This window comes from Macaca nemestrina, chromosome 8 (assembly GCF_043159975.1).
Source record: "Macaca nemestrina isolate mMacNem1 chromosome 8, mMacNem.hap1, whole genome shotgun sequence".
Taxonomy (NCBI): domain Eukaryota; kingdom Metazoa; phylum Chordata; class Mammalia; order Primates; family Cercopithecidae; genus Macaca; species Macaca nemestrina.
Genome location: NC_092132.1, coordinates 42,191,150 through 42,335,328, shown reverse-complemented (window position 1 = coordinate 42,335,328; position 144,179 = coordinate 42,191,150). Strand labels below are relative to the sequence as shown.

At 43.1% G+C, this 144,179-nt stretch overlaps 1 protein-coding gene across 3 annotated transcripts; it reads left to right on the top strand.

The window, feature by feature from the left end:
- Positions 1-49,516: 49,516 nt before the first annotated feature.
- On the top strand, positions 49,517-132,097 carry LOC105476019 (BAALC binder of MAP3K1 and KLF4). 3 transcript variants are annotated; one of them, XM_071067921.1, is made up of 3 exons: positions 49,517-49,844; positions 113,593-113,759; positions 129,782-132,097. In XM_071067921.1, exons 1-3 carry the CDS (start codon positions 49,685-49,687, stop codon positions 129,890-129,892), a joined length of 438 nt encoding a protein of 145 aa, XP_070924022.1. In that variant the 5' UTR covers positions 49,517-49,684; the 3' UTR covers positions 129,893-132,097. The 3 variants fall into 3 exon arrangements, 2 of the variants coding, with proteins under 2 accessions (XP_070924022.1, XP_070924023.1); XR_011606835.1 differs by lacking the exon at positions 129,782-132,097 and adding an exon at positions 70,804-70,901 and having other exon boundaries at positions 49,560-49,844; positions 113,593-113,614; XM_071067922.1 differs by lacking the exon at positions 113,593-113,759.
- Positions 132,098-144,179: the final 12,082 nt, after the last annotated feature.

The following is a 144,179-nucleotide window of genomic DNA, read 5'->3' as shown; positions in this document are numbered from 1 at the left end:
GGGCTCAAGCAATCCTCCCACCTCAGCCCCACAAAGAGCTGAGACTACAGGCTCATGCCATCGTGCCCAGCTAATTTTTGCATTTTGTGTAAAGGTGGAGTCTCACCACGTTGGCCAGGCTGGTCTTGAGCTCCTGAGCTCAAGTGATCCCCCGACCTCGGCCTCCCAATGTGCTGGGATTACAGGCATAAGCCACCATGCCCCAGACCTGGTATTCTGAACTCCTTCCATGAGTCACAAATGTTCTTAATGGTAAATCCTTTCTGGAAGGTTTTCAATTTACTTGGCCCAGATCCATCAGATGCATCACTCTCTATGGCAACTGTAGTCTTACAAAATGTATTTCTTAAATAATAAGACTAGAAAGTTGAAATTATTCCTTGATCTATGGGCTGCAGAATGGATATTGTATTAGTAGGCACAAAAACAACATTTAATCTCCTTGTACATGCCCAACAGAGCTCTTGGGTGACCAGATGCATTGTCAATGAACAGTAGTATTTTGAAAGGAATCTTTTTTTTCTGAGCAGTAGGTCTCAATCGTGGGCTTAAAATATTCAGTAAACAAATGCTGTAAACAGATGTGCTGTCATCCAATTTTTGTTGTTCCATTTGTGGAGCACAGGCAGAAATAATTTAGCATAATTCTTTTAATTATTAATTTATTTTTGAGACAAGGTCTCACTGTGTCACCCAGGCTGGGGTGCAGTAGTGTGATCAAAGCTCACTGTAACCTCAAACTCCTAGTCTCAAGGAATCCTCCCTCCTCAGCCTCCTGAGTAGCTAGGACTACAGGTGTGTGCCACCATGCCAAGCTAATTGTTTTCTTAAAAAAAATTTTGCAGCAATAGGGTCTTGTTATGTTGCCCAGCGTGGTCTTAAATACCTGGCCTCAAGTGATCCTCCTGCCTCAGCCTCCCAAAGTGCCAAGATTACAGGTATAAGCCACTGTGCCCAGCCTATATAATACATATGTATGTGTGTATATATATGTGTGTGTCTGTGTGTGTGTATATATTTTTTTTTTTGACATGTAGTCTTGCTCTGTTGCCTAGGTTGGTTGAACTCTTGGGCTCAGGCAATCCTACCACCTCAGCCTCGGGCTCAGGCAATCCTCCCACCTCAGCCTCTCAAGTAGTTGCAATTACAGTAGCTAGAATTATAGGCATGCACCACTGTGTCTGGCTCTTTGATTTAGCATAGTTCTTAAGGACCCTAGGATTTTTGGAATAATAAATGAGCATTGACTTCATCTTAGAGTTACTAGCTGCATTAGCCCCTAACAAGTAGGTCAGCCTGTCCTTTGAAGCTTTGAAGTCAGGCATTGACTTCTTCTGTCTAGCTATGAAAGTTCTTGATGGCACCCTCTTCCAATAGAAGGCCATGTTGTCTACACTGAAAAATCTGTTGTTTAGTGTAGCCACCCTCATCAATGATCTTAGCCAGATTTTCTGGATAACTTGCTGCAGTTTCTCTATCAGCACTTGCTACTTCACCTTGCATTTTATATTACGAAGATGGCTTCTTTCCTTATACCCTATGAACCAACCTTTGTTGGATTCCAACTTTTCTTCTGCAGTTTCCTTACCTCTCTCAACTTCATAGAATTGAAGAGAGTTAGGACCTTGCCCTGGATCAGTCTTTGACTTAAGGGAATGCTGTGGTTGGTTTGATCTTTATTCAGACCCCTCAAATTTTCTCCATATGAGCAATAAGTCTCCCTCCCTCCCTCCCTCCCTCCCTCCCTCCCTTCCTTCCTTCCCTCCCTCCCTGTCTCCCTTCCCTCCTTCTCTCCCTCCCTCCCTCCTTCCTTCCTTCCTTCTTCCTTCCTTCCTTCCCTCCTTCCTTCTTTTCTCCCTCTCTCCCTCCCCCACCCCCATATTTCTCTTATGTCAAGAAGGCAGTGGGAGTGGAGAAGGAACAAAGAATAACTGGTTTTGATTAATTAGTTATAAGCATGACCATACTTAGATCAGCCTGGTTTCCTTTCTTATTATTCATGTATTCACTGGAGTAGCACTTTAAATTTTTTCAAAAACTTTTCTTTTGCATTCCCAACTTGACTGACTGATGCAAGAGGCCTTGCTTTCAGCTTCAACATGCCTTCGTCACTAAGCTTAATCATTTCTAGCTTTTGATTTAAAGTGAGAGATGTGCAACTTTTCCTTTCACTTGAACACTTATAGGCCATTGTAGGATTACTAACTGACATAATTTTAATATTGTGTCTCGGGGAATAGGGAGGCGGGAGCAGGGGAAGAGGGTTGGGGGAACAGCCGGTTGGTGGAGCAGTCAGAACACACAACATTGATAATTAAGTTTGCTATCTTATAGGGTGCAGTTTGTGGCACCCCAAAACAATTACAATAGTAACATCAGAAATCACTGATCACAGATCACCATGATAGATATAATTATATGAAAAATTTGAAATATTGTGAGAATTACCAAAATGTGATACAGAGACATGAAGTAAGCACATGCTGTTGGAAAAATGGCACCAACAGACTTGATCGATGCAGGATTTTCACAAACCCCCAATTTATTAAAATCACAATATTTGCACAGTACAATAAAATGAAGTACAATAAAATGGGACATGTTTATACATAAGAGATCAAATTAACAACCTCCAACTGCAACAGCCATAGGCCACCAATGATGTTGAAGTTATTAACATATAGAGTGTAAAGAACTGAACTTTGATTCTTACGTAATTCCTACAACAGACCTAATGGTAATGAACTGGGGGAAATTCAGCAAGGCCTGTTCAGATTCATTTCTGTGTCCCCTCGCTTCAGGGATGAGAACGTTCCTTTCCTCCGGGTATACAGAGGGCATCTCTCGTGTGTCCCTACTTCAGGGGGAGGTCAGAATTATCCATCCTAGGTTTTTATGGCCTGCTTCATGGGAGAAGGGTGGAAGAAGGCGAGAGTGACCTTCCCGCTTCTGCTGTTTTCTCAAGTGCCAAGATGCCATCATTTAGGGTAGCGTATCCTGATCCTCATCAGCTATTTATGAAAACACAGAGCAAAACTTCGTCTTTCTAAATAGACCGACGTATGTGTAAACGCCTAGGAAAGGCCTGGAAAGCACACTCTGCTGGGAAGGTACCAGGTGGGAGTGAGGAGTAGGCCACAAGGACTTCTACTTGGCCTGTATAGTGGGCATTTTTTTAAAAATTTATTTATTATTATTATTATACTTTAAGTTCTAGGGTACATGTGCATAACGTGCAGGTTTGTTACATATGTATACTTGTGCCATGTTGCTGTGCTGCACCCATCAACTCGTCAGCACCCATCAACTCGTCATTTACATCAGGTATAACTCCCAATGCAATCCCTCCCTCCTCACCCCTCCCCATGATAGGCCCCGGTGTGTGATGTTCCCCTTCCCGAGTCCAAGTGATCTCATTGTTCAGTTCCCACCTATGCGTGAGAACATGCAGTGTTTGGTTTTCTGTTCTTGTGATAGTTTGCTAAGAATGATGGTTTCCAGCTGCATCCATGTCCCTACAAAGGACACAAACTCATCCTTTTTTATGGCTGCATAGTATTCCATGGTGTATATGTGCCACATTTTCTTAATCCAGTCTGTCACTGATGGACATTTGGGTTGATTCCAAGTCTTTGCTATTGTGAATAGTGCCGCAATAAACATACATGTGCATGTGTCTTTATAGCAGCATGATTTATAATCCTTTGGGTATATACCCAGTAATGGGATGGCTGGGTCATATGGTACATCTAGTTCTAGATCCTTGAGGAATCGCCATACTGTTTTCCATAATGGTTGAACTAGTTTACAATCGGTGGGCATTTTTTATAGTGAGACTGTATTTGAGTCTAGTATTATTTTCTTAATCAAAACGTTTTTTCCTAAGTAAAGAAAGAAGGAATAAAATATCACAAAGCCTGCTATTATGATATACTTTATAACATGGGAATTTGTTTTATTCTCCCTAGCACAATTCAATTATTATAACTGACTTAAAAATATCCTTTGTATTAATCCTCATTAATTTATAATTACCATTTAATCCAGTGTTTTTCAAGCTGTAGACTAAGATTTATCAGGGGTTTGTGAAACCAGCATATGGAGTTTCCATCAGTACTTTCTTAACGAAAAAAGAAAAGAAAGAAAGAGACCAGGCATGGTGGCTCACCACGTCAAGGAGGCCAAGGTGGGAGGATCACTTGAGGCCAGGAGTCTGAGACCAGCCTGGGAAACATAGGGAGACTCTGTTTCTGCGAAAGTAAAAGTAAAAAAAGTCGGCTGGCATGGTGATGTGTCCCTGTGGTCTGAGTTACTCAGAGGGGGAGATGGGAGGATTGCTTGAACCCAGGAGTTCGAGGCTGCAGTGAGCTGGGATCAAGTCACCGCATTCCATGTCTCAAAAGAAGAAGAGGAAGAAAAAAGGAAGTAAAGGAGGGAAGGAGGGAGAAGGAGGGAGTAAGTAAGACCTCAGAGTAGAACAGAATAGAGTAAACCAAAAAGCATTAGTGTGCTATGCAAGCCATAAGGGCAAATACTGTTTTGCAAAACCTTGCAATGTAAAATGTATTTCTTGCTGTGGGCTGTGGCCCCCAAATTTTGATACTCACAGGCAAACCATTTTCTGCTTGACTTTGTGAAGTGGCTAAACAAGACTGAATTTGTTCTTTCATGTAGTTGTAGTATACATTATCTTGAAGAATCAAACACTGAAGAAAAAAAAAAAACAAGCACTGCAGGTTTCTTCTTGTTCATTCTTGCCATTTTCTCATTAAGTTCCCCTTTGAAAAGCAGAACTAGGAAAGACTGCAAATGTTGATGGATAAACTTTTTTGCTCCTCCTTACCTGGGCTCATTAGCACAGTCAAGGAATCTCTCAAAGTGAGGCATTTAAGAGGCTTCTTCTGGTTTCCAAAGTGCACCATTCTTTTTAACTTAATGAAGAAACCAGCCAGCAACTAGATGATCCATCGAAAATTTCTTTTAGCCTAGATTTACTATTGCAAAATATCAAAGAGATACATTTAGAATCATGAGTATTTCAGATTTGTCAACAGAGAACCCAAAAGTCATATTATCATTTTTTTTTAAAGAACGGATGCCTTCTTTTACCCTCCATTTGCCTTTTTAAAATTTACTTTTAGGCTGGGCATGGTGGCTTACGCCTGTAATCCCAGCACTTTGGGAGGTCCAGGTGGGTGGGTCACTTAAGGCCAGGAGTTCGGGGCCAGCCTGGCCAACACAGTGAAACACCGTCTCTACTAAAAATAGAAAAAATTAGCCAGGCATAGTGGTGTGCGCCTGTAATCCCAGCTACTGGGGAGGCTGAGGCATGAGAATCGCTTGAACCCAGGAGGTGGAGGTTGCAGTGAGCCAAGATCATGTTACTGTACTCCAGCCTGGGCAACACAGTGAGACTCTGTCTCAAATAAAAAAATAAAATAAAATAAATAAAATTCGTTTTTATTTTTTATGTATTTATTTTTTTTGGAAACAGAGTCTCGCTGTATTGCCCAGGCTGGAGTGCAGTGGTGTGATCTCTGCTCACTGCAAGCTCCGCCTCCCGAGTTCAACGGATTCTCCTGCCTCAGCCTCCTGAGTAGCTGGGACTACAGGCGTGTGCCACCATGCCCAGCTAATTTTTGCATTTTTTTAGTAGAAATGGGGTTTCACCATGTTGGCCAGGATGGTCTCGATCTCTTGACCTCATGATCCACCCACCTCGGCCTCCCAAAGTGCTGGGATTACAGGCGTGAGCCACTGCGCCCAGCCTGAAATGTACTTTTATATTCAAACAGTTAGTGCCAAATAGATCCTTTATTTTTATTTATGCATGATTCCCCCATTTTATTATTTGTATAAATGTATGGGTTACAAATGCAATTTTGTTACATGCATAAATTGTGTAGTGGTGACGTCAGGGCTTTTAGGGTATCCATTACCCAAATAATGCACATCGTACCCATTAAGTACCTTCTCATCATCCATGCCCCTCCCAACCACTCACCCTTAGAAGTCATATTATCTAGATGGAGGAATTTAGAAAGTGGATTTTCTGAAGTCATGTTTTCTAGGATAAGGCATATATTGTCTTTGCTGTGCAGTGGTGCAGTTAAATTTATCCATGTAAACCTAGTGAATTGTATTAATCACATGGAATTTGTTTAATAAGAGAAGTTTCTGAGCTGAACACACCACATACGTTTAAACATGGAAACGTAACTGTCTCTTCTCTTCTTTCCCTGATTCCAAGCACCTCACCTTACCCGTCCGCCCTTGAAGCTGGACCACATTAGCCGCTGAAGCTTGTGCTCTTCATCAGGGCCTGGAGAAGCCTCAGTGTGAGGCAGTGAATAAGGCACTGAGACAATCTGGCTTCAACATGGCTAATGCCTAATTAATTTAGTTCTCCGTCATTCCTATTTCCCGCAAAAGAGAACAATTCAAATAATCCATAATCCCACATAATTATGTTATTGTTTTAATGTATTACATTATGTATGTCTGTATGTATGTAGTATGTGTGTGTATATACATATATATATAGTGTGTGTGTATATATACCATAGTTGTGATTTTTAAAATGTCCTATTTGGTAATCTGTTTTCACTTATCTAGCACATTCTTATTTCGTGTGCCTGATTACCCACTTTTAATTTTAATGCAAGTGTTCAGGCTATTTCCTTTTAATAGAAAAGGAAATGGAACCAGATATAGATGATCCTGTTATTTAAATCTATATTTATCTATAGAAGCAGCGTGCCTGCTGACTTAGCTCTAAGAAACAGCAAGTCTTAAATAGAAAAGCAACAATCAGCTTTGCTTTATTTACTACTGAACTAAATTCCACCTACCAGAATTCTCAGAATCAAGTTCTATTTCCAGTCTACATTATTCCTTGGGCTATTCTATGTAGACTTGCGATGGGGAAATCAGTTCTGAATTCACACTTCACATGGTATTTTGCTAGTGATCATTCTGGTGGCAGGGCCTGAAGTGGCCATGAGCCTTTGATATTCTAGTATGATGTTTGGTTGTACGATGGGGTCTGCAGAGTGCCCCACTGTCTTGGCTTGAGGGGTAGCAAAGAGTTGAGTCCACAGCAAATCCTCCAGCTAACCCTGTCCAAGGACAAGGGTGAGATGTTTCCCTTCCCCGTGCCATCGCCCTGATGGGTTCTAGGGACCTCTTCTCCTCAAAGAGGCTTTATGCATGTCCTGCAACATTAAAAGTAAGTCAGAAAGGGACCAAGTCTTGGGCACAGGCAGGTGCCACTCTTGGAGGATGGTTAGTGGATGACAGACAACCTGTCAGAGAGGTCATGGCATATACTGATGGTTTTCTCCTTGGCAGAGTAGCTCCATATTCCTTTTCCATTCATCCCTGGGGGTAGCACTCACTTTTCCCTATAGAGACAGAATATGCCAGATATTCATAGGCTCTATTGCAGCTAGGAGAGGGCACATGTGACCCAGTTCTAACCAATAAGATGTAAGGGGAAGTCAGTTGAGAGTTTCTAGGAAAGATTTTCCTCCTTGCTAAAAGGAAAGATGCACAAGAATAGCACTCCTTCTCTGCCTTCTGGGGTTCTGTCTGTGGATGCAATTACATGAGGGTGTGATGCTTGGAGCTATGGCAGCCACTTGCATCCATGAGGTAACAGCCTAAGAGAAAGCCCATCCCTCTGAGATAGCAGGAGATAGAGCCTGGGTTCTTTTTTTTTTTTTTTTTTTTTTAGACAGAGTCTCGCTCTGTCGCCCAGGCTGGAGTGCAGTGGCGTGATCTCGGCTCACTGCAAGCTCCGCCTCCTGGGTTCATGCCATTCTCCTGCCTCAGCCTCCCGAGTAGCTGGGACTACAGGCGCCCACCACCGCGTCTGGCTAATTTTTTGTATTTTTAGTAGAGACAGGGTTTCACAGTGTTAGCTGGGATGGTCTGGATCTCCTGACCTCGTGATCTGCCCGCCTCGGTCTCCCAAAGTGCTGGGATTACAGGCATGAGCCACAGCGCCCGGCCGAGCCTGGGTTCTTGATGACAGTAAGCTGCTGAACCAACCTTAAGACCTCTTTTTTAGGACTTCTTATGAGATAATTGTCTCTGTTAAGCTGTCTTTAGACAGAGGTGTTACTTGCAGCCAAAAGCATTGTAACAAGAAGTCAGTGGGAATGACCTTCAGAAAGCTCCCCCGCTCTGGTGGCATTTATGCCCACCAGGATGGACGGTGAGGCTGCTGAGTCAGCTCCTGAACCCATGACTCTTTCAGGAATAAGGTCCCCTTGTCTTGGGCTCCGTTAACCTCTCCCTTTCTCCCTTCATCCCTGTTGCCCTCCCAGTCCTTACCTCCAACAGCCTGGGAAATCTCTTTGTTGTCTGAGGATATAGAAATCTGACCTATACTCATCATAATTTTTCTGTGCTCTGAATTTTCTCAGGGTCTAAGCTTTTGAAACTAAAAATAGACTCCTCTTTTTTGAGGGCTTTGTTTTTGTTTTGAGGCGGAGTCTCACTCTGTTGCCCAGGATGGAGTGCAGTGGCACGATCTTGGCTCATTGAAACGTCTGCCTCCGGTTTCAAGCAGTTCTCCTGCCTCAGACTCCCAAGTAACTGGGATTACAGGCGCTTGCCACCATGCCCGGCTAATTTTTGTATTTTTGGTAGATACGGGTTTCACCATGTTGGCTAAGCTGATCTCAAACTCTTGACCTCAGGTGATCTGCCCACCTCGGCCTCCCAAAGTGCTGGGATTATAGGTGTGAGCCACCACGCCCAGCCAATAGACACCTCTTTTTTTTTTTCCCCCTACCATAGCATCTTTCAATTTGCAAAATATTCTAGATGCTTAAATGGGAAGAAAGCCAAGAGGATGTGTGTGTATACGTTGTAGTAGAGGACAGGGGTGGGGTGGGGGAAGGCTATGGTGGTGGTGACAGAGGATGTGGCAGATAGAGGAAGAAAAACACAGATCTCAGCTCACTGCAACCTCTACCTCCCAGGTTCAAGAGATTCTCCTGCCTCAGCTTCCCAAGTAGCTGGGATTATAGGCACCCACCACCATGCCCAGTTAATTTTTGTAGTTTTGGTAGAGGTGGGGTTTCGCAGTGTTGGACAAGGCTGGTCTTGAACTCCCGACCTCAAGTGATCTGCCAGCCTTGGCCTCCCATAGTGAAACTCTAGCCTTTTTAGAGATGCTTGTCATGAACATTCACAGTCTTAATATTCAGAGGAGGACATGAGTAAAATCACAAATAACATTTTAAAACTCTTAAACGTTGCCCCTTTGTGATCTGTCAAAAAGGCAAAGTCATTTTCAAATCCAATAAATAGCTTTAATTTGCTCCAGTCATTAAAAAAATAATTTCAGAGCTTCTGTGTGCTAGGGTCTAGGTGCTAGGGATATAGCAGTATATGAGACAGAAAGAAATCCCTGCCATCAAGGAGTTTACAGTCTAGAGGTGCAAGGCAACTAATGAACAAATAAAGCAAAAGAGAGAGAGAGAGAGAGAGAGAGAGCCGGGAAGCACTAGAAGACGCTGGGGGAGGGACTGTCATTTTGAATAGGATGTCAGGTTTCCTGAGAAAGTGAGAGATCTGAGCAAAGGAGATAAGGAGGAAGCCATGAAGATACCTGGGATAGGAGCTCTGGGGCAGAGGGAACAGCAAGTGCAAATACTGAAGGCAGGAGACCTCCCGGCACGGATGAAAACAGTTTACATTGGTGTGGCTGGAATGGAGTGGGCAAGAGGAAATCAGGAGAGACCAGGTTTCCAGAGCTGATGGGCAGCCAGACTGAGGAGGGCCCTGCTTTGGGCAAGGGAAGCTTAGAAAAATGCCTCTTGGTTGACTTCCCTCTGAATGGCTGGCTAACTGGTGCCACATCCTATACTCTTGGTTGTCAGAGGTCCCAACTTGCCTCTGGGTTTATTCTATGCTGTAGCAGACAATTTTAAAGTCACCTGCACATCATGCAGCTGATGTGTGGGAATTTCTGAAGAAGTCTGAAAATTCAGATGGCATTCCCTCAGGCACTAGGCAACTGAATTTTGTTTTACTTCTTTTGTACTCCGTATCTGGCACATTTCTCTCTCTCTCTGTCTCTGTCCCTGTCCCTATCTCTCTCTGTGTCTCTCTCTCTTTTGAGACGGAGCCACTCTCTGTCACCAAGGCTGTAGTGTAGTGGCCCGATCTTGGCTTACTGCAGCCTGGACCTCCAGGGCTCAAGCGATCCTCCTACCTCAGCCTCCCGAGTAGCTGGAACCACAAGCACACACCACCACATCAGGTTAGTTTTTAATAGAGACAGGGTCTCACTATGTTCCCCGGTCTGGTCTTGAACTCCTGGGCTCAAGCAATTCCCCTACCACAGCCTCCCAAAATGCTGGAGTTGCAGCCACCACTCCCCATCCTTCTGGCATATTTCTGTTCGTGATATTTCTCCTCCCAGAGGCAACAGTGACACTGAATATCTGATATATATATATTTATAAATATATGCTGTTGAAGATAAAAGGAAACCAAAGTTTGCATTTTAAAATCTTGGTGAAAAAATATGTCATCAAAAGTACATATTTATCATCAATCCTTTAAAAAGTACCACTTCGGTTGGCTTCTGTAGCCCCTTCTCCTTGCTGTGTGTTGATATGGAATCTCTGCTATCTGTGCGGAGGTCGCTGTGGGTAATTTTTGTTCTCTTGTGGAGGAACAGATTTAGCAGGAAACCCTGCTGCTCGCTACGTTGGTTCATCTCTCCCTTTGCATTTTGTCACGTTGGGTCTTTCCCCTGGTTGGTATGGTGGTGCAGCAGGGGGCTCTGGCTGCAGAAGGTAGGTTGAGGGCTGGGAGGAGGCCACACTGGGGAATTCTGCAGGTTTGATGGGAACAAAGGATAGAACTGAATTTCTTCTCCCATTGTCTAGTACTGACCCCGCCTGTAGTGCCTCTGAAATTTTGACCTGGTATAAAATCTTTGAATGAACAGGGATTCTGAAGGCCAGCCCGTTTCTGCCTTTATCATCCATACATGTGCCTCAGACTGTTCTTGGCAGATGGGCAAAGGATTGAATAGTTCCACCATGTCAGTGTATTTGTTTTTCACAATCTCTCTGCTCAGTTAACATTTACTTAATTATTTGTACCATGTTCTAGTTAGAAATGCCCACCAGCTGCTCATCAACTACATTCCAAACCTTGGTGTTCTCGAAGGGAGATCTGAGTGTGCTGAGTGGGATGATCAAGTCAGTCATTCCTAAGTAGACATCTACTGAGTGCCTGCTGTGTGGGGGTCATTGTTAGCTGTAGGAGTTACAGAGAAAAGAAAATATTTTAACTCTGGAGAAGCTCATGGGTTTTTTTCTAGCACTATTGAAAGGACTCAAAAGATGGTTCATCCTTCAGCCCCAAGGTCCCTTTTGATACTTTCCTTGTGGATTGGGTCTTTTTTTTTTTTTTTTTTTTTAAACGGAGTTTTGCTCTTGTTGCCCAGCCTGGAGTGCAATGGTGTGATCTCAGCTCACTGCAAACTCGCCTCCCAGGTTCAAACGATTCTCCTGCCTCAGTTTCCTGAGTAGCTGAGATTACAGGCATGCACCACCACACCCGGCTAATTTTGTATTTTTATAGAGTTGGGGTTTCTCCATGTTGGTCAGGCTGGTCTCAAACTCCCAACCTCAGGTGATCCGCCTGCCTCGGCCTCCCAAAGTGCTGGGATTACAGGCTTGGGCCACCGTGCCTGGCCGGATTGAGGATCTTTATGTCCTACTGGGGCCAGAGATTGGGCAGGCAGCTCCAGCTAGAGATGCTGATGATGATCTAGAAAGCAGTGAGGCTCAGAGAAGGCACGTGCCACCCCAGAGTCACCTGGTGGTCTGGTGAAGATGTTGGGGAGGGATCCCAGTCATTTCAGAAAAAAATATTTTGGAGACGCCTGAGTTTGGAAGTAGGAGAAAGCTTAATTGATGTGATGCAGGAACATCTCTGAGGAGATATGGAGGGCTTGTAGCCTGCAGATGTTCCAGAACAGAGAAAGCTCTCTCCTTTCCTTCCTCCTCTTACCTGGCATGCGTCCTCATCCCAGGGTCTGGAAGGAGTTCAGATGCTCTCCATTCTGGGGCCTGAGGACAGAACTCAAGAGTTAATCAATGTAATGTGCTTAGAACCATGCCTGGCACACAGTAAATGCTCTGTAAATGTCTGTTTATTGTTGTTATGCTATGATGATAACTGGTCCAAATTATCTAACCAGGCTTTTCATCTGAGTGTCTCATCAGCAGTGGGGTTGCTGGGCTGAATCCTATGCAGGCCACCTTTTGGCAGATGGCACATCTCTGCTGCAACCCTTGCCAGTACCATGTGACTAGATCCCTCTGCAGCCGCGATTAGTACTTACCTGGGAAGGGTAGGAGCTGGGGGAGGCTTGCAGGCCCCACCCTCCTTAGAGCAGGACAGGGGGTCACAATGAGATGCCTGCCATGGTCATTCTGGTTCTTTCCACATAGCAAAGAACCCCAAGACACATTTTGTACACAGGGCAGCAAGAGAATTCCAATCTCTTTGTGAGGAAGATGGAGGTTCTTATTTGGGAAAGGGGACTCTGGAATACTCAAGAAGTGTCAAGAAATCCCAACTTACCCTGCTGTTGGAGAGGATGCCCAGTAAATATGGAGTGGGCAGGTTTTCTCATGTCCCTGGTGGTGCGAGACCTGTTGGGTTATGACCTGATGGGTTAACCAATCCTCCCGAACCTCACCAGGATTCTTCCTAGAAGGTGCTCAAGAATTTATCTGGAAATTGGATTTAAAAAACAAAATAACAAAACAAAACCTCCCCAAAACAGGTAACTAGGGCTTCCCTGACAGCAGGGGGCTCCAGTCACCCACATGATAAATGTAAAGCAAACGTTTCCATTACAGATTTGTTTTGGTAGTGTGATTAGACATTGAGTTTAAGATACATGCTTAAAATTCTTTTGCAGAGGAAATCTTAAGACTGCCATTATAGAAGCTGCCTAAAAAGTGAGACAAGAGTAATTACTTACAGTATCCAGTATCCACCAGGTATGTGGTATAATTATTAAAAATTCATAATATCGCTATCACCCACATTTCTAGAGGGTTTGCTAAGTGGCAGGCTCCATGCTAAGAAGCGCTTTACGGTCACCATCTCATTTAACTGTCGTAACAACGCTGTGATGGTACAACTCTAAGAAACTAGATGCAGCATCACTGTGGCCTGCCCAAAGTCACCTTCCTCAGCCCTGTCTGGCCCCAAAGCTGTGTTCTTAGAACTGCTAGGCCAGGCCTTACTGCCTAATGCCTGGAAAGTCACTCTTTTCCTTATGAACGGTTATTCGTGTTCTGGAAATCAGCCAAGCCCTTATAGGAAGACTCTTGTTTGGGATTTTGAGGAGCAGGGAGAGAATATGTATCATGATCTGAAATACAAGAGGGAAAAAAAGAAAATGGTCTGGCTTGTTCTGAAATCTGAAATTGAATGGAAGGTAGAATCTTTTCAGCTAAAGTGGGTTTTTGTCTCCTGCTGGGGCATTTTCCCAGAGGTCCATGTTTTTAGACCCAAAGTCCTTTTTCCTCTCCTGTCACTTCAGGATTAGACCAGAAGGCAGGAAACTGGATTCTAGCCCAGGCTTCTCTCCTTAGCTTGGGTCAAATCCTTAGCCTCCTAGAATGTTCAGGAGTTTTATTTGCATGTAACGTGGGGATACTCACACTGCCCCTTTTAGAGCTCAGGTTGGCCATGCCGAGTGTTGCACAAATGTGCTGTATCACTGTGGTCAGGACGACGCAGGCAAAGAATCTAGGCACTCTATATAGAAGATGCACGCAGACTTCCTTTTAAGGAGGGCCTGAGTGAGGGAATAGGCACGCTAGAGAGAGCAGAAAGCTTCGCAGAGGTATATTTTTGGGACTGATGCAAAATTCCATGCCGTGACGTTCCAGTGACTCAGCCCAGTGGGTGGAAGTGATTTTAAATAATGACAGTATCATCATCTCCCTCCTCCTACAGTATCACACATCACCAAACACACACTCACCGGCCCCAGCTCTCCACAGGGCTGAAATGAATGGAGCCAACACATGTGGTTCTCTGAGCAACAGGGTAAGATAACACATTTATTGTGCAAATGCTTTCTCTTCCCCAGAAACCAAATCCAGGTAAACAAAGGGTGATTTTTAAAAAGTCACCTTGCACATCCTCAAATTTTAAACAGTCCTCTGGGAGTTGAGTGATTATAATTATAGCCACCACCATCAGGGAAGAGGCCACTTGAATTAATTAGAAAGGGAAGCCACCCAATTTCAGTTAAAAATATTTAAAAATTGGTAACATTTTAGGCAAAAACCGCGGTAATTGGACTGGGCAGCTTACAGATGCCTCTTTTCAGACAGAACAATAGGGGAATCAGCCCAGGACAGAGGGTGCAGGTCATGACCAGGTTTGGATCTAATAAGTGGGGTGCAGGGGGTGGCTCCTGGAACCAAAACAACGCCCGGCACAGTGGGGAGTCTTGTGTCCTCCCGGAACCCGGGTGCCTCCAGAGGGAAAGGGTCAGTTAAGGACGTTGCTGGGGCTTCTGAAGGAGTGCAGTGACCCCAACAGAAATCAAAGCCCCGGAGCCAGCAGTGGGGGAAACAGAAGAGTGGTTTCCTAGGAGGCGCCTCCTTGTGAATAAAAATGAATCGGAGATAGAAAAGGTTGGATCGGAAAGGAAAAGAAATGCTGGGTGGCATCCACTGTGGGAGCCAGAGGTTGCGGGGAGGCGGGCAGGGTTGGAGCCTTCAATTTTATCCTCACCTTTGCTCATCCCAGAGCCTAAGGCTCCAGATTGAGAGCTGGAACCATACGTGAGTTATTTTGTATGCATCATCTTAAGAATCAATCATCATGTACTGTAAGGACAAACACGAATTAAAAAATAAAAGGCTTAAGTCTCCCTGTTAAAGATAAGAGATTTCTCTCCCCTCCTTTTTCTTGGAACTTTTACTTTAGAAACCTTATCATTGTAAATTCTTTCTTCTCTCTTTGAAATGTATATAAACCCTTTTGAAGACTAGATTGGCATTTTTCAGCTTTATGACCTAGGAATGTCTTTCTCAAGGATCAGGAGGCCATCTCTTTGCAATGTAAGCATTAAGGGAGGTAGTATCCCTATGTCCCATTTTCTGAGGGAAGTGAGGGGCCTAACCTCAGTGGGCACCTTGCTCCAAGTTGCAAAACCACCTTCTCTCATAAAGATAGGGGACGTTGGCAGGGCGCAGTGTCTCACACCTGTAATCCCAGCACGTTGGGAGGCCGAGGTAGGTGGATCACGAGGTCAAGAGTTCAAGACTAGTCTGGCCAACATGGTGAAACCCTGCCTCTACTAAAAAAATACAAAAATTAGCTGGGTATGGTGGCACTATAATCCCAGCTACTCAGAAGGCTGAGGCGGGAGAATTGCTTGAACCAGGACCCGGGAGGCAGAGATAGCAATGAGCCAAGATTGCGCCACTGCACTCCAGCCTGGGCTACAGAGCAACACTCTCTCTCTCAAAAAAAAAAAAAAAAAGGGGGGGGGGGGACGTTTGTTCATCCTCTGAGTAAAGTCAATTAGCTAACACAGGCAAATAGTTCTGTCAAGTCCTCTGATTTGACAACTAGTTATTGATGATCTTGAAAACATGTATGTATGGGTTATAGCTACTTGACTATATAAAGGAATGAGATTTCTTTCTGTCTTTGCAATCTCTCAGCAGACTGCCTGCAATGGGCACTACATTCTGGTTTAATGCTTATTCAATACTCAAAGTGTTTTTGTTTTCTATTACTTTTGTGGAGAGGATTTCTGGGTTGGGAGAAGATTTTGGTTGTGGTTGTATTTCCCCAACAGATCTTACCATATGTCTGCTCTGTGCCTGGCCTCCTGGACTCAATCCATATTTGTAAGTACAATGTATGTCACCTTGGCTTTTTATAGCTAAAGTTCTCTTAAAGGACCCAAACATTTCCCAAGAGATGATCTTAAAGCTTGGTGAAGTAAGAATCAGATATTATTATTTTCAATTTGTGGTGGTCCCAGAAGGTAAGGGGCTTGTCCAAGCTCATGTAATCTGGAGAAAAGCAAGAAATTGTTAAATCTCTGTACTGCAAGACACTCCATGCCTGCTGCCGTATCACCCATCCTGCAGCAACCCATGCCACGTGGATTTCCACTCTATTAGAATATTATAGTTTTCTTTTCTATCACCTGGAATATTCACCTTTCCCCCAAATCCCTGCTCCTGCTCTGTATCATCATATTTGATCCACTCCTAAGTATAATATGTGTGCAAGACAAAGGGGGGCACATGTCCCCAGAAAGACTTGTTCATTAATGTTCACAGCAGTTCTATTCACGATCGCCCCAACCTGGAAGCAACCCAAATGCCTATCATCAGGCCAGTGGCTGAACCAGCTGCGGCGTATTTATACAATGGAATACTTCTCAGCCACTCAAACAAACTACCTATACATACATGCAATAGTATTAGTGAATTTCAAAAGTATCATGCTGAGCTTAAAAAAAGCCAGATACAAAAGACTGCACATGAATCCATTTATGTAAATGTATGTAAAAGATTACCGGAGTCCATGTATGTAAAAGACTGTACATGTGCCCATTTATTAAAATTCTGTAACAGGCAAACTAAGCTATAGTGATGGGAAGCAGCTCAGTGGTTGACCAGGGTGGGAGTGAGAGAGACTGACTGCACATGGACACAAGAACACTTTATGGGATGGCAGAAATGTTCTCTCTCTTGGTTAGGGTGGAGGATGCACACATGTATCATTTGTCAAAACTCAAAATGTGCACATAAATTGGGTATCTTAGTCTGTTCAGGCTGCTCTCCCCAAATATCACAAATTGGGTGGCTTATTGACAACAGAAATTGACTTCTCACAGTTCTGGAGGCTGGAAGTACAAAATCAGGGTGCCAGCACAATCAGGTTCTGATGAGCGCCCTCTTGACAACTTCTCACCAAGTCCTCTCATGGTGGACTAGATGGGGGAGCTCTCTGGGGTCTTTTTAACAAGGGCATTAATCCCACTCATGAAAGCTCCGCCTTCATGATTGAATCGCCTCCCAAAGGCCCCACCTCCTAACACCATCACACTGGGGCTTAGGTCTCCACATACCAATTTTGGGGGGAACACAAATATTTAGTCCACAGCAATGGGCATAGTTGATTGTATGTAAGTTATGCGTCTATAAAGCTTATTCAACAAACAATTATACAGTTTTGTCTATGCACAAAATTTTAACTAAAAAAATGCAGTTTACTTTCTCAGCCAAGGTGACCTGGTTTACAGATGACAGGAGAGCGACCTTTCTGCAGAGTGCTCTGCATGCATCACAAGGGTTGCCCCTAGCCCCTCCCCAGTCTCTGAAAAGATGCAGACAGAGGGCTGGTCATCATAACCTGCAGCTGGGAGTGGTGTGTTCCCAGAGTTCTTCTCCCAGGAAAGCCTGCACTGTCAGGAGAATCACATGCAGCCCACAGCTGGCGGGCTTTGTAATGAATCATGATGCTTTTATAGGAAAGAAAGGGCTGTGATTCATACGTGTCATCGTTGATGGGAATATTAAGGGCTCCCTTCTCCTAGGGGAAAAATAGAAAACTCTCTCTTTAAATATTTCATTTCTTTCAAAACAAAAAGTCACTTCAGCTCCTCCCCACTGATTCATTTGAGAGAAAAGCTGTCAGGCCCTGTATTTGGTTGAGGCAAATCCTTTCTCAGAACAAGATAGTGCCATGTGTAGGAGAATCACCTAACTCTTGTCGGTGTTTATCAGATGTGGAGAGAATACCTGCTTCTCTCTTTGTCATGTGACCCATCGATCCTGCTGATCTCGTGCCATCAGCTGAGGGGTGACTGGGTTTCCCACCCACAACAAGGGTTCAGGCAGGGGCCATGGGCCTGAATTGTAATTCAGTGTTTTGAAACAGCACAGTTACTAGAGGCTGGGAAGGAAGTGGGATGAAGAAGCATTGGTGAATAGGTGCAAATACGCAGTTAGGCAGGAGGAATACGTCTAATGTTTGATAGCACAGTAGGTGACTATAGTTAACAACAATGTATCATGCATGTCAAAATAGCTAGTAGAGAAGATTTGAAATGCTCCCAACACAAAAAATTGATAAATACTCAAGGTGATGGATATCCCAAATGTCCTGATTTGATCATTACACATGGTGTATATGTTTCCAAATACCTATGTACCCTGTAAATATGTACAAATACCATGTATCATTTAAAAAATGAAAAAAATAAAATAGACATCATGAAGTCAGCAGATATCAGAATGGGATCTGAGAGAGATTTTAAAAGAGGCCTTTGTACACAAATCAGATTTCTATTTACCTTAAGTGTGGGCTTCCTTGAAGTCTCAAGGAAAGAAAGTGAACCAGACTAGCATTTCTCAGTCCAGAAATCATGGGCTGGCAAATGATCTAATTTCTTTCCAGTAACTCCAGAAGCAAGGGAGCTAAGAGGATTGGAGGGCCTGAGGCAGAGGGGACTGTGTGGTTGCTAACATGGGTCTCATGAGCCTGAGGAGCTGCTACTGGGGACAACTTGAGGCCCACCAATGTCACCCTCTACCCTGCCATCAACAAGTCCCTCTTGTTGATGGTTTTGGAAACCTCGAGTCTATGAAGCCGGTGAAGCCTCCTGAACCACTTCGGAGTGGTTGGGTTTACATTAACAACCAAACCCATCACCCCATCCCAGGGAGTTTAAGACAGAGGCCAAGGGGACTGAAGAAAGAAAGAAAGGAAATAGAATAAAGACAAGAGTCAGCTCAAAAGCTTCCCCTTTCCTGGAATTAATGGCAGCCCCAAATTATTCTCATCTGTATTAAAAATTGTTAGGTAATTAATGTGTGCATCTCTCCTGAAGCAGATGTCATGTAAGACACTAGGAAAACTGAGACCTAGTCCTTACTCTCAAAGAGCTCCCGGCTCAGTAGGGGAGGCTGATACAGAAACCCGATCTCATCATTCAATGTTTTAGAAACAGTAACAGTGATAACAGGCTGGTGGGGTGGAGATGTGTAGAGAAAACAGAGACAGCATCCGTGATTCCAGACATCCTGATGACCACAATAATAGTTTACATTTATTAAATGCTTACTCTGTACCAGACATTGTGGTAGGTTTTTACAGCATATCTTCCCTTTGCCTTCCAACAACTCTGTAGAGGAAGCAGTATCATCATCTTCAGGGTCACCCTGATGGCAGAGCCCACCCTACTCTGGTGGCCCTGGGAGTAACAGGCATCCATTCAGGAAGGACTGTCCTTTCACCAACACCACCCATGGCTGACAGCCAGCATGGTTCGTTTCTAGGTGTGCTTGGCCCTGAAGTTCAGCTGATCCTGCTTTAGCTATTTGGGCTGGCGTTGAGCTTTGAGGTGGCCCAGGGAGAGGGAAAGCTGACGCAGAGGCTGAGACCTCAGTAATGAAACGAGCGGTCAGGGAAGTGGGGGTGGATTTACGGACAAAGGCAGTGGTTTTAGGGTTGAATTGTGTCTTCCCCAAAAGATAAGTTGACATTCTAACCACCTGACTCTCTGCAGGATCAGACCTTATTTAAAAATAAGATTGTTGCAGATGACTTTAGGTCATATTGGAGTAAGGGAGGCTTTTAATCCAATATAGCTGGTATTCTCCTAAAAAGAGGCGAAAGACACACAGAGAGAAGATGACCACGTGAGAATGAAAGCAGACGGGAGTGATGCCGCGACAAGCCAAGGGACACCCAGCATTGCCTGTTGTCACCAGATGCTAGGAGAGAGGCATGGAACAGACTCTCCCTCAGAAGGAACCACCCCAGCTGACACTTTGATTTCCGATACCTCCAGAACCAGGAGAGATTGATTTCTGTTTTAAGTGCCCAATTTCTGGCTCTAGGATGCTAATCGTAAACGCTAGCATGAGAAAGGGCTTGGTGTGTCTGAAGAAAGATCAGAAGGCAGGCGTGGCTGGCAGTGTGAGTGAGATGGGAGGGCCTCCACGACCCCTCTGGCTGGGTTGTGGGCCGCTGTGTTCAGCATGCCTGTCACTGCCCCCTCGTGGCTACCATGGGATACTCCGAGCTGCACACTGGCCTTTGGCCGCAGAAAGAACATTCAGATTGAGTCAAGAGAGCTGGGTTCAGCCTACCCCTCTGTTTCTAGTTAGGTAACTCGCATTGCCACTTTGCTCCTCTGTCACGTGGGAGGAGGATTATGACATCTGGACCATCCATCTCTCAGGGTGTGAGTGGGGAGCAGAGGAAACTGTGTTTGGATGCTTACTGTGAATCATTTCTACCAGGATGTTAGGTGCAACTTCTCCTGTTATTCCACAGTTTCAGCAGAGACCCCAGAGGGAAAGAAAAATAACTGCTTATCTATGCAGGACTCACTAAAAGATTATAAAATCCATTTTTCAGACTTTTAGCTCCTTATATGCCTGGCGACTACACAAGAAGAGGCTGGGGGGACAGAGCAAGGGACAGGCAGAGGGGAGTTCTTTAGAATGAGAGCTGTTGGAGGGATGAGGCAGGAGCGTCTCACCGTGCCCCCTTCCTGTCCCCACCACCACCCCACAACAAGCCTCGTGAGATTTTGAGGCTTCAAAACAACCCTCAGGGAGCTTGACAGGTGCACTGGGGAGTTGGAGGGACAAAAGGACTCATACTTGAGCCACATTTCAAACCCTAAAGGCCAAGTCCTGTTAGAGTGGCCTATGGTGGCAGGATGAGGAGAGGGGGCGTGCAGTGAGCTGCACTCACAGCCACAGGGCGCAGGAGGGTGCTTCCCACGGCTGGATGAGGACCCCACAGAAGAGAGCAGGCGCTGAGTTACCTTGAATGGGACTCTGCCCCAAAGAACCATCTAGAAGGCAAGGTGATCCCAGCAGAGTGACTCAGAGGTGAGCGGACCTCAGAAGTCAGAGGCTGGGGGAGTCATACATACATGACACAACTTGAGGAGCATCATCGGAGACCTCCAAGAAACCTACAGGAGTCCACATGGGAGCGAGTGAGCATGAGGTGTGCCATGCCCAGGGTACTGATTCCAGAAAACACCTGCAGTTACCAAAAACTGCGCTGGAGCTTCTGCCCCTTATCCATATCTCCAAATTTGGAGGTGCCAGAAAGTATTTGAGCAAGATAAGGAAACAGAGAGAAGCCCCTAGGCTTCTTCTTCCGTATGTTGGGTTTTTGAGCCCGAATCGGTTTTGAGTTTTAAAGTGGATGTGGGATTATAGCTTTGGTAGTCGACCAAAATATCTCATAGTAGAATGAACTATCCCAGTTTTATGGGACCTCATTCTGCCCTATTCTGGACTTTCCAGTATCTGAAAAAGAAGACCCTTCATTAATAAATGGGATGACTGGAAAAGCTATGGGACCTTTCTGAGAATTCATCCAGGTGCAGGGAAAACAATTTGAGAGAAGTTGCTCAAAGAGGTAGAGGTCAGAAAGAGTCAAGACTTTTTCTGTTTGTACCATACTGAGTATTACTCTCTCAACAAAGAAGTGTGGTTAGGTAAATGTTAGCCTTGGAATCTTCTTTCCCGGAAATAAAAGGATCAACATGGCCCACTCTCCTTATTGTATAGCCCAGTGAACATTTACTTAAGGGAACTAGCCAGTGAATATTTACTTAAGGCAAATGTTTTAAACAGTTATCAAATATGGAGTATTAGAAGTCATTGTTGTCTTTTGTTAATTTTATTTAGATTGAATCATGATTTAGCAATAAAAATGCAAGTCTCCACTTAAGAAATGCTATTTGCCTTCAAAGAAGGAAATGAGACTACTTCTTAAGTTGTGCTTTGCTATGATGTTGTTGAATTGAGACGATTGGAAGCGATTATGATTAAGATATCAGTGTCATATGTTGTATAGGTTTGTAGGCACTTTGAAATGAATAGGAATGCATTGTCATAAAATATTATTAGCACAGCTGTATAGTTTACAAAGAATCCGATGTATACTGAGTACCACAAATTCTAGTGCTTGAATCCCATAATACTGCTGTTGGCATTTGTCAGAACTTCTTTGGTTAAGAGTAAAAGGAACGCAATTTAAACTAGCTTGAGCTGAAAAAGAATGCATTGGTTCATATAATTGGGAAGTGTCTAGAGGTGAATTTGCTTTCAGATATGGCTGAATATAGGGTTGCCTCTCTGTGTCTCAGCTCTGCTAATTATGTTTCCCTTCATTTCAACAAACTTTCCTCTTACGGTGGGCAAGATGTCTCTTGGTCCTTTTTGATTCCCGTGTTTCCTTCTTCCCACCTCAGCAAACACAGTAGAAGGGAGGCTTGTTTCAGCAGAGTCCACAGAGCTATAAATCCCAGAGGCAATTCCACCCCTGAACCAACATCTTTGGCCAAGAGATGGGAAGCCCTTATTGGCCAGCTTGAGTGGTGTGGCCATCTCTATAGTGGGAGGCTGGTGCACAATGATCTACAGTCCCATGAGGACCTCACAGAATGGGCAAAGGTCCCCAAGGGGAACCAGCAGAAGGGGATGGAATAGAGTGCCACCTCAGCCAATACAAGCCCATTTTTCCCTTTGTTCACAGAATTGGCACTTTCTTGCCTGGAATTGGAATTGAAATGACATCCCTTCACTGTGAACCACTATTCTTCCCATTCACTGAGTTAGTCGGCCTGTCTGAGACCAAATCATGCAACTACTGGCCTAGAGAAAGAAACTACTTGGAGTATGTGTAGTTTTCTTCCCAAAGCAGCAGGGCTTTATTTTTTAACCTATCTATCCATTTGTTTATTAATTATGTACATACATTTGCATTTGGAGAGGATTCAAGGCATCTTACAACAGCACAAATATGATATAATCAGTAAGATGAGGGCTAAAAACAGCAAATACCAAGTAAGAAGGGTATCAGAGAGATAATTGTCTAAAAGAGTCTAAGTTAAGCATGGCTACTTGCAGTTCTGCTTCTGATATTGGCAAAATAAGCTCTCATTGGACCAACCCTCCCACAAATTGTACCTATAAACTCTGGACAATCAATACTTGGAAGATGGAAATAGCATGGGGTGAGCTTTTTTGTTTTGTTTTGTTTTCATGGCTTTTCAGCTAAAGCCAGGCCTCATCGTACCACATGGTAGATAGCTAAAATGCCAATCCAAAAGCTACAATCCTTCCGACCTGAAGAATCAGATGATAACATTCAGGGCAACCACAACTCCTGGAAAGTGAAAGAGGGAAATCCAGACATGGAAAGAGCCAGAGAGCCCCAAATTCCTTATATTTTGGCCAACTCTCTGACTAACCATTAAATCATGCATACATAGTGCAGATTTCAAGCAACCCAGTGAACTGAGATTTGAGCTGCACCCCGAGAGGCAGAGTTTGCAGCTGGAATCCAACCAAGTTAATTCCCTGCTAAAAGAAAATCAACCTTCACTGGAGGAATATGGCAGAATCCAGACTCTGCACAGCCCAACATTCACAATGTCCATGATACCATCCCAAATAACTCAACACACTAAGAAATAGGAAAATGTGCCACATTCTCAAGAAAAAAAGATAATTAATGGAGGTTGATTTGGATCTGACCTAGATGTTGGAATGAGCAGGCTCACAAAAGCTTAAAATAATTTTCAAAGCAGGTATTATAATTACACTAAATGATACAAAAGAAAATATGTTGTGATGACTTACAAAAGAGCAAATCTCAGCAGAGAAATAGAACAATAAAAAGAACCAAATGAAAATTATAGAACTGAAACAAATATATACTTGAAATAAATTAAGTCATTAATGGGCTTAATAGCAAAATGGAGATGGAAGAGGGAAAAGTCAGTGAATTTAAAGATAGCCTAGTAAAAGTTATCATATCTGAAGGTGGGTACTTTCACTTAGCAAAGTGTAGCCCTAAGTTTACTGTCCACCAAAGCACAGAGGGAAATCAAGTGGGTTGTCAACTGATCTGCTCACCTGAAGAGTTGTGACATTATGTTGTAAGAGGCTCTGACAGCCAGCAACTGCATATCCTGAGACACACCTTGGGCCAATTATTAATCTCTTTTCCCTCCACTCCAACACCCTTCTATTCTCTGCTCTGTGATGCTGGGGTGGATATTCTGCAAACTGCGTTTCTTTTTTGCCAGCTAATTCCTTGTTAGGTTCTGCCAGCTACTTCTTTGTTAGATTCTGCCACTTGGGCAATAGAGGGAGACTGCAAGACTGAAGGACTGCTTTCTGTTTGTTTGTCATTCTGTTTGCATTTCCTCTATAGCCCCTTCCCTACAGTTGTAAGTGGTCTGGTCTCCAGTTTCTTCCAACACGCTCCCTCTAGAGGTACCAGCACCTGCTGGGCAGTACAGTGGCTTCTTCTTAGAGGTCTGTTGTGCCATTCGTATAGGTCTGTTTTTTAAGCATTTAATTTCTGACAACTTCAAACTCTTTTCTTTGTTCCCTCAACCTTAGAAATGAGAGCTGCTTCCTGCATTCATGATCTCTGTGTAATCAGCTTTTCTTTTGAAATTTTCAGTCCTCTAATTCTTGTTTTAAGTTTTCTGTTAAAACAAGTCCTGGGGTTTCTATTTTCCTGACTTACCCCCAACTGATCTATATCCCTTTTTATTGACTGATGTAGATCTCTGATTACCATATGTACGGCTGGCAGTGGAAAAAATCTGAAGAACGAAGTTTGTTCTTGGATCCAAGATACCTCCTTTCAGAGCCCCGATGCCCAGATATCCACCACAAGTATGCAAGGTTCCACGCTCCTGCCAGCCCTAGATCCCTTCCATTCCATCACTCACACCCCTAGGGACTGCATTTTGATTGGTAGCAATAAGTGGTCATGGATTTTTGTGAGATAAACTAGTTCCCTAATATGCAAGCTAAAGTATTTCCCTCCCATATAACCTACTTCCTTGGCTTAGATAAACATACTTCTTAGAAAGGCCTTTATGGAATGTCAAAAATGGAGGAAATCTCAGATGTAGTAGCTAACCCATGGTTTTCATGCAGTAGACATAGACATAGCCATCTCCTCCTCTGTTCACATGTAGAAACTTGGGTGCTTGGATGTTCCTTCTTCCTTTGACACCTTCTTATCTGGGCCACTGGGAAAGTTAAAGGAGCTCAGGTGTGAAAAAACAAAACAACAACAACAACAAAAACCCAGGAATTTCACAGACGCTATTTGTTAGAAATACAGCAAATTATTTGTAGCTGGTTACAGATAAATTAGTCTAATTTTCTCAAGTAGTCAGTTGAAATACAATTTTCTAAGCTTTGCTTTGAGTAATTGAATGTAATTTGAATTAGGGGTTGTATGTAACTCTTGCATGTTTGATAATCAACAACTATCCCCACTTCTTCTCTCTATAGAAAAGAAAGGATTTCAATTTCTGTGACTTTCAGATCACATGCCTTATGTATATTTCCATGCTCAGAAATACGCTCCTAACCCTGCCATTTAACCAACCAATCCAATGCTTTAAGATACTTCAAGATAATACAAGCAAGTCATAAGGCATATGACTCAGTAAATGGTAACTATAAAAATACTGTGTCCTATCGTATTTTCCAAAAATGGTCTTAATAATATTTCCCCCCACCCCCCACATATTCTTTTGAAACCTTGACACATCTCCACCAAGAGGGAGAGTCTATGTCCCCTCCCCTTGAAACTGGATGGGCTTTTGTGACTGTCTTCCCTGATGGAGTGTGAAGAAAGTGATATCTGAGACTTCTGATGCTTGGGCATCAAAGGTGATATTGTGCCTGCCTTCATGCTGGACAGTCTTCATTGCAAAATGACATAGAGATAGAGAGAGTTGCTGGAGAAATCCGGCGGTTCCAGCCATCAGCTATTTGAGGCTTCTCATCCTAGGTGCAGACACACCAGTGACCCTCCAGATGATTCTAGCCCCAGTCACCATCTGACTGTAACTGCTTGAGAGAGAGAACCCCTAGACTCACGAGGTAAAAACAAATTATTGTTATTGTTTGAAGCCACTAAGTTTTGGGCTGATTTGTTATGTAGCACTGGCTAACGGATACAATATTTAATGTTTGGCAGGTATTGATGATGAGTCACTTACTATGTTAAATGCTTTGTAGGGATTACCTCATTTAATTCCGATTATCCCAGAGGTAAGCATTTTTATCCACCCTGAGAGAAGTTAAGTGATCTGTCCAATGTCACACAACAGTCAATCTGATATTTCAATCCAGACAGTTGGACTCTAGAGCCCCAAGCACACAACAACTAAGCCCTACCACATGCAGCGCTGCCCGTATTCATTGCTTTTCTGCTGGGTAACAGCATCGCCTCTGACCCTGGCACACCCATTGCTCTGTCCTCCAGCAGCAGAGAAGCATGGTGGGTGAGCAGACAGGTGCCAGCAAGGCCATATGGATCCAGCCAATGCTGGATAACCCCAATATTATCACTTTATTCCTTTGGCTTTAAGACTATGTGTTGTGTTTTTTAAAAAGTACTCAGTGGTGGTGCTGGTGGTGGATGGAGACATGCTATGTCATATTGCCCATTTGCACTTGGTAAGGATGAGTTTGTAGGACGTCTTCCTATTGGAAGATTTTAATGACATCTGGGGAAAGGAGAGGGAAAGAAAAAGAAAGAAAGAAGAAAAAAGAGAGGGAGGGAAGGAGGAAGGAGGAAGGGAGGGAGGGAGGGAGGAAGGAAGGAAGGATGGAAGGAAGGAAGGAAGGAAGGAAGGAAGGAAGGAAGGAAGGAAGGGAGGGAGGGAGGGAGGGAGGGAAGGAAGGAAGGAGGGAAGGAAGGAAGGAAGGAAAATGGTGAAAACATGGAACAGACACCCAGAAGGGAAAGGGTTTGGAGGAGGTCAAGGTGCCAGAGGCAAGCATCCATTTGTGTACGATGCATTTTCATTCATTCATTCATTCATTCATTCATTCATTGTCATTCAAACATTGTGTTGAATGTCCACTGCATGCTGGGCCCTGCGTGGAATGCTGGTGATGGATCTACCCTTTAGCAAAGGTTAAGTCCTACTCTAGTTCACACATACAAATAGAGCTGCACACAATGTATAATGGGAGCACTTACTCCTCAATAGGCAGACAGATCAGAGAAGGATTCCCAGAAGAGGTGACAGCTGAGCTGAAGCTTAAAGGATAACACAGTTAACCAAGCCACAGGTGGTGAGTGTCAGGCCAGGAAACATCACGAGCAAGGGCATAGGATAGGATGCATGGGAGCAGGAACACTTTTGAGCTGCTGGAGGTAAAATGCAAGTTAGGAAGCACCGAGAGATGAGCCTGGCTTGGAGGTGGCAGAGAGGGCCTTGGTGGTCATCATCACAGAGTTGGGGTTTTGTCTTGTGAGTGATGTGGAGCCACTCAAGGGTCTTCTGGGGACTGTGAGAGACATACGTCACCAGCTCTTCCTCTTTCTTCTGCCAAACTCTTCCCTGCACGTTGAAGACCAACCCTTAAAATGAAATTTGTTCAAATTCCAGTGTCAAAATCAGAGAGGAGAATGTTCTATCAGAGCCAGGAAACCTTTCTCACCATGTCTGCAACCCTTTTTTTTTTTTTTTTTTAGACGGAGTCTCGCTCTGCCACCCAGGCTGGAGTGCAGTGGCTGGATCTCAGCTCACTGCAAGCTCCGCCTCCCGGGTTCACGCCATTCTCCTGCCTCAGCCTCCCAAGTAGCTGGGACTACAGGCGCCCGCCACCTTGCCCGGCTAGTTTTTTGTATTTTTTAGTAGAGACGGGGTTTCACCGTGTCAGCCAGGATGGTCTCGATCTCCTGACCTCGTGATCCGCCCGTCTCGGCCTCCCAAAGTGCTGGGATTACAGGCTTGAGCCACCGCGCCCGGCCTATGTCTGCAACCCTTATTCCGTGAGGTCAATACACCCAGCTGCATGGTCTTCGGCAGAGGTGTTACTGCGGTCATCCACAGCACGCTTCTAGGGGCAGGACTTAATTGACTTTAACAGCAGCTAAATGCTCAGCTAAGAAGAGAAGTAATGGGCCGGGCGCCGTGGCTCACGCCTGTAATCCTAGCACTTTGGGAGGCCGAGGCGGCCGGATAATGAGGTCAGGAGTTCAAGACCAGCCTGGCCAACATAGTGAAAGCCTATCTCTACTAAAAATACAAAAAATTAGCTGGGCGTGGTGTTGGGTGCCTGTAATCCCAGCTACTCAGGAGGCTGAGGCAGGAGAATCGCTTGAACCCGGGAGGTAGAGGTTGCAGTGAGCTGAGATCATGCCATTGCACTCCAGCCCGGGTGACAGTGTGAGACTCTGTCTCAAAAAACAAAAAACAAAAAACAAACAAACAAACAAAACACAGAGAAGTTATGGAAAACCATGATGCTGCAGTGAAATGAAATCAGGCTGCTCTGTGTTAGGCTGAGATGTGGAGACCCGTCTCCAGAGTCAGTCACACACCAACAGAGGGCCCCTATTCTTGTCTTGAAAAATATATTAGTAAAAAAAGGAAATAAGACCAAGAAAAATAAGGCTGCTATTATTTGAATCATTTAGGAAAAAAGAAAACCTTTCTAGAACTGACAGAAGATGCTGATGAACACCCTGCCCCCATACTTATCAGTCTGTATTGGCATTTGCTGTGTAACATACCTTTCTTTCCTACTAGAAACAGTTTCTCCAGTTCAGGATATATGTCTTATTTATCAACTCCCAAAACTGTCCCATCTTTGAATTCCTTTGACACTTAATGCCCAAGTTACTCATTTGGCACTTATGTTACCTTGTATGGTCTATTGTATTTTTATTCTGTTTATACATACTGACTCTTGAACTAGACTACAAACTCCTTCAAGGTAGGAGCCTTGCTTTGAACATTTTCTGTCCCCATTGTTATTTGTTGAAAACAAGGCATGCCAAGGAAGGTGCTGGGGCTGGATATGGGATAAGAGACCCTGGCCCACCTTCGGGGATTCATAGTCTGGGGAATTTCCTCAGGCTGGCCACAAAACCTATGAGACAATCCTGCTTTCCTGCTGAACTTGGACCTGGGACGGAGTGGGGATGGGTGAGACTGGAGCTGCTGCAGCAGGGTGCCTCCAATGCCTATAAACTTCCCTTTGGCTCTCATCAGTCTGGGCTGAATTTTCTATCAACCAATAGAAAATACAGACAGGTATTATGAGAGAGGGTGTTAGGAAATCCCATGCAATTATTACACATGTCACAAATGTGTGGGTGCATGTGCATGTGTGCGTGTGTGACAGACAGAGAGAGGAAGTGCACTAGGAGGAAATGCCATCTGAACTGAATCTTGAAAGACCAACAGGAGTTAACCAAAGATGTTTCTGAGAGAGTAGCAGGTCTGTGCTTGCATCCTGATGTCAGAGTCAGAGAAATTCCAGAAGCCTTCAGGGCCTCGGCACTCTCTCCCAATGCCCTCAAACTTCTGTTGAGGGCAAACTCTTTCAGAAGATGATGGATGTGCAGAAGAAAATCATCTTCTGAAAATAAAATTGCTCTAGTTTCTGCATTGCTGGTTTTCTCTGAGCTTTTAATATGCTGATAGGCACCCAACAACAGAATCCTTTGTTGGCAGAGCACAAATTACCCTCTCTCTGTTGAACAGTTTTAGAAAGTTTATGAAGCACTTTTCAATGAGGCGCGGAGTAATAAATGATTCAGCAACACTTAAGTCCTGCCACCCTAGGCCTAACTGGTTACACTGTCATGAAAATTTACAAATTACATGGTACCAAAGACAATATAAATGCAATCTATTGGGTAAACAATTGCATGATGGATTACTGTAAACTTATCAATAGTTATTGCATAATTCAGTCTTTATTTTTGCATATGAAAGGCTCTCACTCAAGCATTATTCTGTATCTCATTGGAATACAGTATAGATGGCCTGGATCAGTGCAATGTGCAACAAGAGGACTGTATCGTCTCAGTTAGCAAAAACCTTGAAGAGATGAACCCATTTCAGAGACCCAGCAAGGGATCACCTGCATATACAGGCAGCAGCAGAAACAGGAATTTGGGATTTTATCCTGAAGGTAGTGGAAGCTTTTGGAGGTTCTTAACCAGGTGAATGCAATGATCGGGTGTATTTTAGAAAGCTCATTCACAGGGAGAGAGGATTTGAAGTGGGTTTGTTACTAGAGACGAAGAAACTAGTTAGGAAGTTATTTCAGATATTGAGGGAGACATAATTCAGGGGCTAAGCTAAGGAAGTGACAATAGGAATGGAGAGAAGGCACAGCTTGAGAAGCATTTAGGTGGTAGAACTGATTGACTCAGCTCTGAAGCAGCTGTGGGGGTGAGAAGCTGGGGTGGGTGAGGGTGGGAGGAGGGTGGGGAGCGTTGGAGGAGTCAAGAATGACCCATGACTTTTGGTTCGTGCAACAGAGTGAAGGGCTGAGGCCCCATGGTTTCCAGGCAGCCTGTGCCAGTGAGAGAAAATGCAGAATAGAGCTTGGTTTGAACCCTGGCTCTGTCAACGACTTGGTACCATGGCCTTGTGCAAGCAAGTTAAATGGGACGAGCCTTACTTTTATCCTTTGTAAAATGGGACGATGATACCCCTCTCTTGCATGTATGAAATAATTAACACATAGTCTGTGCTTCAGAAGTGAAGTCACTGCTACTCAGAGAGCACAGAAGGAGAAGCAGTTTACAGAGAAAGATGAGTTTCAGTTTAGAAACACTGCGCTTGAGGTGACTTGGACAGGCAAGTGGAGGCATCCAATAAGGCATTAGATTTATAGGTATGGAACTCAGGAGAAAGATCTGGGCTGGAGAGAGTTCTAGGGGCCACTGACTTTTTGAAATTAGGCCAAGGCAAGGAGGTAAATGAGAACAACCAGAGAGTGTGGAGAGGGAGAGAAATGCAGGCCCTAACGGACGGCCTTGGGAGCGTCACCATTCAACAGCCAGGGAAAAGAAGGAGAACTGGCAAGGGAGATGTTCTGGAGCTTGCAGGGCTGTGCAGTCAGAAGGAGGTGCAAACTGGAGTCTGAAGACGCAGGTTTGAGTCTCAGCTCCCTTGCTGACTAGCGGTGTGATCCTGGCAATTCAGGTAACCTCTGTAAGCTTGTCTTCTCATTTGTCAAATGGGAATGCTGCTGATAATATCTGCTTCCTGAGACTTTGGTGAGATAAGGTATATAATTTTTTTTTTTTAAGCTAGAGACCCTTACAAGTGGTTCCATGTGGTCATTTTTTTCCCTAGACTGAATCGGCTTGCATCTAAAAGCAAGGTCACTTTAAGAGGGTCTCTGAGACTCTGGCCTTGCTTGCTCAGCAGGAATTCCAGCCTGCTCAAATTCCTCCAGGCAGCTCTGGGATCCCTGGGCAGAAGGTACAGTATCTGATGCCTGAGTGCCCCAAGCCCCTTCTGAGGAAACGGGACCTTATGCACAGGACCTCACGTTCTCCCACTTGACTTCACCACCCTGGCTACACCTGGTGGGAATTGGGATGGGCCCTGTTCCCAGGGGAGCTGACCAGCTGACCAGCCAGCAGCTTCCCAGTCTGCCCCGGGTGAGACAGGAGAATGCAGTCTGGAGGCAGGGAACATAAGACTGATTCATGCTGACTTCCTAGAACTAAATCAAATGGAAATACTTCGGCTATTACAGGAAATATCCTCACGATTGACACAAGGCGTAAACCCATTAAATGTCTTTGTAACTTTACTTGATCCTCTTCATTTACATAGGGTGTACACCAAGTAACCAGTGAAAACTTCTAGAGGGTATTTAAATCCCAGAAAATTCTGTAACGGGGCTCTTGAGCCCCTATGCTCGGGCCCACTCCCATCTCATTTTCAATAAGTCTCTGCTTTTGTTGCTTCATTCTTTCCTTCCTTTGTAATTTTGTCCAATTCTTTGTTCAAGACCCCAAGAACCTGGACACCTTCCACCAGTAACAAGGGGGCCACGTGATAGAGACCCTGCCCCTCTCCTGCATGGACATTTGGACTCAGCAAGTAGGCCAGAGTCACGGAGACCCTCTTAAAATGACCTTGCTTTTAGATGTAGGCTGATTAGTTGCAGAAGCCCAGCAACTGGCAGGATGGTAGACATGGTGACAGTGTCCGGGTGGCTCATGGAGCCCCTCACAGCCATGGGTGGTGGCAGGAAATGGGCAGAGGTGCCTGGTGCCCACGGTGGAGCTACTCTCCGCCTGCCTTTGTCAAGCTGCTTCCCAGTTTTTTTTTTTGGTCTGTGTTCTTGTGTGTCTCACAATGCACTCTCACTGGTTAAAGTAACTTGAGAATGTGGCCGTGTCTTGTGGCTTAGAGGAGCCTCATTGTCATGGGAGTCTCCCAAGATCTCTCAGGAGGGAGTGGAGTTTTCTCAGAATAAAGAGCGTCAGCTACAGTGAAGAATGGAAATGGGGCTCATGTCTATTGACTGGGAACTGGTGAGCGACATCATGGCACCTCCACACAAAATGAAATCCTGCAGCTGGAAAACAGAACAAGGAAGCCGTTTGTGTACTGATAAGGAGCGATCTGCAAGATATTTTCCTAGGTGAAAAATGTGAGCTTCAGAACGGTGCAGCAAAATCAAACTCAGAAAATATCTCTAGAATATTACACTTCATCTAATGACGCTGTTTGCCTATGAGGAGGGAAGCTCGAGGCCTGGGGGCAGTGATAGCAGAAGAAATTTTCACTAAGCATTGTGTAATAATTTTCCTAAATCTTGAATCATGAAATTCAGTCACCTCTTTAAACAATCAAATCAGAAAAAAAATCTGTTAAGAACATGACCTATAAAGTTGAGCAAGTCCTATGCTTGAGCTTGCCTCCACAATTTATTGCTGGGTAAAGTTAAGCAAGTTACTCAGCCTCTCTGAATTCATTTTGCTCATCTGTAACATAATCACAGTAGTAACACCTGCCTGATAGGGCTGATGCCATTCAACCCTGATTGATTGGTTATTGTTGTTGTTTTGTTTTCTTTCTTTTCTTTTTTTTTTCTTTTTTGAGATGGGGTCTTGCTCTGTTGCCCAGACTGGAGTGCAGTGGCACGATCTTGGCTCACTGCCGCCTCTGCCTCTCATGTTCAAGTGATTCTCTTGTCTCAGCCTCCAGAGTAGTTGGGACTACAGGCATGCGCCACCACGCCCGGCTAATTTTTGTATTTTTAGTAGAAACAGAGTTTCATCATGTTGGCCAGGCTGGTGTTGAACTCCAGACCTCAAGTAATCTGCCTGCCTCAGCCTCCCAGAGTGCTGAGATTACAGCCATGTGCCACCATGCTTGGCTGTTGTTACTGGTTTTCACACAAGGCATTTTCCAATTCCCATTTTCCTCTTAGCCTAATAGCATGCTCCTTAAGCTACAAAACTGCAAAGCAGTGCTATCCTTTGTTTGCAGTTTTCCCTTTTTTGTTGGGTGCTCTCCATAAGGTAAGGGCCATTGAGGTTGGACCAGGTAAATTAAAACCAACCTCTACTGTACTCAAAATTAGCACTTCTATTTGGAATGGGCTCATTGTCTTTGGACCCAGCCCATGCCTGATGCTCTCTTTCTTTAAAACGAGTTCTTTTCCCAGCCCCTTCTTGGTCCTCCTGCAAAGTTTTCTATGGATTATATAAGCGCTTTTAGATTCCCAGTGAACACAGTTTACCTTAAGCTATTAAGACATTCGTTATTATTATGGCGCCCATTTCCCATTATCTTCAATCACAGTATTTTGTGCATTGTAGTCACTGAGGAGTGATGAACATTTCATTCCCGCATAGTGATGCCTCAAGGGCTCGTGGGGACAGTCTAGGGTTGTGCTCTGCTCTGCAGGAGACAGGGAGCACCCAAGCCAAGTCAGTTCCTACCTTCCTGGCACTAGGGGGTGCTATCTTGTTTAGCTATTTTCTTAGTTTTATTTTTGCCTTTGAATGGATGGGCCTGCTGTATTTACATCTCCCTGCAAGGTTAGCAAAAGCTATACAAAGATAATTGTGGAAAGGAAAATAGGGATGGTGCACCCAGCTGTCTGACTTCCTCTCTGTGGGGAATGAGTGTTAAGACATTCCCAGGCTCAGTAGGTCTGGAATGGGACCCATATATGTGCATTCTATTAACTATTCAGGTGATATTCAAAGCCACAGATGGGTCTTTTATTTCATTTGTGATTTGCTTTTCCCATCTTTTCTTTAAAATGTGTCTGCCAACTCTCACTCATGGTGGCATTGCCCCTCCTGGGCCTGCTGATCTCTGACTGTGTATTTATTAGGTCTTCATCTGTGGGAGTCTTCTCAGCTTGGGTTGGGGGTGCTCTCTCTAGGGAAAATTTGCATCTGCTTCTTCTGAGAGCCATGGGTCACTGCCAGCTTGGAACCATTTAGAGCTCCTCATGAGTTCTGGTTTAATGAAGGTCTTAGGTTTGGCCTTCCCTCCCCATTGCTGACCTGGATCATGGCACGTCTACCATTATTAGATCTTAGCGTAGCTGTGCTCCTCCCTGCTTGCTCACTGCTTCCAGCTCTAATTTCTACTTATAGTTTGCTCCATTTTGTGTGGAGGAGTCCCTTGGCAACATCTTATATTTCCTACAAGCCCATCTCATCTATGTTTTATCTAGGATGTAATTGTTTTGCAGAAGGAGAGCTGTATTAGTCCATTCTTATGCTACTAATAAAGACATACCCGAGACTGGGTAATGTATAAGGGAAAGAAGTTTAATTGACTCACAGTTCCACAGGGCTGAAGAAGCCTTAGGAAACTTATAATCCTGGTGGAAGGGGAAACAAACATGTCCTTCTTCACATGGCAGCGGCAAGGAGAAGTGCCGAGCAAAAGGGGGAAAAGTTCCTTATAAAACCATCAGATCTTGTGAGAACTCACTCACTATCATGAGAGCAGCATGAGGGTAACCACCTCCACGATTCAATTACCTCCCACTGGGTCTCACACGTGGGGATTATAGGATTACAATTCAGAATGAGATTTGGGTGGGGACACAGCCAAACCATATCAAGGGCCTGCAAGAATATTTGGTCCGAGATGTTATCAGTGGAAGTTTTTTTTTTTTTTTTTTTTTAAATGTAGATTTTCTTATTTCTATGAGGCAAAATGGTAATACATCTATTGTGAGGGAATTATTCATCAAACATATGCAATTTTGTCATTCTGCACTGTAGGAAGGTTGAAGGATCACATGTCTGGGTGTAGTTTGTGTGTTGCTTCTCACAGAATTACTGGTATATTATATTGTGTTCTGTTCTGGGTGTCTTAAGGCCTGATAAGACAAGCATAGCCATGAGAAATTCTACAATTCTGCTTGTGTCTCCACCTACCTTTTTATTCCCTTTTGTTCAGTAAAGGGAAGAAAAGCCCACCCCACACTGTGGGTTTTAGATCCCATCCCTTTAATCTTCTCAAGGACCCTGCTCCATTGAAATCCTCCCTCTCCTGCACCATCAGTTCTCTCGCAGGGAGACAGTTCCCATCTCAAATGTGCTCTATTTCCCATCTTTAAAAAACCCACCCTTGGCCAGGTGTGGTGGTTCATGCCTGTAATCCCAACATTTCGGGAGACTGAGACAGGAGGATCACTTGAGCCCAGGAGTTCAAGACCAACCTGGGCAACATGGTGAAACCCCGTCTTGACAAAAAATAAAAAATTAGCTGGGCATGGTGGCACCCAGAGAGCCAGGTGTCACTGCCAACTTGGAACCATTTCGAGCTCCTTATGAATTCTGGTTTAATGAAGGTCTTGGCCTCCCCTGCTTGCTGCTGGCCCAAGAGTGAGGATCTCAATCATGGCACATCTATCATAATTTGCTCTTAGGGTAGTTCTGCTCCTCCCTACTTACTCACTGCTTCCAGGTACTTGGGAGGCTGAGGTGGGAGGATCACTTCAGCCCAGGTGGTCATGGCTGTAGTGAGCCATGATCTTACCACTGCACTCCAGCCTGGCCAACAGAGCAAGACCCTGTCTCAAAACAAAATGAAACAAAACAAAACCCACCCTTGACCCAACCTACCATAATTCACTTTTCTATTTCTCTTAAGAACTATATCTCTCAAAGCCATATCTCTCATGTCTATAGCTGCCACTTTCACTTCTTCACTCTCCATTTGCCTTTGCTTTTATTTGGTTTCTATTTTTAGCAAGGTTTTTTGCACATATTTTAAAGACTCAAGAATTCTATAAGACTTGTTATGAAAAACAGCAGTCCTCTGCTTTCCCCATCAGAGACAGCTACTTATAACTCTTTTAGCTGCTTTTTCTTTTTGACATTTAGCTCTATGTTTCTGAATAAGATGCTAGTATTGTGCTACTTCATGATCCCTCAGTTGTGAGCAGTAGCTATTGACTGCCCCTACAGAGGAGGAAGATTTAGCTCTCATTCTTTCCCCTTCCCACAGCACACACATACATTCTTCCATCTCCTACCATTCCTGCATGGTTACATCTTAACTTTCCTTGGTTCAATAATCCATGTTTACTTTATTTTGATTATATAGTGATATTGAGAGCAGAGCCATCTAGTAAGCTTGGACTACTTTTTCTTCCTTACACAACTTTTAATTTGCCTTGGGAATAACTTTTTTATTTGCTTCGTTTTCTACTCATTACCAGTCCAAATTCAAACTGCCATAATTTATTTTTCTGCTCAAAACATCTAGATTTATGCTATTAGTTTTGTCCTCTTGAAGAATCCCTTTCAAAACCTCTGACTTTCTCCAATTTGGACTGTATTCAAACTGCCCTCAAGCCCTGGTGTAGCACTGTTTTGTTTTGTTGTGTTTTCTTTTTCTTTTAACTTTTATTTTAAGCTCAGGGGTACATGTGCAGATTTGTTATATGGGTAAACTTGTGTCATGGAAGTCTGGTGTACAGATTATTTAGTCATCCAAGTACTAAGCCTAGTACCTGATAGTTATTTTTTCTGATCCTCTCCCTCCTCCCACACTCTACCCTCAAGTAGATCCCAGTGTCTGTTGCTACCCTCTTTGTGTCCATTAATTCTTAGAATTTAGTTCATACTTATAAGTGAGAACATACGGTATTTGGTTTTCTGTTCCTGTGTTAGTTTGCAAAGGATAATGGCCTCCACCCCCATCCATGTTACTGCAAAGGACATGATCTCGTGCTTTATAATGGCTGCATTTAATGGTGTGTATGTACCACATTTTCTGTATCCAAGCTGCCATTGATGGGCATTTAGGTTGATCCTGTGTCTTTGTTATTATGAATAGAACAGTTTTGTTAGAGGTCTCTTCATCAGTCTAAGGATTCCCTTCATCTTTTGCCTGGGCCCTGGCTTTAACCAACCTTTTCTTTCCTGTTTTGGTGGAATACATCTTCTAGTTACTTCTTCAGAAGTGCACGTGAGGTAAAATTTTTGAGACCTTGCAAATAAAAATGCCTTTATTCTGACTTTTCACTTAATTGATGGCTAGGAATAAAAAATCTAGGTTTAAAATAATTTATTCAGAATTTTGAAGGCTACAGTCCACTGTATTCTAGCCTCTAGTCTTGTCATTGAGAATTCCAAAGACATTCTGATTCTTTTAAAACTTTTATTTTTTATTTTTAGAGACAGGGTCTTGCTATGCTACCCAGGCTGGATTTGAACTTCTAGGCTCAAGGGATCCTCCCACCTTAGGTTTCCAAGTGACTGGGATGATAGACACTTGTCACCATTCCTATCAGGCATTCTGATTCTTAATCTTATGTATGTGACCTATTTTTCTCTTTGGAAGCCTGTAGGATCTTCTGTTTGTCCCCAGGTTTCTGAAAATTTATGATGACATTCTTTGGAGGACCTTTACTTTAATCCATTTTGACAGTTTAATTCTAGACAAATGTCCTGAATTATTTCATTGGTGATTTCTTCCCCTCTGTGCTCTCTTATCTGATTCTAGAATCCCTATTATTTGGATGATGGACCTCCTAGACTGATCCTCTAATTTTCTTCTCTTTTCTTTTCTATATTCTATTTCTTTGGCCTTTTTATGCCTCAGTTTCATTTTTCCAGCTCTCTACTAAGTGTTTTACTTCTGCCATCATATATTTTATTTCCAAGGGCTTTTTGTGGTTGTTGTTGATTGTTCTCTAAATGTTCTATTTTATTTGTATTCTGTTCTTTTTTCAGGGTTGTAACATCTCTGATCTCTCTGAGGACATTAAATATAATTTTCTTGACGTTTTCTTACTCTTATATAGTTTCCATTTTTTTCCAAGTAGCTCTTTTGCATTAGAGTATTTCTTCAGATATCTTTTAATACCTGCTGTCTGCTTATCCTTGACTGTGGAAACCAAAAAGCTGATTTGAGCCTTTGTTCACCTGAGTGGAACTTAACCACTGTGAGCTCTGCAGTGGCGCGATCTGGCTTGACTATTTCCTTGGGCAGCCCTGATGTATCTTTAGTTATTTTCTCTGGATTGGTTGGTTTTCCAAGAGAATCTTTCCTACCTGTGCTCTGGAAGGTGAGGAGGGAAAGAAGCCTGAAAGTCTCAGCACAGGTAAATGTACAGTCTCTTAATCATCCTATTTGATATCCCAGTCAAGAGACTCATTGTTCGATCTTTTCCAGAGAATGAATCCAGTCTTCTACCAGGATGGGGAAGGGCATCTATTAAGAGTAGGGTAGGGGTCTGCAAATATAATTACTTTTTAAATTGCTTTCAACTAATTCTCCTTATTTTAATGCCAATTCACACTCCCGTGCCCTACCTCTACTTTTAAAGTTTCCTGGTGCCACTAACTCCTGAGACTTTGAAAAATTTGAGGTGCAGATGGTGTTGGTTTTAAGTTTCCTCACTACTGACATAGGATTCTGCCTTCTTTAGCCTGCTAAATTAGTTAAAACTACTCCAAATGGTTTCCAGCTTTCAAAATACTGTGGCGTTTTTGTCCTCTCCCCATCTTACCATCCTCATGAATTTATGTTAAAGATAATCACTTTAGTGTTTGTGTGTGTGTGTGTTTGGCTTCAAAAACAAGTAAAATTACATGCATGTGTTCCCATCTACTCATTAACCCACTCGCTCTGGCTCTGACTCCACCCCTCCACTGCCGCTTTTACCAAATTCACCAGTGATATTCATGTTTCCCACCCAATGGGCTGTTTTTCATCCTTGACTCACACAAACACTCAGGAGCCTTAGTCAAAATTGAATGCTTTCTTCCTGACAGATGCTCTTTTCTGGACTTCTGTGACACTATACCTTTTTGGATTTGTTTTCTGCTTCTTTGATTTCTCCTCCCCAGCTTTCTTCTCAAGTTCATTTTCCTCTGCCAGTCCTTTAAAGAGGGGTTTCCTCAAAGTGTGATCTCAGGCCATCCTCTTTCTCTCTCTCTATGTCTACCACTTTCTCCTTAGGAAATTGCACACTTTTGTTCATGGCTCCAACACTGATCTTCTTTTGATTCTTCATCTTCTCTATCTAATTGCCTACTTGTCTCCCAGGCATGTTTAACTCAAAATATCCAAAACAGACATCCTGATTTTTTTTTCTCCAAATTTATTCCTCATTAAGTCTTCCTCACCTACCCAGATATACAAGCAGAAACTGGAAAGTCATCCTTGTTTTCTCCCTCTTCCTTACTTCTGACATTTAAAATATCAGCAAGCCTGCTTACTCTACCTCCAGACTGTGTCTTGAATGTATCCATTTTCTCCAATGTCACTGCCACTGCCTTAGTGTATAAATCACTATTATCTCTTTCCTTGACTATTGTAACAATCTCCAAATTGATTTCCCTGCCTTTTCCCTGGGCTCCCCAAATCAGTTCTCCATACGAGTGATCTTTTTTTTTCTTTTTTCTTTTTCTTTTTTTTCTTTTTTTTTTTTGAGACAGTCTCACTCTGTCGCCCAGGCTGCAGTGCAGTGGCATGATCTCAGCTCACTGCAGCTTCCGCCTCCTGAGTTCAAGCGATTCTCCTGCCTCAGCCTCCCAGGGTAACTGGGATTACAGGTGCATGTCACCACACCTGGCTATTTTTTTTTTTTTTTTTTTTTTTAGTAGAGACAGGGTTTCACCATGTTAGCCAGACTGATCTTGAACTCCTGACCTCAAGTGATCCACCCACCTCAGTCTCCCAAAGTGCTGGGTTTACAGGCATGAGTCACCGCTCCCGGCCACAAGTGATCTTTCAAAAACAGAATATCAAATTATTATCTCTGTTAATAAAAGTACTTTTCATTGTCCCTAAAACAAAATCCAAACTTGTTACCATGGTTTCTGCACCAGACTTGCTTTTCTCACTGGGGCCCCTTATTAATTCCTTGGGTGCTACCACTTCTGGGTACTAGTGTCCTACTAGGACATGGAGCTCTGGCGGTGCCAAAGCACATTTCTCTCCCACTTTTGTACATGTTGCATCTGGTCAGAAGAGTGCCAAATGAGTGGAATCTATCCCTGAACATCAAAGAGCTTTGAGTGAAATTATTTTCCAAGTTTCACTTACAGCCTCCTCCTTTCTATAGGATTTGGCCACAGGTTCATGGAGGAAGGGAATTTGGGGAGCTGATGAATGCGCAGGGCAGAAAGCACATATGAACGTCCTGCACCAGGCTGCACTAAGAAGCTTCCCTCTTTGATGTTTGATGGCTAAGGCTTTGCTTTGTGAGCAAGCTTGCTGTCCCAAAACCTTCCTCCCAGAAGGATTCTCAGTCTGTCAAGCAAATAGAGGCCACCCAAGCCTTTGTCCAGATATGTTTAGAAATATTTGAATAATTTAGCTTTAACCTGTTCCCCACGACTATCACCTACTTTTCTTTAATTCTGTAATCACCACTATTCCCGCCCCCCCCCCCCCCCCAGAATATCTGCATGCATTCCTGAGGTATATTGTTCTTTCTAATGTAGGGCTTTTTCAGCAGGGTGCATATATATATATATATTTAAAATCCTAAAATTCTGTTTTTTTTGAGATGCTTTGATAAGAGTGAAGCTACTTGCTTTCTGGCCTCTGTGACAGAAGCAGTTCTCTGAGATTCATTAAGTTGCTTGTGGTAGCTGAGAACTTGAAATGCACATCAGTTAATTCAACCTTATGAAAGAATGTATCAGGAGACAAAATCAACAATGCAGATAATTCAAACATTCTACCAGCCCACACATCATTTTTACTAACTTATTTGTCCTCAGAGCTGTCAGGCTGAAACCCTGTGCAACATAGGTAATAAACAAATTCAAATCATCATTCTTATATTCATGGCCTGTTCCTGGATTTGGTCATATGACTGTTTATGAGGGAGTTCTCAACTGTGGAGGGAGTATTTTTTTACCCTATTTTCAGTAACTGTTCTATTTTTCTCGATTCTGAATAGGATTACTCACAGCATAGATGCTTCTTGGATTGGAAAATTTTTCTCAAGGCCTTTAATCATTTCTGATTTTCCTCCTGTGAACTGTAGGACAGCACATGTGGCTTTCCTGCAATGGGATCGTCCTTCAAGAGGACCTCAGAGGCTCTCCACCTGGACTGTGACATAAGCAGCTGCAGCAGCCTTGGATGTTTCTGGATAGCCAGCCCCATGAGAACAGCTTTAAAATACGAGACTGGCATTGTGATCAAGAGTGTGGACTTTGCTGCCATGTAGACCTGGATTTAAATCCTGGCTTCAGTGTTTATGGATGACGTTGGACAAGTCATTTAACCTCCTTAAGTCTCAGAGTTCTCATTACGGAAATGGAGCTCTTAGTAGTACCTACCCCCTAGTGTGGTTGTGAGGGTTAAGTGAGATCATCTATGTTCAAAGTGCTTATTATACGGAGACTGGGACATGTAAGTGCTACATAAACGTTAGCTTTTATTAGTCACTGGAGTGGAGGAGAGAGGACTGCTGCCTCCCTCTCAATGTCCCCAGCCTGGGAAGCCTGCCTATGTGCACCAAGGCCCATCTGACCCGCTGGATCAGAAAGGGTGCCCTTCAGGGAGGGACGCCCACCCCCGCAAGCCCCTCAGTCAGTGTCCATACTTTCCTCTAGGTTCAAAGTGCAGCTGCATCTGTGCAGAAACCAGGTGTTGCCTGTGAGTTCTGCCTCGTTGGCCAGAGGTGGAAGGAAGAAAGGGGCAGAAGGAAGGAGGAAAGGAGAGGGGCCTCCACACTTCCAGAGCCCCACTGGGGGTTACCTTTGCTCGCCCCCATTCTTTTTGTCTTGCTCTGAGGATGCCAGGACTTTAAGGACATTGTCAGTGAGCATGTAAGTTCACCCCTGCAAGGTCAAAGGCAGGACAGAAAGAAGATCCAAATGTCCCAGTTAGTCAAGGAAAAACAATCACAAGAATAAAACATTTTTAAAGATTAAAATAATAGCTGCCATCTGTTGAGCAGTTGCTATGTGTTAGGACTTGTGTGAAACATGTTCACACAGTGTCTCTGCTTCCTCACAATACTGTGAAGTAGGTATTATGCTTAATTGAACACGGGTTCATTTAAGAAAACAAATGAAAATATCATTCTAATCCTTGATTTAATTACCCCAAATTCAGGCAGAAGATCAGCCCACCCTAATGGGCAGTGTACTAGGAGCTTCTGCGTAGGGACAACTTTCACCTTCAAAATGCCCTGCGGGCTGCCTCAGCTTCTTTTCCACCAGCCCCTGGGCTCCCAGCTCTCTCAGGAGGCAGTGTTTTGCTGGGTAATTACAGTGAAAGACCGGATTGTCCTGCTCATGTTACCCCCTTCTCCGTATTTACTATAATCAGGAAGTCATGTTTTTCATTTAGGATAAGGCAATTACTCTTCTGTTGACTGAAGTCCAGCAAAAAGCAAACTGAATCTCATTTCCACATTAATGTAACGGGAGCAGGATGGAGAGGCAGCCTGATTTCCTGGTGTCTCAGCTTCTCTCTTCTATATCTGTATCTCCTCTGACGGAAGCATCAGTCATAATAGCAACAACCAAGATGGCATTGAGAGAGTCAAGTATTGTAGTCCCTTTCCCTCATCTTGGGAAATGATGAGTAAAAGTCACCATCTGCTCCCCTGAGCCTTGCTGCAGTGTGACCTAACTTTACATGCAAGTACAACGAATGACCTGCCTCATCCTAAGAAGCAGTAGAATAATATGAAAAGGACTTTTTTTTTTTTTTCTGCTCTTCCTGGGTAGACAAGCAACTCTTTGCAAAGGGAAGGGAATAAGATGTATCACGTCTCTTTAATGATTGAAGATCCAGGTTAACTGTGGTAGAATTAAGCAAAGAGCAAACAAAATGTTCTGAATATGTTTTCTTTTCTCTCAGAGAAAGAAACTCAGTCTTCTGGACTGCTTTGTGCCATATGAAAATCTCTGAGAACCTTCAAGAGCCCAAGAAACAGTTCTTCTCTATGCTCTATGCCATGGTCAGCGGTTAAAGAGAACATTCTGTTCCATTCCTCCAGCTCTGCCTTAGAAACCCAAGTCATGCACTCCTAGGCTCCTGGCATTGTATACCAGCACCAGCAATTTTCTGCCAAAAGCATCAGACAAAATCTACTCTATCTATTTCAGTTCCTCTCTTTTCATCGGATTGTATTTTTACAGGTGACTTCTGATTCTCACACTGCTCTTCAGATTCATATACTGTTGTGGTCTGAATGTGTGTTTTCTCAAAATTCAAATTTAAAACTTAATCCTGAATGTGATAGTATCAAGAGCCGAGGCCTTTTGGAAAGTGAAGGTGGAGCCCTCGTGAGTGGGATTAGAGTTCTTATAAAAAAGATTGAAGGGAGCTACCTAGCCCTTCCATCTCTTCTGCCTTGTGAGGACACAGTGTTAATCCCTTTTGACTTCCCACCATTTGCAGATGCAGAAAGAAGGTGCCATCTTGGAAACAAAGAGCAGCCCTCATCAGACACCAAGTCTGCTGGCATCTTGATCTTGGACTTCCCAGCCTCCAGGACTGTGAGAAATGAATTTCTGTTGCTTATAAATTACCCAGTCTAAGGTATGCTGTTATAGTAGCAGGAATGGACTAAGACTCACGTTGTCAAAATCTTCTTGAGTTAAAGGTGAAGGTACAATCAGAACTGGTACATGGAATTGGAACCACAGGTCTTAGTAAACACTATAAAAAATGCACTGTTTGAATCTATAGAAAATGCTCTCTCTCCAAGTTCAGAAAGAAGTTACAATCTGCTTTTCCTTTTTTTCTTAAGGGAAATAAAATTCCATGTTTCTGGACTAAGAGATCTATACCCCAATCTTTCTCTTTCTGACATTTATAGTAACCTTTGGCAAATTACTCAAGCTTTCTTTGTTCCGGTGAAAAGAAAGTGCACAGGACAGTATTACTAAGTGGCCTGAGCAACATTAGAGGTAGATAACCATGATTCCAAAGGCCTTTAAGAAGGTGTAATGCTATGTGGATGTTTTTATCGAAACCTTATCAGGGTTTTCATAGTTCTCCTTAGAATTAGTCCTGTGGGAATAATAGATGCCTTTTGGGATCTATTCTTACTTCTTTTTCATTCCCCTTTTCTTGTATTAAAATCTACAACTTGAAGTTATTCTGTCATTTAAAAATCAGGTCCATGACCTCATCATCACCGGGTTTTCCTCTCCAGGCCATTTCCAGTAGAATGTTGGTCATATTCCCATGTGAGAGAACAAGTCAGTTATTCATTACATCTGATCAATGAGCTAGTGCTATACCATAAGGAAGTGTAGTAAAACCAGAAACTGAGAAACACTAGAAAAAAATTTGCTTTGTCTTGTGTTTTAATTTGGGGTATGATAAAGTACCACAGGACATTAATCTAGGGACTGAGATAGACTCTTAAGTTTGGCAATCAGTGAAAGAACTTGCTGAATCTCTCTAGAATTAACCTAAAGGAGCCAGCCTCTCTTCTCATGAGAACGATTTATTTTAAGGGTTAGCTGAGAATTAATTCTACAGTGTTTAATTCCACATATAAACTTCATTTTTATATAAATGTTTTGTTGTAACATATTCAATTACTTTCTTTTGTTGTTTTTCTGCGACGTTCCCTTTTTCACCTTTTCTAACTTCTTAAACCAAAATTAAAAAACTCACTTATCTTCTTGCTGTTGTAGTATTTGCTTTCATTTCTTACTTACACTCTGATGATGTTTACCCGATCTGCCCACATCACCTGGATTCCAGGTGTACCATTCTTTCCCTGGGGAAAGCAGTCATTCTTCAAGGCAAGAGGTACAAGAATGAGCTCATGTCAAATGATATTTTCTGATTTTTTTCCTCCAGATGTGGGGATCCAAATCGGATCTTGTGCTTTTGGGTGCTAACTCTGAGTCTTCTTCCTTTATATCTAAATGACAATTTGTGGATCAATGAGGATGTGTCAACTAGCAAGATTGAGGACCTGGAGGGATGCTCTGTGGAAACTGCTTTAAAATCATTCAGAGGGAGGGCACAGAGCTCTGGTTCTGGTATGTTCACTGAATCTGGAGCAGTGGGGAAACTTGCTGAGATTTGGCATTCAAGACCAAAGAGATTTACCTAGGGTCTGTGCCCTGTAGGCCAGAATTATTGCTACTGTTGTTCCTCATTTATGCTACTTTTTCACTTGGAAAAAGATGAAAACTTGTAAGGCAGTGAATCTATCTTTACTCCTTTTCAGATGACTGATTCTAAAGGCAGGGTGAGGTTCCTGCTGACCCTTCTGTTCCATCCTGATTGTCCGCCTTACTGAAGGTCTCTTTTCTACAGCTCACAATAGTCGGGTAGAGCCCAGTGGTGCCGAGCCACAGAAATGAGACCTTGGAGGGAGAAGCACTACAGGCCTCTGCTCCAGTTTCCATAGAAATGAGTCAGAGGTGGTACCAGTCACAGGGGTTCTTAAAGCCAAAGAGAATTTATTTTGAGAATCCCATCACCTAACAAATACCACTCTGCAGTAGTTTTTACAGGTGTAATTTATTTCATTGCTCTGGATAGCTTTGGCTCAGGCTTTCCAATGCCCTGCTCCAGCCTTTCTCCTTAGAATTCTTTTTTTGTTGCTTTCAAACTTGATGGAAAAAGATAACCAATTCATGCCAGTCAAGCTACAGATTCTGAACAGAGGGTTTAAGATAATTTATTACATTTTACATATTTACATTTAATTTATAACATTTATTCCTAAAGGTTTAGGAGAAAATTCAATCCCAGCTAAAGAGCTGTAATTAAAAGAGCACAGAACCAGCAGCCAGAGGCCCCGAGCTCTGGCTGAAACTTTAGCTCTGCCAGAGATGACATTTCCTGTGTGACCTTGGGCAATTCTGCAAGTTTCTGAGCTATGATTTCCTAGTTGGTAAAATAGAAGGACTGGATTGGCTGCTCTTTAACTTTTTCTGGCCCCTGAATTTCTCTGAATCAATGGTGTTATGTAATGGCAAGAAAGAGATTCCATGAAAAAATATCACTGCTCTGTGGTAAAAATGGTGGTAAAAAAATTTATTTGTAGGAAGCTTGTTAGCAGTAACATCATAAGGGAAGGAAAAAGAAAGGAAAGAAAAGAAAAAACCTACCTATTTACCAAACTTCTGCAGTGTGCTAAGCAAATTCACAAACATTATCTCATGTGGAAAGACATAATAATTTCAGGGATTTCCCTCCTAAGGGAGAGAGATGACATTGTTGCTTGTTGCCCCAAAAGTGCTGTGATAGCAACATTCATGGAGTGTTTCTATGCGCCAGGCACTCTTTGAGGCCCTTTACACATACTGACACAATTCATTATTCCCATTTACAGATGCTGCAACTGAGGCATAAAGAGGTTAAGTATCTTGCCCAAGACCATCCATTTAAGTAGCAGAGCCAAACTTTAAACTCAGAAAGTCAGACTCTTGAACTTGCACTTTTAACTGTATTCCCACCTTGCCTCTTGCCATTCATTCATTAAGCAAATATTTGGTGAGCATTGACTCTATGAAGGCATTAAATTAATAATCCCTTTTGAAGATTCCAAGCATGTCACCATGTCTTTGTCTTTAAGAAGCTTACACTATACACAATAGATGATCAGGTATGTGTGTGAAATGAGTGACCACACTCAACCTTAGCCAGGCAGTACTTGATAACCATCTCTATATTCTGAAAATGTTCATAATTTCATTCAAATAAGTAGACAGGGCCTGGCAAGAGGGGTCCCTGCTCTTAGCACCTGCTCCAGAGGTCCCACTCTGGTTCTCCAGCCCTGGTCCTCTCTATGGCCAAGGAATCCAGGGGGCACAGAACGCACCTACCTGGAGCCTGAGTCTCAGTCCCTTCTAACCTCCCTGTTGGGTAGTTGAGTCCTTGCAACGGTCTTCTCCAAACCCCCTGAGCCTACTTCAAGGGCTTGTACTGGAAGCAAACCCCATGAGGGCAGACCACGTCCGCTAGGCACATGCTCCTCAGCCAGGGGGATGGCCAAGGGCAGCTATTTGTGGGAGGGGAGTATGGACAGACCTTAAACCCATGGGCCCACAAGGACCTGTGTGTAGCAGGACTGAACTGAGAATAGAAAGAGGAGTGGGTGGGTCAATTCCACCCACAATCCCACTGCCATGTTCAGTGCAGAACTCCAGAGATTGAGAGAACTCTACATTAGAACCTGGTCTTTTAGGTTGTTATGAAGATAACTTGTCAAGGTAGGAGGACAGCACATGTTTCAATTAAACTTGCTCACTTGGTTTATAGCTTTTACAATGTAGACATATGGGCATATGGTTTCCATTTGGCCCCAGCATACCCCTCCACTGCATATCACATTTACTCTGTTTCCTGTGCTCACCAAGCTGCAGCTCTTTCAGTTTCTTTCATTTTCTAGAACTCTCCCAGGACAGTCTAACTTAGACACTGTTTCTGGCCTGTCTGTTCTTTGAGTGGTAACATCACGAAGTAGCTGGTTATGAAAGGAGCACTGTGCCATAGAACTGAGGAAAGCACAGGCTCTGCTAGAGATGTTATATATTCTCTCTCCTCGAAAGCTGGTTCTTCTGAAATCAAAATATTCGGGGGGGAAGCAAAAGGGGCACAGGGCATCTGAATTCCAAAGGGCTAGGGAAGCCACCACTTCCTGGATAACTGCACTCCCTCCACCTTACACCTAAAACAAGGTTGAAGAGGCCTGCCAGGGCCATCTCAAAAGGAGAAGCAAAGCCTGCAGAGGAGGCCAGCCTGAGCCCTGGGGTGGGAACGGGTGCTGGACTCAGCATGAGGAGGAGAGCCTGGGGTCAGTTCCATGAATCTTGGCTCCCTTCTGCATTATGAATTCTGGTTAGTACCTGCCAGAGGGATGTCTGATGGCTCCACCCTCAACTGGATCACCTTTAGCCCAAATTGCAATAATTTAAGTGAATCAAATTACTATAAAAAGATACTTTATTATTCATTCACTGGACATTTACTGAGGGCCTACTATGTGCCAGGCAATGCTCTGAACTTGCCCTACCTACTGGATGTTACGTACTGTTATAGACAATGTACTCTAGTACATTCCATAAATTGTATAGTATATAATGAGTACTATATCTATATTCTCTATGCTTGACATGTTGTATTAAACATCACACCCTGTAGTCTACATATAGTGGATAATATACACAATATATTATATATGTATTATGTCTACTAGAACAGTCTTTTGCCACAATAGGAATTTAGTAAATATACATTCATTGAATGAATGAATGAATATGATACTTATTTAATACCATATTCTAGCAGAGCTTGGTCATTGAAGAGTTATTCTTCCAAACCCTTCCCTTTCCTACCCGCTTCTTGAAGGCTGAGAAGATTTTCATCTTTCACCACCTGTTCTGGATTCTTGGAACAGGTAAATTCATTGGCCTACCCAAGTCTGAGCTCTAGGTCTGAACCCGCATGGATCTGAGGGTACACCGGGAAAAGAAAGGCTGACAACTGGACCCCAGAAATGTCAAGGGCACCCTGGGCTTGGAGGGAGGAGCCATGCCTCCACGCTCCACTCAGAGAGGGGGTTCAGGATACTGGGTGGTTCCAGGTGATCTATTGCTTTCTGGAGTTTAAAGTTCAGGGGATAATGAAGTCCCACAGCTGGAAGGGGTGTTAGTGACACTGCCTAGCCCAACTCTCTTAAAAATCATAGCCCTACTCCTGCCTCCCCAAATCAGATAAGACAGGCATAGGCTCTGACTGTTCCTTAAGTCTTAGCGGCAATACTCTGGCCGGGTTTGCGGGGTTGCCTCCAGTTCCATTGCTTTTGTAACAGGTGGCCAGAAAGCTTGGGGTCCCATGATAAGCGTTTCAGTTCTTTCCAGGATGGATCGAAAGAAGGAAGGAAGGATGGATGAATGAATGAGTGGGTGAGGGGATGGATGGATGGATGGATGGGCCAGAGACTGGGAACGGTAATCGCGGCCCGACAGGTCCGAGCCCCTCCGGAGCCCCAGCCCTCCTCCGGCTGCGGGGCCGCCGCTCCTGCTCCCGAGCCGGCTTGGAGCCCTGAGGGAGGGGGCGGGCGAGCGGGGGCCCTGGGGTGGCCAGGGCGTGGGGAGGGAGGACTGGGCGGTGGGGACCGGAGGGGAGGGAGGACCTTGGAGACGGAGAGGAGGGACGGGCGGGGAGAGGGCCCGGCGGAGGGGCGGCGGACACCGCGGGAGCTCCGCGCGGCTGCAGCGCGGGCGGGAGCGGGGACGCAATGTCGCCGCTGCCGCCTCCTCGCGGGCCGGGGCTGCGCCGCCGGGGCTGAGCCGCCGCCAGAGCCTACAGCCGAGCAGCCGCCGGGCGCGCCCGCGGCGCAGGAGGATGGGCTGCGGCGGGAGCCGGGCGGATGCCATCGAGCCCCGCTACTACGAGAGCTGGACCCGGGAGACAGAATCCACCTGGCTCACCTACACCGACTCGGACTCGCCGCCCAGCGCCGCCGCCCCGGACAGCGGCCCCGAAGCGGGCGGCCTGCACGCGGGTAAGTGGCCCGGTGCCTGCAGACCCTCGCCCGCCCGCTTCCCAGGGCGCCTTGGCCCGGGCACTGAGAGAGGAGCCGGTTCCCCGAGGAATTGATGGCTCGGTGGGGGTGACTGGGAGGAAGCAGAGGCAGGACCTGCCCGCTGAGCGGTGGACAGACGCAAGCCCAGGGAGCGGGGTCGACCAGAGCCCCTTACCGAAGGCTGCGCCGACCCCCAGCTTTGGGAAGCCCAACGCTGCTTGGCCTTGTTCAAGGCTTGCTCGCTGGTCGGGGGACCGGTGGGTGGGAGGACAGCCCACCTCCCCCGCACACCTATCCCTCAGCCACCCACCCTGATCCCCCCGGGGCCGCCTCCGCCCCGTTTTGGCCCATCTGCCACCCCCGGCCACCTGCGTACCCAGCCTGGTGACTTCTCATCCATTGGCCACCTGGCGCCCGTCTCCCTGGATTTATACACAAGGCGCCTGACTGGGTTCGCCTGGGTGGAGTCTTCCTTGTCGCTTCCCCTTTTCTCCCTCTAGGAAATGAACCCAGTCGCGGTCTTCAAAGACCAAAATCCTAGTTTAGGTCAAAATAAATGCATGCCGGCCCCATCGCTAGTTCTGCACTTTAGGTTACTTTGGAGCAGTTGTTCCATAGCAAAGGACGTCTCTCCCTACCCCATGGTGTCCCAATGCTTTGTAGGAGGCAGGGCATACACGTGGATTTTGACTCTAAATTAAATACTCTTGCCTAGGTCTTTCCTCATCCAGCAGAAATCTGATAAAAGGAGATGCAAAGAACTGTCTGGTCAGGTCATGAGTCAAGATTTTTTTTCTTTTTCTTTTTCTTCCCCCCACCCCTTTTTTTCTTTTTTAGCAGAACAAGTAATTACAGTGCAGAGATGCAAACTGTTGCCACAGACTGACCTTTAACCATACACGTATTGGTGACATTAAAAGGAAAAAATCTCACTACTTATTACATGGATGTTGTCCAAAGCTAGATCAATATCTGGATAAACATGTTTTAAGTGTTTCTTCGCCCAGTGATGTTTTTGGCATTTTTGAATAATGAAATCTAAAATGGAAAATAGGGTTAATTTGAAGCATAATGTATATCATAGGAGGAGGAAGGAAATGCAAATTACTTTTAAAAGGTTAAGAATCTTAAATCCATGCCTACTAAATAAGAGCTGTCACTTTAATCGAGAATAGGTTTCTCCATTTTTAAGGACCAAAGCTGGCTCCTTTTCCACATTAACTTTGTGACTTGCTTTTATTCTGTCTGTGAAAGCTATACAATACAATACACACTATATTTGTCTCTAGGTTTTCTGACTCACAGTGGCAATCATAATGGTTATTTTGTATTGCCTATGCTTTTAGCAAGTTACCAAATGGTGTGTTGTCTGAATTCAGTGTCAGCATGAGCATAGATATGAGCCTTCTAGATGGACCTGGTAAATGTTAGATGTGACAGAGTTTCCCAAGGAGGTGTGGTACTTCTCAGCAGAGAGTCAAAGGCCAGAGATGTACTCCAAAGAAATAAGGGTGAAAAGATCTAGCATGAAAAAAATATAATAAACAATCAAAACCCCGTTAAGTACCGCTTTAAGAAATGGTTACCATGGTGACTGGGAGTATATGGGGTATGTGTGTGTCTCTGTGCGTATATGCATGTGTATGGGTATGAAAGTTATTATGGGATGGCTCATGTACATACATGTTCCTCACAACTTTCCTGACACTCCTTGATTTATTACTCTGCTATACTAATTCACATCCCATCCATCATGAGATCTGGTCCCTGCAACAGGTGGGGCCTGGGACAGACACACTCATTCATGGTACCCTGCCAAACATGGGCCAGCCCTGCCAGACAGGTGGTCCTGAAGGCCTGCATCCTCCAGAGGAGGAGCTCCACTTCAGCCCCAGGACAGCACCCTGAAATTGGCAAGATGCTTGTATGGGCAGGGTCATTTTAATTCCCTAGGAATTTCTGTTAGCCTCAGGGGAGAAGGATATTTCTGAAGACTAAGATTAAATCAAGGCCTTCCTTGGGGGTGTACTGACATTCCCTAGGGCCTTTGGGAATGGCTTGACTCCTGCGGGTTTTTCAGACTGGGAGCTGGTCTTTTTAGTCAGAATGGGTCATCTGTGAAAGCCACAGATCTCCTGGGTTTCAGCCACTCTGGGAGATGGGCCAGGACTCTGTATTCCTTTCATCCTCTTTGCCTCCTCACTCCTGCCTCACCCACCCCCTGCCAGCGCTTTACTCATGAATTTACCGCCAAGCTGCTGGGGGACACCTAGTAGCCCCCAGTGGCTGTGTTGTGATAGGAGGCCAGAACGCTACTTTTTCCTGTTTACAGCATTTGTTTTCTGATGGGAGAGGTGGGTAGGAATGAATGAAGGAGCTAGACTCAGGGGAGTCCAGATTGTAAAATCAACAAAAAATGGCTTCACTATTAGAGTTCTAGAGCTGGAGAAGGTCTCTGGAAGTCAGCCAAGTGAGGCAAATGAGACTCTCAGGGGAATCATCCCTGGTTGAACACTCCTTCAACCACTCACAGACTTTACCCTCAGTTCCCAAGAATCCTTTCTGGGATCTTAGTGATCCTCCTTTGGTGTCCAACTGAAGCCACCTTTTCTCCTGGCTACTTCAGGACTTTTGAGGGTTAGGGGTGAAGCTAATTCATCTTTGCATCTTCTGTACTGAGCACATCTGGGACTTTGTAAAAGTTTTCGGAATGAATGGATGCTCTGTGTAAACCTGTCTTCCATCCTGTCAGCTCATCCTAGATTCCCTTCTGCCTCTTCTTTGCAGTCCTTGCTACTGAGGTTTTCCTACTTGAATCAGTGTAGCCTAAATTCTCCCAAGGGCCTTTCTGATCTCAACTTCTCTTTAAAAAGTTCTCCCCAACTTTACCCTACTCCCTTCAAACACCTGACCCAACCCAAAGATTCCATTTTTTCTGTAGCCTCCCTGAACCCACCACCTCAACTCCACAAACACATCTGTCCAAGAAAAGTCCCATTTAATCACATCTGCTTTTAAATCTCACTTGTGTTTCTCTTAGCCCAATCCAGATTGAGGGTGTGTCCCGTGACAGGTGTCCAGCAGGTATTTGTTGAGTGAATTCTGAATTTCACTGCAGATAGGGAGGGGCATGTTTTTCTGCCAGTTCCACAAAGAAGAGGGTTTCTTGCATCTTCTTCTTACGCAAAAAGTGATCCCGAGCCTGTGGTTCCTGTTTTTGGAGATCATCTCCACTACTCAGCGGAACTGAATTAATTTTTTAGATTTGACTATTAAGTAGGCTAGAATTTAAGACCTAGCTGAAGCCATGGTATGTGATAGCCATTGCTTTCCTGTGTCACCAAAGTCTGTCCCTCTGTTACAGAAGAAAATCAGATTGGTCTGACATAAATTAAGCCTCATCAAATTAGTCTGCTGGATTGATTTTTAATTCTGTTGCCTGGTGGGGGTCTCCAAGGAGAAAGGAAGTCTCTGAGGTTGCCATGACCCAACCTAGCTCAGTCATTCCATTCATTAAAAACTTCCTAGCTTCACCTCAGTGTAATCACAAGCCCCATAAATTGCATCCTTAAGCACTCTTTTTTTTTTCTAATTTCTGCAGAGAAAACATTTCAAAACTTTCTAAAGAACTTCTACTTTACATTTTTAAATTGCTAAATAATTATCTTAGTATAATAGAGGTTCGCAGAATTACAGACAGCAAAATGATTTACCTAAATAAACTGAAAGTCAAATAAAATGGAGAGTATTTAATATTATGATTACCCATCATTTATTAATGACTTACCAGGGGCCTGGTGCTTTGTTGGGCACTTTGAATTTTCTCCATTGAATCCTCACTGCAGGAATGAGGCAGGAACTATAACCACCCTCCTTTTATGAGTGAGGAAATGAGGCTTGAAGTCTGCAAGTAACTTTTCCCAGTACCAGCCTGGAATCTAGCCCTATCCAATTCCAAAGCCTCTACTCCTAAATACTGCCTTCCTGATTAATAAGGGATATGCTATGAAATTCTTGATTTTACAGTTCACGAAACTCAAAGTCAAGTCTGATCTTTTGATATTCTACTCTGATCTCAGACAGCACAATTTTCTTCTGCATCATCTCTAAGGACGGAATATCTTTTCCCTAAGGAAGGAGGCCTTCCCATACCTTTGTGGAGCAGTTCTCTTGTGAGACTCTTCCTGCTTCCTTGTAATTTCTACCCGGTGAGCTCCAGACCTGTGTGATCAAGTCTGGCACAGACAGCTCTTTCAATATTTGAAGATGGCTGTCACATCTCTTACCATTGATCTTCCAGGCCAAATACATGCAGTTCCTTCAATCTCTTCTCACACCTCATGTAGGCCTGACCACATTCTCTAAATACACTACTCGGTTTGTCAAAGTCCCTCTTGATACAAGGGACCTATGGCTAACTCCGAGCTACTGATGTCAGCTGAACGGCATAGGGCAATACGAGGTATGTTATGATATGGTCATTGAACAGACCTCTCTTGGTTTGTTCAGGTTAGGATTTGTTTGTTTTCCTGCTGTTGTTTTTGCCATATTACCTTGATGACTCATATTAAGCTTATGATTAGTTAAAACCCTTAGATCTTTCTTTATACTCAAATTTAAGTTTTATGACATCAAGGACATTGTCTGTACTTTCTCTGCTATGTACCCAGCACCTGGTACAGTGACTAAAACATAGGTGGCGCTCAATAAACGTTTGTTGAATGAATGAATTTCTTTCCTTATGAATCCTGAATTGGTATGATTGATTTCAGCACCCCAAATAAGGAATTTTTGCATTTATTTTGGTTAAATTTCATCTTATTGGTTTCAGTTTAGTGTTTAAATTTGCTGACCTTGATTCATTTTGATAGAGCTATGAAGACAATATTCTAGGTCTTTGTTTCCCTGTGTTGATAGAATATGATAAAAGACATGTCTTTTTTAGCTCTTTTGTTCACTGAATAGACATTTGCACAAAGATGACCTGAAGAAGTTACTACTATAGGGAAGACAGACATAAAACTGGACACCATTCAGGTCAGCATGGTCCATGGTCCATACTAGAAGGGCATGGAGAAAAGCATTAGAGGCATTCAGGAACTAAGCAGTTTGTTCTGCCTGGGGAGGGGTCAGTGTGTATACAGAGCCCTGCAGGATCCCAGCAGAGGAAGGGGACTGTCCCAGCCAACCCTCCCACCCTGGAGAGGAACAGGAGGGCAGCCCAGCTGGCCTGACTGCATCCCCGAGAGTGAGAGCACCTGTGGAGAGGACAGCCTGGGCTTCCTGGTGGATAAACCCCCCTCCACTCACACCCCAGCTGCCTCCACTTACCTGTTACCACTTGTAGTTCTATCTTTGAATAATTAGTGACTAATAATAATAATTAGTCTGCTCCCCTCGAGGATGACTGTTAGGTTTGGTAAGGCAAGGGGTCTGTTGGGTTAGATAAGGGGTCATTTCACGCACAGTCCTATCCCTGTGCCTAACGCTGTTCTGGTTACATTAGGACCCTGAGTAATTTCTCATAAATGAGTAAATCTAAAACTTCTGTTTGTCAATTTCTTCTTATAGACCCCAGAGATGGTGTTCTCTTTCCTTATCAGTTCCTCTGCTTAACTTTTTGTTGTCTGTCTGATGGGCTGCATAGTAAGAAAACATCCCCACCTTCCTTATACCCCTTTTGCCAAACACAAGTCTCTTTGTTATAAGTTGTTTCTTAAAATCACTGCAAGAGACAGGTGGTGACAAACCTAGGCAGTTTGTAAAGATTTAGGAAGCCTCATCTTCCCATGGCCCTTGTCTCCTGGGCAGAGTATCATGTTGTGCCATTGGCTCTCCAGACACTTTGAGAGTCTAGTGATGGTACGTGTCACACTGCATTGCCAGGGCTTGGGTATTCCTCTGTCTTTCTAGTTAGTCTGTGAGCTCTTCCAGGTTGGGGACCACATGACTGACATTTGCATGCCTGGCATCTTCCACACACTTGTCGAATGACTGTGAAAATGAATAAATGAATGAATGATCTGGCTGTGCAAATGAAGCTTAGTCTGTCATTCTTATAACCTCTTTCCTGAGTCTCATCTTAGATGCTTTTGTCTTAGATATCAGTCCACTGAACCTTGCCTTTGTTGGACGTTAGATAAAACAATTCCAACCCTAACCAAAGATGAATTTAAGGTGACTCCACTGCAGGGTGTAGTAGCATCCTAAGGGCACTCCAGAATTTCCTCCAGAATATGTAGAAAGAATGAGTAAGACCTACTATTTGATTTGATTTTTTTTTTCCTTCGATTTATAGACCCTGGTGGGAAGGGCCTTCTTCTTTGAGTCAGCAAGGGGTCTTTTCCTGGCTCATCCTGCACTCAGCAATCCCTCAGGTTTGGACTCTGGAGGTCCCACCCTCACCCTGGGATCTGTGCACCTGTGATCCACAACATCTTCTTGCTGATAAGGCCATTCTGCCCTTGTGAAGTTGGGTGTCTGAATCTGTTCTTAGACAATGATGCTGGGCCATTCATCCCAGGAGCCCTCCCATGTCAGGCCCACAGCCTTGAGACACTCTCAGCAGACTTTTGGCCTCTGCTGCAAAATCCTATCCCTGTGAAGACTCCTTCAGAGCCTCTCTGGCCAGTCTATATGCCACATTTACTCTCCTCTGCAGAGCAGACTTGAGGGGTTTACGCTGAGCCCAATTGTGATATAGCTCCAGCTAGCTTGGCTAACGAACACTTGCTTCCTCACACACCTGACTCCCATTCTGTCTCATGCCCAACCACAGCCATCTCTCTTGAGAATGTTGTTCTTTTAGAATGTTGTTATGGGCTGATTTGTGTCTCCCCCAATTCACAGGTTGAAGCCCTAACTCCCCTCTACCCCAGTACCTCAGAATGTGACCTTATTTGGAAAGAGAATCTTTAAAGAGGTAATCAAGTTGAAATGAGTTCATTAAGGTGGGCCCTAATCCAGAATGACTGGTGTCCTTATGAAAAGGGGAAATTTGGAGACAGAGACAGACACACAGGGAGAACTCCATGTGGAGATGAAGGCAGAGACTGGTGATGCTGCCATCAGCCAAGGAGCACCAAAGTCTGCTGAAAACCACTGGAAGCTCAGAGAGAGGCAGGGGACAGATTCTCCCTCAGGGCCTCCAGAAGAAACCAACTCTGCTGATATGTTTTTTCATTTGTAATTTCTGTGGGTACATAGTAGGTGTACGTACGTATGGAGCACATGAGATGTTCTGATACAGGCATGCAGTGTGAAATAAGCACCTCATGGAGAATGGGGTGTCCATCCCCTCAAGCATTTGTCTTTTGAGTTACAAACAATCCAGTTACACTTTGTTATTTTAAAATGTACAATTAAGTTATTATTGATTATAGTCACCTTATTGTGCTGTCAAATAGTAGGTCTCATTCATTCTTTCTGCCTTTCTTTCTTTTTTTTTTTTTTTTTTTGTAACTGGCCTGCTGATACCTTGGTCCTGGAGACTTCTGGCCTCCAGAACTGGGAAACAGCAGGTTTCCGTTGTTTAAGCCGTGCAGTTTGTGGCACTTTGTTATGGCAGCACTAGCAAACCAATGCAAGTGTGTTTATGAGCACTAACACTGTGAACATTTGGAAATAATAAGTCTATGGATTTCCACTGTTACTTACTCACACTTTTTTCTGAGATTCGACTTGTTTCCTGGCTGTTTAGATTCAAATAGCATTTATTTGAATCTACTATTTGCATTTACTATATGTGAGAATTTTTCTTTTTGACATTAGTTTGTATCACCCTCCGAAATAACCTCATAAACCATTGCTCTCGTCACTTGCCAGAGGAGGAGCTTGGATTCAATGAGATGAAGAGATTGAGCCAGGCCACCAGCTTGGAAGTGGGAGAGCTGGGATCAGAATTCAGGTCTCTTGTTTCTGAATCCAGGGCAGGGTACATTGTGCTGTGCTGCTAAGCATGAATGTAGTACCCTCCCCCACCCCATCTGCCTTGGGTTTTTCTGAAAATATTAACCATTTAATGTGGGAGCCTCCTGCCAGCATTTATATGGCTGAGTCCCGCAGCTCTGCAGTGCTTACACTCTCCTCTTCCTGTGCTGAGTGCTCGTGCTGCTCTAGTCTCCATCTCCATAGAAAGGGTTGCAGGAGGTGCCCCAGGTATCACCTGCATCCCAGTCACCTGATAGGCCCATTAAACCGGAACAGCCTTTAGGCAGAATCACATATTTTTTTCTAGTTTCAAATGCAATGCATGCTCCTAATTAAACATTTAGAAAGTATAGAAAAAGCTTGCAGAGGAAAATAATGCCTCTCTCAGAATTGAGGTTTCATCTGTCAGGTCCCATGAAGATGATGCTGTATTTACATCTTACGTGAAGGTGATGTTTAAAGTTCTGGATGAGGGGATGGGAAAAATTCCTCAAACTGCTTGGAAGCTCAAAAACCAAGAAAAAATATTTTTTGTTCATTTCTATATTTAGGAAACCATATGGAGGTAGTGGGAGCCCAAGTCTAGTTTGAATGGAGGAAGAGAAAGGGGGCAAGGTCATAAAGAAGTAAAGGGATTTTTCTTTTTTTCTTTCAATACTGAGCAAATATACTTGAATTCAGGCAAATTACATACCAGGGAAATGTACATGTGACTCTACTGTACGTAATTCCTCCATGTTTCCCTCTTACCTCCCCCTCATGCCCCCACAATAGGCTCAGGCTGAGTATGCTGTTCTATGTTGTTCCTAGCTGTTTTCTGGGAGTTAGTCTTTTTATAGGTTGTATTAGTCCGTTTTCATGTTGCTGATAAAGACATACCTGAGACTGGGTAATTTATAAGGAAAAAGAGGTTTAATGGACTCACAGTTCCATGTGGCTGGGGAGGCCTCACAATCATGGTGGAAGGTGAAAGGCACATCTCACATGGCGGCAGACAAGAGAAGAGAGCTTGTGCAGGGAAATTCCCTTTTATAAAACCATCAGATCTCATGAGACTTATTCACTATCTTGAGAACAGCATGGAAAAGACCCACCCCCACGATTCAATTACCTCCCACCAGGTCTCTTCCACAACATGTGGGAATTGTGGGAGCTACAATTCAAGATGAGATTTGGGTGGGGACACAGTCAAACCATATCATGTATATAGAAACATGGCTCTGTGTGTGTGTGTGTGTGTGTGTGTGTGTATGGCTGGGTGTGTCTGTGTGTGTGTGTGCAGGGACCAGCTTTCTGAGTCTCAAATGCCCATGAGGTCAGACAGGTTGGCTGCCCAGAGCTGTGGCTGGTACCACTCCATGCGCTTCCAGCTCCAGGTCTTTGCATCAGATGGGATAGGTACCTAATGTCTGCCTACATCTCACCATGTGGCTTCTGTGTAATAAAGCAAAGCCAAAAGCCTGAGTAGGTTTTTCTTAATCTAACACAATCTGCTTTACAAATGATGCCAACTTCTCTTAGATTCTGGGATTAGGTTGTCTACCAGTCTTCACTTGTGGTGATGTTGTGAGTTTTGGTCTTTTTCTATGTCTTCATGGGCATTTTAGTAGGCAGTTAGGCAAAGCTGATGCCGTTTGGCCTGGAAATCCAACCCAGGGATTCTTGACCTTCTTCTCTAAGCCATTATCCTGAATTCTGATGCAGCCACACCCACAGCATCACCTGGCTAGATCTGGTCTCTGTTTACAATTTCGTACACTTCCTCCCCAACTAGTGAGCCAGCTTTTTGCGAGCATCATGACCTCAGGTCCCTGGACCTCGACCTGATCTCTTCATCCATCACTCTCCCTGTTACTTTGTTTGGAATAATATAATAGTTCAGTTGTTAAGGAATTTGATTTTTTTTTTTTTTTTTGAGATGGAGTCTCGCTCTGTTGCCCAGGCTGGAGTGCAGTGGCTTGATCTTAGCTCACTGCAACCTCCACCTCCCGGGTTCAAGCGATTCTTCTCCCTCAGCCTCCCGAGTAGCTGGGACTACAGGCACATGCCACCGTACCCGGTTAATTTTTTGTATTTTTAGTAGAGACGGGTTTCACAGTGCTAGCCAGGATGGTCTTAATCTCCTGACTTCGTGATCCGCCTGCTTCGGCCTCCCAAAATGCTGGGATTCAAGGCGTGAGCCACCTCGCATGGCCTAGGAATTTGATTTTAACAACAGGCATTTATCAGCTGTGTGACCCTGAGCAAGTTTCTTAGCGTCTCTGGGTTTCAGTTTCCACATAGTAGGACGGGACTTATTGAAGAATTAATGCATTCACAAGTATGAAGGGCCTAGTGTTTCAGTGTTGTGCATTCTAGCAGCCAGGATCCCCTCACATCCTCAAGCTTGCACCAGGCTTGTCATGCCAATCTCAAACCTTGGGTCACCTTTCCCCTCTGTTCCTTACACACTTGTTTTGGAGCTGCCCAGCATTTCTGGAAAAAGTCATGAATGTTGTGATTGCCCCTATGAGCAATTCATGCTCTAGAACGATGATCTCACCACCTCTCAGCAATTCTATTCATTCCTCATTAATATGCAGTAACAGACCCCATACAGTAGCCCCCGATGCTATCCTATACTTTCTCTCTGAATATAAAAAAAAATCACAGACTTTCTGTGAATTCTCCCATTTTTCCTTCCAGTGACCCAGCATACATCCTTCTTGCCATCTGAGGGTTTCTAAACATCTTTAGCCATCCTTTCCTCTTAGTCCGTCCATTTGAATTCTAAGTTCACTGACAAGGTTGCTCCTTGTTGTAATCATATACAGGAAGCTCACAGGCAGCTCCATTTGTATGAAGGTCTACTCTGCATCTCCACAGGCCCTCCCCAAGCCAAGCCACATCTGTCTTCCACTTGAACATCTGCCATAGCCTGCTTCCATTCATACCCTTGACAATTCATTCTTCATGTCTTAGGCGGAACGATCTTTTAAAAACATGTCAGGTCCTGTCACTCTCTTGTTTAATGCCTTCTGATAGCTTCCTGTTCTACTATGTGTAGAATAAAATCCCAGTCCCTTCCTTGGCCTCCGGGGGCCTGCATGACGAGGTCCCTGCTGCTTTTCCAGCATGATTTCATTGTTTACTCTGCTCTGTCTTTTGCTCAGCATGTTCCGGCCACGCTTGATTCCCCTCTGTTCTCTGAATACACGGAGCCCCTTCCGGTCACAGGCCTTCACACTTGCTGGAATGTGCTTCCTCCCCACACCCGCCCCCCTCTGTGTGGTTAACTCCTCTTCACCCTTTGGTTCTCAGTTCAGATGTCACCTCTTCAGAGAGACCAGCCTTCCCCAGTGGCCGGCTGGCCATTTCCTTCCTAACACCACAGCCTGTCATGGTCTTGTTCATTTACTGTTTAGTTTTTGACTCTCTTGCTCCGTGAGGTCAAGGGTCTGACAGACTCATCCACTGTTACAGTCCAAGGGCTTAGTGCAGTACCCAGCACAGAGCAGGCCCTCGGTGGATGTTTGCTGAATGAAGGGAACCCTCCTCACCTGTTGGACCAGTTAGGGAGTGCATCTGGCTGCCTGAGCAGAAACCAACTCCAGGAATGGGATTTAGCCCATGGAAGCTCTGCACAGAGGTCTGGAGGTCAGCGGGCACACCCAGTCACAGACATTGTTGAGGAGCTGGGCTCCTTTGGGTTTATTGTTCTGCCATCCTTAGTGTATGGATTTCATCCTCATGGCTTCAAGATGCTGCACCATCTTATTTCAAATGGGAAGAATGAGAAGGGCAGAAAGGGGCATTCTGCCTGATCTGTTCCTTATCTGTAAAATGATAGTTTTCCTAGAATCCAGTAAACTTTGCTTGGGTCTCATTGGTCAGAACTGTATGACGTAGGTGTTCTGGGCTGCACGGCGTCTAGGAACTCAACACTTTTAGTTTTTTACCCTGTATTGACCAGGCATTGGATGTGGGCTTCCCCAGCAAGGGGACGTGATATTGTGTGAGGTCATTTCCTTCTACACAGGGAACTTTCAAGCTACCCTAAAAGTATCAGGGTCCTCTTGGCAAAGGAAAAATGGTAGAACAGATACTGGGCAGGCTGCCAGCAAAGTGGTCACATCTTTTATCCTAAAGCTGTGGTCAGAGAGGAGAGAAGATTTGCAGGAACAAGAGGGAAGGGGAAAAGGAATTAAGTAAGTGAGGAGGGAGAGAAGTTCTGCCAGAAACCAAGGTGACAAGATTGCTAGTATTACAATTTTGCCATAACAACAATAATAATATACTGTTTTTAATAGTTTCATGTTTCAAGTAAGTTCATAAGGTAAACATTTTCTGGAAAAACTACATGTGCTAATATTGAAATAATTTTAAAAATAATGCTGCAATATCTTAAACTTACATCTTTTAGAATGGTCTTTTAACTTCAGACTGTGCAATGTACATGAAATGCACGGTGGACATTCCCTTGCCTTCTGCCTCATTTTCCTGCAAGATTAATGCCAACCAGAAATTGATGTGCCAGCTAATATTCCACTGAACCAATTTCCAGTTAGTGAGAACATTTGTGGAAGTCTGCTGTGCAGGGTCACACTGCTGCTCAGGCTGGGAGCTTCTGTTGGAGAAGCAGCTCACAGCCAACTGGCAAATTTAAAGAGATGACAGTGTTTTCTGTGGAAGACCCACCGTGCTGCTGTCTCTAGGGTTTGTGGACTTTAGGGCATTAAGAAACTGGAAAGGCTTGCAGAAAATAGCAGGGCAGTTTGGGAAACCGGTCGCCATAACAACAGGGCATGGCAGCGGTTACAATGGAAGCAGAGATCTCCTGTGCACCCTTCCTAAGAGGAATGATTCAGGTTTAAGCACCTCAATAAACAACTGGAGTGTTTGAAACCAAGGCCTCATTAAACGATTACCTCCAAGAATCACTTTTCAAGGGCAGTCTTCATAGCAGTCAGGCTCACACTTTCTTGCTGGGGTGATAAGTGACGATGTACAAGCACAAACAAACACAGCTACAACCTCATGGTGTGGCTTCCATTAATTGGGTGCTCAGCATGTGCCGGGCTTTGCAGATTTATTACCTAACTCTATTATTTCCATTTTACAGAAGGGGGTAGTCAGAGCGGTGGGATGGCTTTTGTATGTGTACGTGGGCTGTGAGCAGCGGGGTGGGGTTTGGAACTCGGGTCTGTCTCATTCTGAGCCCTGTGGTCTTTCCTGTACACCAGCCCCTTCACAGATTGCTAGCTTCTGTCCTCACCGCCTTTCACCTAGCATTTGCAACAACTTTTGGACTAGTCTTCCCACCCTCAGTCACTCCCACTCCAATCCCCTTCACATTATTGCCAGGTGAATACTCCTCAAGCACAGCTGGGATCATTATTGTGTTATTCTTCTACTCAAAGCCTTTCATGATTTCCCGCTATCTACTGAATGCAAATGTCTTAGTGTGGAATTCAAGGCTTTCTCTCCAGCCTCTTCATACAGCCTTTGGGGTGACGGGTGGCGCAATGGGATCAGGTGCCTCAAAGGGCATCCCATCTGATCCCACAGCCTCACCCATCACCCCAAAGGCCTACTGCTCCTGCCCTTCTGCTTCAGTTATGTGTTCCCTGATAGCACATGCCATTTAGGACACTTACTCCATTTTGAGTTTTCTTATTTATCATTGTGACTTATTTCTGCTATTATACTGTATACTCTTAAAGACAGAGCTCAGAAACAGACTCTGAGATAAACCCTTACTGGAGAGAGCTCTAGTAAACCAGCTGTGATGTGGGCCTCTTAATCTATCTCAAGATATATATATATCTTGGATATATACATATATATATATATGGAGAATAGTATAATAAACCTCCATGTACCCATCATCAGCTTCAAAAATTATCAACATATTGCAAATCTTGTTTCATCTCTGCCTCTATTCCCCTTCACCAATTAGACATTTTTGAAGCAAATTCCACAAGTCATGTAACTTCATCCATGAATACTTCGGTATGAATCTCTGAGAAACTAGGACTCTTTAAAAAAGATATTAGATTGGACCATAAGAAACTATTATTTTTGTAGGTTGAAATAGTGTAGTATTAGCAATTTCATATACTTCAAACTAATATATAACCACAATACCATCATCACACCTAAAAAGTAATGAAAATTTCTTAATTCTGTAATGTAATAATAATTCAGTCAGCATCCCAGTTTCTCCAACAGGGTGAGGGGCACAGGCCAGGGCAGACGGAGGAGTGGAATGGCTGTTGCAATAGGGGTTTCAGCTGATGCCCCAGGGAGCTCTGGAGCTGGAATGACCATTCAGCAATTGAGAAGACAGGGCGTTTTTACCCTGTATTGGCCAGGTGTTGGATGCAGGCTTCCCCCAGCAAGGAAATGTGACCTTGGGTAAGGTCATTTCCTTCCACAGGAGCAGTGCCTGGAGAGGCACTCAGCTGTGATCCTTTAGCAGCTAACTCTCCCAGCAGCTGGAGAATCTGGTGCAGCAGTCCCACAGGAAGACCTGGCAGGGGTAGGGGCGTAATCACCTTACTCATCTTTCTGCTTCCCTAGTGACTACATATCAGATTCACCTGCGGAATCTCAAACAAAGGTCCCACCCCTGGCACTTCTGATTTGGTAGTGCGGGTGAGGCTGGAAAACCTGCAGTGTCTCCATGTTCTCTAGGTCCCTGGAGAGTGTAGTTTTGTAGGTCTGGGGTAGACCTCAGAGTCTGCGTGTTTGACAGGCTTCCAAGTGATGCCGACGTTGCTGGTCCAGAGGTCGTAGATCAGAGGTTGGCAAACTTTTTCTGTAAAGGGACAGAGGGTAAATATTTTAGGCTTTGTGGGCTATGTGATTTCTTTTGCAACTACTCAACTTCTCTGTTTTTAATGCCAAAGCAGCTATAGACAATACATCAATGAATGAGCGTGTCTGTGTTCCAATGCCCACTCCTGTCCTAGGTGATTTTGAAGCACAACCAGATTTAAGAGCCACTGTCTTTGATCCCCAAGGCAGTGTGGAAGAGAGAAAAAAAAGTATAGGATTTGCAGTTACTAGTCCTAACCCTCAAATACACCTCTAAATAGCTCAGCACATGCTGAATACTCAAACAATGTTTCTAGAATAATGAACAGACAACGAATTAATGGAATTAAGCTCATTTCTTACCTTGGAAGCAGTTTTTAAAGTATCTCGGATAACATTTGCTCATCAAGGTATTAGAGATTTTATTATGCAAATCATGCTCTTGAGTTGGGTGGGATTCAGGAAGAATGTGGCATCATGCAGAGTAAGGTAGAGGGTGCTTGAAGATCAATTTCATCTTCTCGAGGAGTTCTCCTAGCCTTGGGCTCTGAGGAATGTTGGGACGCCTTTGTCCCTTCAGCACAGGTCACTGTTGATGTTGATTTAGAGAGTTGGGTGCAGCTACCATGGCCTGCGTTGTTTTCTCAGCTGATTCAGATTCAGAAAGTGCTTCTTCTGAGAGGGTGGAATGCTCTTCTAAGAGGCGTGAGGAATAATCATCTCCCTGTGTCTCTCTGAGTTTCACTTTCCTTAACTCTCAGTTATTGCCACAGGCTGTAATGCCAGAAATGAGGGTTTTTGGAAAGCCGCTGCATGTCTGCTTGGTTGTGAGTCTGGGCAGCTGATGAATGGGTTGCTGTTATGGTGTTTACTTTTCTGAATCAGGTGTTCCTCTGCAGAGGCGGGGGGCTTCCACCCATTATGTAAGCTTTCAGAAAATACCCAACGATCTTCTTAGAGAAAAAGCACCATTTAAATAGAAGCTACTAAAAATGTTAACACGGAGACCCAGAGAGAGTGTGCCCACGCCCTTTAGCCATATTTGTCTCTTTTGAACATAAATTCAAAATTCAAACACTGACTGTTCTTGGGATTCCAAAATCCTGTAGCAGTAAGCAAAAAATTAGTGTGGAATGTATATGATATACAAAAAAGTTATATGAAAAGGTGATTTGAATATGTGTGTAGGTACACACACACACACCACACAAATGGGGATTATTTCTTCAACTGAGCATCAAACACCATCTGGTTGCAATTGCTCAAAACAATTATAGAACCCCTTAATTGTAGCCTTAGACATTTTTTAATATAACATTTCAAACATATATGAAAATTTGAAACTTTAAAACTATATACACATATTTCAAGCTATATATATATATAGAGAGAGAGAGAGAATAGTATAATAAACCCCCATGTATCCATCACAGCTTCAACACATTGCAAATATTGTTTCATCTCTGCCTCCATTCCCCTTCATCAATTGGGTAATTTTGAAGCAAATTCTGGAAGTCATGTAACTTCATCCATGAATACTTTAGTATGAATCTTTAAGAAATTAGGACTCTTTAAAAAAGATATTGGGGCTGGCATGGTGGCTCACACCAGTAATCCCAGCACATTGGGAAGCTGAGGCAGGAGGATCACTTGAGCCTATGAGTTTGAGACCAGCCTGGGCAATATAGTGAGGCCTCATCTCTACAAATTTTTTTTTTTTTTTTTTTTTAATTAGCCAAGCGTGACAGGGCACAGTGGCTCACGCCTGTAATCCCAGCACTTTGGGAAGCCGAGGCAGGCGAATCACGAGGTCAGGAGGTCGAGACCATCCTGGCTAACACAGTGAAACCCTGTCTCTACTAAAAATACAAAAAATTACCTGGGCATGGTGGCCGGTGCCTGTAGTCCCAGCTACTTGGGAGGCTGAAGCAGGAGAATAGCATGAGCCCAGGAGGTGGAGCTTGCAGTGAGCCGAGATCATGCCACTGCACTCCAGCCTGGGCTGCAGAGTGAGGCTCCATCTCAGAAAAAAAAAAAAATTAGCCAAGTGTGGTAGTGCACGCCTGTAGTCCCAGCTATTCTGGAGGCTGAGTGGGAAGATTGCTTGAGCCCGGGAGACAGAGGTTACAGTGAGCTGAGATTACACCACTGCACTCCAGCCTGGGCAACAGAGCAAGACCCTGTTTCAAAAGAAAAATTTTAAAAAGTAAAAAGATATTGGATTGGACTATATGAAATTGTCATTTTTCATAGGTTGAAATGGTGTAATATCAGCAATTCTATATGCTTCAACCTAATATATAACCACAATACCATTATCACATCTCAAATTAATGAAAATTCCTTAATTCTTAATTATCTAATGTAATAAAAATTCAGCCAGTGTTCAAATTTTCCCAATGGTCTCATAAATGTTTTTCTATCATTGGTTTGTTTGAATTGAGATACAAACAATGTCTGCATATTGTCTTTGGTTTATATTTTTCTTGTTTCTTTCAGTTTATAGGTTTCCCATTTCCTCCCTTTCCCCTTCAATTTATTTGTTGAAGAAACTGGTTGTTTTGTCTTGCAGAGTTTCTAATTTTTTGGATTTTGCTGATTGCCTCCCTGTGGTGTTGTTTAAAATGTTGCTATATTCAGTTAGACAGGAGGAAAACCTTTAGGAAATCTATTGCACAACATGGTGACTAGAGTTAATAACAATGTATTGTATAGAGTAGTTCCTCCTTATCCATGGAGAACAAGTTCCAATACTTCCAGGGGATGCCTGAAGCCACAATTAGTACAAAATCCTATATATATGGTTCTTCCTTTCCTTACCAAATAGAGAACTTTCACACCTTATTTTAAAGAAGCACTTTAGGGTTTCTCTTTGGCATATCGGAATTGCCACCATCACTACTCTTGCTTTGGTGCCATTATTAAGTAAAAGAAGGGTGACTTGAATGCAAGCACCATGATACCTGGACAATTGATCTGATCACCAAGAGGGCTACAAAGTAGCTAACAGGCCAATGGTGTCTACAGCACGGATACATAGGACAATACATGTATACAATACATACAATACATACATACACATCCCAGGCAAGACAGAGCAAGATAGTGAGACATTTCATCATGCTACTCAGAATGGCACACAATTTAAAACTTATGAATTGTTTATTTCTGGAACTTTCCATTTAATATTTTTGGACTTTGGTTGACCATAGGTAACTGAAACTGCAAAAATGAAAGCTGCATGTAGGGAGGGACAACTGTATTTGAAAATTGCTTAAAAAGTAGATTTTAAATGATCTCACCACAAAGAAAGATATCTGAGATCATGAATATGTTAATTAGCTTGATTTAGTCATTCAATAATATATATATGAAAACATCATGTTGTACACCATATATAAAATTTTATTTGTCAATTTAAAAATTAATTAATTAATTGAAAAAAGTTTCTGTATTCTCTGTAAACTAATAGAACAATGGGCTTGATGGAATTCCGGTTTGATTTTTTAGTAAGAAACTTCATAGTTGATGAGGTATTCTGCATCAGGAACCACACATCAGGTTGTCTCTCATTTTTTGTGATGTTAAGATTGGCTTAGGCCACCTGATCCATCCTTTATAAAGTTTCTCATCAGCTTTCTACCTAATGCTTTTAGCAGCTATTGATAATCATTGCCTACATCCATTATTTCATTAAGAATTACAAAGTGGTGATAGTCTAACATTTCTTCAACATTTATTACCAGAAATTCTTTTATAAAGAATAACTTTTCCCCACATCCCCTTTGGCTTCCCTGAAAAGTCTGAGTTAATGCCAGATGTTTCCCTTTAATGGTCAGTTCTCAGTTTCTCCCCTAGTATCCTCTGAAGGTGACCCAAAGAGTGTTTCTTAAAGCATCATGATGGATTCATGGCTCATTAGCGTATTGGATGGGTTTTAATTCATTGCACTTAATATCTTGTATGTGTGTGCTTGGGGTTTCCCATCTTTGGCTAGTGGGAGCCCCTGTTTGACTCTTGACTCCTTTTCACACACCTCTAGTAGTCTTTGATAGTCCTGGCTTTCTGGTATGGTATGTTTTTCTAGGCTTATTATTATTTCTAGGCTTATTATGTTTTTCTAGGCTCATTCTTTTATTTTTCTGGGCTAGGACTTGGAATTATTGATTTCTCTAAGGAGCCCTGGTTCCTGTAACTGAAATATAATACTTAGAGCCTACAGCCTGAGCACCTAGGCTGCTTGTTGCTACTGGGTTGGTTGTTGTTTATATCCCTTTTCACTGGACAGAACCAGAAACTATTTTTAAAAAGACTATGTGTTTGTATTGATATTATCAATTCAGATTTTTCACCCTTTTAAAACTTTATTCTTTTTTTAGATGCTAAAATTCTTGGTTCCTAACAACATTATAAGTAAGCAACTAAGGTTTCTTTGTCTTACATATGTAACAGTATTGTTAATGGTGGAGGGAGTCCAGTTTCTTGGCATCTTGAACACATAATTAGACAAAATGCACAAACAAAGCAAGGAAAGAATGAAGGGGGATTTATTGAGAATGAAAGTACACTCCACAGTGTAAGAGCAGGCCTGAGCATAGGGGCTCAAAGGCCCCATTACAGAATTTTGAGGAGTTTAAATATCCCCTAGAGGATTCCACTGGTTACTTTGGGTATGCCCTATGTAAATGGAGAGGATGAAGTAAAGTTACAAAGTCATTTACCACCTATGCCCTATGGAGAGGATGTTTCCTGTTATAGCTGAAGTGTAGATCAGCCTTATGTTCCCTACCTCCAGACTATTTTCCTCCCTCAACGTGATGACTGAAAATGTTTGTAAAGATTTTGTGGGAGATTTTGTCTTTAGGGTATATCCCAATAGGAACATATAGTTAGATTACTGTGTTTTAAAGTACATTGAAATAATTTCTTGCTGGGTGGTTGTATCAGGGTTCTCTAGAGGGACAGAACTAATAGGATATATATATATATATATATATATATATATATATATATATATATATATATATATATATATATATGAGTTTATTGAGCATTAACTTACATGATCACAAGGTCCCACACTAGGCTCTCTGCAAGCTAAGGAGCAAAGAGAGCCTTTCCCAGTCCACTGACTCAAATGTTAATCTCCTTTGGCAACACCCTCACAGACACACTCAGGATCAATACTTTGCATCCTTCAATCCAATCAAGTTGACACTCAGTATTAACCATCACAGTGGTTAAGCCATCCACTTGCTAGATAGGTAGGTTCGTTTGTTTCATTTTACTTTTGTATTTCAGGAAAAATTGCTATTTCTTTCATTTCAGTTTAATTTTGTTTTATATTGTTCAAACATTTACATGGTTCTAAAGACAAATCTATAAAATAAGCTACATATAAAAAGTTCGGCTTTCATCATCTCTGCCCCCTTTCCTCTGATTCCTTTGTCATTCTATAGATAACCATTTTATTAGTTTTTGGTTTATCTTTTTTTTTTTCCAAACAAGCAAACATACGCACACATACACACAAATCTCTACATCTATATCTGTATCTATATAGTTAGATGCTTTTCATTTTTAAGATAAAAGGCAGCATACTATACCTACTGTTCTGTCCCTTGGCTTTCACCAAAGACTATATCCCAGATATCACTTCAAAGCACTATATAAATTCCTCATTCCTTTTTATAGCTGCATAGTGCTCAATTGTGTGGATGTGCCCTAGTTCAGTAAACCAGTGTCCTACTGATAGCCATTAGGTCTGTTCCCAATCTTTTACTGTAATAAATAATCTTGCCCAGGTGTCTTTTCATTTTTTGCCAGTGTAGATTTAGGTAGATCCCTAAAAAGTGGTACGGCTGGGCCAGATGCTGAATGCAACTGTAATTTTGCTAGATGTTGCCAAATTTCCCCCCAGAGGCCTTGTGCCATTTTGCATTCCCATCAGCAGCATATGAAAGTGCCTGTTTCCCTATAACCTGCCAGCAGGGTATATTATCAAACTTAGGGATTTTTATCACGTTAGTAGGTATGGAATTGTAGCTCAGTTAGTTTTAGTGTGCATCTCTAAGAGTGAAGTTGCCATCTTTTTATATAATTCTGTAAAAACTGCCTTTTCTGCCCTATATACAATCTGTTCACATCTCTGGACCTGTTCTTTGTTTTTTGTTTTTGTTTTTTTGAAACGGGGTTTTGCTCTGTCCCGCAGGCTGAAGCATGGTGGTATGATCACGGTTCACTGCAGCCTTGATCTCCTGGTCTCAAGCAGTTTTTCTACCTCAGCCTCCCAACTAGCTGGGACCACAGGTGAGCTGCTATGCCCAGCTAATTAAAATTTTTTTTTTCATAGAGATGGGGTTTTGCCATATTACCCATGCTGGTCTCCAACTCCTGGGCTGAAGCAATTCTCCCACCTTGGCCTCTGGAAGTGTTGGGATTACAGGAATGAGCCACCATGCCCAGCTTGGGCCTGTTCTTTTGACCACATTCACTAGTTGTAAATCTTCATCCTTTGAAGGTGACTGAGATGTTTTGAAAAGCAAAAAGTCTAAAAGCAAAAAGTTGAAAAGCAAAAACCTAAAGTTATTTGTTGAATAAAATTGCTGGGGTTTTGCTGTCAGATGGAACAGCTGGGACTGCCTGGGCATCTCTCTCAGTAAAGTCCCAGGACTTCTCCATATGCTCTTTCTGCAAGGGCTAGTTTGGGCTTCCTCACAGCATGGTGGCCCAGGGCAGTCAGTATGTTTGCGTAACTGCTCAGAACTCCAGAGCAAGCCCCAGCTAGCAAGGTAGAAGCTGCTTTGCCTTTTGTGTCCTAGTCTTGGAAATTATACAGTGTTACTTCTCCTGTACTCTATTGGTTACAAATGAGTCACAAGCCTGCCCAGATTTAAAGGAAGGGGAATCAGACTCTACTTCTTAATGGAGGAATGGCAAGTTTCTAGAAGAGCATGGCAGTTTTAATAACTGTGAAGGATTTTACCCTACAAGTTAGCCTGTCACAGTTTCTTGAATACTGGTAAGACATGAGACTCCAGGGTCAGAAACAAAGGACTTTACCACTGTGGCGTAGTAAACCTTCTGAGCATTAGCATATTTGCATCAGTCCCTGTTCCCCCAAGTCTCACTGGGGAGAAGCAGATGGGTCCAGATAGATTCCTGCACATGTGTTACAGGAAATTTCCATTCCTATTAATCTACTGAAGCTCTTCTCACAGAGTACCAATTACCTTGTAAATGGAGAGTCAACGCTCATGTCCCTTTCTGCAGCTTTCAGCACCACTGACCTGGCCAGTCTCCTCTGCCTACCCTTCCTCCACATTTTGGAAATGGACCTTCTCCCTCAGTTTCATTACACCACCATTTCCCTTCCACCTCTGATTACGTCTTCTCTGCCTCGTCCTCCTTTTTTAGTTCCTCTTTCCTGATTTGTCCCAGGCTCCACCCACGTCTCTTCATGCCCTTGCCCAGTTCTCTTCTCTCATCCAGCAGGCTCTCCCAGAGGACTCACCTGCTGCTGATGTTATCCTCCCAGTGGCTGCTTCCCACCATATCTGCTCCTGATTCCAGACCACATTTCCAACTATCACAAGGCATCCAAATACTGTCAGCCAAGTTCCTCAAATTCAACTTGCCCCAAACCAAATTAACCTCTTCTCCCACATAACTGCCCACCCTATGGTGCCATCCCTCTCTGTTCATCAGAATCATCTCTGGTTGTTCAGGTGTAAGACTCGGGTTATTTTTGTTTTACTCCTATCTTTCTCTGCACATCTAATCAGGCACCAACTTCTACAGCCTGTCGCTGAAATGAATGGTTGCAGTGAATTGTTCCTTTCTTTCCAGGCCCGACTGCTGCCCTAGTTCCAACCCTCATTAATGGTCCCCTTCAAATCACCTACCACTGCCCTTCCTGGATGTGGGGGCATCTTGGTGGCTAGATAGTCATTCCCTTCCTCCCCTATTCCTCCGTGTGTGTCTCTTACAAAATCACAAGCTCAGTTGAATTTTGTGTATTTATCACACAGAAAATCCTTTCTTCTTTTCCTTCCTTCCTCCCTCCCTCCCTCCCTCCCTCCCTCCCTCCCTCCCTCCCTCCCTTCCTTCCTTCCTTCCTTCCTTCCTTCCTTCCTTCCTTCCTTCCTTCCTTCCTTCCTTCCTTCCTTCCTTCCCACAAATATTCTTCAGAACCCACTCTGGAATGAGTGCTGTTTTAGATGCTGGGGTTCGAGCAGGGGACAAAACAAAGATTCTTCTCTCAGAGCTTACATTTGGGTTTGAGCTAATGGTGATGGGTAGAGAAAGAAATAACCAAGGCAATTTCAAACATTGGTAAGCACCGTGAAGAAAACCAAGATAATAAAATAGAGAATGACTGGATATGGGGAAGCAGATTGGGTGGTGAAGGAAGGGGTCTTTGAGGAAGGAGCTAACTTGTGAGTGAAGAGCAGGAGCTGCCTTGTGAGCATTAGGGGACAGAGTGCTCCAGGAAGGGCCCCCAGCAGTGCAAAGGCCCTGAGACAGGAATGAGCTTGATGTGTTTGAGGCCCAGAGTGAGGTGAAGGTAACTGGGGGAAACTGGCGGTGGGGGGGATGTCGGGTAGGAGAGGATGTCTGTATGGATGTAGACTATTTAGGGCCTTGTGAGTGATGGGCAGGGGTTTGGGCTTTATTCCAGTGTCAGTGGAAGCAGAGATAGGATTGTGTGTCCCTGCTGGAACCTCTAAACCTCTCGTTTACTTCTGACTTTTCTTCAGTTCATTTTTCACATTCCTGCCAAAGAGTCTTTCTGGAGGATGGATGTGATTGTGTCACCCTTGTGCCCAATAATGTTTCATGACCACTATTTCCTACTAGACAAATGATGAAATTCTTGGCATGGCATTCCAGGCCTTCAGCCATCAGGTCTGAGCCTTCTATTTCTGCCAATTCCACACTTTTGAGTCCTCACTGGGCCTGCCCTTTCCTTCCTTCTCTGTGTCTTTAGTCTTGCAGCTTCCTCCGATGGAACATATTACCCTCACCCTTACTCATTGTACAAATCTAACCCAAAAGCCACTCGCTCTGCAAAGCCTCCCTAGGCCCTCCCCAAGTGGAATGAATCTCTGTTTTCCCCATATGCCTTTTCTTCTCATCACTATTTCCACTGCTGTATGGTCAGCCTCTGCACATGTGTGCAGGTCTGCCCTTCCCCGGGAATGAGTGTTTCTTGGGGTCAGGAATTGGGTCTTGCTCATCACCCATCCCCTAAAAAGGCTTGCCATTACTGTTGTCTGAGATTGACAAGCTAGGAACACACTTACTTTGGTATCTGTCTTGCATTTGAAGAATGTGATAGGCTATTGCTTGGTTTCAAAACTGTGGGATTTGGGGCATGGCTCCATGGACATCCAGCTGTGTGGTTGCATAGCTGCCTAATTGTGTGACTGTTTAGCTGCATGAGAATATGGAAGCAGAGCTGTCTGGCTACAGTTTGCATGGTTCCATGGCTGGGTGACTCCACAACTTTGACAGAAAACCTTCCCTTTGCATTTCTGTGAGTTACATCATGATTTCTACCAGCATTCTGAAGCTGACTATATTTTCTACAGGAGAGCCATTCGCATCTTGGGTGGGACTGCAGCAAGCATTGCTGAACACTAAGCATCCTTTCACTCTCCTACCAAATGCAGTATGGCCCCCTTGTCATCAAGACAACCCCAAATGCCCCTGGTCCTTTACACAAACTCCCCGTCTCCCTGCCGGTTAAGATCCTTAGATTATGAGCACAAGGGGAGTTAGGTGAAGGAAAAGCTACAAAGAAATTATGTTCTGCTCATCAGAAGAAGCTTGGAGCTGAAAAAGGATCCAAATAATCATTGAGTACAAATGATTATTTGTACTCTGAGGATTTTAAGAGGCAATTAAGACCCAAGAGCTTCACCACCTTTCCTGAAGTCCCATAGTTTGTCAGCAACAGAACCAAAACTAGAATGCATTTTCTTATCTGTAAGATGGAGATTTACAACGAATTTGTTTTTGCATAACAAATACTTGTATATTTTACTTCTTCAGCCTGCCACTGTTCTAATTGTAAAATAAAACTAATTGAATACTTGTGGCAACCCCATGGGGTCAGACAACCCCTGCTTTGCAGATGAGCCACACAGTTAGTAAGACACTTACCCTCTTTGTGCTACAGTTCTCCTAAAAATACACCCCCAGAACATTGAGGTGCACATTGAATTCTGTAATGTAATGTATGCCGAGGACTCAGCCAGTGCTTGATACATGTTAGCCATTATTTATTACAGCTGTGACTGTCTCTCCCCGTGTGACTGGGGCTCCTCCCAGGGGACTCTGCTGCATCGAGTTGTGTAAGTGCAACTCCTTTTAGTTGTCCCAGGTCTAAGTATCATCCAAGCAGATTCTCCATTATTTGCTTTTCCTGAAATGGCCACACACAGTCAACGTGGGATGAGGACATGTCCTTGGGAGAGGAGGTCGTCTTTGCATCATGTCTTTTAGGGACTCAGAATTTAATTTTCTGCCATTCCATGTCTTGCTTGATTCTTTGAGTCACTCGCTTCTGTAACCTTTGTTCCTGCTAGTGTCTGTTCTTGGAATGCCACAGGCTCGCCTGCTGGTTGTTTTGTTCTAGAGAGTGGGAGAACCAAGAGGGAAGAGATACAGATAAAGAGAAGGAGAAGCTAAATTTCCATCACTGGAAAAGAGCCAGAGAGCCCTGCTTCCTCACACTCCTTTTTCTTTTTTTCTTTTTAAGCCTCAGGAATATTTTCTTTGTTTCCAGGGACCTCCTGGAATCCAGGCTTGAAGTGGAGCAGATGTGTGGGTAGGTAGGGGAGACAAAGGGCCTGAGGGCAGAAACCATTTTGTTTTTTTGTTTTGGGAATGGACAGTGACACTGGCAAGGAGATTCTCCCACAGTCAGCATGCTGGGGAAAGAAAGATAGTGATTTTACTGTTGTCTTGAAAGATCTGATTTTATTTTTTTGAAAACCTCCAGAATGCTTAAATAAATATATTTGAATGCATCTCTGGGTTGTTGAATTTGTTGGAACCCAATGAACACATTGACTATTAATGAGGTGCTTGTGCTCCTTTGAAAACCTGGTAATAATCCTCTTAAAAGAAAATTGTACCTATTTAATATCTTTCTTTGTGTATAATGCTAAATATGGCATCTAAATTGGATTTATAATCCACAATGCCCAAAGTGACTTCACTTGGCAGTCAAAGGATACTTTAAGATGCTTTAAATCTATATGGACTCTGAAAATACACATCTTCCAGGTTAATTCTAATGATTGGTTTGTAGGACAAATGGGGAACCTATTTCTAAGAATGATACCTGAGGTGAAATGGAACCCTTTGCCTTCATGAGTCTCTAAAGTCCACTATTATGACCTAAATGGTCCCATGAGTATTTATTTTGCTACCTAAATTTTAATTTTCTTTGATGTGGATTTTGCCATTGGGATTATATAGAAATAGACATTATTGAAAGGCTTAAGATACCAAGATAGACCAAATATAAATGTCCTTTCAGACAGGGCAGTGGCCTTACCCTAAATGAAATAATAAATTTATTTATTCAACAATTATTTAGGGTGCACTTTCAAAGTGCTAGACATAGTCCTAGGCACTCAGGCTAGATCTAGGAGGAGCCCTTGTGGAGTTTGCAGTCTAGAGCAGCGCTGTCCAGAGACTCAATGTTCTTTGCATTGTCCAATACAGTCTTGTGACTATGGATCACTGGAAGTGGGGCTAGCGCTGCTGAAGAACTGAATTTTTCACATGATTTCATGTTAATTTAAATTTGCATAGCCTGGTGGAGCTGGCAGCTACCATACTGGACAGCACAGGCAGAAGATGTAGATAGCAAATGAACTCACACAATTAATTATTATTGTTGCAAGTGCTACAAGAGAAGTCAGATACAATGAAAAGTTGGTATGGGGAACATTTCTAGCAAAAGGAACAGCATGGGCAAAGGCCTTGAGGCAGGAAGAGTTTGGCACTTTCCAGCTATTGGAGGACCGCAATGTTATTGGAGCATCATGCAAGCCATGAGTGAGGGGAGGCAGTGCTGGGAGCAGGAAAGGCTGGATCACATGGGAGCCTGTAGGCCACATTGAGGAGCTTGGACTTTATCCTAACAGCGATGAGAAGCCTTGGATGGGTTTTGAGCAGGAAAGTCCCTTGATCCAATTGCATTACATTTTAAAAAAGATATTCATCAAATATAGCTTCTGTTTTTAGCACAGATGCCAATATCTCAGAAATCTTAGCTGACTCTTAGATTATGTGACATTTCCCAGTTTTATTTTTTCATAGTGCCTGACTTCTCTTTCAGAGCACTTACATTTATAATTAACTAGTTGTGTAAATTAGTTTGTTATTTATTTCTCCTTCTACCTGTGCCGTCCAGTGTGGTAACCACTGGCTCTACTGGGCTATATACCACATGCATAAAATTTAGACAAAGAGTTCTAAAAGGCTTGCTATGAAAATCAACCCTGTTATGCATCCCAGTTTATTAGTTCTCATGGAGTAACCACTATCAACTTTTTAAGTTCGCTCTCTTGTTTTATTTCCTTGTCTCTAAATAATTGATAAGTCATACTCTTTTTTTGTTATTATACTTTAAGTTCTAGGGTACATGTGCACAATGTGCAGGTTTGTTACATATGTATACATATGCCATGTTGGTGTGCTGCACCTGTTAACTTGTCATTTACATTAGGTATGTCTCCTAATGCTATCCCTCCCCCCACCCCCGACCCCATGACAGGCCCCAGTGTGTGGTGTTCCCCACCCTGTGTCCAAGTGTTCTCGTTGTTCAATTCCCGCCTATGAGTGAGAACATGCGGTGTTTGGTTTTCTGTCCTTGCAATAGTTTGCTCAGAATGATGGTCTCCAACTTCATCCATGTACCACATTTTCTTAATCCAGTCTATCATTGATGGACATTCAGGTTGGTTCCAAGTCCTTGCTATTGTGAATAGTGCCACAATAAACATACATGTGTATGTGTCTTTATAGCAGCATGATTTATAATCCTTTGCGTATCTACCTAGTAATGGGATGGCTGGGTCAAACGATATTTCTAGTTCTAGATCCTTGAGGAATTGCCACACTGTTTTCCACAATGGTTGAACTAGTTTACAGTCCCACCAACAGTGTAAAAGTTCCTATTTCTCCACATCCTCTCCAGCACCTGTTTTTTCCTGACTTTTTAATGATAGTCATTCTAACTGGTGTGAGATGGTATCTCATTGTGGTTTTGATTTGCATTTCTCTGATGGCCAGTGATGATGAGCATTTTTTCATGTGTCTGTTGGCTGCATAAATGTCTTCTTTTGAGAAGTGTCTGTCCATATCCTTTGCCCACTTTTTGATGGGAGTCATACTCTTTCTTGGTGTTTCAGTCTAAGGCCTGATCTGTTGATTACCCACATGAAAGGTGAGGGTCTTTCACCTCCATCCCACCACTGCCAATACATTGTAGCATAATTCGGTTAGATCAGTGTTCATTGTTGGTATTTTGTTAACACTTTCGCAGCTAAACCAGATTAGGATTACTTTTCCTTTCACAGGTGATATTTTATTTTTGCTGCATTAAAACAAATTTTTTTAATGTGAACTCATCATTAATTCACATCAAACCTTCTTCTGGTTGTGTAAATCTCCTTTCAACAAGTTTGAGCACATTAGGAATTCTATCACTTTTTTTTTTTTAATTGCCCTTGGAGCTTTCTGACCTGTTCCAATCTGGGCTGGTTGCTGTCCAGGCTGGCTGCATACCTCTTGGCCCAGACTCTTTCTTTGACATTAACCTGAGGATTTCCTTGGCCTCTCTCCTGTGTTGAATTGATCTCATAGTTCCTGTATTCTGTGTCTTTCTCTTCCTTGGTTTGTTCTCTTGTTTGGGCAAGAACATCCTGAAGTAGCTTTCTACGTGAGAGGTGACATTTGTTTGAGACTTTGCTTTTCAAAAAATTTTTTATGCCTTGTACATTTAATTGATAGTTTGGCAGGGTGTAAAATTATATTTCCTTAGGGTTTTGAAGGTGTTGACAAGTCTGATGTCATTCTGATCCTCAATCCTTTGTATGAGATTTGTCCTTTCCTCCTGCCCCCATCCCTCTGTGTGCCTTTAAAAAAAATATCTCGTAGCCTTCAATTATGAAAACATTTTCTCAAGTTATTATTGTTATTCTTTTTTGCCCTAGGCTGGTCCTCCAATTTTCTTATCTTTCCTCTCATTCTACTTTTTTCGAGATTTCTTCCATATTGTCTTCCAAATTTTCTTTTGAATTTTTCATTCCCTCTACCTTTTTTTTAATTTCTAAGAACTCTTTTTTGGTTCTCTGAATGTTCCTTTTCATAGCATCTCATTCTCAGTTTTTTAGATGCAATATCTTTCTGATTATAACATTAATTAGGTTTTCTCCCCTTATAGTTTGTTTATTCAAGTTTATGTCCCCTCTGTCTGTTTTGTTGGCCTTTCTCTTGTTTGGAGGCTTTCCTCTAATGTCTGCTGGCCCTAAACTGTTGACTCATATTTAAGGAGAGAGCACTCCGACGTTGGTTGGAAGCTCCATTTATGAAGTTGGGCTTAAGGTCTGCTGTCTTCACTGTAGAGTATCTGGCTGGATCATTCCTTTCAGGAACTTTTGATGTCTGTATTTTCAGGCCTTTTTGAGGGAAAGGGATTGATCAGATTCTGCTGAGCAGACTCTCCCAATTTCCTACCTGGAGGGCGCATGCCTGACTGAGTAGGGGAAGAAGCCTGGAGTCCCAGTGCTTCATATTTTCAGCACAATAGCCCCGACCTCAATTGTTCTAAGTGATCCTCTGCCCAAAAAGTTTCACCAGGAAGTTTTTTACTAGAAAATAAAACAACAACTTCTTTCAGGGTGAAGGAGGGGCAGTCATTCAGATTTGGTATTTTGGGGAGAGGTCCTTAGGTTCTAACTGCTTCTTAAGCCAGTTTTCCACAAATCCTTTCTCTCCCCCTTCCAAAGATATCTAGCATCTTCAATTCCTGAGTTCCTTGGGGATAGAGGGATAAAAACCACGTTGTACTCCAGTTTTCTTTTCTTTTTTTCCTTAGGATTCAGATTTCTTGAACTGCTAAGATAGTAAGCACTTGCTTATCTCCTTTCCAGCTTCCAAAATTTTGTAGTACGTCTACTCTCTGCTCTTTTTCCTATGAGTTTATGCCTCTAAACGTTCTCTTATGTTTGTTTTAGTGGGATTTGGGAGTGGGACAGAGCTCATTGCATTTGCAATGACAGAATTTGCCATTTAAAAACTGGAATTCAATGAGCCTTTTTTTTTTTTTTTTTTTTAAGTCCCTTGGTTATATTGTAGAAAATGGACTTCATGGTTCTGTTGGTTTTGTATTGGATAGTATAGAGAGTAGAATTGTATCCCCCAGAAAGACATGTTGAAGTCCTAACTCCCAGTACCTGTGTGTGGCCTTATTTGGAAATAGGGTCTTTACAGATGTAATCAAGGTAAGATGAGATTATACGATATTAAGGTGAACCTTAATCCAATGGCTAGTGTTCTTGTAAGAAAAAGGAAATTTGGACACAGACATAGAGAGAGAGGAGAATGCCATGTGCAGTGAAGGCAGAGATTGAAGTGATGCATCTATAAACCAAGGGACACTACGGACTGTCCGCAGCCACCGCAAGCTCAAAGAAGGCGTGGAACTGATTCTCAGGTCCTCCAGAAAGAACCAACCCTGCCAACACTTTTATTTCAGACTTCTAGCTCCCAGAACTGTGAGACAATAAATTTCTACTGTTTTCAATCACCCATTTTTTGGTTCTTTGTTACAGCAGTCCCATGAAACTAATACAGGTAGGTATTAAGTTACGTGATTTAGTGTTCTTAGAAATGGGGGCCCTTTGAGAAACTTTCAATATTCTTAGAAATGGAAGATGCTTTGAGAGATGGAGGGTGATTTTCCCTGAAGCAGCAATTTATTCTCTATATAATTTGTTATCTGGCAGTTTCATTGAGTAAATGTCTTAATTATTCTTCAACACTATAAAATTTTCATGGTATAGAACACATCTGATGTGTCTTCTTCTTCTGGCTAACTTTTAAAATGCCAATCTGATTTATTTGGAAAGCTATCAAGCCAAACAGAACCAGCTGAACATTGAGAAAGCTAATTAGAAGAAAGAAAAAGGAAAAAAGAAAGAGAGAGAGGAGAGAAGGGAAGGGAAGAGAGAAAGAAAGGAAAGGAAGGGAGGGAGGGAGGAAGGAAAGAGAGAGAGAGAAAGAAGGAAGGAAAGAGAGAGAGAGAAAGAAGGAAGGAAAGAGAGAAAGAGAGAAAGAAAGAAAGGAAGAAAGGAAAGAAGGGAAGAAAGAAAGAAAGAAGAAGAAGGGGACGGGGAAGGGGAAGGGATGGAAGGAAGGAAACGAAGGAAGGAAGTGGGGGAGGGAGGAGGAAAGAGTAAGAGAAAGAGAGAAAGAAGAAGGAAAGAGGAAAAAGCAAAGAAGGAAGGAGAAGAGTAAAAGAAAATAAAAGAAAAGAAAGGAAGGAAGGAAGGAAGGAAGGAAGGAAGGAAGGAAGGAAGGAAGGAAGGAAGGAAGGAAGAAAGGAAGGAAAAGAGGGAGTCCAAATATATCTTCATTCATTTTGACCTAAACTCTGGAAAATCTTCCAGCAATATGAACCCAATATCCAGATTCTAGTCCCTCCACACAGATTGTTCTAAGGACTTTCTGTTTTTGCAGTTGCCCTGGGGCTGTAGCTTTTCCTAAAGAGCTAGAAAGCACTAGTTCTAAAGGACACATTAGTAAATGCAGGTGACCACAAGGACCTGTGGAGAACAAAGAGAAACAATGAGAAGAGCCCCAGGAAAGACCTCACTAACAGATTTTCTGTCTCCTTTGCATCTGTTTACCTCTCATGTCAGAGTGAGGACCAAGCCGGATGCAGGAAACCCAGGCAAAATCTGCTTCCCAGCAGAGTTCACTATTGGTGAAGAAATAGCCCAAAAACTAGATTTCACACAGTTCAAAAGCCAATTCTCACAAAATGAATTTGCCGCTTAGTGAACCCACCTGAATACCTAAGGTCTTTCCCCGGGTTTTGATTCTGTCTCAGCTGTTGCCGCAGCTGCCTTGGGTTGGAATTGTTAGTCCAGGAATTCTTCTAAGTGTGAATGACGGGCCTTTCCTTTAAATCCATTTTTGCTGTTTTATTTCCCCTAAACTTTTTCTTTGGGCTTCTGCTCTGCTCCTGTTCCTGCCCCTGCCTGTATCTACTTCTATATCCATGGGGCAGTGTTTGGGAGATTGGAACCCTGGGTTCTTTCTTTACCCCTGTTCAATGAAAAGAACATTTGACTAGCTCTTGGCTAGTATTTCTGGACTTTCAGTGAAATGGTTGTTGGTGAATTATAACTTGATAAAATGATTCAGAGGCCAGATGTCCTATCCAAGAAAGCATCTTTTGCTTTAGGAAGGCAATAGAAGGTCATTAGGATTAGGTAGCCTGAATTCTATTCTGGCTTGCTTTTTTTTTTTTTTTTTGAGACAGAGTCTCGCTCTATTGCCCAGGCTGGAGTACAGTACAGTGGTGTGATCTCAGCTCACTGCAACCTCGGCCTCCCAGGTTCAAGCAATTCTCCTGCCTCAGCCTCCTGAGTGGCTGGGATTACAGGCACCCACCACCATGCCTGGCTAATTTTTGGTAGAGACAAGGTTTCCACCATGTTGGCCAGGCTGGTCTTGAACTCCTGACCTCAGGTGAACCCCCTGCCTCAGCCTCCTAAAGTGCTGGGATTACCGACATACGCCACCATGCCTAGCCTCTGGCTTGCTTTTCACTCATCGAGGTAGAGCTCTACATCCCCAAGCTCCAGTTTCCCTGTAAAATGGAGATAATATTGCCAACTTCACAGATGTAAGGATTAAATGACCTTGGGGATAACTTGAATGCTTTTTTTAAAATTATGATTTACTTAAAAATGTGCATATTAAATCAGATAAAGTTACTCCTTATAGCTTACAAACAATTATAAAACAGAAATATGATTTACAAAGGAGAGAGGTGCAAACCAGGCCAGTGACATTCTGAATAACAGCATTAATCTAATAAAACAAGTAGTTTTGTTTTATAGAAACTGAATCACAAATATTGCTTTTAGTGGTAGAAAGATACATTTGCTTATTTTCCATTTCACTTTTGCCCACTGGATCCTTTTGATTTTTGAGGCACGATGGGCCGTCATTTGAATCGTTATCACTATCAGTTATTTTTCATTTTAACGGTGGTGCCAGTTTCAGCCATCCACTGCACTTACTATAAGTTGGTGCCTCTAAGGATGGAAACTGTGTGACACAGATGTGGATGCCACTGTTTCCATCACAGGGCTCCTGCACAGGTGAAGATTCAATGCTCTCACCTTCTTCTATATTTAAATGACTCAGAAGCTTTCATCCATGATACCATTTTGCTGTCATGAAGTATAGAGATCTCATTTATATCTTCCTTTCTTCATACTTCAAGACTACTGAAGGAGTTGATGCCGTTTCAGCCTTTAAAACAATACAGATGTCAGCACCAAATCATGGAATTCTATTAAGTTGAGATCATTTGGATGATTCCAAATTTGCTAATAATAGTGTTTTGTTTTTGTTTTTGTTTTTTTTCACAATTACCGTAAAACAGAAGAATGATAGTATATCCTCAGATCCCCCCAGGAATTTGCTGACTGTCACATTTTTAGGCAAATTGGCCAAAATGTAGGAAAGTGTCTGGCATGTAGTAGGTACCTGGTAAAGAAAAGTTTTTATGAAATTCACGCCAAAACCATCCAGGAAGGCCAGAGATTTCCAAACTTCAAAGTTCCATAACTGGACTTCAGTGATTCTATGTCTCAAAAAAATTAAAAAGCATTAGGGAAAACATTACTCAACTTAAACTTTGACAAAGTTGAATTGGAATATTAAGTAACTAGCAACACTGGTGCCAGAAGTGAGTAAAGTTGTTTGCAGAGTGCAAAGTTAGTCATGGTCCTTGCCCACAGACTTGTAGTCTACATAAGAACCAAAAGGGCCTGAAGAAATTACTGTAAAACCTGTCACATTAAGGAACAAGAGGCTATGGAAAGGACACCCATTCTCACAATGAGCAAGGTTGTCTTGTAGAGAAACTGAAGGCCTTCATCCATAGACAATCCAGAGCATGAAAATTACAGGGCCAGGATACAGAGCTGATTTCGGAAGATTCAAACCCCAGAAGCTGATAGCTGCTCAGACTGTGAAAGGGAATCCTGAATCCATTCTGCTGGCCTCCCCCATCAAGATGGAGTTCTCACAGGAAAGGACAAATGCACAAATTCCAATGTGGTTGTCAGGGAACCCTCTGGCAAAGCACCACCAAAAAAAAAAAAAAAAAAAAATAGAGTGCCAGTGAGTGTGCCCTGGGAATAAAGGAGAAAGTCATTTTTGTGTTTGTTGGGAAGCAATTGTGGTGAGACTGGATCTTCTCACATTGGGCACAGCTAGGGGCCTGATGGCAAAGGAAACTGCATGCCACGCTCCAAGAAGGGCTTCCCTCACAGACTCACAGCATGGCCTGCTACTCTTCCAGCCGTGACCTTGGGACTCTGCTGCAAGGATGCCAGCTAGCTGATTTTCTGGGCTCAACTTGTGAACTGCAAAGATGCAGGCAAGGGGCAGAGAAAACCCTGGATGAATGCATTTGGAAATAGATCATGGGCAAATGGTAATTCATAGATGTTTGGACCTGGAAGAGACCTGAGGATAGAGAAAGTCACTTTTTTAGACTCACTCCAAGAAGGCAACTTGGCCATGCTTCATGGTTTGACAAGCTTGGGAAATGCTCCATACCCTGAACTCCTCTTAGAGAGACACAGTGTACATTCCCATAGTAATAGTTGGAACTATGTCACATGGCCACATCTAGCTGCAAGGGAAGCGGGAAATGTCTTTTAGCTGAGCAGCAACAGATCAAACTAAAAGCCAAGATTCTGTTACAATAGCAAAAGCAAAGGCCTCATATTGGAAGACAACTAGCAGTCTGACAACAGTCCCCCAACTTTTGGGGCATCATTTTGAAAAAAATGGTAACCACTGCTAAAGGGGGCTTTTCACTTCCATTTCCATTGCATGGAATTATACCAGTTGATCTCCCCCCAGGATAACTCCAGGACAGAGCCTGTCAGCCTGTGGCGGAACTTCCTTATGCCCTGCAGTTACTCACCTCTTGGCCCTCCCTGCCCTAAATAGTTGAAAGCCCAGAGAGCTTTGTCTCAGGCCTCTTCATTTTGACTCAGCTCTCTCTTTCTCAGGGCTAAGCACCAGAGACCTCATCTCTGCTTCACTTTCTTTCTCTCTACACAACTCCAAGTTTACTCACTTTCCTTTATTAACACAATCCTCTAATAGTGTGAACTACAACAAAAGGCAATACTGTGTGCTTTCATGAAAGCAAAAACATAAACAATTGAAAATGTGTGCAATTCAAATAGCTCAGAAATGATTTGTGTTTCTTTGCTTACTTATGTTGTAATTTTAGGACTGTTTTGTCATCATTTCTGAATGATATCCTTCTGTGAGGTTCCTGACATGATTCTTCTCTTTCTTAGTTAAATGGGCAAAGGAACTCATGTGTAAATCTATTAATTTGGGAGAATCTCAGAAGTCACCACCCCCAAGCAAATAGGCTTACTTCAGCAATTTGGAAGTGGTACCTTAAAACCTTTGATTTCAATGTTCACATTTATAGCAAGGTAGTTGAATTTGAAGCAGGACTGAATTAAGAATAACTCCGCTGAATGCCAGGAAACTGCCTTTGGGTGGCATTTGACTGGGCATGACCTCAGTTGTGGGCAGTCTCACTGGAGCAAAGAGCCCAAACTCCAAGGAGGCTTTTGAGACAAGGCCTGGGTGGAGAGGTCCTGCCTTGCCCACAGTGGAGCCACACTGGGGGTGTCATCTATTTATACCACTAATCCTATTCTGGACCAGGTCCCTGCTTGACATAGTATCCTCTCAATTAATTTGTAGAACAGCCTCATGAGGTTAGCATCACTATTCCCACTTTGTAGAAGAAATTGAGGCTTCAAGATATAAAAGAAGCTACCCAAAGTCACACGGTTGAAAGTGCCAGACTCAAGCCAAGCTTTGCTTTACTCTAAAACCCTTTTTTGAGACCACTGAGTCCCAGACTTTTGGAATTCATTGGCCAGTAAAAAGGAAAAAAAAAAATGTGTATGTTTAAAAGAAAAAAAGGTGTGCGTGTGTGTGCGTGCTGATCGAGGTGCTAACGTTTTATTCAGGGGGGCATGAAAAAGACCTGTCATTTATTACTTCCACCATTTCATAAGAAAGGCTATCTTATGCATACCCACGCACACATGCACACGCACACACACTGCAGAAAGCACTGCTAAATAATTCAGAAAGTATGTACTAGCACTTTTGATGCGCTAGGCACTGTTCTAGTCGTTGCAGAATATAATAGTGACAAAAAAAAAAAAAATTCCTGCCCTCATGCTTAAAGCCTAGGTACAGGGTAATAGATTTAAAACAAAGAAGAAGGAAAGGACATAGTGTTAATACGTAGAACTCAGTGCTATAAGAAAAAAAAGAGAGGAGAGGGATAGATAGGTATGTGAGGAAGGAAGCCCTTCCTGAAGAAGGGACAGAAACACACCAATCTTGCTAAGAAAGGGAGTGAGCAATCCTAGCCCCCACACTAATCACCGCACTATCTCATTTTTCTCATTGTACCATGTGCCAGGGAAATTGTCTCTGTGACCCACCTTTTGGAAACCTCTGCCCTGTGCTGTCCTAGCTCCACAGAAGTTGAAATGGGAGGGACGTGTATGAAGGGTTCAGACTCTGCTTCTAGTTCATTTCCTCTCAGGCTTCGTTGGCTGCAGTCTTATCTTGCCTCTGACATGATCAGGGAAATTTTTCATTTTGCCCCAGTGTGAATCAATAGTTTGAAGCAAGAACTGTGAATAAACACTTCTGCTTTCTTTTTTTTTTTTTTGAGACGGAGTCTCGCTCTGCCGCCCAGGCTGGCTGGAGTGCAGTGGCCGGATCTCGGCTCACTGCAAGCTCCGCCTCCCGGGTTCACGCCATTCTCCTGCCTCAGCCTCCCGAGTAGCTGGGACTACAGGCGCCCGCCACCACGTCCGGCTAGTTTTTTGTATTTTTTAGTAGAGACGGGGTTTCACCGTGTTAGCCAGGATGGTCTCGATTTCCTGACCTCGTGATCCGCCCGTCTCAGCCTCCCGAAGTGCTGGGATTACAGGCTTGAGCCACCGCGCCCGGCCAACACTTCTGCTTTCTGAGGGCAAAGGCTGCAGGGCTTCGCGTGCCTTCCTGCTGTGCTACCTCCCCTTTGCTGGACTTGCTGAATTAGTTTGAGCTGGTGGATACTTGTTTCATCTCCCCATGTGTTTCTAGCCTCTTGTGGGAAGAAAATTTAGACAAAATATGCTTGTGCTCATGTTACGAAGGTTTTCCTCTGGGTTTTTGTTGCTGAAGTTGTTAAAAGGGATATTTCTCAAACTTTATGAAGATGAAGAGCATATATGGATCTCAAAATTTCCTCTTGCTCTCTCTGTGTGTGGGTTTTTTTTTTTTTTTTTTTTTTGAGACAGAATCTCATTCTATTGCCCAGGCTGAAGTACAGTGACATGATCTTGGCTCACTGTAGCTTCAAACTCCTGGGCCCAAGTGATCCTCCCGCCTCAGCCTCCCAAGTAGCTGAGACTGCTGATGTGCACCACCACTCCCAGCTAACTTTTGTATTTTTTGTAGAGATGGGATCTTACTATGTTGCCCGGGCTGGTCTCAAACTCCTGGCCTTGAGTGATGCTCCCACCTTGGCCTCCCAAAGCACTGGGAGTTTATAGGCATAAGCCACTGTACCTGGCCTTCTCCTTCTCTAGATAGCCACCTATCCCATGCAGAACTCCCCACTATCTTCGCAGTCTGTATTCTCCTAGAACCATAGTTTCTGGTTTTTACTCTGATACAGCATTCCAATTTCTCACAAAATTCCAATTTCTCACAGTAAATAGGGCAAGGTGGTGCTTGGAATCACAGAGACTAGAGTTCTAATTGTTGCTCTACCTCTTACTAGGCTGAGACCTTGGGAAAATTACTTGAACTTTCTCAATCCTAATTTTCTTATCTGTTGCATTCCAGTAACAAGAGTCGTTACCTCATAGGATTGATGTGGATATTAAATGAAAGAACATACCATAAAATTTATTGAAATTTATTATGTGCAATGCACTATTCTAAGTGCTTTGTGTATATTAACTAGTTGAATCCTCCACAAATTCCTTAAAATCAGAGATATTATTTTAGAGAAGAAGGAACTAAATCATGTAGAAGTTAGGCTGCTTGCTCAAGGTCACTGTGTGTTCCTAACATGTAGAGTGATGGTTTTCATTAATATAATCTCTCGTGGGGAAATTAGGAACCATCTGGTCTTGTCATTGGAGCTCAGCTATCGAGTTGCTACTTAACAGGTAGTTTCATTAAACAGCAAAGGAATATATCAAAGTGTATTTCTCAAAATGTTAAAAACTTAATTATCATACAAATAAATAGTGAGCAGGTATCACTATCTTTTTAACTCATTGATGAGGGTCACAGCCGGATGATAAAGTCAGCTCAAAAGAGGATATGAGGATGTGATTATTACAAGGGCAACATGAAGAATCCTTGTGGTGATGGAGCTGTTCTGTATCTTGGTTGCCGTGGTGGATACGTGAAAGTGCACATGTAATAAAATTGTATAGGATTAAATACAAATATACAAATGAGTACAAATTAAAACCAGGGAAATCTAAATAGGATTGGTGGATTGTACCAATGTCAGTATCCTGGATAGAATCTCGTACTACAATTCTGTAAGATGTTACCATTGGGGGAAATTAGAAAAGAGAACGGAGATCACTCTGTACGATTTCTTACAACTTCATGTGAATCTATAGGTGATTTTGAATTGAAAAGTTTAATTTAGGCTGGGCACAGTGGCTCATGCCTGTAATCCCAGCACTTTGGGATGCTGAGGTGGGCGGATCACAAGGTCAGAAATTCAAGACCAGCCTGGCCAACATGGTGAAACCCTGTCTCTACTAAAAATAAAATAATTAGCTGGGCATGGTGGCATGTGCCTGTAATCCCAGGTACTTGGGAGGCTGAGGCAAGATAATTGCTTGAATGGAGACCCGGGAGACAGAGGTTGCAGTGAGCCGAGATCGTGCCACTGCACTCCAGCCTCGGATACAAAGTGAGACCCTGTCTCAAAAAAAAAAAAAAAAAAAAAAAATGTTTAATTTAAAAACAAAATAAATAAATGGCTCAAAAAAAAAAGAGTATATGAGAAACCTTTAAAAAAAGGAAAGCTGAGATAAGATTGCTAAATTAAATATGAAACTAGTTACATCCTAAAAGACAAAACAAAACAAAAACAAAAAAGTCCCACAAAACCCAAACCGATAGTCTTTGGGGTTCTCTTCTCTATCAGACAGAAAAGAAACTCATCACACATGATCAGTTCTCAGAATTGTAAACTGTTTGGCCCTAATCAAATGCACAAACCAAGTTGCATGCTCTAGGCCAGGATCTCTCAACACCACCAGCACTATTGAAATTTGGGGCCCAAATAATTCATTGTTGGGGGTGCTGTTGTGGGCATGTAGGATGTTTAGTAGCATGTGTGGCCTCTACAGCTGAAATGTCTCCACATGTCCACCGGGGATAAAGTCATGCTGGGTAGGAACGCCAGAACACCTTTAGGCGAGCTTGTTGGGAAGCGCTCTTAGCACAACGTTAATCATCTTTTCTGCATTATCCCAAACTCTGGATAATTGTTCTTCACAAATAAAACTACCAGTTGCAGGGTCACTGTGCTGAGTAGAAGCACAGTGTGCTCTAGGAGGAGTCACAGACTTTTAGCAGAAGAAGATCCTTAGAGATTTACTAGGCCTGCCTCACCCTCCTCGTTTCCCAGCTGAGGAATACCAGTGGAGACAGCTCCCCTAAAGGCACACAGCTAGTTCATGTGGGTGTGTCCAATTCAATCCTGTCTTCTTTCAAAATGGATGTGAAGCAGTCATTACAAAGTCATTAAAACTTTGTAGGTGCCAATTATGTGCCATGCTCTGTGCTGGGCTCACAGCCAGGTGATGGCTAACAAAAGGTCCTGCTCTTGAGGCACTGATGGTCTTCCTGGGGAGATAAGGATGTAGGCAAATTATTACTGTGGGAGGGATATTCAGTAGTGCAGGCTGAGGATGAAGGCTGTGATGGCCTTAGAGTCTCAGGGATAAGCCCTAAGGGAGTCTGAGGAGGACCAGAATTCCCAGTGCCATGGTCAAAGAGAGGTGGTTGTACTCATTGCAGAGGGAAGTTGTTGTTCCTGGCTCAGAGGGAATGTGAGGCCTGAAAGCGAATCTGCCCACAGTGTAGGCCTGGGCCAGGTTCTGGGATTACTGGGAGGCCCAGAAGGCAATGATAAGCGGGGACGGGGGAGTGAAGAAATGGGGAGCTGTGAAGAGAAAGTGGAAGAAAGGAACAGATTTATAGCCAAGAGATCAGGCCAAAGATAGGACAGGGTGGGTGAGTGGGAGGAATGCAATTCTGAGATGGAGAAATTAAGACAACTAGAGTTCCAGGAAGAAGAGAACAACTGGGTAAAACCACAGCAGTGTTTAGAGCACGGTGGTGCCCGTGGTTTACTGTTAGTGGTCACTATGGTTTCCAGAAATCTGACTGCATGAATGGCACCCAGGATCTGAATCTGGGACTTCCTGGCTGGCTGCACCCTGCAAAGCTCATGTGCTTGGCCTCGGAGAGGAAAGGGACTGGAACTGGGACTCAGAACAAAAACTTGGCAGAGCATGAATCCAGGCCTGGCTGGCACAGGAGCTGCTTCCAAGATATTTTACATCCGAAGCACCAACCTCACATGTTGTGGCAGTTACAGGAAGGAGGCTTCCAACTTTAGCATCCTTCAAGCCGTTGCCTCGTTCCTCATGATTCACCAGGGAGAGAGAAACTGGAAAATAGGGACCAGAAGGATGTAGGGAGAGGATTAGACAAAATAAGGGCCAGAGCAAGGTGCAAAGTGGGGATGCTGCCCGACAGTTCTTTGGGGTTCAGCAGGCAAGCCTTCCTTGGGGAAACCCTTTCAGGCAAGGAGGAGAACAAGGTGAGATATAAAGCAATGATCGTGTGAAAATAGATAGGATTGAAAATGAACCAAGACAATCTTTTTATCTGCCCAACTTCTTGAATTCAGGTGACTCTTGATGACCAAACATCTATGTAATAGCTTTTCTGTTATTCTTTCCTTTCTGGACAATTGGATTAGAAAACTCTAGTAAACCTCAGTTATAGCATCCCTGAAAACACAGCTCAAAAGGGGAAAAGTTGAAGAGAGCTGGCTTTCCTTTCTCTGGGATATAAGATGTAGAGTTTAGGTTTGGTGTTGAGGTTTTGAGGCCTTTTGGAATATTAAAAGGAAGAGAGAGGATTCTCAGGAAAGGATGGAGGTGCTGTAGGAACTGACTATCCCACAAGGGTTCCTCCCTGCCACTCCCTGGAGGTGAGTGGTTGTGCTCTGGAGGTGGAAGGGGAGGGAATTAGCAATTTTGGAGTGTTCATCTTTGCAAAAGCTCCCTGGGTGAGTCAGTCTGTGAGCAGGGAGTTGCAAGAATATCTTTTTTTTTTTTTTTTTTTTTAAACAGAGTCTTGCTCTGTCGCCTAGGCTGGAGTGCAGTGGTGCAATCTCGGCTTATTGCAAGCTCCGACTCCTGGGTTCACACCATTCTCCTGCCTCAGCCTCCCAAGTAGCTGGCACTACAGGCGCCTGCCACCACACCCGGCTAATTTTTTGTATTTTTAGTAGAGATGGGGTTTCACCATGTTAGCCAGGATGGTCTGGATCTCCTGACCTCGTGACCCGCCCGCCTCGGCCTCCCAAAGTGCTGGGATTATAGGCGTGAGCCACCGCACACAACCAGGAATATCTTTAGGTAACCCCATGCCACTAATAAAATTCCCCGTGTGCTGTAGCTAAATAGTTTCTGTCTTAGTGTACATTGATTTCCTCGGGACCTAGGGCCATAGCTACAGGGGATTTGGACCTAATAGCCATAAAAAAATAAATGAGAATTTGGTTAATAGTAGCTAATATTAAAAGTAATATTTATTAGCAGTTTCTATGGGCCAAACATGCTGCCTACTGGTGGTGGCACCCACTTAGGTAGCAGGTGAAAAGTTGGCTTCTTTTAACCTGGGATTTGCAACCAAAGTTAAAAACTCCAAATCTGTATTATAGAACACACCTTATGCTGTTCATTGAACATAAAAAATGTATTCATATATATAACCATACTTTATCTACTGGATAGATTTTGCAGTGTCGTTCTGGGGCTGACTCCAGATCCCTCTCCGTGAGGATTTTGGGTGAAGCACCTAGCCGGGCATGAGACATGAAATTTCCTGTCTGCTTCATCCAGAGCCTTTTCTTCTTTTGTCTTCCTCATTCTGCATCCTTTGCTGTTTCACATCTCACCCTGGTTTGCCACAGAATTAATTAGCCTCCAAGGAACCCCCATTTCTTCATCTGCGGGTGTGCAACATCTCAACTGTAACTACATTTTCTGAGGCTCCAGCCGGCTCCCTTCCCAGTATCTTACTGTTTAGATCCGCACAAGGCTAGGGCTTTGGGCTTTTGAACATTTACTGCCCTTTGATGTGACCTCTGCAAAGTGCCTGCTTCAGCTGCTCTTTCGCCCAAATGGCTTTTATTGCCTTCTCCCTCATTCTGCAGTGTTGAGAAGAGGGACAGAAAGGCTTAACATGTGGTTATTATATATGGAACACCTGGGTTTTTAAGAGAACAAATTTTCCGTCTGACAATCAATGATCTCTAGTGAGATTTAAGTGTGGATTTAACATGAAGTAAGTGACAAGACTCACACTGTCTTCATGACTTCTGGAATCCAGAGGAAGGAGCAGGTAGGAAGAGGTTTCCATCCTCACAGTGTTTGACTGTGAAGTCCTCATAGTAGAGACCCTGTGTTGTTGATTATTACTGTGTTGTCCACTTGGTCCATACATCTCCATTAAGAAGGCGCTAACTGACCAGGAATTCCTGAGGTCTGCGTAATCCCAAGATGCTTATCCGTGAGAGAGCTTTCAGCTGCAAGTGACAGAATGACCTACCAGGCTGCTAAGTAGCATGGAATTTGTTATTTCCACAGCAAGAAACTCAGAGGCAGGGAGGCTCCAGGTCGAGCTAACTCCATAGCACAGGGAGGCCAGGCTTCCAGGTCTTCTTCCCCATGAGGTCAGGTCTTTATTCACTCTCAGGCAACACCATTCAGAGGCAGGAAAGGAAGTTTCCTCCATTATCTTTTTCCCAGAAGCCCCACAGAAGATGACCTTGACATATCATGGGGCAGAATTAAATCACATTCTCACCATAGAACACATCACTGGAAAATGAGAGGATTTAACCATAACTATCTCAAACCAGTCATACTTTATTCCCTGGGACTGGGGGAAGTGCTGCTGGGGAGCTGGGAGAGCCAAGATTGCCATTTCAGCCTTTGTCATAGGAAATTAGGTCTACCAAGAAGAGTGAAAATGGCTGTTGGGTGGGCACCAGCAAGATGGCCAAGAGTCCTTTGTCAGAATGTCAAAGGTGATGGGAAGTGGAGAAGAACATGAAACATCTTATTTCCCTTTTGAGTCCTAACCACTTCCACTGTTCTTACTTCCTGGTTTTGCCCATTAGCCCATTACCCTCTTGCCTTTGCACTTGCCTGAAGAGACAACAGTTTAGGGGCTCTGCTGGTTCAAGAAGGACTGTGCAGGTAGCGTGGCCACACACCATGTATAGGTAAGAGAGGAGATGGCGGGGGTGGGGGGACAAGATCTGGGGAGGTGGGTATGGGACAACCCTGCAAAACCAGGTAATTTATAGCTCGGGAGAGCCTCTCAGGCTCAGACATCACGAGGCATGTTTTCTGGCAGTGGGTGGACCCTCAGGCTTCAGTATGACTGCCATGGAATTGCTAGCAGTGGTCAGTTCTTTTCCAGCAAAGTTGTAGTGAGTAGCTATCCATCCCTGCCACCTCTGCTCCATATCTGCTCATGAACCTAGGCATATAATTACTGAAGCTAGTTGCAGGCACAGAAGTTATGGTTGTGTCACTGGAATACCCAAGTTTACAGAGCACCATTAGGTATTAACTGAATTCCTGGGCATGGTCCTTGAAAATAGAATGGGAAACTCCCATGATGTCAAGTGTGTTTGTTCCCATTGCTACTGCAACAAACTACCACAACTTTAGTGGCTTGAACAATACAAATGTATTATCTTCCAGCTCCATAGGTTAGAAGCCTGATATGGTCTCCCTGGGCTAAGTTGTCAGCAGAGCTGCATTCCCTACTGGAGGCTCCTTGGGATAATCCATTTTCTTTACTTTTTCAGCTTCTAGAGGCAGCCTGCATGCCTTTGTTCATAGCCCCTTCCTTCGTTTTCTCTCTGTGCCTTTTAAAAACAGTCATATCTCCTTTAAGTCTCTCTCTTTTAGCTCCCTCTTTTACCTTTAAGGACTTTGGTGATTACATTGGGCCCACTAGGATATTTCAGGATAGTCTATTTTAAGACCAGCAGATTATCAACCTTAATTCCACTTACAACCTGAATTCCCTTTTGCTGTGGAACCTCATATATTCACAGGTTCCGGTGCTTAGGAGTGGACATCTTTGGGACCGAGGGTTATTCTGCCTTCAAACCATGTCACCAGAGTTGTGCTAATACACAGAGAGCTGCAGGGGATGAGATCTGCCATTCATTGAGCACCTTCTGTGTGCCAGACAGTGTTAGGTACCTTATAAATGATTTCACTGCATCCCCCAACATTCAATCCTTAGTTTGCAAGTGAGACAATGATGGCTCAGAGAGGCTTAGTGACTTGCCCAAAGTCATATAGCTGGTGACGACAGAACTCAGTCCATCTGTCCTCCAGTCCATGCTGCCTTGTGTTACCCTTTGCTCCCTCCCAGATAGTTCCAGAGGCTTCAGCATGTGCATGAGCACATGTGAGTCTATGTGGGAGGGAGGACAAAAACATAGTAAAAAGTCACCTTCTGAATTTGAAGCTAAAGAGGTTCAACTTAAAATAGATGAGTGTAGCAACCAGATGTGGTGACTCACCCAGGGCAGAACTGGTGACTGTTCGGCTGCTGACAGCCAGGATGCAGGCTCAAGAGACCCATGTGGACTAAACCACAGAGAGCTGTCATTTATTCTGTTGATTTATGACTTGCCCAAGTGTGGGAAATGGGTAATAAGAATGTCTCAGTGTTTATCCAGCCCTCAGTAAAGGAGAGATCTATGTCCTTGGGCATGGTGGCACGATGGGCAGGGGAGCGGTGTTCCTGTCCCCGGCTTCACCACTCCCTAGCTTCCGAAGAGTAGCCTCAACACCTAATTCTGTGTGCACTGATTCTGTACATACCAGGCAGCTTTCTGCCTGATTTGGTATCTTTATAGCTGATTGCCTCTATTGCAAAAGCGTAATTGAAGTCTCAGCCAGGCCCTGGTTGCTGCAAGATGATTACTTGACTCAATCTAGATGGTCTCTCCTCATTTCTGTCTTTAACCATTCCAAACTCGCCGGACTCCCAGCATGGCCCCACCCTCTCCAGGGAGCACCACACTTTCTGCTCATGCAGAGAAATGGGCCCATGAAATTCTTCAAATTGTCTCCTACTTTCCTAATTTTTCCTCTGTGTTTTCATCTTCTTTTGGATTGTTCCTCATTTCTTATGTTTTTCCCTATACTAGTTTGGAGTCCTTGCATTCTCTTTCTATTCTCATGGTTATCCTAAAGTTTATACACACATAATTTATCGAAGTATAAAGATATCAATATCATTCCCTGTTCCTATGTCAATTTAATTTCTTGCTATAACAAAGGCACCAGTGCTGCAGAATAACATACAGAGCTCTGCCCTAGGCCTCAAAATTGACTCCACAGAGACTGAGACCAATGACACCTCACTGAGCTGTCTGTGGACACTAGAGGGACTGGGATTGTAAACTGGATTCTCTGTGATACTGTGTTTCTTTCCTCCCCAAAATGGCACCATTTTTCATTTGAGAAAGGATTATCATCTAGCACTGGGGGCAAACAGTAACCAAATCATTAATGAAATAGTCATTAATGAAGTCCAAAGTGTACAAAGGACTTTGAACTTGAAATACAAGTCACTGTGGCCACAGGCCTTGTGGGGACATTGGGTTACTTGTTCATCTCCTTAACTGCTTAGTACATTGTGCTTTATATGGATAAAAACAGCATAAATACGATCAAAAGCTGAAATACTAAAGCTCCCTTGAGATCTTTCTTCTTCCAGGATTAGCAAAGACAGTTGAGCAAAGGGAGAGATTTTTTCCCGAGGGAATAGACAGCCCAGCTGGGGAGAGAAAACCTGGACACTTGGAATAAGCGAGGGATCATTTAGAGTTAAGCTGTGTGACACTAACTGCAGATAGCAGGCATCAGCAAGCAAGGCACTGATCAGAGGTCGCCCCCTCACCAGACTGGAGTGTAGTGGTGCGATCTCAGCTCACCACAACCTCCACCTCCCAGGTTCAAGCGATTCTCCTGTCTCAGCCTCCTGAGTAGCTGGGATTACAGGCATGTGTCACCACGCCCAGCTAATTTTTGTATTTTTAGTAGAGATGGGGTTTCATCATATTGGTCAGGCTGGTCTCAAACTCCTGAAAGCATTCCAAGTAGGGGATCATCTGGAGCAGTAACACCCAGGTTGGCATGAGCCTGGCCTTTCTGAGGAGCCTAGGGATACCCACCTGACCGGAACCAAGCTTGATGATTACCATGAACCCATAAGATGGAGCTCTTGCAAGCCAGGCAGAGGTATTTGGACCAGATGCAGTGGGGCAATACGGTGTGAGGGAGAAATACATGCTGAGGGAAGATCTGTCTTCCTGTCGTGATTAGGATGTGCTGGACAGTGGGAGGAAACTGGAGTCATAGAGGTCAGCTGGAGGTTACTGCAGTAATCTAGAGGTGAGATGAGGTGAGCTGGACCTTTCCAGTGGAAGCATAGAGAACAAAGGGCGATTTGAGGAGATACACAGGGATTAGTGTCAGACGTGATTAGAGGTAATGAAGGAGAAGGGAAGGGAAGTGATAGCTCACCAGTTTTTAAGGTCAGAGGTTAGAAAATTGGTGGCATGTCTGACAGAAATGGCAGAATCAGGAAGGGGAACTGGCTTGAAGGTAACATGGTAAATGCAGTTTGGACATATTGAGTCTAAAGTGACTCGAGAAACCACCATGTGGGAGAGTTAGACTTGCAGCTGGTTCTGCAGGGCTGTGAACATCACTTCCTGAATCACTCCCTCACATCTCTCTAAATATCTCTTGAATTCATCCTGTTCAACTCCACCCCATTGTTTGAGTGGAGGCTCTCGTCACCTCTTGCCTCCTATTACTACCACGGTAATAGGTCTAGCCAATTTTCCTTCCTCCAGTCTCACCCCCTTTCATCCATTCTCCTCCATGTCTTTGAACTTTTCTCTCATGTTTTCATTAAGGCTATATTTCTGTTTTCTTGACTATTCAGCAATTATCTAGGGATATTATAAAGTGTTGCAATGGAATATGAATGAGACTTTCTTTGCCTTTGAAAAAAGCAAGTAAAGAATTTAGATTACTTTCCAATAACTTATGAGTATTGAACATTATTTCTTTTAATCTAACGGTACTCTGGGACTAGACCACAAGGATGACATGATTTATAAGGACTTAATTGATATCCATTTTCAACTCCTGCCCTAGATCTGAGTGCCTGCAGGATGAAGATGGCAGTTTATGCCTCTGTGAGTCCCCAGAGCCTGGTGAAATGGCTGGCATGTATAGTCAGCAAATCCCAGTTGAGATGAACTGATGGGAGCAGAGAGTTGGGTATCAGATGTGAGTTAAAGTAGTTGAAAACAGGCCGGGCACAGTGACTAACACCTGTAATCCTAGCATTTTGGGAGGCTGAGGCGGGTGGATTGCCTGAGCTCAGCAGTTTGAGATCATACTGGACAATATGGTGAAACCCCGTCTCTACTGATAAAATACAAGAAACTAGCTGGGCATGGTGGCACATGCCTGTAGTCCCAGCTCCCTGGAAGGCTGAGGCAGGAGAATCGCCTGAACCCAGGAGGCAGAGGTTGCAGCGAGCTGAGATTGCACCACTGTACTCCAGCCTGGGTGACAAGAGTGAGACTGTCTAAAAAAAAAAAAAAAAAAAAAGTTGAAAACAGATGTGGTTTCTGAGAGAGGAATATCTTAGAACAAAGAGTGGAGAACCACTTCTTAGGGTGACCATCTTCTTGGTAACACATGAGCTATGTGTGCTGATTTCTAGGACAGAAACTGCCAAGCCCTGGGTCAGTAGTGTAGAGTCTGGATAAGCCAGTCCCAATTCTGCCCTAAGTCCCTGCATGACCTTGAGTTTATGAGTTTTTCCATAGGTATTCTTGTATATCCCTGAAGCGTGATCCAGATATTTTGAATGGGAAACAAAGAAATAGAAACAAAGAAATATCAGTTTTGCTGCTGTTTTACACTGAAGAAAAAATACGGTACAGGAAAATCCCTAGAAGGGGTTTCAATTTTTCTGTCTTCACACACCCTGGTTCTAGTGTGCCGAACCAAGCAGAACTTCTGGTTCAAAATGGAATCCATACATCTAGAGTGGGGCCAGATCACACAAGCAGGTTATGGACTTTACAGATGATGATGTTCAAACTGTTCCATCAGAAAAGCCAGCCCCCTACATAAATATCAAGAACAGGAATATGATTTAAGGCAAATCCAACTGCATCCACTCCCAGAACTTTGCAGGCACTTGTCAAAAGGGGGAACTCAAATTAGATTTCTCACAAGAAAAAAGTAAGCTTAAACTTGCTTTTGAAGCTACCCAGGGAAAGCTACAGAGACAGGAATGGGAGTTTAAGAGCCAATTGCCTGCATTTCAGAAATACAAAATCAAATCAGCCCACTTGGAGTTTTTGTTTTATACTTTCTGTAGAAAACCCACAGCATCAGTGTCTTATGTGACTGCCAAAACGAGCGTTTGGGTGTCAACAACTACTTAACTATTATTATTATTACTGTTGTTGTTATTATTATTTGAGATGGAGTTTTGCTCTTGTTGCCCAGGCTGGAGTGTAGTGGTGTGATCTCAGCTCACCACAACCTCCACCTCCCAGGTTCAAGCGATTCTCCTGTCTCAGCCTCCTGAGTAGCTGGGATTACAGGCATGTGTCACCACGCCCAGCTAATTTTTGTATTTTTAGTAGAGATGGGGTTTCATCATATTGGTCAGGCTGGTCTCAAACTCCTGACCTTAGGCAACCTGCCCGCCTCAGCCTCCCAAAGTGCTGGGATTGCAGGCGTGAGCCACCACGCCCGGCCAACTACTTAATTATTAATAGTGAGCTATGTAGTGAGTAGATTGTCAAACATCATCCTGTTCATCCTGACTGTGTCGTTTCTAAATTGTTACTGAAATCCTTCTTATTTAGATTGTGGCTATAGATACATGATCATCCTTATTAATTCACCATTGTTTTGCTTTTCCCCCTTTCTTTCTAAATAGTCAGTTGCACTTATCAGGTGAGTTTTTTGGCAAAAGCCATCAATTCTGAAGTGGCACAATTCCCAGTTACAGCCTTCTGAGAGAGATTTCCAATTCAGTGAGTCCAGGTGGGAAGATAATACATTCAGATGGCCAAGGGAAACTCTAAAAGGAGGCAGCACCCCCAAGGCAAGGCTCCCTTGGCTGGACTCCCTACTTCCAGGCTTGAGCCCTTCTAATGGATCCTCCACACGGTTCCTGGGCTGCCGTTGCCATGGGACAGCATCCACTCCTTAGCAAGATACATATGGCCATGCATGACTTGTCCTGTGCCTCTCTGTGGCCTGTTCTGTGCTTTGCCACCAGCAATACCTCTTAGACTTCTCTCTTACCAGCATCCCAGATATCACCACCGGGGGGCAAGGACTGAGCCTCTCTCCTTCCCCTCTGCACCCCCAGCCCTAGAGCACAGCCTAGCCCATCAGAGAGGTGCAGTATTTGGTGTAGAACTCCACGATCTGCAACCCCGTGGTCTGTTTTTCTATGGCTCTGTCCACTTCTATTCAGCATGACCAAGTTTCAGTAGCTAGCCAAGCCCCCAATTATCTGCCCTTCTAAAGAAGGTGAGGCATAGAAAGAGCTTGCGAACATTATGTTTTATGGCTTACCCCGTCACAGGCGTCACTTACCAGGCCTCTGATATGCATGCGGTAAACAGACCCTGATAGAGCTGCAGTCTGCTCTGTAAATCTGGGTTTCCTGCTTCAGCTTAACCTCTGACCTCCTGGTTAGCCTCCTGGGGCCCTTTAGTATCTGGATTTTAGTTCCTTTCGGAGTTGCTGCATCCTGGCCAACTTGGCAAAGTTTTTTTATTTATTATTGTTTTTTTAAATAAAAAGTTTTTATTCCAAATAACAACATAGGCCAAGTCATTTTTATGTTGTCTACAACTACGTTATGTATGAATATTTGAGTTTCTTTTCTTTTTTTTTTTTTAATTACACTGTAAGTTCTAGGGTATATGTGCACAGCATACAGGTTTGTTACATATGTATACATGTGCCATGTTGGTGTGCTGCACCCATCAACTTGTCATTTACATTAGGTTTATTTCCTAATGCTATCTCTCCCCTGTCCTCCCACTCCACGACAGGCCCCAGTGTGTGATGTTCCCCCGCTTCCTGTGTCCAACTGTTATCATTGTTCAATTCCCACCTATGAGTGAGAACATGCGGTATTTGGTTTTTTTGTCCTTGCAATAGTTTGCTCAGAATGATGGTTCCCAGCTGCATCCATGTCCCTATAAAGGACACGAACTCATCCTTTTTTATGGCTGCATAGTGTTCCATGGTGTATATGTACCACATTTTCTTTGTCCAGTCTATCACTAAGGAGTATTTAGGTTGATTCCATGTCTTTACTACTGTGAATAGTGCTGCAATGGACATGCACGACATATGTCTTTATACTACAATGAGATACCATCTAACACCAGTCAGAATGGTTATTATTAAAGAGTCAAAAAATAACAGATGTTGGTGAGCTTGTGGAGAAAAAGGGCACTTATATACTGTTGGTGGGAATGTAAATTAGTTCAGCCGTTCTGGAAGATAGTGTGGCAAATCCTCAAAGACCGAAAGATGGAAATACCATTCAGCCCAGCAATCCTATTACTAGATGTATACCCAAAGGAATATCATCTAATTTCTAATATCTACCTCAGAGAAAAATTTAGTGCCAACTACAGTTGATATGGAAATAGCCTAATGAAAGACTAGTTGTACTAAGGTCAGAAAATGTCAAGGGGTAAAAAACAAACAAAAACAACCAGGAAAACAGCTGCCACTTCCTTAAAAGGTTAACCACCCCCCAAAATAATTTAACCAAGGAGTAAAATACAACGGAGAATATCTTACTCTGTTCTGGTTTAGACTGAAATACCTATACTGAGTAATTTATAAGCAACAGAAAACTATTTCTCACAGTTTTGGAGGCTGAGAAGTCCAAGATCAAGGCACCAACAGATTCAGTGTCTGATGAAGGCTTGCTCTTTGCTTCAAAGATGGCACCTCTTGCTGTGTTCTCACGTGGTGGAAGGGTCAATGAGCTCCCTTCAGCCTCTTTTATAAGGGCACCAATCTCATTCATGAAGACAGAACTGTCATGGCCATTGCTTTCTGAAGTTCATACCTCTTAATACTATTGCATTGGGGGTTAGATTTATGTATATGAATTTTGGGGGAACACCAACATTCAGACCATAGCAGGGAGGAAGATTGCATTAGAATACTCTTTTGCCAAAGAAAAATACCAGTGACTAAGAAAAAGAGTCTAAAGTGAAGGCCATAAGGCATCCTATGGTATTAGGTACCTTTGGAGCAGTTTAAGGGAGTCACTTCCAGGGCGTTTTAAAAATCTCCTACTGATTAGATCTGCTGACTTTGTGGAGAAAGGTCAGGCTACAAGCAGGGAATATTGTCTGGATATGTAAGGAAGTGAAATAAGAATAAAAGATCAAAGTAGGTCTCTGTATTCAAACAGAAATGAGGCCATGATGGGCAGGGCCTTGGCCAAGGAAAGTCAGCAGCTCTTCCTGAGTAAACCAGCCACCAGAGGGGCAGTATGATTCTGAGGACCACCCCTCATAGGCAACCCCTGGGACTTTGTTCCCAGGCATCTGTTGGTCACCCTAGGGGAGCATTCCATGGTAAGGGTGCTGCTTGTTGGGACTGTACAGGTAAACAATTCCCTGGAGAGACCATCTGAGCCTGAGTAAGAAGGTGAGATCTATACTGTGTCACACGCAAGAGGAAGGGGGAGTTAGACATGTGGATGGATAAGACATATTGCCTTCTAAATGTTCTCCACTTTGCCTTGTTCTCCCTCTCTTAAGGAGAATTTTGTTAATGCCCATTCAAATTCTTCTCTTTCTTCTCCCTCCAATGAGAATTCAGTCTTTGCCATCTATGCCCTGTATCCTCTCCGGTGTAGAATTGAGGAACTAGGCAGAGACAGGGAGAAGCAGCAAGGAAAGGAAGGTGGTTGGAGACAGGATTTAGCTGAGAGACTGCAACCTACTGCTAAACTAGAAGCCTCAGATGTGACCCCAGCACCCACCATAGTGCCTGGCACATAGTAGGTACCAAATAAATACTTTTCAAATAATTAACTGATTGAAAGACAAAGGAAAGAATACATCATCTATGATGAAGAAGAAGCAGATGAAGGAAGAATGAAACAGAAGAGAAGTGTTGGCAGATAAAGGTGGAAAATGGAACCGTATTATTGTATAGTCTCAATTTTTAGAATCTATGCATGTCTATGCACTGAATGAAGTTTTGGGACACAGTAGGCAAAATGTCAATAATAGTTATTCCTGGTAGATAAGATTATGGGTAATTTTGTTTACTTTTTTCTTACCAATATAGTACAGATTTCTACATGAAACACCTATTTCTTATGTAAGAAAATCATAAATGTTATTTTATAAAAAGAAATGCAAGGTAATATGGGCTGAGCTGTGTACCCCTAAAATTCACGGCTTGAAGGCCTTTCCCCAGCACCTCAGAATGTGATTATAATTGAAGATAGGGCCTTTAAAGAGGTAGTTAAAGTAAATGAGGTCATTTGGGTAGGCAGAAATCCAATATGACTGGTGTCGTAAGAAAAGATTAGGATACAGACACTCAGACACTCAGAGGGAAGACCATGTGAAGACAGAGGGAGAAGACATCCATCTACAAGCCAAAGAGAGAGGCCTCAGGAGAAACCAACCAGTTGACACCTTAGTCTTGGACCTCCAGCCTGCAGGACTATGAGAAAATAAATATCTCTTGGTTAAGCCATCAGTCTGTGGTACTTTGTTATGGCAACCTGAGCAGACTAATACAGAGGTATACATTTTAAAAGTGTCAGAGAATTATTCAAGGAGACACAAACAGGAAAGAGAAGAGCATAAGAGAAGTGTTTTGAGCAATTTTGGAGGAAGGCTCTGGTAAAATATAGAGTATTGTTACAATCCTAGCAATATTGCATACTTTAGTAAGATATAAACACATTTGGTGGGAGAGAGAACTGAATTTCATGAACGAGTTGGGACACCCCACGGTAATTAACACAAAGATATGGCAGTACCTGCCTTGAAGAATCTGGTCTGTGGTGCTCTTGAAGCAGAGGTGAAGAAATTTCAAGGAAGGCAGGCACCTCTGAGAGGAGCAAAGGGAGAGAGGAAAGTAAGTACACCCTCAGAAAAGACTGGCAGGTCCAAAGTGTAGCGCTAGAGAGAATGCAAGTGAGATTTTAACTTTTCCTTTTGGCTGCCTTCCAGTTCATTAGCTTGTCTATTGTCTCCTGGGCATCTCTTTGGGAAGAGAAGAATTCAGGCCCATTTCACCAAAGACAAACAGGACACTCCTTGCTTCTGCCTCCTGTCCTGTCAATTCCAGCTGTCACTCTCAGCAGGCTCCTGCCTTGTATGCTGCTGGGTACCATGGGGAAGCCATTTCCCCTACTAAACCCTATGGCCAATGGCAGATGTGACAGGCTGGTGGTTAATCTCAGGGAACAGTGGTCTTCCAATGTCTTCCTTGTCAGGACCCATGTCCTTTGGGGACTGTTGCTAGTCCTTAAGGACTATACATGTCCATTAGTCAATTTCTCTCCTTGATCATTGCTGTTCAAATCCAAATGTGCTTCTATATTTTCTTTAGTCAATAAACATTCCAAAATGTATTACTCACCATTTGAAAAAATGACAGCTTTGCTGAGGTATAATTCACATACCATACAATTGACCCATTTAAAGCATACAATTAAATGATTTTTTAAATTCTTGGTGTTGTGCACAATCAATTTTAGAACATTTTCATCACATCAAAAAGAAACCCTGAACCTATTAACAGTCACTCTCATTTCCTCCCAAACCCCCAGGCCTACACAACCACTACTTTTCTATCTATAGAATTGCCTATTTCTGAACATTTCATATAAATGGAATTATATAATATGTGACCTTCTGTAACTGGCTTCTTTCATGTAGCATAATGTTTTCAAGGTTCATCAATGTCATAGTATATATCAGAACTTCATTTTTTGTCAAACTGCCAAATAATATTCCATTTTATATACATACTATATTTTATTTATCTATCCATCAATTGATGGGTATTTGGGTTGTTTCTACTTTTTGGCTATTATAAATAAGATTGCTAAGAACACTCATGAACGAGTTTTTGTGTGGATACAGGCTTTTGTTTCTCTTGGGTGTATACCCTAGAGGAATTTCTGGGTTATGGTACCACTATGTTCAACCTTTTATGGAATTGCAGACTGAAAGCAGCTGTACCATTTTGTCTTCCCACCAGCAGTGTATGAGATTTCCAAATTCTCTACATTTCTGAGAACACTTATTCTCTATCTATTTTTATTACAGCCCCATCCTAGTGGGTGTGAAGTGGTATCTCCTTGTGGTTTTTGATGTGCAATTTTTTGATAGCTAATGATGCTAAGTATCTTTTCATATGTTTATTGGCCATTTGCATATCTTCTATAATGAAATGTCTGCTCAGGTCCTTTGCTGATGTTTTATTTGGATTATTTATCTTTTTTATTATTGAGTTGTAGGAGTTCTTTGAGAGTTAGTTCCTTACCAAATATATAATTCATAAAATTTTTCTCCTATTCTGTGGATTGTCTTTTCACTTTCTTCATGGTGTCCTTTGAATCACAAAAGTTTTCAGTTTTGATAATGCTCATTATATCTATTTTTCATGGTTGTTGCTTATGCTTTTGGGGTCATTTCTAAGAAACAATTGGATAATCCAAGGTCATGAAGACTTACACCTATATTTTCTTTTCAGTGTTTTATGATTTTAGCCCTTACATTTAGGTCTTTGATCCTTTTGACTTGGTTTTTGTATATGGTGTGAGGTAGGGGGTGCACTTCATTCTTTTGTATGTAGATATTCAGTTGTCATAGCACATGTGGTGAAAAACTATTCTTTACCCATTGAAGTGTCTTGGCACCATTGTCCAGAAAAAAAATGACCATAAATTTAAGGGTTGCTCAATATTTTCTAAGAATGTGTTTGTAATAGCCATGCAAAAAGTCATATATTATAGTATTATACATAGAATGTGGCCAACAATTTCTCATCAGATTGAAGAAATGACACTGTCCCACTCTAGTTCATTTTAAGGATGAAACAAATTCTTAGTAAGTGGCTGAGCAATCACAGCTTGTTTAACTTATACCTCAGTTTAGACAAAATTATTATCAGCCATGTGTTCAGGACCTGAGAGCCCAGACAGTGTTTGATGAACCAGAGTTTCACTGGCTGTGACTTTAGGAGATTCTTTCCATATTGATTGCCAATGTCTTATACTTCGGTTTTCTGTCATTGAGGAGAATGACTTGCAGGTTGTTTCTGATGATTTTGGACCAACTCTCTGTGACCACCTTCACCAAGGAAAGCCAGGTGCTCAAGCTAAGGAGAAATTACCCCTTGACCTGCTCTCCACATGGCTTCCAGCTACCATTTTTAATTTCTGTACTCTTCCCTCTTGCCCAGCTCCATTTCCAAAATAGCAAGAAGCTTTGGCAAGGGATCACTGGGGTTGCAATTTATCAGCAAGCTGTGGATACAGCTCTTTCCCATCTTTTGGCAAAGTCAGTGATTTGGCTTGTCTCCTGCATGGAATGAAAATTTTGTGAAGGGTGTCAAAAAAGACATACTCTAGGGGCACACAAATGTCTCTTAATTTACTGGTACAGACTTCACTGTGGAAAAAACATGGATGAGTACTTTGTGACCCTCAAAACTAACATGAGTGTGGATGTCTACGTCAGATAGATAGATAGAAAGATAGATGATAGATAGATAGATAGATAGATAGATAGATAGATAGATAGATCTGTATATATTTATAATATAGATGAGCCTCTGCAGTCTTTAGAATCCCCTGCCTCAGAATCCCTGGGGGTGGGATAGAGGGAACTTGTTAAGATGCATATTCCTGGGCCCCTACTGAATCAGAAGTTCTGGGGGAATGAATGTAGAGGTCTGCATTTTAACAGACACCCCAGGTGAGTTTCATGTAGTTTCATGCATTAAAATTTGAGAACTGCCTACTTGGGAGTTTTTGCTGATACTACAAGCTTTGGAAACATATAGAACCTGGGTTAAACTTCAATTTCTTCCTCTGTAAAATAAAGGGATTTCTCCTGTCTCCTCAGCATGAGAGGAGTGGTGTGGAGTAGACATGCAAATAGAGCCCAGGGTTTAGTACAGTGCAACTTTCACAACAGTGTCCCCACTCGGGGGCACTTGATGAGTATTTTGCATAACCCCAATAGGGTTGCCAGATAAAATTCAAGACACCCAGTTAAACGTTTATCTCAGATAAATAGTAAGTTTTGAATATAAGTGTGGCAGCAGTGCTGAGGGCAATTTCAGAGTCTAGGGTTGGTGGAAAGATTTAGGAAGTTGTCCCTTGATAGCGTCCATGCCTCAACCTCCAGCCTTCCCAGAAACGCTGTGAGCTCCCAGATTATTTTAATAAATCCTTTTTTAAAGCCTTAATTCTCCAATCAATTTCTGTTGCTTACAGCTGAGAACCCTGACTGATACAGCATCTGTAACTCTCTACTCAACAACTGACCATCTGTCTTCTGTTCTCCTCACTTCCCTGAGCTCTCCCTGAAGTCATCAGGGAGACTTAACTGAACAATCTCTCAGGCTTTTCTTGCTTACACCCTTTTCTGGTGGAGAAGTATGTAGAGGACATGGTCCACCCACAACAACCTGCAAGGAAGGAGCTAGGGAAATAAAAACCTGACCTCAATGTGCCGCCGCAGACCCTTCCCCTCTAAAGCTAGTGCTTCCTATTGGTCAAACCTCACTAGAAGCCAGCGGACAAGAGACCCTGTTGACGTGCATTCAGGTCAGTCTCCCGGGAGAGAAAGCAGGGTAGAGAGAAGGGGAGAGTGAGACTGGAGAGGCAGAAGAAATATATCCAATAAGCAGGGTATGTATATTGTCTTGGGTTTGGTTCCCTAGAAACAAAGCCTGAGATGGAGATTTTGTGCAAGTGACTCCTAGGGGCATTCCTGGGAGGAGAGTGTGAAGGAGGGAGGGAGAGAAGCAGGATGGGGCAGGACAAGGAGCTGAGCAAAGATGTGGTTTCAGGATTAGTCTAGCCTCAGCCTGATCCTATGGGTCACTTTGAAGTGAAAGGACAGAAATTGCTTAGAAGCAAAGGAGCTGGGCTGTTGTTCCCACTCTCACCATCAACAGATACTTTTAGTTGGTCATTAGCATGGACTCCCACTGATATTAATATAACTGGCAAGGCTTCTCCTGGTAAGGGGGCTCCCTTCAGCCAAGGGCAAGCCTTAGGAGAAGAAGCCAGAGGTGAGCTGTTAGCCACCAACATCCACCACACCTGGGGATGGGTGCAGGGTCAGGTGTGTGGATCTGGGCAGGCACTAATAGCATCTGTTGGAAGGACATACAGCTCTGTTGACAGGTCCAGGGGAGGAAAAAATAACTTTCTTTCCACTCTCAGTTATTAGCTGTGATTAATCCTGTAATGAAAGATAGATTAATAAGAGAAAAGCAAACAGAAGCTCATTAACATGTATATTTTACATATACATGGGAGATATCTAGGCAATTACTAAATCTCAAAGAAGTGTCTTGGAATTCCAGCATATGTAGCATCTTCAACAAAAACCCGTAAATTTTTAGAGAAGTGACAAGAAAAAGGAAAAGGACTTTGAGTCTCTAGGGATGAAAAATTATGGGAAGGCAGACAGACAGTAGATAAAGGCTAGTTAGTAAAGCTTGTTAATGTAGATTCCTCTGGTGCCCTCTCCAGGCTGACAAGGGTCTAAAGTTGTCTTCAGTGATCAACCTTTGTCTTTCCTGGTGGAGAGGGGAAGAAGCCTTTCCTCTTGTTTAGTGACCAGTGAAAAGTAAATTTATGTCCTACTTTTAGGCAAATGGCAGGGGGAGGGGGCGGGTGGAGGCAGTGGCAGAGAACTTTTTGTAACTACTTCTCCATTACCTTCAGCTTAAAATAATCCTTATGCCAAAGTGGCATTTTTTTGGAGTGGCATATTCTGGTCTCCTACACAGGACATATCGCTGGGTGAGGAGGTAAAAAAATTATTTTTCCTTTGTGTTTTTCTGAATTCTAAAAGTTTTCTAACATTGAATCTATTTTTCATAACCAGAAAATATGAGTTAAATTAAATCCATGCAGCAAAATCACCTGGTTTGTTACAGGTAGAAGTAACAGAAAATGGCCTTATATTCCTAACCCCTTGGGGTGTCCTCTTGACCACACTGGGCAGATGACCCCTGCTCATTGTTTGGCAGGTGCCAATCCCCCAAGCTGGCCCTGCTTGGCACAGAGCTTCTCTGTTTCATCATACTCAGTAAGCCAGTGGCTTAGCACTTAGCTGGTTGTGTGACTCATAAGTCAGGAATGCAACCAGTGTGGCTAATGGAGAGGGGCCAGAGGCGGGGATAGGCTGTGTTACCAATAATCAGTGCAATATATGTGCAGGCACTGTTAGAACCTTTAGATATGGTCTCACTTAATCTTTACCATCACTCCATGAAGGTGGCAGTATTATCTCCATTTAATAGATGAGGAAGTCTCTAGACTGGGGGCTTAAAAAATCGAAGTTGTAATTTTTGTTTGGCGAAAAATGAAAACTTTAGACCAAATGATGGATTTTTAAATTGCGTTTCTAGCAGCCCTTAGGCTTAGCAAAGATGCCAGGGATAGGAGCTGCTGAGAGAGAAGGACTGGCCATTGGCACCTCAGTTATGGCAGCCCTGCCTTGGTCTGTTTTATGGGTTGGCAGGGATGGCTTCATGAATGTGCAGCCAGTGCAGCCTCACAGGGCCTGCTGTGCTCACAAGGGGCCCTGTGCTTAGTATCTAATGCTCTGCAGGCACCATCTTGAAATCCTTCACACTTTTGTCTTTTAATGTGTGTTTTGTAAGTAAATCCAATGGACAAGGGAGCGTGTCCCCGGGCTTGGAGCTCTAAATCATACTTGACCCCACTTGCTGTTGCCTTTCCACCTCCCTGGGATATGTTCCCTGCTGCCTGCTCTTCATCCTGGTGCGCTAGGCCTCTCCTTGCTTCCCCGCTGCCCTCCTTGGGTGTCAGCAACTGGATTGCATTGGGGGAAGGGAGAAGGGAGCTGTGTTTCATGTCCTTCAACCCCCAGAGGGACCTGGCCATAGGCATGGGGAGGATTGGGGTCAGGTGTGCCCCTTGAAGTGTCTCAGGTATGACAAGGGAGTAGCCATCCCCATTCAGGCTGGCAGCATCATGGTGCATTCAGAGGATGGCTTGGTAGGGGCCTCTCACTCACCTTTGACCCCGGTACCAAGTCATGATGCACATAGAAAATGGCAACATCTGGAGGTTGGGTGTGGGGGCTCACACCTGTAATCCCAGCACTTTGGGAGGCCAAGGCGGGTGGATCACTTGAGGCCAGGAATTTGAGACCAGCCTAGCCAACATGGTAAGACTCCATCTCCACTTAAAACACAAAAATTAGCTGGGTGTGTTAGTGCATGCCTGTAGTCCCAGCTACTCAGGAGGCTGAGGTGGTTCAGTTGCTTGAACCCAGGAGGCAGAGGCTGCAGTGAGCTGAGATCATGCCACTGCACTCCACCCTGAGCGACAGAGCAAGACTCCATCTCAAAAAAACAAGGCAACATCTGTATGGTACACTGGGGGAAACAGCAAGCAAAGGGAGCCCTGGCCAGCCTTGACTCCCACTCAGTAGCCCTAAGGGCTGAAGGCAGTCCTACCCTAGGCTTAGGAAATGGAGTCTCTACCTTGGTCTTGTGCTTCAGACACCCCTAGCCCCTTTCACCCCATCAGCCCCACCCTTCCCACAGGGTGAGTTATCCAGAGGCCAAGGGGACATATCTACCAAAGCCTCAGCCCTCCTTCAGAATTCATTGCTTTTATTCCCCCAGTCCATCACAGACAAATATGTGGTTCTGCTGTTTGTGATTAGTACACAACTCACCCCACTTGTGACTCACCATATGAGTTTAAAAGCACTCAGCCTAGTTTGCACCCAGTAAGTTCAATCAGGCAAGTCTGCCTTTGGATGTTCTGGCAATGTCAAGTTGCTATAGAAATTTGTAAATGCTTGCACTCAGTTCTTATATGTATCCCACAGCAGACAGTAACAACAGTTTGGTCCCTGGAGGACACTGAGTAGCACTATTCTAGACTCTTCTGTGGGTTGTGGGACCCTAGAATCTAGTCTGAATCACACCAAATCCAAATCCACACCAAGCCTGCTTCCAGGGTCTTCATGGGCCTATTTTCCCGATCTCTCCTGCAGGTGTACACTGCCCTAGCTCTAGGCTGTTTGCAGGGAGGAGTGGGCAGAGATGAGACATGTGTGCTGTGGTGTTCATACACACGCATCTCAGGCCCCTTTAGGTACAGGATGGAGAATGGGTGGGAATGGGAAGAGACAGCGGCAGGCTGTAACTGATGGAGGAAGGAAGCCATAAGGATTTGGGGCAAGCCCAGCTGCAGGAATCCATTTATCTGTTCACCTTGAATCCATCACAGCACCCCAATGTGCTGAGGCCTGCCAGTGAAGGAGCTCTGGACCAGATATTTTCCACTGTGACTTTCAATGTTTTGAATTCTGATTTCTATCCCATGGTCACAGTTGAAAGCTCATTAGCATTTGGCAGAGCAAGTGGGTGACACACGGATAGGTGTCCTGTGGACACTGCCATCTCACTGTGTGGGAACTGCAGTCTTAGCAGCTCTGCCAGTCAACACCCTCCCACCCTTGATATACAAAAATACACCGTGCTTCTGATGCCTGCTCCATGGCAAATAATTTCTCAACACCCAGGGAAAGCATTTTGTTTGTTTTTCTTTACGTTTGATTAAAAGCAAGCCCAGGCAAATACCCCAAAGGAAAGAGAAACAAATGACTTTACAATTAAAATAAAAACCTGCACAATTAGTCATTAGGCATATAAATAATATAACATCTTTAGTAAATCAAGAAGCATTAATCCAAGCAATGAGATACTTTATTTTACCTCTTAAATTGACAAAGATGAAAACCAGAAAAGAAAATATTCAGTATTTGTCAGGATTTAGGGAATATTGCTGTCTTATATACTATTGACAGATGGTCAACAGAAGCAAGACTTGTAGAAGTAAATTTGAAAATACATTGCAAAAGACTTAAAAATGTGTATATCCTTTGAAATCTTGAAAACATTGTTTCATAGTCTTCTTATGAAACGATGTTTTCATAAGATGAATGAAAAGTTGATGTCAGTCTCATTCTTGAGTTTTTTTTTTTCCTCTTCTGAAGCCGTTCTTGATATAATTGATGTTCTGAAACTTCACTAACATCTGTCTTAGGTTGGGCTTCTCTTTTTACTTATCTTGCCAAGTATTTGGTAGCCTACTTCAAATTGAGGTTTCACATCTTTCTTTGGTTCTAAGAAGTCTTTATCTATCATTTCTGTGAATATCGCTTCCCCTCAATCTTCTCTAGCCTCTCATCTAAAACTCTTGTTAGATCAAGGTTTAATTTACTGGATTTCTATCCTGCATTTCCTAATAATGTTCAGCCCTCTGTGCTACCACAGAGGATTCCTTGGCCTGCCCTTTCAGCTCACTAAACTGCTCTTTCTGTCTATTGTGTTGTTCAGCTTCTCTATTGAGGGTTTTTTCTTTCAACATTTAAGATTATTATTTCAAATATCTCTGAACCTTTTTGGGTGACTCTTATCCTCATTTTGTGGTTATATTATCTTCATTTTTCTGAGCAGACTGACTATACTTATTGAAAATTCTTTTCTGAATACCATATTAACTCCATTTCTTTTGGGGATCTCCATTGCAGAGTTAGTTGTCTCTTTTTTATGGTGTTGGCCTTCCTCAAATGTTTGCTCATTCTTGTTTTTGTATGATTTTTGTAACTGAAGTTTCCTGCTAGAATGTCATCTGCATCTATTTGAGAGACCCATTTGGAGAGCAGGGATGGGAACTACTATTGGCCTAACTCTTGGCACTATTTTCAAAATACCAGTCTTCTTAGCCAGGGTTTTTGTTTCTGTCAGAGTCTCCAGCTCCTGAGAGCACTGCCCTTCTCTCTAGTCCTTGCCCCTCACAGACTCCTCTATTGTTGCTGACTGGCCTCAGCAGGTGGAGGAGTAGAAAGCCCAGGCTACCTGGCTGCTCCTTGCCTCCCTGTAACTACAGCAGAGACCCTGTCAGCTTCTGGCATCATACTTGGCATTCCCTGTCATACTTCCTGGGCTACCTTTTCTCTTTTCAATAAGATTATTTTCATCCTTTATTAATTCCTCAGTGTAGTCCTCTCCCTTTTCAGTGAGGCTTTTTATTTAAACTTCTTTCTATCATTTCTTGGCATTTGTTGTAAAAGGCACACATACTTAGTCCAATACTTTGAGATGGAGCTATTTAAAAAATTTATGTATTGGCCAAACATGTTGTCTCATGCCTGTAATCTCAGCACTTTAGAAGACCAAGGTGGGAGGATTGCTCAAGGCCAGGAGTTCAAGACCAGCCTGGGCAATATAGTGAGACCCTGTCTCTACAAAAAAATATACAAAAATTAGCCGGGCATGGTGACACATGCCTTTAGTCCCAGCTATTTGGAAAGCTGAGGTGAGAGGATCGCTTGAGCCCAGGAGTTTGAGACTGGAGCAAGCGATGATCATGCCACTATACTCCAGCCTAGACAACAGAGCGAGACCCTCTCTCTAAAAAAACAAAACAGAACAAAAACCCGACATTTATATAACCTTCAAGCCAGTAATTCCACTTCTAGGAATTTATCCCAAGGAAGTAATTTAAAATAAAGCTTTAACCACAAGGTGTTTCATCACAGTAAGATTTATTACGAAAATGTGGAAACAAATATCCAAGCAGAGGGGATTAGGTAAATAAATGATGACATAGATTTGCGAAAAATAATATGGCAGAATATTTAATGGTGTAGAAAAAAGTCATCAAGGTATCATTAGGTAAAAATTTCAGGTTACAGAATTGTTTTAAAATCTCCTTTTTGTAAAAAGCATACATGTTGTTATAGAAAAGTGTAGCTCTGCATGGTGGGATTTCTGCCAACTTTTGTTTTTTCATTTTGACTATCTTTTTCTCCTCCATTTTGGGATTGTTTGCAACATCTGCCATGTGCAAGCTTCTGGTTCCATCCTCTGCTTACCTCCCCCAGGCGTGCTGGAAGATGGACTGTCCTCCAATGGTGTGCCCCGATCTACAGTCCCAGGTGGAATACCCAATCCAGAGAAGAAGACGAACTGTGAGACCCAGTGCCCAAATCCCCAGAGCCTCAGCTCAGGCCCTCTGACCCAGAAACAGAATGGCCTTCAGACCACAGAGGTAGGGTTGCAGCCACAGAATCAACTGGGGACTGGAGAATGGGGGCAGGGCTTGCTTCAGGGCAGAGCCACGCAGCAGCTGTGTCCAGGGAGGGACCGGGGATGGCTCACCTTGGCAATAAAAAGTCTCTACCCCACCCATATAAAATTGCTGCAAACCCCACCCCAAAACCCTGCCTTGAGGGTTGCTGCTTTTTGTTTCCATGTGTATGTTTGCTTAAGTACAACTTTATTCAAGGATCTTGTTTTCTGTGGCCACTGTCACCATGTTGATGGTGAGGACTGTGCTGGTTAGAGGAACCAGTCTTAGGCCAGGCAGCTGACCAGTCTCAGGGGTTGGCAGGGTGGAGAGTGGGCAGAGGAAGGAAAGAGAAGACCAGAGTTGTTGGAAACAAGCCTGGCATTTTACTCAGGTCCTCCAACCAGGAGGGCAGTGGAAGGGCCCCCAAAGGTGGCTCTCATAGCAGAATGTGGTGACAGTATCATCCCCACACTGTTGGAAGAGGTAGGGCAGTGATGTCCCTGGACATGGCTGGCATCCTTTCTTTTCTCCAAGAGCTACTTTTGGGAAGCTCTTCTTATGGGTACAGGAGGGGCAGCCCAGAATGAACGCTCTCAGTAGGCTGGGCTCAGGCATCTGCAGTCTCTTCCTCTTCCACCCAGTTCCTCCTTCTGACTTCCTTGTCTTCCCTATGCCCCACTCCCTTCAAAATCCACTGCTTACCCTATGCTCCATACCCATTTTCTCCTATCCTTCTGTCAAAATGATACTGAACCAGGCTCATTCTGTCTGTGCACAGCAAACCAATCACTGTAACAATAGGTTTTGCAAAAGAGAAAGTTTATTCATGAGGCAGCCAAGTGAGGAGGCAGAAGAACAGATCCCAAATCTGCCTCCACAAAGATAGGGTTTAGGGCTATCTATGGGATAAAGAAGCTGGGTAGTCTAAGGCATGGGGAAAGATGATTGGCAGTGGGGTAAAGTGAGATAATCAATAGTCTGTGCTTGCATAGTCATGGTTCATGGCTCTTCACAGGACTCATGTTGAGAAAATGGCTGTGTTTGCATGATCTTCAGAAAGGGTTTTGGTCTTCTGACTTCAAAAGGTCACCTCTTGGGCATTTCTACAAACCCAGTTGAAGGGTCAGTGATCTCATCTGGCTTTAACTGCATAAGAGCTAACCCCAAGTTCCTGAAAAACAACTTTAAGCAACTGTTACAGTAGTGATTTATATGTCATATATGTAGTCTGTAACAAAGCTAGTGGATTGGTTAGCTATGGGACTTTTAGCTATATAGGTTTTAAGATTAACTAGAAGTAAGTGATTAAAAGCAAGCAATGCAGGTTAAGTTTGATAGGCTTAATCAGGTTAGCCCCCAGTTCCAAAAACTTACCAGTCCTGTGTCCTTGGGTCAATGTCAGCTGTTTTCTGAGAGTGCAACTCATTATCTAATGATGCAATTCTTGCTCATATCAGTGAGTTTGCCTCTCTAAGTTTTGGTCAGAAAACCTGTTGCAAATTCATCTCTAAAGCTCATTAACTAAGGGCCTTTCAGAAATCACTAAGCTCTCAGAATCTCAGGTTCATTATCCACACAATGGAAATAATACCAAAACGAGTGAACAGATGGGTCTGCTCTTATAAACTGGGATATAGATAAGAATGGCAGTTAGGATTAACAGGGGACAGTTAGGCACACAGCACCATAACCTACTTAAATGAAACACTAATGGGGGCCCTGCAGACACTGGAGAAGGTAATGGGGGGTGTAGATTTCAGGGTTGTGGTGTCCTTCTTAGAGTTCTGTATTGTCTACTTTGCCTATGCATAAGCTGGCCTTCTAGAGACCTAATCATCATTGCCATCTCTCAAGACAGTCTGGACCCTGTGGTGACTGCTCTACCACAGGCGCAGATATTTGTCTTCTAGTCTCCTCCCCACATTTGTGCCCTCACCCTCTGAGCCAGGATGAGCCGTGGTCAAGAGGCTCAAGTTTTGCCTGGTGGATGGCATGATCCATGCACTTGTTTCCCCATCTCATTTTCTGCCCGCCTCATTCATCACTTTAAAATTGTGTTTTGTAGTATACAAAGTGCTTTTAAGTGTACTGGCTCCTTAAGTTCCCCTAAGAGCATTGTGAAGTAAGCATTATCCCCATTTTATAGACAAGGAAACTGAGATTCCTTTGATTGTGTTACATGAATAAGGCCATATAAGTGCTGTAGAAGGATGTTGGTAACTTTAAATTGGAAAAGGTTTCTATTAAGAAGATAGAACATAAGAGCTGCAAGTACATTTTAAAAATGAATAGGGTATTAGTCAGTTGTTGCCTCAATAATGCTGCATAACGAAACACAGCAACATTCAGTTGCTTGAGACAACACCTCCCCCGACCCCCACCACTGCCACCATGGTCAGCTGTAACTTAAAAAGGCTCAGCCTGACTTTTCAAGGGCTGGCTCAGTCTGTTTCATATATATTATTCTGGAAACCAGGCCAAGAAAGCAGCAGCTTTCTGGGGTATATTCTTATGACTACGGCAGAAACACGAGGGGGCAAAACCAAACTACTTGAACACATTTCATGTCTCTGCTCACATCATACCGACTAATATCCCATTGGCCAAAGCAAGTCAAATGGACAAGCCCAACTTCAAGCAGGGAAACATACTCTGTCCAAAGTGGAGAGAGAGCAAAGAATTAGGGTCAATAATGCAGGCTACCACATGCCACATACATACACAAAGAAATGCAACTCATAACTTCAATGAATTCTTGTAAGGTGGCACATCCATGTAACCATCATGCGGATGAAGATATAGAACATTATCACTAGCCCAGAAATCCACAGTGTCACCATTCTTCTCACTCCTAGTATTATAGATCAGTTTGATTTATTTTTGAGACTTTTATAAATAGAATCATACAAGTGTGAGCTTTTTCATGTCTGGCTTCTTTTGCTCAACATTATCCTTGTGAAAATCACCCATGTTGTTCTGAGTTGCAATAATTTTCTCATTTTCATTGTTATGTATATTTCTTTATATGAACACACTGCAATTTAACCATTTTACTTGATAAACATTTGGGTTGTTTCCAGTTTGGGGCTATTGTGAACAATACAGCTTTTAATGTTTGTGTGCATGTCCTTTGGTGGACAGCACTTCTTTTGGGAATATACTTGGGAGTGGAATTGCTGGGTCATAGGACAGGGGTATATTTGACTTTCATAGACACTGACAAATAGTTTTCCAAAGTGGTTTTGCTGCTTTATACTCTAACTAGCAGTGGTTGAGTTTCAGTTACGGAACAAAAGAATTAAAAATCAGTAAGTTGTGCTTAGTCTGTCTTCCTTGTGGTAGCAACTACTTATTCATTTATTATTTATTTACTTATTTTTAGACCAGGTCTCACTCTATTACCCAGGCTGGAGTGCAGTGGTTCCGTCACTGGTCTCTGCAGCCTCCAGTGCCTGGGCTCAAGTGCAGCCTCCCAACTAACTGGGACCATAGGCACACACCACCAGGCCCAGCCAATTTGTTAATTATTTGCAGAGAGGAGATCTCACTATGTTGCCCAGGCTGGTCTCAAACTCCTGAGCTCAAGCAATCCTTCTGCCTCAGCCTCCCAAAATGCTAGGATTATAGGTGTGAGCCACTGCACCCAGCCAGTAGCAAATATTTATTCATGTGTGGTCTAGGTATGACATAGGGTGCTAAGCACTTTGTTATATTATCTCTTAATCCTCACAATAACTCTAAAATGTTGACATTGTCTCCAATTTACAGATGGGAATTGGTACTCAGATATAGCTAGGGAAAGTAGGTCCCCATGCTCCCCCCCCCACACACACATACACACACACTCTTATACACACACACGCACACACACATACACACACATACACACACACATACATACACACACATACACATGCACACACGCACACACACATATACATACACATGCACACACATGCACACACGCACACACATGCACACACGCACACACATGCATGCACATACAGCACACACACATATGCATATACACATGCACATATGCATATACACATGCACATACACACATGCACACACACGCACACACACTCACACACACACTCACACACACACATACACGGACATACACATGCACACCACGCACACACGCACATCATGCACACACGCCCACACACACACATGCACATACACTCACACATACACACACTCTCACATGCACACGCACATACATACACGCATACCATGCACACACATATGTGCACACACACACATACACCACACATGCACATACACATGCGCAGACACGCACATACACAAGCACACGTGGACACACACACATACACACGTGCACTCACATGGTGCACACGTGCACACACATACACACACGCACATACACACATGCACACACACCTACACACATACACACACACACACGGAAATGCACACACACGCGTACATGCATGTAGACACACATACACACACTCACAATACACACACGCACAGACATATACACACACTCACACATACATACACACACACACATGCACACACATACACACACAGACGCATACACACACATACACACACCCAGACGCATACACACACATACACACATACACACACACACAGACGCATACACACACACACACACCCAGACGCATACATGCACATACACACACATACACATTTTGGGAGCTCTTGGGGCTTTAAAATGGGGCAGGCAGAGTCAGCCCCCATAGGGCTTCAACAGCAGTGGAAACTGTCACAGAGGAGTGATGACCACACACACCTGCCCAACGCAGCACCCCTGGCCAGACGATGCATATCGATGAGCAGCCTGTGCAGCTTTTGTTTTCATAATTAAGTGAACGTGGCTGTATTGTAACTATTTTCAAAATAAGATCAGGGAGCTGATAACTTCAGTTTTAAGGGTTTACATTTAAAAGATAATCAGTGGTCTTCACATCCTGAGACCTCACCAGTCACTGGCCATTCTGAGTCCCTCAAAGGCCAAGGCAAAGGTTTTCTGTCTAAGATGTTAGTTTAGAAGCTAAATTTACCTGTGATTGATGCTTCCGTCAGCAGTGCTATCTCATACCAACACTCAGGCAGGCTCTCAACTGCCTACTATTTGCCCAGAGAAAATACTTTTCTTCCTATTCCCTCCTGGGCCTTTGATATACTGTTTTTTCCTAGTGTGTCTCTTAGACTCTGGGCCAAAGCTTTGTGCATTTTCAGTATCTGGCTCAGTCAGTATCCACTTGCCCCTTCCAGTCTTCCATCACACCCCTATGTGAGCTATTAGCATATCACAGCGCTCCCCTTAGGTGCCATCAGGCCACCTGGTTGGTGGTTCTTTGGCATTTTTTTTTAAAGCTTTCCTTCTCCAGAAGACCCCTTTCATGAAGCATGTGTCCTCATCCACAGGCCTACTGTAGTGCTGCCATTCAGATTTACAAAACAAATTTGTATGTGAAAGGCAATCCTTGCTAGGCCTGGAAAATTTTTCATCAGTTCCTATAACTACTCTTAGGATTCATTCATCAAATGTTCATTGAGTGCTGTCTAGGTGCCAGGCACTGTTCTAGTGCCAAGGATCCAAGGGTAGAAAAGACAGACACGGCTTTTGCTCTGAAGCAGCTGCTAGTTTTAATGGAGGTGGGTTGGGAGCCAAATAATATAGAATAAATAAAGCATTTATAGACTCTGAATGGTGCTATGAAGGAAGTAGAAGGTCACTAGTCAGGGGTAGCAGCTACTCTATTTAACGCAGATGACACCTCACGTTTAAGCTGCTTTCCGAAGGGTGATGGGGCAACTAATGCTGCTCATGGCTGTTAGCAACTGCACCTTGTGTTTGGAGCCCTTCTCCACTTCCTGTCCCATCAAACAAACTATATCTTCCTTTTTGTCAATTCCCTCCAGTCCCCCCGCCGCCTTATGCCTGGTGTTAATAGGTGTTAACTGGCAAGAAGATTGTGGCAAAAATGATCTTTCACAAATTGGAACTGACCGTCTCGGTGGGGAGCTCTTTCTCTTTCTCTGTTGCACCTTAATTTCCCCAGTCATTTGGAGACTTACTGACTCCACAGTGTCTGATAAATCATTGGCTTGGTCTCCTTCATCCAGCTCCCTACCTGAGCTCAACAAACAACATGAGAGGCAGCGCTATAGTTGCTTGTCTTCTCCCGCTAATTAGTTGTTCAGGAACTTTGAGCTGCCTCCTAACATTTACTCTCTAACCTGAATGTGCCATTTCCTTGGGCTTAGGACTCTTGTTCCCCACCTCCCCCCATCCCGCCCACCGCGCTTAAAATACCTCCTCAAGTATTCAGCTACAGTAGAAATGTATATGTGACCATAGCTCAAGTGGAAAAGGCTCTGACATGTGGCTGGCCTTCCAGGGAACCCTCCTGTCTTCAGAAGCTACATATTTTCAAGTTGCTTTATTATTACTGGCAAAGTGACTGGACCGTGCTAAAGGAATTAGCAGGGGGACTGATTCTCAGCTAAGGAGTTTTCTCCTCCTCCTCCTCCTGCCCCCTCCCCCAGTGTCTGGTCAACATCATTGGCAAGGCCTGGCCAGTCTAGGAGAGACAGGTGAAGGTCCACAGAGCTAGGAGACCTGATCAAGGAAGGAGATTAGGACCAGCCCAGGATTTCTCCTGGATAACACTTATATGAGACATATCAAGGAAGAGTTTGGAAAGTAAATATGAGTCTCTCCTAGAAAAACAAAAACAGGACCTTATAAGGCGGGAGAGAATAACAGAAACCTGTGGGAAAACCAAAGGGAGGGAAAGCTATTAGAAGGGCACTTTGGTGTCCTCTCTAATGCAAGCCTGGGGAAAAAGGAAGGAATTTAGCAATACAGAGATGTGCACCTACCTACTGGCTGCTACCTCTTGTAGAGACTTGCAAGACTCGGTGTTCGTCTAAGGGTCTGCAGTCAAACCAGTTCAACTAGAAGGCTCTCAGGGCAGAGACTGCCTTATTTTTCTTTATATTTTTCCCTTGACTCCTGAGCCTACTTCAGGGTTATGAACCTAACCGGTACTCGCTACCTACGTGTTGATTAAATGAGACAGCCTAGTCATCACTCAGATTAGAAAAGGTTCCCATAGCTTTGACCACACCCATCCCGGCTCTGCACCACCATCCTGTGATGACTGTTCTGTGGGTGCCCAGTTGCTTTTCTAAAGCAGGTTCTGCTGCCTTCCTAATGTCTGTTCGTCTATCTGAGGTTCAAGTTGAAAAGCAACAACTCCTTTTGGCACTTGATACAAACTCCCAGGGTGAGTAAGTCTAAGTGTAGATGGGGAAGGGGGCTGTGGTCTGCATAGAATGTGCTCCAGGCTTGGAGGATTCTTGAGAGTTTTACCCGCAGCATGGTCTGACCCCTGCCTTCCAAGGCTAGCAGCTGGCCCTTGGTGGAGTTGCTAAGATCGAATATCCCCCGACTGACCTTGCATTAATGCCGCACAAATTCACAAAGCAGCAGCAAATAAATTCACAGAATTTGAGAACAACTAGGGTGTGTTATTGTGTATCTTCCTTTCATGAGACCTGTCTGAAAAGAAGTCAAACATCTGGAGTTGCAGCTGTCAAATTCTAGTCTTTAATCTTTTGGGAAGGAAGAGAGGATAAAACTAATATTTCGAAGTGCCTGCAACGTGCCAGACACACTATGACATCATTTTTAACCCTTACAGCTCTAAAAGGTAAGCAGCATCATTTCCTACCTGGGAAAACAGAGACTCAGAAACTAGGTATCTGGTCAACATGGCCCAAGGAGTCATGATTTGACTGTGTTCAAATTCAAACCCAAATCTGTCTCCATCTAAGCCCCATGTTCTTCCTTCCCATTATCTGAAACTTAGTGGTGGAGGATTTAGAGTGAGCCTTGGCAGAGTTGTGAGAGGTGGGATATGAAACCTGGGGTCACCATCTTTTTTGACTCATCACCAATATTGACATTGGCCTTGAGTTAAGTGCATTTGCCTGACTGGTTTCAGCTGCCTCATTGGGAAAGTGAATACAGTAACATTCCCACCTGTCTCTCAGGAATGGTGCAAGGAATGATTAATCATGGATGTAATTGAAATCTTGTAGCAAAGTTCTGGGACATTGAGGCAGGGCAATGCACACAGTTTCTGTTCCCAGGGATTTTCCTTTTCTTTTCTTTCTGAAGATTTATCTTCACACATGTGTTCATGGTCAAGTTATTTATTGGGTGTCTATTATGCGACAGGCACTAAATTAGAGTCTGGCAATACTATAATAAACAAAATAGACTAGGTTCCTCCTGTCTTGAAGTTTACAATATGAGAAGAAAGTAAAAAATAAGTTAAAAAAATGCATAATTTAAACTGTGGTTAAAGGCCAGGAAGGAAGTAAAGAATATAGGGAGAGAGAATAATAGAGCCCTATGCTTGTATATGCCTAGAAAATCCCTGCAACATTCTGTAAGAAATTATTAGTCATAATTATCTCTAGGGAAGGCACTAGAAGCCCTTCTTTACTCATTGAATTTCTTGCCATAATTATGTCTTCCTTTTATAATTAAAAATACTACTTATGCAGAAAAATTGGTGTCTCACACATCATAATCTCAGAAGCCATGCTTTTCTTTGTTGTCTGTGAAGAACTATGAAAAGGTTTGTATAATCCCATATTAGGTACAGATATATTTGTGGAGTTCAAGCAAAGCTGAGAACATCTCTATTTCCATCTGTGGGGAAAGTGAAAAAAGGCTGAACAAAGGTAGCTGCAGTCTTGAATCTAGGTCTCCAGGAGCAGCCAAGCTGTCCCAACCTCCACAGGAAACAGGCTAATTATTGACATCTGAACCCCAAGATAAACAAGTCCGTCTGGGTCAGAGACTGGCAAGAGGTCATCACGGCCAATCTGGTCACCCTTGAGAAATGGCAGACTGCTTTTAATTAAAGAGGCAGTATCAAGAAGACTAAAATCTATGATTCATGGGTACGAAAGCTGCAGAACTTAAAATGAGGTAAGGAAAGAGTTGAAAAGCTGTAAAACTGGGTGAGAAAACAGAGGTGGCCCATTAACAAGAGTCAATGGTGATAAAACTCACAAAACAAGAATGTTAGAAGTAGAGGAAGGATTGGCGCAGCTGCACGAGAAAAAGGTGCCAATTAGGCTCCTCTCATTATGAAATTGGGGCCCATACTTTTTTTTTTTAAGCCAGTAATTGCAATAGAAACACATTTTCTTTTCTTGTCATTAAAAAGGGACGGGGGCGTGATGTTAAATAAAAAGGTTTGGCTGGCTGAAAACTACATCAGAGGAAAAAATATGTTGTATAAAGCATCACAGGCACTGAGGGGCAAAATGGTGTGATTGTTTCTTGTATTTATGTTGCTCTTCTCAGCAGAGGGCAAAACAACTCACTTCTCCAAACTTCTAGATAAAATATCTGGCATGATAGTTCTTTTTCTCATCTTCTTTCTCTCTTGTTTGGACTTGAAATCTAAGGTTTTTGAGTTGTAACTAGATCGTGTTGATGAAAAGAGTCAAACTCTGTAAAATATTTGAAGAGATTTATTCTGAACCAAATATGAGTGACCATGGCCCACGACACAGCCCTCAGGAGATCCTGAGAATATGTGCACAGGGTGGTTGGGGCACAGCTGGGTTTTATATATTTTAGGGAGGCATGAGACATCAGTCACATACGTTTAAGAAATACATTGGTTTGGTGTAAAAAGGCGGGACAACTCAAAGCAGAGTGGGCAGGCGGGGGGTGGGGGCTTCCAGGCTATAGGTAAATTTAAACATTTTCTGGTCAACAATTGGTTGAGTTTGTCTAAAGACCTGGGATCCATAGAAAGGAATGTTTAGGTTAAGAACAAGGATTGTGGAGACCAAGTTTTATTGTGTAGAGGAAGCTCTTAGATGGCAGACTTTAGAGAGAGCAGGTTGTAAATTTTTTACAGACTTAAAGTGGTGGCTGGCTCTTAGATGATTACCTCCTGGATCTGGGAAGGAAGGAAGGAAAACAAAGGGGGAAAAGGATTCTCTATAGAATGTGGATTTTTCCCACAAGAGACTCTGTGGGGCGATTTCAAGATATGGCAAGGAAATACATTTTGGGGTAAAACATTTTGATTTTCTTCCTTGTTATGCCAGAGTCAGACTGGAAAGTAGACATAATATACAGGGTCGAACAAAACCTATCTGATGAGAATTTATGGTTTGTAGGTCATGACTCCCCAGGCCCCTTAGATAGGGATTTGGGCAAGATAAAACAAATCAGAGTTTAGTCCTCAATTGCAACGACTACCAAACTCTTGAACATCCTCATGGCTGCTTTTGGTTGGGTACTTTTCTGTCGATATGTCAGATTCAAAAGCTTCTCTTTCATAAAACGTTTCTGAGAAAATGCATTGTTATTCTAATTGTTTAATTTGCTAACTTAAATGCAGTGTCATTATTTGAAAGTGGATTTGTTTATGGCTCGGAACCTTTTGAGTCCTGTATCATCGGAGTTACAGAACTCCAGTTTGTCCTTTATCTGGAAGCACAACTTTTAGAGTTATTGTTGTTGCCATTTAGAAGTAGTAGTAGCAGTAGTCCTCGTTTCAGTATAATAGGGCTTTATATTTTAATTTGCTGTTTGACTGACATCATCTTTTTACAAATAAAATTAATGTTAATAGCTATAATTGATGTGACTAACCATCCTGATTTGCTGGGGCCTGAGTAGGTTTCTGTGATGCAGGATATTTAGTTTTAAAACTTTCTGGCAGGCCGGGCATGGCGGTGGCTCACACCTATAATCCCAGCACTTTGGGAGGCTGAGGCGGGCAGATCACAAGGTCAGGAGATCAAGACCATCCTGGCCAACATTGTGAGACCCCATCTCTACTAAAACTACAAAAATTAGCTGGGCATGGCTCACACCTGTAGTCCCAGCTACTCAGGAGGCTGAGGCAGGAGAATCTCTTGAACCCGGGAGGCGGAGGATGCAGTGAGCCAACATTGCGCCACTGCACTCCAGCCTAGCAACAGAGTGAAACTCTCTCTAAAAAAAAAAAAAAAAAAAAAAAAAATTATCAGCCCTGGATAAACCAGAATAAACTAGGAGAAGTTGGTAACCCTCTCAATGTTATGTGACGTACTTAATTCTCTCAAAGAAAAGTAAAAAGCAGGCATTATTTCCTTCATTTTTCAGATAATAGAACTGAAACTCAAATGTCAAAGCAACATGTCTTGTTGCAACTAACTGGTAGCAAAGGCTTGCTCCATGCCCAGGTCTATCTGGCCCCAAAACTTGTGCTCTGAACATTTCCATTGTGCAGGCTTATGATATACAGATTTAAGAAATGGCCCTATTGTAATTGGGTTACAATTACATATATCTGTGGCTGTTACAGGAATGACTACTTTGTAGCCTCTTAAATAGGCTTGGAAATCCAACTACTGGAGTTTTGCTTAGATTTTTAAGCTTAGAAGTACAGACTGAAATAGAGAGCTTTGTATCATCTGTGTATCACCTTTAATACACTTTTGTGAAATCTTACCAACAGTCTTTTCTAAAGAAAAGCATTTCTGCAGTTTGGAACATTTCCATTTCCATTCTGGAAAGCCCTCTTACCTCCCACCAATTTGAAGGGAATTCTACTGTCAATTTGGCTCACTTTAAAGAAACCCCTGCATTGTATTCCATGCCCCAGTCCTCAAAGCTGTGTAGTGACACCAGAGATGGAAGTCAGATGGAACTGGTCTCATAATCATCACGGTTTTCTTTAGGAAACAGAATCACTGTTTTCCTTCACAACGCTTTGTGTGTGTGTGCATACGTGCGTGTGCATCTGTGTGCGTGTGTGTGTGTGTGGGTGTGTGTGTTTAGCAGGCATGGGATAGTGCAATGTGAACTCGGAAAATGAAATAACTACTGTAGATGAAAACAGTCAAACTCTGTAAAACATTTGAAGAGATTTATTCTGAGCCAAATATGAGTGACCATGGCCCACGACACAACCCTCTGGAGGTCCCAAGAACATGTGCCCAAGGTGGGCAGGGCACAGCTTGGTTTTGTATATTTTAGGGAGGCATGAGGCATCAATCAAATACATTTAAGAAATACATTGGTTTGGTTCAGAAAGGCGGGACAACTTAAAGCAGAGTGGGCGGACAGGGGGCGGGGGCTTCCAGGCTATAGGTAAATTTAAACATTTTCTGGTAGACAATTGGTTGCGTTTATCTGAAGATCTAGGATCAATAGAAAGGAAATGTTCAGGTTAAGATAAAGGATTGTGGAGACCAAGTTTTGTTGTGCAGAGGAAGCTCTCAGATAGCAGACTTCAGGGAGAGCAGGTTGTAAAATGTTTCTTATCCTACCTAAAAGGGCACCTAGCACTTAGTTGATTATCGCCTGGGTCTGGAAAGGAAGGAAGGAAGACAAAAGGAAGGGGAAAGGGGATTCTGTACAGAATGTGGAGTTTTCCCCCAAGGGATGGCTTTGCAGGACCATTTCAAAATATGACAGAAAAACATTTTGGGGTAAAATATTTTTATTTTCTTCCTTGTTATGCCAGAGTCAGATTGAAAAGTAAGTCACGATATACAGGGTTAAATAAAACCCATCTGACGAGAATTTATGGTTTGTAGGGCATGACTCTCCAGACCCCTTAGGAATTTGGGCAAGATTTTTAAAAATCAGAGCTTAGTCCTCACTACTCTTAGAAAGAATGCTTTAAAGGACAGGAGGAGTTACAGACAACAAGAAATGCTTAGTTTCAAGGTTGTGTGATTTTATCAGTTCTCTGCTTTTGGGGAAAAATAAGCCCATAAAAGTCTTTGCTAGCCCTGGTGCCAGTTCAGGCTCAGAAAACCTGAGTGTAAGACTGAGCCCTAAACAGTATTGCCTACTGGTTGTTAAAGCAAGGGTACACTGACAAGTGTAGTGCATTCATTCATTCATTTATTCGAACAAAGTTAAACTGAGAGCTTGTGATGTCTCAGAACTGTGCTAGGCACTAGGAACACACAGAGGAAAGCAGTGACGTCCTATCTCATGAAATCAATAGATAAGACTAAAATTATGTAGAGTCAAAATTATCCTTAAATGTTTCTCAAATCACCCATAAAGTGTTGTCTTTGGTTAGGTTCCCTAGAAGCAGAACCTGAGATAAGGATGCAAGTAATTGAAAGGATGAAAGTAATTGAAAAAGTACTCTCAGGTGAAACCTGCATGGTAGTAGAGGAAGCAGGGCAGGGCAGAGGATCAGATTCAGCAAATGTGTGAGTTCAGTCAGCTGAACAGCTATAGTCTAGCCTCAGCCTGACTACAAGGAGCCGTGGGGCACACAAAGCACCATGGATTTGTACCCCCAAAAGACAAAAAGGGCAGCCTTTTGTATCCTAACAATCAGGCATGGGATATGGGCCTCTCCAGGACATGGGCCTGTTTGGCATTCCTGGAGGAGGTGGCTCCAATCGGATGTGGGCAGTTCTCAAAAGAAGAGTGTGCTGTGAGCAGTTAGCAGCCAACAGTCACAGCAGCTGGGAGGGATGCTCTGGCAGAGTAAAGGGAATCTGGAGAGGGATGTCGCCATCAGCTACACAAGGACACAGGATTTATGTGACATGTTAGAAACATACATATCATTTGTTAATAAATACAACAGAACAATAGATTTTTCCCCATCAGTGCAATAGTTCACCATTTATTTGGATGCACTACAGAGGAAGTAGTTTGCTTGTGTTCAGGGGCCATGTTGTATGAAAAATGTGCGTCTCTCAACACCCAGCACAAGGAGATGCTCATGCCTGGAAGGGTGTTCCCACAGGATCTGAGGCAGACTATGTTCCCAGGAAGCAGACCCAGATGTCATCACACAGGATGTTAGGAAGTGCCCTTGAGGCCAACACCTGTGGAAAGGGGCAATGGAAGCAGGAGTGAGTTAAGGGAGAAGTCCAGCCACCCCTGCCCGGTGCAGCTAAATGGCTTGTGGGAGCTGACCTGTTTAGGGCCCAAATGGTCACACCTTTATGCCCTTCCATTTACCTGCATATTGGGCCATCTTGGGAAGGGCATGAACTTGAGTGAGGTGGCTCTCTGCAGCTGATGCTGTCCCCTCAAGGGACAACTGGAGGCTACTTGCTGACTGTTCTCCCTGCAGCGAGGCAGCAGGTCCTTTCTGGAATGGGGCTGGGCAGCAAATAACTGTGTCCATCCACTAGTGGAGGCAACTCACAGGCTCACTCGTATTCACCCCCAGCACACAATCACAAGAATAGGCACAAGACTGCCCCTCACCAAAGCTGTTTTCTCATTGGGGGGGATGGAAAGTCAGGGACTGGACACACATACTTAAAGAACCTACAATTTAATTAATGCTTTAATGTTTAATATTAATTCAGAACTTTTGTCACTGGTTTATCCTTAGTTAGAAGTGGATAGTCTATCCTACTTTTTAAGGTTATTTTTTTCCCATTTTCATTTAGTGACAGGCATTGTACTAAGTACCTTACATGCATTACCTTATTTAATCCATACAAAAATCTTATGAGAGAGATAATATTATTATTTCCAATTTTATAGATAAGGGTTAGAGAGGTTAGAAAAAACTTGCCCATAGTGAAATCATATAGCCAGTATTTGAACCAAAGTCTCTCTGACTCCAAAGCTCAAACTCTTAACCACTCTACTAAAGCCAACTATGAAAACTTTCACATTACCCTTTGATGGACCGTAGCTCATTCACTCATTCACTCAGCAATGGTTCTTTTTTTTTTTTTTTTTTTTTGAGACAGAGTCTCACTCTGTTGTCCAGGCTGGAGTGCAGTGGTGCGATCTCGGCTCACTGCAAGCTCCACCTTCCGGGTTCACGTAATTCTTCTGCCTCAGCCTCCCAAGTAGCTGGGACTACAGGCACCTGCCACCACGCCCAGCTAATTTTTGTATTTTTAGCAGAGACAGGGTTTCACTGTATTAGCCAGGATGGTCTCGATCTCCTGACCTCGTGATCCACCTGCCTCAGCCTCCCGAAGTGCTGAGATTACAGGCGTGAGCCACCACACCCGGCCACTCAACAATGTTTTAATGAACATGCCCTATTCCAGGCTCTGTGCTGTGTTGGTATTAAAGATTCAACAAAGAAACCTCTGATAGGAAGCATATGTGCCTGCGTTCTTGTGGGTCATCCTTCCTCACTCTGTGTGTGTGTGAGTGTGTGTGTGTATTTGTGATAATCTCAAGAGATTAATGCAAATTGTGAGGACCTTCACATATTTCTGTGAAAGGAAAATAAAAATCTCAGGACTCCAAACTCACTATGCCAAAGGGAAAAGTTAAGCTTAGGAGTTAAGTTACCCAAAACTGCCTTCCATTTTGTTCCTAAATAGATAACTGCAAAGACAGAAGGCCACGTACCTTTCTAGGGGACTCCCTCACAATTTCTCACAAAGAAATTCCTTGTGGGCCCTAAGGTCTTTACCCTAAAACAGATTTCTGTTGGATTTCACCCCATGTAAATTAACAGCTTATCTTCACACGTGTGGGACAAAGACAGGACTAGGAGTCATCCTTCTGCTCACTTGAGACAAATGCACATTTTACTCATTAACTATTCTATGTTTCTTTTATCTTATGTAAAAATGCAAGTTCATTGAGCATGAGATGAATGCATATTTGACTGTTTCTCTATCCTTTCCTCTCACATATAAAATGTAGATTCAGTGAATGTTCATCAAAGCTTCAAAAGAATGTAACTGTTTTCCCCTTTTCTCTACCCTCCCTTTTCCTTTCCTCTTTCCCCTACTGCCGACTCTTTCCCCCTTAAATATTGAAGTCCTCAAACCCTCTTTGGGAGTTTTCTCACAGATCACAAATGTTCCTGTGATTTGTGTTCCTTTTTCCCAGGCACACTCTCAACTGGGGCAAAATAAACCTCTAAATTGATTGAGACTTGCCTCAGTCATTTTCTTTGGTTTACATTTCCTAGTAACTCAACTCACTGTTTTCAACTTAACAGGCTAAAAGAGATGCTAAGAGAATGTCTGCAAAAGAAGTCACCATTAATGTAACAGACAGCATCCAACAGATGGACAGAAGTCGAAGAATCACAAAGAACTGTGTCAACTAGCAGAGAGTCCAAGCAGAAGGGTAGATGGACTTCTTCTGTGTCCTTCAAGGCACTGGATACCATCAAAGAACCTTGAAGAAGTGGCTGCCCCTTGCTGGACCTGAATGCTACTGAGTCCCTGGCAAGACTGTCTTACCTGGCAGCAAACTGCTGCCTGATTTGTTGGGACCCTTCTGAGCCTTCTACTTATCATGTAAATGTATTGGCATAGTGCTTACATATGTTAATAAACTGCAAATGTGCAGTTCAGTTTGTCTCTTTGCAACTCCTATAATAGGGTCTGGTGTAAAAGTAGTGAGTTAAAACTACAGGTCAGTTTGTGAAACAGAAAAGTAGGAATGCATTTCCTGGGTGAAAGAGTCACACCTTAGTACTAAACTCTCCTGACCATTATAGTGTGTTCTGTTTCAGGCAAGCTTATTCTTTCCTTCTTTCATTTTAAATATTATCATTACAAATCTTACCAGGGTCACTTAAAAGCTGGCTTCCATCCAACTCTAAACCCACATATTGAAAAAATCAAGGTAGAGAAAAACTCCTTGTTATCCTTGTTTCCTTAGCTTCGTATGAGACAGATCAGATCCAGTTTCCCATGGATCAACCCACTGCCCATAGCATGTCTTTGGGAGGTGTCTGTGAAGCAGTCATACCTGCTCCTCATCTGCCTGGAAAGTCCTCCTATTCTGATGTCCACGTTGGCCTCCAGTCCTTAATGTCACCATGCTTGTGGCCAATGCATCCAAATAAGGATACCCCTCAGGGCTCAGCCAGACATTGCAATTTTACATAGCTTTCCAGTTCCCTTTGCTTATCTTCTTAACTGTCTTCCCTCTCTATTGGGGTCATTTGCAATTGTTAATCAAAGATTGAACACTGCGTAGGAGAAGGAGATGATCCAGAGACATGTGGCAGCATGCATGGCTTCACCTTGGTCTCTCTGTTCACCACCCCAGGACTGTCATTTTGGCATCTACAAAGGAATCACTTTAGAAAGCCAGCACCTGGTTGACGTGTATTCACACTGACATTAGATTGATGTGCACTGCATTAGAAATGAGGTAGCTGACACAGAAAAAGGATGTTTTGATAGGAATAATTTTCTAGTATGTCTTGAAACGTTCATCTGGATGTATTTTCCTCCAAACTAATGTAGCAGGATTTTTCAAGGATTGTTAACATGCCTGGGATTGGGAAAGATAGGACTAAAGTTGTACCAAACTATACCAATAAATTCCATGTTTAGCAGAAATAGGCAGCCTAATGATGTTATGTTTATATAACATAGTCCGGAGAACTGACATGCAGGTCAAAAGTCAGATACACAACCTCCTTATCTGCTAACTCTGTTATTCTTCAAACACAAGTGGGTAGTGTCATTTTTCCTTCCTTCCTTTCATTGGCAGATTGCATATTTATTCAATAAACATTAAATGTCCATCCTGTGCCAGGTACTGTGCAGATGTTGAGGGATTTGGAGTCTGGTTAGTCATTACTGTCTATCCTGAATCTAACAGTGACTTCATAACTAGGAGACTGAATTAGACCCTTAAGGTATAGTGTGTGTTGCAAATCACTCAGCAATGGAATCTTTTATATTCAGGGTAGGTTTGTGTCTTAAACTAGGTGTTCTAATCACTGTACAAGACTTTACCACACACAAAACTATAGTTTTTCTAAACCTTTATCATTTTGTGATTCTTTGAGAAAGGGCTTTTAGGAACTTTATGTTCTAAAAAAATTGTCTTAATAATAATAAAATAAAAGCAAAACCTGTGACTCATATGTCCCCACTGACATTACTCAGCAGGAGCCCCCAGCTGCCAAAGGTTGGCAGTGATCCTGCGAGTTCAAGGGCTCTTTCTCCCTGGGGATGTGCTTTGTGGCTTCTCTTTACAGCTTTGTTTCTGCATCAGTTCACTGCTGCATGTTGTTTGGAATTTATCACCGTAAGGAAGTGTCTCTGTTTTATATAGAAACACTTTCTCACTTCCAGGGGAGAAGGAAATGCAGGGCATATGATCCGGCCCTCCCCAGAACAATCTGGATTTCATGGAGACAGCAACCAGAAGTTAAACCATGTGACTAAAAATGCATCTGGCTACTTTTTCATGTGTGTATGAGACAGAAACTAATCCTTACTATCCTTTTAGGATAACACTTTTCATGGCAAAGTTTGTGTCAATAAAGTCATTAATTTTAAACATATTTGGGCAGTTACAGAGAATCTTTACTGGAACCTTAAATTTGTATGCAGAGCTATTTAGACTTTTTTTTTTTTTTAAACGAAGACCTTTTACATAAGTGATCCCTGTGAATCCTCCAAAAAGCCTTGTGAAGTAGGTAAGGAGAATGCTATTAGCACCAATTTACACTTATAGAAATATTTATAGTCTAGTCAACTAGTAAGTTTTGGTGTAGAGATTCAAGTGGGGGAAGACTATCTGCAAATTCAGTTCTTTTCCTACCACCACATGGTGCCACCATGTCTAGAAGGTCTGGTGTAACCGGGAGATGAGGCCATTTAGAGAGGAATTGTCATGGAGCCTTGGGCTGGGCTGAGCCCAAGTCTAAGAGGACAATTTGGGTGATTGGAGGGGGCTAGAGAGAGAAAATTGAAGAGGGCTGGTAGTGAAGGCAGTGACTGGAAAGGGCCAGTGAGTTCTCAGGGAGTTTGGGTCTGGTCCAGGCTCACTTATCCCTCCAGAGAGGGTGACCTTGACCTGGTGTGAGAGGTCAGGATACTGAGAGGGACTTTATAGTTCAGAGAACATAGAAATTGCACTCCTTGGAATAACTGCTTAGACCTAAAGGTAAGGGAAGCCAGGGACTGCCCATGCTGCTGCCAACGTCCTGAGCACAGCTTAGATGTACAGGTAACAGACAGTAGCCCCTCAGACTTTATTCATGGCCCACCTTCACAGTGCTTTCCACAACCCACCCCCACCTCCCAGGGTACCTGAACACACTCCCGTTTGCACTGCCTGTCTGAGTCCTGCTAACCTGCATCTGTTTTTGATCCTCACCAGCCAGACTTGCAGGCTGCCCCATGTGACACTGAAATGCCTCCCATTCACGTTTGCTGCTCTAAGCAGGGTTTACGATACTGGCAGCTCCTCTGCTGAAATCAGGTAACAGAGCTGCTGTTTTTAGCTGTCATGGTGTCAAAACTTAGGAATTTCACATAAATAACCAGCTCTGGCAGAGACTCCTACTTTAGAACTCCAGTATCCATCCTTCCCTTCTTCCTTAGTTTAGCATATGTCCACTTAGAACAAACATTACACTTTCCAGCCTTCCTTGCAGCTAGAATTTGCTGCACAATTAAGTTCTAGACAATGAAATGAAATAAAAATGAGGCATAGAAGTTTCCAGGAAGTCAGGCTCGCTCTTTCCCCTTTTGCTTCCTGGTGTACAGAATGAGGAGGTAATGGCTGGAGCTACCTCAGTCCACTGGGCCATAAAGTAACTTCAAGAATGAAAACCATGCCAAGATGAGCAACAAGTTAGAAGGAGCATGAGTCCCTAATTCCTTTGAGCTTCATGAGTCTTTGACTACATACCTCAAACCTCTTTTTGTGGGGAAGTCGCTGTTTCAAATGATTACTCACATCCAAAACTAATTCCTTTTCTTTTCAAGTCTGAGAAATTGAACAAAACTATTATAATTTGTATGCATATACTTCCATCTTTCGAAAAATTGGAAGATCGCTCACCCTTGGGCCCTTGGCTGCTTGGCCACATCTGGCTGGAGTTGATGAGTCTGCATTGGCTATAGCTGGGGGGTCTCAGATTGTGATGCTCCCTACCACTTATTGTGGCTTACACACGGTAACCTCCCCATTTCTGTTACCTGCCAGAACCTAGAGACATTTGAGCTTGTAACTCCTGCTCCACTTTATGTTCCCAAGCATGTTGTCTTTACACTCTTTTCAGGAGTCATTAAGATACACAAGGTCATATTCTTCTGTTTCACCAGTCTGGGAAGTGGCTAATCTCAGGAGAATTTTCTGAGCAAATTATGAATATTATCTAATATTTAAAATCATGCATTCACTTAACTTATTTATTTAATCCAAATGTATTTACTGAGACTCTTCAATGTGCCAGAAGTTGGGATGTGGTGAGAGATACCACAGATATGGTCCCTACCCTCATGGAGATGGCAAAATAGTAGAGGAAACAGACAATAACAATGTAAAGAAATAAGTTATTACAGTAACTTAAGATGGGGATAAATGCTGAAAAGAATGTTAACAGGAGAATGAGCTGGACAGAAGCAGGAATGGAAGCAGGAGACCGTTTAGGAGGCTACAGCTATAACCCTGGGAAGAGATGTCAGTGCAAGGAATAGGGTAATGGTTGCAAAGATGGATGAAAATAGATGGATGCTGAGAACATTTTGGAAATAGAAACATTAGGACTTGCTGATGGACTGGGTGTAGAAAGTGAAGTCAAGGGAGAAATCAGGGTGATTCCTAAGTTTTTTGATTTGAGCAACAGGGTTCTTGGCAAGATAGGGGAAAACGGGGCGGGAAAAGTTTTTTTGGGGAGGCAGTGAAAATCAAAAAGAACCATTTTAGACCAATTAAGTATGAAATAACCAAAGGGAGGTGTCCAGCAGGGAACTGGATGTACGAGTCTAAAGTTCAAGGAATTGGTCAAGGGTGGAGCTGTGCATTTGGGGGTCATCAACACATGCAAGATATTTAATGGCACAGGAGTTAGTTCACCTGATGAGAAGCTAGTGAGGGAAGTCCAGGGCTGTGCCGAGAGACACTCCAACATTCAGAGAGTTGGTGGTGGAGGAAGAGTCAGTAAAGGGTACTGAGAAGTGCTGAGGCAGTTAGGAAGAAAACAGGGAGCTCATTTACTGAAGCCAACATTTAAAAAAAGGTTTCATGAAGGGAGAAATGGTCAGTCATGGTGAATGCTGCCAAAAGGTGAAATCACGTGAGAACAGAGATGTGACTCCAGCTAGCACCATGAAGGTGACTGGTGATCTTAACAAGAACAATTCCAGCAGAGAGTGGTCACAGAGCCAGACTACAGAGGTTGATGACTGGAGGGGTGGTGAGGAAGTGGAGAGAATGAAAAAAAACAAACTGTCTTTTGAGAAATGTTGCTATGAAACAAAGCAAAAAGAGGCCAGCAATTGGAGAAAGGGACAGGTCAAGGAGAAGTCATAAAAAGTGTGACATAGTAGAGTATATTTCTCAACAATTGCAAGGATTCCTTAGGGTGAGGTTGAAGCTGGAAGGGTGGGGGCATTATCCATGGAGTAAAAAAGTCCTTGAGGAAGTGAGAAGAGAACAGATCCAGGGCGCAGGTAACCACATTGAAATTTAAAACCTCTGTATGATAAACATCCACATAAAGATGAATGATAGTCTATTAGAAGATATCTACAGCCCATGTATCACAGAGTTAGTATAGTCATATACATTTAAACAAATGAGAATTTCATAAGCAAAAGACAAATGACCAAGAGAAAATAACATGAACAGGCAGGAGGGAAGTTGAATGGCCAATAAAAATATAAAAAGATCCTCAGTGTCATCAGTAATTAGGCATATGTGGGTTTAAAAAAAAAAGATGCCACTTTTTTACCTGATTAGCAAAGTTTTTAAAATGTGATAATATCAGTGTTGGGAAGGGTGTGGGAAAGAAGTAATGTCACACACTGCTGGTTGAAATGGAATTAGTGATACTATGTTGGATGGTGTAGGGCAGACAAAGCTTTACCTCTACCTTCATAGGAACCCCAGCAGGGCCTGAGAATTAGACTGGCATAAAACAGACTAGCAGGAGAGGAACATACAGATTTATTTAATTTTAAGTTTTATGTGACTTGAGAGACTTTATAAAGAAATGACTGCCCAAGGAAGTTGCAAAATCTCAATGCTTTCCTACTATGTTGCACAAAGTGAGGCAATTGTGAAAAAGTAATTAAAATATACAGGAAAGCTAAAGAAAGATAAGAGTTGTTTTAACAAAATTCGATTGTTTACAGAGAATTTTCTCTGTCTCTGTTGATAAAGATATTTCTTTCCTCCTGATACAAAGCAGGCATCTTTTACATGGGAGTTTTATGTGCTTTCAGGAAAAAAAGAAGTCAGAAAGTTCTGCTTGAAGAACTGAGCACTTGGCTCATACCTGTAATCCCAGCACTTTGGGAGGCTGAGGCGGGAGGATCATTTGAGGCCAGGAATTTTAGATCAGCTTGGGCAACACAACAAGACCCCATCTCTACAAAAAGAAAGAAGAAAGAAAGAAAGAGAGAAAGAGAGAAAGAGAAAGAGAGAAAGAAAGAAGGAAAGAAAGAAAGAAAGAAAGAAAGAAAGAAAGAAAGAAAGAAAGAAAGAAAGAAAGAAAGAAAGAAAGAAAGAAAGAAAGAAAGAAAGAAAGAAAGAAAGAAAGAAAAAGAAAGTTAGCCAGGCATGGTGGTGTGCATCCACAGTCCCAGCTCCTCAGGAGGCTGAGGCAGGTGGATCACTTGAGCCCAGGAGATCAAGGCTGCAGTGAGCCAAGGTCATGCCACTGCACTTCAGCCTGGGTGACAGAGTGAGACTTTGTCTCAAAAAAAAAAAAGTTTTGTTTGCACCCGCTTTTTAAAAGTGCTTTTAGCTCAAAATAACCCTTATGCCAAAATGGCATATTCTGGAGAGGCATATTCTGTCACTCTTCAATGTCAATTTAGCCAACTTATTCAAATTTAAAATGTGTATATTATTTGGAAAATCAATCCCATTTTTAAATATATACCTGTAAAGGGCTGAACTGTGTACCCCCCAAATTCAAATTCATATTTGAAATCCTAACCCCCAATACCTGAGAATATGACTGACTGTATTTTTATATAGTGTCTTTCAGGAGGTTAAGTAGGGTAAAATAAGGTCATGTAGATGGGCCATAATTCAATATGACTGGTGTTCTTACAAGATTGGGAGATTAGCACAGGCACACACAGAGGAAAGACCCTATAAATTCAAAAGAGAAAATGGTCACCTACAAACCAAGGAGAGAGGCTTCAGAAGAAACCAGCCTTGCCTCAGACTTCTAGCCTCTAGGACTATGAGAAAATAAATTTTTGTTTTATAAGCCCACTGGTCTGCAATATTTTGTTATGGCAACCCTAGCGATCTAATACAATACCCTAGAAAAATATCTGCACATTTTTATGAGACACGTATTTGTGGGACAGGACTCAGACTTGTGGAACTTGATTCAAAGGAATCAGAATGGCAGAGGACAAAAGAGCACAGGACTACAGCAGACAACACTGGCTCTACCTTTCCTTCAACCCCTTTACTGCCACCCATGTTGACTTCCAACTGTGGCACCTGCTCTCTGTGGCCTGAAGTCTTTGTCTTACCACTCCCATGGCAGGAGTTGCTAGGACTTTGGCGCTGTTGATGCTTATTCATTCCTATCCCCATCCCAGCACCTGTCAATCAGTCAATGACTGCTGAGAGCTCCCTCAAGCTTGGGTGGGGTAATGCTGAGATAGGTATTTTGTACAAGCTCCTAGAGTTTTCCCAGCTCTATTAAGTTCCAGTTACTCAGCAGGTAGCTGGTTTAATAACACATTCCTTTACTGGATGCTTCCTTGATCAATCTCCAGGGTAGAGTCATTGTAGTTGCAGGCTTCTATATAAACAGCATCCTCTCTCTTGTGTTTCTTTTTTATTATCATTGTCAAATATCATCTTTTCCACAACTTGGTTTCCACCAGTAGATAGTCCTCCACTTCCTCCCTAGCATGAGACATACATCCCACTGCCACTGGTCTATAAACATTCTGTTTATGTATATTGTACCACAATAAAAGATGTTAAGAACAATAAGTAAGTAAATACATGTTCTGTTTTGCTTCAGAGGGAATCTCTGATTTGTCCTAGATATAAGAAGTAACTTGGAAAAGAGCCCCAAGAGATACCTTAACAGAAGTCACAAACTACATGCTTTCAGGGGACAGGCACGTGATATAAATGGATGCTATAAGGCATTGTGAGTAGTGGGAGCTGGGATGAGAAGGAAAATGCATGCAAACTTAAGAGCTCCACACAGTGAGCCTGTCACTCTCCCTGATGAAGAAAGACATTTGCAATAGCTGACTCAACTAAAAACTGTTAAGATGGCACTTCAAGAAATATGGTGCCCAGCACAGATTCACTGACTAATTGAGATCTCATAATCAGTAGTTGCTTGGGATGCCAGAAAAGTCTTCCATTGTCAGTGAGCCCTCTGCTCCATAACTCCACTTCATCACTTTGCATTTCCTTCTCAGGCCTCTACCATCTCACTTCTGATTCCACCACTCCAACTGAAACTACACTCTAGGATCACAAATACTCTAATTGCCAAAGTCAATGACACCATCTAAGTTCTCATCCTACTGGACCTCTCTGCATCTGTTAAAATAAATTTCGTTTTTAAAGCCCACTGGTCTGTGGTATTTTGTCATGGCAGCCCTAGGATGGCTTTCCTCAAAGTTTTGTCAACTTTTAATGCTACCCTGCTTTTGGGCACCCCTGTCTTCCAGATTCTACTCTTTGTCAGTCTCCTTTGCTGATTCCTCTTCCTCTGCTTGTCCCTTAGTTTCTGGTATTCCTCAAGGTTCCTTTTTCAACCTTTCCTCTGCAGACTCTACCCAATTTTCTTAACAAGTTCATCTGATCCCATGGCCTCAACAATTTAGATGCTATTTCCACTCTATCCCAAGCTCCTATGCCATATTTCCAAATGACCACTGCACACCTCCACTTGATGGCCTGTGTGGCAGGGATTTTGTGCCTATTCTGTAAAACCCATTCTCTTCCTTCCTAGGAACCCAGCTTGGCTATATTTCCCAAGTTCCCTTGCAGTGAGCTCCCAAATTATTTCAACAATATTTCATTCTTCTTAAATTACTTCAAAATGTACCACAATTTGAATTTTTATGGTCTCTCATGGGAAACCATAAAAGCCAGCGGCAGAAAAAATTTATGCTTAATTCTCTTGGGAATGTGGATATGATGTGATTAGACAATGGCTCACCCAGGTTTTTTTTTGTTGTTTTTTTTTTGTTTGTTTGTTTGGTTTTTTTTAGTTTAGCATAGAGCTAAGGCTAGGAGTACTAAAGCCAGAGGGAGCTTTGCAATTTCAGTTTCTTAGATGGGTGTTCTACAGGTAGAGCTCCACCTTAAAAGGAAAAGGGGTAAGTGATAGTGCCCTTTCTGAGCCAAATAGCCTTTTTCATAACATTGTCATGTGCTTGGAAGATAGCTGAAAATTTGTTTGCCTTTTAAATTTGATTCCATTATCCAGACACTCTCTCCCTCTGTTCTAATAGATATATCAGCTACGGGATGGCCTGTGAAGCACAGTGTGGCAGCCAGCCTTCACAGGCTTTGGGTACAGAAGACCAATCCTAACTGGACGTCTCACGGCTGTGTGCCTTGGGGCAAATTGTGGAGCCTCTCAGGGCTCACCTCCATCAATGAAAATAACAGCATCTTTTTGAGGGTGTATTGTGAAGATAAAGGGAGATAATAAATGTGGATAACATGGCATCTGCCACATGATTATAATTATCGCCATGCGTCAGATACTGTACTGGATGCTTCGCACATATCTCATCAATCATACAGTCCTGCCAGGTGAGCCTTATCAGCCCCCGCTTCACAGATGAGGAAATGGAGACTTACAGGCCCAAGGCCAACCAGGCACAGTGGCTCACGCCTGTAATCCCAGCACTTTGGGAGGCCCAGGAGGGCAGATCTCCTGATGTCAGGAGTTCAAGACCAGCCTGGACAACATGGTGAAACCCCCGTCGCTACTAAAAATACAAAAATTAGCCAGGCATGGTGGCACAGGCCTGTAATCTCAGCTACTTGGGAGGCTGAGGCACAAGAATCACTTGAACCCGGGAAGCGGAAGTTGTGGTGAGCCAAGATGGCACAACTGCACTCCAGCCAGGGCAACAGAGCAAGATCCTGTCTTAAAAAATAAAAACAAACAAAACCAAAAAAACCACAGCTAGTAAATGACAGAGTTGGGATTTACACCCATGTCTGCCTGTCTATAAAAACCCATGTTCTGTCCACTAAACCATGAGTAAGTGCTCAATAAAAGTTCATTCACTTTCTGTCACTATGCAAGTAACTTCACAGCCCTTTGTAGAGCATCATATCTTGGCACTTCCAAGTTGTCAGTGCCACTCTAGGATCAATTATAGCACCCTAGATACAAATCTGCAAAATTCAGCTTTGTTTCTTTCTTTTCTTAACAGCAATAAAGCAGTAGCAGTCTTTCCAGTTGTGCCACAATATTAAAAATCATTTGAAGATAATACTAATAAATTCATTTTTTTTCTAAAACACATTACAAATCTAAGCATTATCTAGGTACCACCGTAATCACTTTTTCCTCTTCCTTAATAGGAAAGTGAAGGCCTGAGCTAGCTGGGTCCCCAAAGAGAAAGGAAATGCAAATATAGGGGGTATACAATGTCTTGTACTCATTGGCCTCTTGACTATTCCTTGTGGAAAGCAACAAATATAATTATTTTCTAGTTTTAAAAAATAACAGGTGGAGGCTGGGTGCGGTGGCTCATACCTGTAATCCTAGCACTTTGGGAGCCGAGGTGGGTGGATCACCTGAGGTCAGGAGTTCAAGACCAGCCTGACCAATATGGTAAAACCCTATCTCTATTAAAAATATAAAAATTAGCCAGGTGTGGTGGTGTGTACTTGTAGTCTCAGATGGCTGAGACAGGAGAATTGCTTGAATCTGGGAGGCAGAGGTTGCAGTGAGCTGAGATCACATCACTGCATTCTATCCTGGACAAGAGAGCTAGACTCCGCCTCAAAAAATAATAATACAATTTAAAAAATAACAAGTGGAAAGAATTACGATTGTATAGAACACTGATTGGCAATACGGCTGCACACTGGAATCACCTAAGGAGATTTAAAAACTATTGCTGCCTGGGCCCCACCCCCTAGAGATTCTGGCTTAACTGGTCTGGGGTACAACCTAGAATCAAGATGTTTAAAAATTCCCCAGATGGTCCTGACGTACAGCCATGGTTGAGAATCACTGGCTCAGCAGATCACAGATGGAACTCATGTCTCAAAAACTCCATGAGGCAGCCTTAAGTCAGCCTTCCTGGATTGAATGCCAGCTTCACCACCTACTAGGTTTGTAACCTTGGCAAGTCATTTCAGTTCCCCATGTTCCCTTCTGCCCATTTAGAAAATGGGACTCAAAATATCTCATGATATTGGGAGGATTTAGTAAGGATATATTGAAAAAGCACTTAGCACACTGTCTAGCACAGGAAGGTAAACACAAGGTTAATATTGTTGAACTGTGATTCAGCCCTGAAATTTTCAGGACATGAGCAAGCCTAGCATAGAAAATTCAGCTGTCAAGGGTAAAGGTCCCAGAAGGCTGGCCCTTTATTTAAGTACTTTGTTCCCATCCACCACAAAATGAACCTTTTTTCAAAATAAGCACCTTCTTATCTGACACAAAATGGAACTTAGACATCCCTGGGGTGAGGAAAGTAATATCTTCAAGAAACCATCCTGAGGAGCATGTACTTGTTGGTTCTGGGAAGAAGCACTGACTCCAGATAATATAGAGGAAGACATCTCTTTAGTTGGTTTGGGCTCTAGGAACTTTATGATGTTCCTTTAAACTTGACATCTTTCATTTGCAGACTCTTTGGCAGGTAGTTTTCCCCAAACTGGTAACTGGCAAGTGAGACATGATTTCGGATGTAAAGATGTGATTTGTTAGGAGTTATAGGGCAGTGAATTTGGGGCTTTCGCATCTTTCCTTTGTACAGATAAACACCTAGAAGTTAGCATCAAATATGCTATGTTGTTCTCCAGGCAGACAGAATACTCATACCCAGCAGTGTAACAAGGTCAGCAACACTCCCTGTAGATCCATGAAAGACCCAAGTAAATATGTATATTCCAATACATCAATTGAGTGGGCAAAGAAAGTTAAATTAAATCCCTTTAAAGAAGAGATGCTTCTAAAACAGTTTTTTATTTGAGATATTCGAAAGAGGAAGAATAGGAGTTAGAGTTTTTATTTTTATTTATTTAATTTTTATTTGCCTTTATTTATTTATTTTTGAGACGGAATTCTGCTCTTGTTGCCCAGGCTGGAGTGCAATGGTGTGATCTCGGCTCACCACAACCTCCGCCTCCTGGGTTCAAGTGATTCTCCTGCCTCAGCCTCCTGAGTAGCTGGGATTACAGGCATGCGCCACCATGCCTGGATAATTTTGTAGTTTTAGTAGAGATGGGCTTTCTCCATGTTGGCCAGGCTGGTCTTGAATGCCCAACCTCAGGTGATCCACCCGCCTCGGCCTCCCAAAGTGCTGGGATTACAGGCATGAGCCACCGTGCCTGGCCGAGTTTTTATTTTTAAAGGATCCCTCTGGCTACTGTTAGCAGAAGTAGATGGATTTGGGATACATTTTAGAGGTTGAACTGACAGAATTTGCTGTTTTGGCCTGGAATTGGTACAGAGAGCAGATGAGAAAATCAAAGAGGATTCCTAGATATTTGGTTGATGTCATTTTACGGGAAATAGAAGGTATGGGGAAGAATAGGTTTGGGAAAGAAAATCAAGAGTCCTCTTTGGGCCTGGGCACAGTGGTTCATGCCTATAATCCCAACATTTTGGGGCCGAGGCAGATGGCTCGAGACCAGCCTGGGCAACATGGTGAAACCCTGTCTCTACAAAAAACGGAAAAGGAAAAATTAGCTGGGTGTGGTGGCATGAACCTATAGTCCCAGCTCCTTGAGAGGCTGAGGCAGGAGGATCACCTGAGCCCAGGAATTTGAGGCTGCAGTGAGCCATGATCGTGCCACTGCACTCCAACCTAGGTGATAGAGTGAGACCCTATCTCAAAAAACAAACAAAAAGAGTTCTGTTTGGTCATGAAAGTGTTTAATGTTTATTAGACATTTGGGTGGAGATGTCGAGTAGGCCATTGGAAATTCAAGTCTGTAGCTTAGGGATGAGAGCAGGTGGTCTCTCAGCAGTCATCGGCAATACATGATTCGTGGGACTGCAGGAGCTCATCTCAGGAGAGAATATAAAGAAGCCCTTTCCCCTCATTCTATAGATGAAGGAACTATGCTTAGAATGTATCTGTTTTCATAGTGAATCAGCAGTAGAATCAGGATTAGAATCCAAACCTAATCCCACTGAGGGATTCCAGGGTGCAGCACTTGCAGTGCTAAAACCATGGAAGTTCCAGGCAGCCAAGGAGGGTTGATCACCCTATTCCTAGGCCAGTGATTATATCATCTAACCATTTTCTCCTTTGGTGACCTGGAAGTGATTGATTGCTGTGACTGCTTTGTTTACTCTTGTTTTCAAGGGAAGATTTTCATTCTTTTCTATGTCAATGAAATGTTATTTTCATTTGAAATAAGACTTAGCTTTCCCCGAGAGGAAATTACAAAGTGGTAATTACCATGTTTTCTTGCTCCTCCTGGAATAATCAGAACAAGAAAGACAATATTTTTGATGGTGGCACGTGATTAACTCTCAAGACAAAGCTGAAATCTCAGCTGGAGGGAGAGGGGCAGGAGACAATAAAGTGCCTCAAACTGAGCTCAGCATCTCCCTGAATTCAGCCACTCCTCCTGACTCTTCTGCTTACATTGCTATCACATCTTTTCTCTCCTCTTTATCTCTCCCTTCCTGATACCACTCCAGTTTCCTAGCTCTATAAATTTGTCCTCATCAACGTGCCTTGCATCTGACATTCAATGACCCACTATACACAAAATTGCTCAAAACAGAAACTCTGGAGTCACCCTTGACCCTCCTTTCTCCCTCTCTGATGGAATCTTTTCTCCCACACTTCCCAAATACCTCTTATATCTGTCTTTTCCTCTCATGTCTCACAACCACCACCTTAGCACAGGCCACCAAACCCCTAGATTTCTGTAGAAGTCTACTGCATTATTTATCTCCCACTTTGCCTCTAATCCAGGCTCCACACTGATGACAAAATTATCTTTTTAAAATGCAAATCTGATTATAGCACTTGCTGCCTTCATCATTTATGCTTTTTAAATTTTAAATTTTTTATTGATATATAACAGTTGTACATATTTTGGGAATGCTGGTGCTTTTTTGATTGCTGTCTACAATGTGTAATGATCAAATCAGGGTCATTGGAATATCCATCACCTTAAACATTGATCTTTTCTTTGTGTTGGGAACATTGCAATTCTTCTCTTCCAGCTATTCTGAAATACACAATAAA

What these genes read in the sequence shown, in the direction of transcription:
- LOC105476019 (XM_071067921.1), top strand. Translation starts at nt 49,685, where the DNA reads ATGGGCTGCGGCGGGAGCCGGGCGGATGCCATCGAGCCCCGCTACTAC. An exon ending in AGCGGGCGGCCTGCACGCGG is followed by an intron (nt 49,845 to 113,592) that starts GTAAGTGGCCCG and finishes TACCTCCCCCAG; the next exon opens with GCGTGCTGGAAGATGGACTG. An exon ending in ATGGCCTTCAGACCACAGAG is followed by an intron (nt 113,760 to 129,781) that starts GTAGGGTTGCAG and finishes TCAACTTAACAG; the next exon opens with GCTAAAAGAGATGCTAAGAG.